The 120584-nt window shown below is 36.6% G+C and overlaps 1 pseudogene; it reads right to left on the reverse strand.

The window, feature by feature from the left end:
- Positions 1 to 14136: 14136 nt before the first annotated feature.
- On the reverse strand, positions 14137 to 98604 carry LOC112619316 (annotated as a pseudogene).
- Between the last annotated feature and the right edge of the window lie 21980 nt (positions 98605 to 120584).

A 120584-nucleotide genomic window follows, 5' to 3' on the forward strand; every position in this document is an offset into this window, starting at 1 on the left:
TTTTGGTTACTGTAGCCTTGTAGTATAGTTTGAAGTCAGGTAGCGTGATGCCTCCAGCTTTGTTCTTTTGACTTAGGATTGTCTTGGAGATGCGGGCTCTTTTTTGGTTCCATATGAACTTTAAAGCAGTTTTTTCCAATTCTGTGAAGAAACTCATTGGTAGCTTGATGGGGATGGCATTGAATCTATAAATTACCTTGGGCAGTATGGCCATTTTCACGATATTGATTCTTCCTATCCATGAGCATGGTATGTTCTTCCATTTGTTTGTGTCCTCTTTTATTTCACTGAGCAGTGGTTTGTAGTTCTCCTTGAAGAGGTCCTTTACATCCCTTGTAAGTTGGATTCCTAGGTATTTGATTCTCTTTGAAGCAATTGTGAATGGAAGTTCATTCATGATTTGGCTCTCTGTTTGTCTGTTACTAGTGTATAAGAATGCTTGTGATTTTTGCACATTAATTTTGTATCCTGAGACTTTGCTGAAGTTGCTTATCAGCTTAAGGAGATTTTGGGCTGAGACAATGGGGTTTTCTAAATATACAATCATGTCATCTGCAAAGAGGGACAATTTGACTTCTTCTTTTCCTAACTGAATACCCTTGATTTCTTTCTCTTGCCTGATTGCCCTAGCCAGAACTTCCAACACTATGTTGAATAGGAGTGGTGAGAGAGGGCATCCCTGTCTTGTGCCAGTTTTCAAAGGGAATTTTTCCAGTTTTTGCCCATTCAGTATGATATTGGCTGTGGGTTTGTCATAAATAGCTCTTATTATTTTGAGGTACGTTCCATCAATACCGAATTTATTGAGCGTTTTTAGCATGAAGGGCTGTTGAATTTTGTCAAAAGCCTTTTCTGCATCTATTGAAATAATCATGTGGTTCTTGTCTTTGGTTCTGTTTATATGCTGGATTATGTTTATTGATTTGCGAATGTTGAACCAGCCTTGCATCCCAGGGATGAAGCCCACTTGATCATGGTGGATAAGCTTTTTGATGTGTTGCTGAATCCGGTTTGCCAGTATTTTATTGAGGATTTTTGCATCGATGTTCATCAGGGATATTGGTCTAAAATTCTCTTTTTTTGTTGTATCTCTGCCAGGCTTTGGTATCAGGATGATGTTGGCCTCATAAAATGAGTTAGGGAGGATTCCCTCTTTTTCTATTGATTGGAATAGTTTCAGAAGGAATGGTACCAACTCCTCCTTGTACCTCTGGTAGAATTCAGCTGTGAATCCATCTGGTCCTGGACTTTTTTTGGTTGGTAGGCTATTAATTGTTGCCTCAATTTCAGAGCCTGCTATTGGTCTATTCAGGGATTCAACTTCTTCCTGGTTTAGTCTTGGAAGAGTGTAAGTGTCCAGGAAATTATCCATTTCTTCTAGATTTTCCAGTTTATTTGCGTAGAGGTGTTTATAGTATTCTCTGATGGTAGTTTGTATTTCTGTGGGGTCGGTGGTGATATCCCCTTTATCATTTTTAATTGCGTCGATTTGATTCTTCTCTCTTTTCTTCTTTATTAGTCTTGCTAGTGGTCTGTCAATTTTGTTGATCTTTTCAAAAAACCAACTCCTGGATTCATTGATTTTTTGGAGGGTTTTTTGTGTCTCTATCTCCTTCAGTTCTGCTCTGATCTTAGTTATTTCTAGCCTTCTGCTAGCTTTCGAATGTGTTTGCTCTTGCTTCTCTAGTTCTTTTAATTGCGATGTTAGAGTGTCAATTTTAGATCTTTCCTGCTTTCTCTTGTGGGCATTTAGTGCTATAAATTTCCCTCTACACACTGCTTTAAATGTGTCCCAGAGATTCTGGTATGTTGTATCTTTGTTCTCATTGGTTTCAAAGAACATCTTTATTTCTGCCTTCATTTCGTTATGTACCCAGTAGTCATTCAGGAGCAGGTTGTTCAGTTTCCATGTAGTTGAGCGGTTTTGATTGAGTTTCTTAGTCCTGAGTTCTAGTTTGATTGCACTGTGGTCTGAGAGACAGTTTGTTATAATTTCTGTTCTTGTACATTTGCTGAGGAGTGCTTTACTTCCAATTACGTGGTCAATTTTGGAATAAGTACGATGTGGTGCTGAGAAGAATGTATATTCTGTAGATTTGGGGTGGAGAGTTCTATAGATGTCTATTAGGTCTGCTTGCTGCAGAGATGAGTTCAATTCCTGGATATCCTTGTTAACTTTCTGTCTCGTTGATCTGTCTAATGTTGACAATGGAGTGTTGAAGTCTCCCATTATTATTGTATGGGAGTCTAAGTCTCTTTGTAAGTCTCTAAGGACTTGCTTTATGAATCTGGGTGCTCCTGTATTGGGTGCATATATATTTAGGATAGTTAGCTCTTCCTGTTGAATTGATCCCTTTACCATTATGTAATGGCCTTCTTTGTCTCTTTTGATCTTTGATGGTTTAAAGTCTGTTTTATCAGAGACTAGTATTGCAACCCCCGCTTTTTTTTGTTCTCCATTTGCTTGGTAAATCTTCCTCCATCCCTTTATTTTGAGCCTATGTATGTCTCTGCATGTGAGATGGGTCTCCTGAATACAGCAGACTGATGGGTCTTGACTCTTTATCCAGTTTGCCAGTCTGTGTCTCTTAATTGGAGCATTTAGTCCATTTACATTTAAGGTTAAGATTGTTATGTGTGAACTTGATCCTGCCATTATGATATTAACTGGTTATTTTGCTCATTAGTTGATGCAGTTTCTTCCTAGCCTCGATGGTCTTTACATTTTGGCATGTTTTTGAGATGGCTGGTACCGGTTGTTCCTTTCCATGTTGAGTGCTTCCTTCAGGGTCTCTTGTAAGGCAGGCCTAGTGGTGACAAAATCTCTAAGCATTTGCTTATCTGTAAAGGATTTTATTTCTCCTTCACTTATGAAACTTAGTTTGGCTGGATATGAAATTCTGGGTTTAAAATTCTTTTCTTTAAGAATGTTGAATATTGGCCCCCACTCTCTTCTGGCTTGGAGAGTTTCTGCCGAGAGATCTGCTGTGAGTCTGATGGGCTTCCCTTTGTGGGTAACCCGACCTTTCTCTCTGGCTGCCCTTAAGATTTTTTCCTTCATTTCAACTTTGGTGAATCTGGCAATTATGTGCCTTGGAGTTGCTCTTCTCGAGGAGTATCTTTGTGGCGTTCTCTGTATTTCCTGGATTTGAATGTTGGCCTGAGCAGGGCATATCTTGATCATTGACACTCAAACTGAAACTTTTCATCAGATTTCAATTCTTAGTGAATACTAACCTTAATAACAAACTCTACTGTAATCCTTTTAAAAAGTAGTTCAAATGAAAGAAGTGACAACAAATAATCAGAGAAAGGTTATCTGACATTTATTTAGTTTTTTTAAAAAAATAAAATAGCAATTTTGAAAGGACTTCTACTTAAATTATCCCATTTAAACTTGAAAACATGACCCTCTGGGTTAGGAATTTTTATCCCCATTTTAGAGGAAAGAAACTGAGCTATGGACACTTAAATAACTTTTTAAGGATGGTTCCTAATAAATAGTAGAGGCAAGACATAAGCCCAGGTCTTTTAACTCTTAGTCTAGTACTATTTCACCTGTAATGCAGTTACTTGAAGGAAGGAATAATAATCTTAGAGCTAGATAATTCATGTTAGCCAACTTTTGCAAGCTATATATAATAATATTTCTAAACCCTACTATCCTCATTTATTAAAAATAATAATTTTGCTTATTTTCTAGATAGTTGAAGAATAATTTTATGTGAAATTCTGTTATCAATTGCAACGTATTTTCTCCTCCCTATATAACCCCATGAGAAACGATCTTTTTTTCCCCCCAGGAATAAAGTTGCAGAGGACACCTGTGACAATGTCTGCCCAGCAGCTATCTTGCCACTTTTCTAGTTACTGCCCCTTTATGCTTCCTTTGTCTTTCCAAATGGCTGAAGAGGGACCAGTTTTGTTAAATGGGACCCTTCCTTAATGTTGGAATTGATTAGTCCAAGAAATAATGCTGGAATTGATTAGTCCAAGAAATATCACTTGTATTAAGCTAAACAATAGCTTCTTTCCTGCAATTTCTGAACTTTGGATTGACAGACATGTATATCAGTTTCTTAGCGGTCATGTTACCCCACTGAGCAAACTTCAGGAAAATTGGTAACCTGTGGGCCAGAGAAGCAGAGATAACCACTCTGTGGAGAGACAGAGATAGAGATAGCGACAGAGAGCGGGTGAGAGAGAGAGTGGTTGAGAGAGACAGAGGGGGAGGTTATTTTTGAAAATAAAGATGTGTAGGAAGAAACAAGAAGAGATGAAGGGCTCTGACATTGTTCATCTCTCTGATTCTAGTTATCCCCAGCTCCCTTCCAGGGTATTGAATATTTGCCATTTCCCATCTCTTTGTAATCAATTCCATTTTTTATTTGGAAAATTCTAACTGGATTTCTATCACTTCCATTCAGTTAAATATTAAAAAATAAATAAATAAAAGCATAGTAGAGTATTTAGGCTTAAAACTGGATCCTGAAGTACTCAAGTCCTAATCTCTGGAACCTATGAATGTTACCTTATAAATCAAAGGTGCTTAGCTGATGTGATTAAGCTAAGGATCTGATGATGAAGAGGTTATCATGTATTACCTCAGTGGACCCTGAATTTTATCACAAGCATTCTTAAAACAGGAAGGCAGAGGTACTAGAAACAATCATAAGCCAATAAACTGGAAATCCTAGAAAAAACTGAAATATTCTCTAGAAACATACAATTGGCTAAGACTGAATCATGAAGAAAAAGAAAATCTGGACAGACCTATAACTAACACAGAGGTTAAATTGGTCATCAAAACCATTTCAACAAAGAAAATCCCAGAACCAGATGGCTTCAGTGGTGAATTATATCAAATATTTAAAGAATTAATGCCAAGCCCTCTCAAATTCTTTAAAGGAATTACAGAGGAGGTAACACTTCCAAATTCATTTTGTGAGGCCAGGGTTGTTCTGATACAAAACCAGACAAAATGCCACAACAAAAGAAAATTATAGACTGATATCCCTGACCAATATACAGTACCTTCCCCTTATCCACAAGGGATATATTCCAAGAGTCCCTGTTTGAAACTGCAGATAGTTCTGAACTATGCATATATGTATATATGGTTCATTTTATATATGAATATTATACATATAAATGAACTATGTAGAGAGAGTTCATTTTTTATATATAAATTTTCCTAAACATACATACCTGTGATAAAGTTTAAATTATAAATTAGGTATAGTAAGAGGTGAAGATGAACAACAATAACAAATAATAAAATAAAACAGTTACAACAATGTACTATATTAAACGTTGTATAAATGTGGCCTCTCTCTCAAATCATCTTATTGTTCTGTTCTCACCCTTCTTATGATGATGTGAGATGATAAAATGTCTCCATGATGAGATGAAGTAAGGTGAATGGTGTAGGCATTGTGACTTAGTGTTAGGCTACTATTGACCTTATGATGATATGTCAGAAGGAGGAACATCTGACTGAGGTGATCCTGGATCACTGAGCCATGATGATCCTTATGTTACGATGTCAGGAGCAGATAATATTGATAACTAATAGGCAAGTGGCATACATTGCATGGCTATCTTGAAAACAGGAATGACTGATGTCCCAGGTGGGATGGAGCAGGTCAGCACAGGTATCACACTACTCAGAATGACACACACAAAATTTATGAATTGTTTATATCTGGAATTTTCCATTTCATATCTTTGGGCCATGGTGGGCCATGGGTAACTGAAACCACAGAAAGTGAAACCTCATATAAGGGAGGACTACTGTACATGTGAAAATTCTCAAAAAATACTAGCAAACAAAATTCAACAGTACGTTAAAAGGGTCATATACTATGACTAAGTAGGATTGTCCCCAGGATGCAAGGATGGTTCAACATATGAAAATCAATGTAATGCAGCACATTGACACAGTAAAAGATAAAAACAGATTATTAGTAGATGAAGAAAAAAACATTTGACAAAATTTAACACACTGTAATAATGAAAACCCTCAACAAGGTAGGAATAGTAAAAAGTACCTCAATATAACAAAGGCCATAGATAAAAGCCCATAATAAGCATCATACTCTGGTGAAAAACTGAAAGATTTTCCTCTAAGATGAGGAGAAAGTCAATTATTCCCATTCTTTCCACTTTTATTCAACATATTACTGAAAATCTCAGCCAGAGTAAGCAAGCAAAAAGAAGAAACAAAATGCATCAAATTTTGAAAGGAAAAAGTAGAATTATCTCTGTTTGCAGAGATATTATACCATAAATAGAAATGATACCATAAGTAGAAAATCCTAAAAACTCCACTTAAAAACTATTAGACCTAATAAAGAAATTCAATAAAGTTAGGATACAAAGTCAACATACAAAACTCACATACACACAAAGAACAAACTATCTGAAAGGGAACTAAGAAAACAATTCCATTTACAGTAGCACGATAATGAATAAAACACTTAAAAATAAAACCCAACCAAAAAAGCAAAAGACTTATGTACAGAAAAGTACAAAACATTTATGAGAGAAATTAAGGAAAACACAAAGCAAAAACATTCTGTGTTCATTGATTGGAAGGCTTAGCATTGTTAAAATGTTCATACTTTCCAAAATTATTTACAAATTCAATGAAATCCTCACCAAAATCCCTATGGCATTTTTTTACAGAAATACAAAAGACAGTTCTAAAATTTATATGAAACCACAAAAGACTAGGAATAGCCAAATATCTCTTTTCTCTCTCCTGCAGTTTCTGTTTTTTTATTCGTTCATTCATTTACTTTTAAAGAACATCTTTACTTGGTGTTTGCTTTCTATTTCTGCATTCATTTTCCAAGGCATTTTATTTTCGCTTTTAAAAATTAACCTTTAAATTTATAATTGACACATAATAATTGCACATATATATGGAATATGATGTGATGTTTCAATGCATGCATACATTGTACATATGTATGTACATTGTACAATGTATGCATACTTTGATCATGTACAATAATCAAAGTGGAGTAATTACCATATTCATCACTTTAAATAGTTTTCATGTCTTTGTGATGATAAGATTCAAAGTCTTCCAACGATCTTGAAATATACACTATGTTGTTATTTACTATAGTCACAATATTGTGTAATAAAGCAACAGGACTTATTCTTCCTGTCTAACTGTAACTTTGCATACCAAATCAATATTGATTAAAAAAAAAAACTGGAGGCATAACACTTCCTATTTTCAAAATATGTTATAAAGCTAAGGTAATCAAAACAGTATAGTATTGGCATAAAGACAAACACATAAACCATTGAAACAAAATAGCCCAGAAACAAATTAATGCCTATAGGCTCAACTGATCTTCAATAAGAATGCCAATAATACATAATGGGGAAAGATTATTTCTTTAAGAAATGGTGTTGGGAATATATAAATGCAAAAATACCTGGAAATCAACATGCAAAAAAGTTGTACTGTGTTCTCATACCATACACAAAAATTAATTCAAAATAAGTTAATGACATAAATGTAACATCTGAAACTGTACAACGTATCAAAATAAACACACAGAAAAAACTTCATGACATTAATCTTGGCAACAATTCCATGAATATGATATTCATAGCTCAGGCAACAAAAGCAAAAGTAGACAAATGAGATTATATCAAACTAAAATCCTACTACACAGCAAAGAAGAGAATCAACAGAGTGAAAAGGTAACATATTAAATGGAAGAAAATATTTGTAAACTACATATCTGGTAAAGGGTTGGTCTCCAAAGTATTTTTTTTAACTCCTACAACTGAATAACAGAAAACTAATAATCTAATTTAGAAATTGGCTATAGATTTGAGCGAACATTCCCCAAAGTAGACATACAAATGGTTGCAAGTATCTAAACAATGCTCAGTGTCACTAATCATCTCTCATTCTCTCTCCTCCCACTCTGTGAAAAGGTGCCTTCCGCTACGATTGTAAGCTTCCTGAGGCCTCCCAAGCCATGCAGAACTGAGTCAATTAAACCTCTTTTCTTTATAAATTATCCGGTCTCAGGTATTTCTCTATAGAAGCATGAGAACGAACTAATATACTCCCCTAGGCCCAGTAAAAGTGATTCTAGACATTTGACCTTTAGAGCTATGAAAATATAAATGTATGTCATTTTAAGTCACTAAGATTGTGGTAATTTGTTACAACATCCATTGGAAACAAATATATAGAGTAAAGCATGAAGAAAACTTTTTAAATGATACCAGAAAGGATATGTGAGGGGGTGAGTCCACGTAAGAACACTGAGTGGTTAAATTAGAAATTATTACCTGAGGACCTTCATCTACCCTGTATGTGCCCAAGAACTAAGCTCTAATAATGCTACCATTTCTACTCTAAGAAAAGGGATATGTGCAAATTTGGGTGCATATTCCTTGGCACTTTCCACCCTAATTTCCCATTAGCCCTAAACCTTAGGTAAAGTTCTTAGTAGCAAAGATCTTTGCTCAATGAAATTATGCTACATGCAAAGATAGAGTTTAAAAAAGGAAAGCAAACAAAATGTATGAGAAAATCAATTGCATAACATTGGAGTACCAGGAATTTGGAGTTTGATTATTTCTGACTTACAGCATTGATTTGTGACATTCTCGTTGAGGTTGATTACTGCACTAACAAAAATTGGTTGTTGATTTGATGGCCACTTTGGGACTTCAAACTTGATCTTCAAGCACACACAATTCAGGCCATGCGATGATTTCAGATTTGGCGTTCCCACTGCTTCAAAGCACTCATGCTTTTTACTTGTACATAACATAGATGGAAGTTCATGGATATTTGAAACAATACTAGCAGCATAGTGACAGTGTTGTGGGAATACCCAAGATGACATATATAGAATATAGTCCATCCCATGAATATGTAAAATTGATTGATTTAAGGAGAAGCAACTGAAACAGGATGGTAGAAGGCCCTAAAGATAAGGAAACATTTGAGGTTTTTGCATGCATATCAACTCTCTCAGATCCATATTGAAGCACTCAGCCTCAGCCCAGGATGCAGCTTTCTCTCAGGAAATATCTTTAAGGTGTTCAAGAAGAGCAGAGTTAATAGATGAAATTTTTTAGTGTCTAGAGAAGCGTTCGGCTAAAGTTGATTAAGCGGTTTCTTTTTTTATTTAATGCTTGATATGTCAGCCAAAGGCAATATTCAATTCCTTAGTGACTTGTTCTGCTAGCTGAGGCATTAGGCCAATTTCCTCAAATAGAACAAACCTGTCTTTTGCCCAATGTTTGCTCAAGTAGTGACTGCATTGGTTTTTACACCAGTGAAAGGTTTGTTCTACTTTATTTATATTTTGTTGCAAGCTGTCTTCTCAAAATGTGTTTTATTTCATATTTGATCTTCAGGACATGACTGAAGCACAACATTTTTGTGCCCTGCTGACCAGAAGTCAGAATTTATTTAAGTACTCAAACATCCATGCAGTTTATTTTAAGAGAAGCAATATACCTGGTTTACTGATGCTCTTTTTGGAAATTCTGATTCACTGGGTTTTCTTTAAAAAATGCCATAGAAAAGATTGGATACTTTTGATAACTGAGTAAAAGCTACATTATGAAATGTCTTACATTTAGCATTAATTGTGTCTTCTAAAGAATATACATTGAATATCTTGATGTTCAGGATTTAAACCAAGTGCAATGATCTACTTTTAAGACTTTCTTAGAATTAACATTTGAGTTTTGAGAAAAATGATATTGTACATCTCAACTAAACTTTCCCAAAGTCCAGAATAAACAAGACTCTTAACATTGGGAGAGGTGAATTGGCAGGAAGATGAAGAATAATCAATTAGCAACCAATTAGTAATTCAATAATAGAATCATAACATTAAATATCATCTATGAAAGGAACAATCACTTGCAATTGAGAACACGCTGAAAATGTAGTGGTAAAATCAATTCGCTGCTCTCTACAAGGGTCGTGGAATTGTTGGTAGAAGCAGCAAGTATTTAAACTGCAGCAGCCACAAAGCAATCATTGTAATTTAAGATTGCACTTAGGGGGAAGAAAGGTGATATTTTATGTGATGATTGGTGTTCTAATGAAGAAGGTACCATACTGAAAGACCTGTTTCACAAAATTAAAGGGCACTTCTAAAAGAGTCTAGAAAATGAATTGAGTTACTTTAAAAAGCATTGTGAGACATGCTCTGAGACTTGAAAAGGAATTAAGATCAAAATAAATTTATTATGCAGAGAAAGTTTGTGAATTATTTGAGCCTGATGTCTAAAATTGACAATAACTTAGAAAAAAAGGTCATTTTAAAAGTTTTAAAAAATGTTTCAATTTCACATTAGTTTGTTGAAAATACTTCACATGTATATAAAAATTAACCAAAGGTATTATAAAAATATTTATAAGATTTTAAAATATGGATATTTATTCAAAAGCATTTATGTAAAAAAAAATTACTGAAATTTGAAAATAATCAGAAAGAAGTACTGATTCACATAACACCCTGTACTAATAAAGCATTTTGATTGGCATATAAATTTGAAAGAAGAGGTATTCGAATTATAATCAAACATCTTTCATCCAAGAACATTATCACCTGCAAAGTAAATAACCATGAGCAATAATGGTTGTAGAAAGAATGCACTGTAAATCACGCTGTAATAAAGTACTTCGAATTTCAATTGATCAGTGCTTCCAAAAGTAATCCAAGCAGCATTTTCATTAGCCTAAATGATCTGCAGAAAAATACTTTTAATTTTCATTTAATACTCTTTACCATGTCTATGACCTTCAACATGTAAATGGCAAAAGACAAAACATGAAATACGATGTGAAAGAAAATTGTATCCTATTTTTCGTTGACATAATTTCAATTGTTAAAAGATCCACATAAAAGAGTATATCTAACTAGCTTTTAAGAAAAACCTTGTTCATCATCCTAATTGGCATATCCTCATGTCCAGTGGCATTTTCATTCTCTCCTCACTCCAGTACCCCACACCTGTCTCCACAACGCACACTCTGATATCCAATTGAGACAAATATATTTTAATTTCCAAAGGGAAAAAGAAATTTTCTTCTTGTGAAAATAGAAACTTGACAGGAAAACGGTGACATTTAAGTAACAAAAATTATTCAACATAAAACTATTATCCAGTAATTGTGAGGCAAAGTGTATTTACAACTGTTTTGGCAGATTTGTTTCTCTTTTATCCTGTCATTGTGGCTGATCAGTGTTTTCAGTAATATTTTAAAATGCCCAGACATTGTTATTAACTTTCTTAGGTATGATAATGACATTGTGGTTCTATAAGGAATTGAGCATACATTTTCAGGGATAGAAAGTTTGTCAGGATATCACTGAGAAGTGAATCTGTGGATTTGGTAGCAGGAAAATCTAATACTTGTTGAAAAAATAAAGCCAAAGAAGTTCAATGAATGAAATGCTGCATATGTGAAAACTACTTCAGGCCAGAACTTGTCAGGAAATATTTGAGTTTGGGCCATAATCCTGAAAGATACACTCTCCAATGTTGAAATCCTGAAGGATAAAAATCCCTAAGTTCTAAAATCCTGAAAATCACAATTCCAAATGATCAAAATCCTGAAAATATAATTCTGAAAAGAAATAATTTTAAAAATTCTTTCAAAGCCATTTATTTTAATTTTTCAAAGGAGATTTATTTGAGAGACATTTAAAGACACAGCAGAATATGTCATAGGCCACTTGACACATAAAAAGGCAATAATAATATACATATTTTTGCTGGCATAAACACTCAGGTATACTAATGACAGTCCCATGGGTATGACAGTTATGAGTAGTCAAACCATATTCATAAAGAAATGGATCAAAAGGCAGAAGGTATAAATACATATCACTGTGGTTGGTAATTGTGTGCTCCTAGCTTTATAACTGTGGTCATCTGAAATACTGTCATTGTCTTTTGATGAGATCGATCAAGAAACATAATGGGCCACCGCTGCATATGCAATCACCCAAAGAGCTGAGATCTCAAGAAATTCTGTCTTTCACAAATGCAGAATTACAAAAGGACATCTCTTCATTTATTGAGGAACCTTCAATATTTTTACACACACACACAATGCTTGCACACAAAGTAAACGTTAAGATAATTCCCTTTATAGAGTCAAATTTGCAAAAAAAAAAAAAAAATGCATGGGATAAATTAGAACTCTCTAAAAGTCTTTACACAATTTGTACTCCTAGTATTAGAAATTATTTGAAGACAAAATACAAAACTTTGCAAACTACAGAAAATAATGATGACAATTTAAAATAGTGGGGGAAAAAATAAAAAATTTGAAATATGAGAACGTGTATTACAGAAATATATTATGGGCAATTATATGGCAACTTTTTATATTATATTATGGGCAATTATATGGGCAACTTTTCATAAAAGTTGTTACCAATAAAGTTTTTTTTTTTTTCCATCCAGTCCAATGCGTTTATTGGAAAATTTGAATTAGTGGATTGGCCACACAATATGACAACAGTGAATACTTCAGTGTAACAATGCATTATTTTTCTGCATTGGCATTTCTTCCAGCTGATGAAATTCTGGGAAGTTTAAATGAATTAAAATCACATTTACCTAAAGAAGCCAGCATAATTATTGATGATTGGTTCAAAACTCACTTTTAGAAGCTGGCTCCCTACTTTCACATCTGTCATCATGATTTGGGTATTCGATTGAAATCTATTTTCCTCTGCAATGTCCACCATCTCTTCAAACAAACATTTTTAAAGTGCTTCACATTTTTTCCTAGTCATTCATACATAAACAAGTTGATAAGTTCTACAATTTCTGGATCCAACAGAGATATCACTTATATAGTTGATTTAAAAAAAAAAAAAGTAGGAACAGTTTTGGAAGTGCCATCCATTAGCAAAAGGGAATGCAGCATGCACTAGCTTTCCTAAGTTAGAGTTAGTGGTAAATATGCGAAGTCTACCTTCTTCAGCAGTCAAATTCCTCACCAAGAATAGGTTGCCATTTGATTTGTTTTGTAACATTAGAGGAACCTCTATATCTTCAAATGTCTTTGCTTCAGAAGGTCCCTGAGCTTTTAAATTGTTTTTAATCCTCTGACAAAGGGTATTTGTTTGTTTTGTTCTTTTAGAGACAGAGTCTGTCTATGTGGCCCAGGTTGGAGGATGAAGAGCAGTGGCTATTCACAGGTGTAACTGTAGCACACTACAGCCTTGATCTCCTGGGCCCAAGCAATTCTCCTGCCTCAGCCTCTGGAGCAGCTAGGACTACAGGCACAGGCCACCACATCTGGCTTGAAGGGCATTTTTTGAGGGCAAGCATGGCACTATGTGTGAATGGGCAGAAGTCACACATGATTGAATAACTTGTCAGGGAAGATTTCTTGTATGTTTTGCCTGTGTTTTCTCTCCTTCTGTGATCCCAGAAACACTCAAAACATTGAGGGCAGATCTTTCCCACTTACTTCACTCAGACTCACATGCTAATCTCCACTGGACACACCCCCGCAGACAGACACACCCAAAAGAATACTGTATACGGTTTCTAGATATTTCTTAATCCAGTCAAGTTGACACTTAAGATTAAGTCCCCAAATTTACCCCTCCTCAACTTGGCACCTGTATACATCTCCCTACATCATACTTAATTTCCAAATAAGGACGACATCAGACTAATAGTTCCACCTAACATGGTGCAATTGACATGATGAAGCTACCTGTGTGTAACTCCAAACCCACTCATCCTTTCTCCAGAATTCAACTTTCAAAATTTCAACATTTGGATTTTAATCTTTTGGACCGTGATGTTTAGAACTTTAGATGTTAGGAGATTTGAGGGATTTTATCTTTCAGAAATCCAACCTTTGGGATTGTCTTTCAGAATTCTGAATGGCACCACATATATTCATAGTATTCATAGCATCAATAAGTATGACCTTGATTTGCTTTCAACATCATGTAAGAATCAATATCCAATCAGATGTAATAGGATAAAAAAATGAGATGAAAATAAGATAATACAATCATCTACTTTTTATGGGATAACCTTTTAATTAGATTTTTATTAAAACACTGCCCGAGTTCCATAAGTTCCATGTATTTAGGAGTCATTTTCACCAGTGTGTTGTTCAATTCCACAGGTTAAGCCTTCTTCATTATTATTAAAAACTTTAGATATTAGAGAGGTTACTATTCAATTTTTTTTCATCTTTTAGGATAGGCAGAATCAGACTTGCTAAATTAAAGCTGACATTTTTAAAGGCTTGCAATAAGAATATCCCCACAATGATTGTAAAAACCCACTCAAAGCACCAATGACATTATCAACAGACATACCTTGCCATGGCTTAAAAAGGATAGATGAACAAGTTAAAACTAATGTTGTAAAAAATCCTTCATGTATTGGAGTCACTATAAAATTATTGAATATATTCAGGGCCTTATTTAGGTAATTAATCTATGGGCTCACGCAGACAACAAAGCTCAGCAGCAAAATCAGGCCAGGGCACGTCAGAGCCCAGGCGACAACTCTTCAATAGCAATGCCTAAGCCCTTCACACAGGAGACGGAAAATGCTCCGATTACAGTCAATGGTTATATACACAAGAACATTTATCTGTCCATGGCAAACTCCCACTACAGAGATTAATATTCAGGGACACAATGACCACAAGTGTTGCAAAGACCACAAAACCTGAATCACCTAGCTTGTGAAACATTTCCTGTTAGTTCTCTAACCTCTCTTCTTTTAAAGTGCGGCCGACTGACCATAACTGTAGATCCTAGAATACTTAACAACTGCCCAATATTCCCATGAGATTAAGTCATTCATTTAAAAAGTATGAAGAAAGAGTGGCACTTTCTAGGTCTCTAAGAACTCCTAATGGAGTCGCCAGTGTGGCTCGTGCAAATACATCAGTGACATTGGCCATCTCCCCAGCTCTCATCAACAATTCCATCTACAACCTCCATTCTCTAAAATGTGTATGTCCACCTTGACCAGCTGTCATGAGCCTTTTATCACAAGTGGCAGACCACTTTTATTTTCCTTTTGAAAATGAAACTCCCTCCAGTGAAAATACTAGAGCTCATAGCCAATCCCAGACCGATATAAAAGTCATCTTTTCCACGCCCCTGGCTTATTTCATTTGTTATTTTAGAGGTTCTTGTGAATTACAATAACCACAAAACAGAAAAACTGTTAGTACTGAAGGAAGGATGATTCCATCTTCATAGAGTTTGAAAAGAGAAGATCAGCAAGAATGTCCTAAAAGGAATGAACTCTTTGCTATTCTCAGACCAGGGAATGCTCCACTTTCAACCCTTGGAACTGAAGCCCTTGTAACTGAAGGGCGATCACAGTTGCGAGAGTATGTAAATGTAATATGGACATTCTCCTGAGAAAACAGCTGGAGAATGTTAGCGGTGACTTATTGACTTCAATTTCATCGTAAACATTACTCGTTATTCCCATTTATAGCTTTAAATCCTAGCTGTTTAGCTCTGGTCTCATTTGGCAGGCTGCCGCATAGCTTCCCCTCTACCACCCAACCCTAGGTCACCTAGGCTCACATGCAGCCACAGAGACTGCAAGGGTCACCCCCTCCTGTGCTGATGTGTCCACCACATCCATTGCAGTCCATTGGGAAGTACCAGCATCCAGGCTGTAGCCTGCTAGAGGGAGTGCCTAAGGAACCTATCCTAACTATCCACGACCAAGGGCAGCCACCCAGGAGCAAGAAGATACATTTAATAACAAAAAAATTATTAGAGTCCAATAAATGTAAAAAGTCTTCATATTTACTGTAGATTTTTTTAGAAAGGATTAAAGTTTTAGTTGACTGAAAAAGATTTGAATGCATTGTCTGACAAAGAAGGAAGTTTCGGGGTGAAGAAGAGGAAAGACAGGTCAGAAGGAAGATGGGAATGATAATTTTCTTGGAATTCTTTAACAAATTGCTTTTTTTTACTACTTACTAAGATATGAATTGTTCATTAAAAAGAATGTATGTGCTTCAAAGAATAATGACCAAAACACACATCCGTGTCCTTACCATCTTCTTTAAGAAATAAAGCATCAGGCCGGGCGCGGTGGCTCAAGCCTGTAATCCCAGCACTTTGGGAGGCCAAGATGGGCGGATCACGAGGTCAGGAGATCGAGACCATCCTGGCTAACCCGGTGAAACCCCGTCTCTACTAAAAAATGCAAAGAACTAGCCGGGCGAGGTGGCGGGCACCTGTAGTCCCAGCTAGTTGGGAGGCTGAGGCAGGAGATTGCGTGAACCCAGGAGGCGGAGCTCGCAGTGAGCTGAGATCTGGCCATTGCACTCCAGCCTGGGCGACAGAGTGAGACTCCATCTCAAAAAAAAAAAAAAAGGGAAATAAAGCATCAACAACTTTGAAGCCCACTCTACTCCTCCCTCACTCACTTTCCTCTACCCCATCCTTCTATGACAGAGAGAAACACTGCAACATTTTGTGTCTATCACTTTCTCTCCTTTTAAAACATTATTGGGTCATTGATATAACATATATACCGAAATATATTGCTTAGGTTTGCAATTTATGCAAAACATTTTTTGAAGTTTACATAGAAGACAGCATGATATATGTATATTTTTACCACTTGCTTCTTTTCATTGAAATTAAATTTGTGAGACCTATCCGTGTTGATGCCTGTAGACTGTTTATTCATTTGTATTGTGATACTGTATTCCATTGCATGAATATGTCACAGTTTATATGAAAATTTTACTGCAGATGTACCTTTGGATTGTCTCAAACAAGGCTACAAAAAGGACATCTATGAAAGTTCTTGTGCATGTTTTCTGGAACACATACAGAAGAGATTCCTCAGTGTTTGTGCTAAGAAATGAAATTGCTGGCTTTGAGGGTGCATGCATTATTGCTTTACTGGATAATTCAAATTGCTTGACAAGTAAATTTTGAATATACACAATTTGAGTATGAGTGTTCTTTGTTCGTCATTTTTATCTATACTAATACTGTAATATTTTAAAACTTTTGATGTGTTTGCCAATCTTGAGGATATAAAATGTAACATTATTGTTTTAATTTGCATTACAGTTATTACTAATAAGAACAAAAAAAAAGAAATAAATAAATTAGATAAATGTAAAAAAAAAAAAAAAAAAAAGAACAACCATGCATTTAAATCATTATTGGCAACTCATGTTGTCTGTTATGTATGCTTTAAATCTTCTTCCTTTTTGATTTGTCAGGGAATTTTTATTTATTTATTTTTATTTTATTTATTGATTGATTTTTAGAGATGGAATCTTACTCTGTCACCCAGACTGAGAGCAGTTGCATGATCAGAGCTAACTGCAGCCATGAACTCCGGGGCTCAAAAGATTCTCCCACCTCAGCCTTACAAGTAGGGCAGGGGACTACAGGCACGTGTGACTATGCCCAGCTGAGAATTTTTTAAATACATGATTCATTTTGCATGTATATTTATTATACATATCGTGTGTATTTACATACATACATATATATGTGTATTTATACATAGTCACAAATACCTTATCCCAATGTGTTGGCTAATATTTGTATTTGCTTTATAGTACATTTTTAAAAAATTGTGGTATGAACAATTAACACCAGATCTACTCTCCTAACCAATTTTTATGTGCACAAGACAGTATTGTTTACCGTAGGTACAATGTTGCATGGCAGATCACTAGAGATTATTGTCTTGCTTGACTAAAATTTTATGCCCTTTCATTAGTAAAATCCCATTTTCCCCTTTTCTCCAGCCCCTGGAAATCACCATTCCATTCTTTGATTTTATGAACTTGACTGTTTAAATACTTCATAAATTTAAATCACACAGTATTTGTCTTTCTGTGACCGGCTTATTTTACTTAGCATAATGCCCTCAAGGTTCATACATGTTATGACTTATTGCAGAATTTCCTTCTTTTTCAAGGCTGAATAATATCCCATTGCATATGTGTACAACACATTTTTTAAAAAACTCATTCATTTCTGACATTAGGTTATTTTCATTTCTTGGCTATTGTAAATAGTACTGTCACAAGTATGAGAGTACCAAGTCTTCTTTGAGGTACTGATTTTAATTATTTTGGATAAATACCTAAAAGTGGAATTACTGGGTTATTTGGTTCTATTTTTAATTTTTGAGGAAACTCCACACTGTTTTCCATAGTGGCTGCACTATTTTACATTTTACCAAGAGTGGAGCAAATAGGGTTCTCATCTCTCTGCATCCTCTCCAACTCTTGTCTTCTGTTGCTTTTTTATAATAGCCATCTTGATAAGTGTGAGGTGATATCTCATTGTGATTTTGATGTGCATTTCCCTGACATTAGTAATGCTGGGCATTATTTCATGTAACTTTGTAAGTCTTATTTGAATAAATATTTGTTCAAGTCCTTAGCCCATTTTTCAATTGGCTTATTAGCCAATAATACCTCAATAGTCTGTGTAGGACTTCCTTATATATTTTGGATATTAACCCCCAATCAGATATACAGTTTCCAAGCATTTTCTTCCATTTTATAGGTTGCTTTTTCACTCTGTTGATTGTCATCTTTGCTGTGCATAAGCTTTTTAGTATGATATAGTCCCATTTGATTATTTTTGCTTTTGTTGCCTGAACTTTTGGTGTCAGAACGAAGAAATTATTCCCAAGACAAATGTCATGAAGACTTTGTGTTTTCTTCTATGAAGTTTATAGTTTCAGTCTTATATTTATGTCTTTAATGCATTTTGAGTTGATTTTTATGTCTGGTGTAAAATAAAGTGTCTAATTTCATTCTTTTGCATGTGTATATCCAGTTTTCCTAACACAATTTGTTGAAGGGACTATCCTTTCCCTATTAGATATTCTTAGATCCCTTGATGAAGATCAGACGATCTGATGTGTGTTGATTTGTTCCTGGGATCACGATTCTGTTCCATTAGTCTGTATGTCAGTACTATAACATCTTGTTTACTTTAGCTTTGTAATATATCTTGAAATTAGGAAATATGATGCCTCCATCTCTGTTCTACTTTCTCTGGATTGATTTGGCTTTTGTGGTTCCATATGAATTTTATTTTGTTTTTTCTTAGTTTGTTTTTCTTAACCAATTGTGCTGCCTAGAACCTCCATTTTACAGTGAATGAAAATGTTAGTAATATGCATCTTTATCTTGATCTCGATTTTTAATGTGAATGCTTTATGCTTCCTCTTTGAAAATGATGTTTTTTTGTGAATAACTTTAGTAAGAATTTGTTTAAATTCACTATATAAAAGATATTTTAATCATAAATGGTCATTAAATTTCATTCAATTTTTAAAAATCTATTGATACAATTACCTTATTTTTCTTTTTTGTTATAGAATTTTGAGAAATAGATAACCTTGTATTACTGGATAAAATTTAAATTGGTCAAGATGCATACCCTCTTTATACATTTCTGAATTCAGTTATTGACAGTGTTTGTATCTGTGCTGAAAATTAGATTCTGGATAATGTGTCTTCCTCATAAAGAATTTTTTGTTATTATAATTATTTGTCACATTCACTTTGTTTATCAAGGCTAACATAACATCCTAAAAGAGTGGAAATCTTGATTCTCTGAAAAAATAATTGTATAAAATTGGAATTATCTCTTCCTTGACTATTTGATAAAAGTTACCTAAAAAAAACTAAACCTGATGTTTCTTTTATGATAAATTTTTAAATAGTTATATATAGAGAGATACATTTTTAAATAAAATAATTCTCTTTTATTTATGGTTTTTTTTTTTTTTCATTTCTCCCTGAATGAGTTTTGGCTATACAAGAATGTACAGTTAGCCTTTCCTATGAGTAAGTTATACATCCCGTGGATTCCACCAACCTCAAATCAAAAATATTCAAAAAAATACAAATAAAGAAACAAAACAGTATAACAACTATTTATATAGCATTTATACCATATTAAGTATTACAACTAACCTAGAAGTGATTAAAAATATATGGAAGACTCCTCTGTGAAACCCTCCCTGATTCTCCCAGGCAGAATTAGTGACACTGTCAGCACTTTGAAAAGAACAAACCTGCATGTGTGCACATGTATCCTAGAACTTAAAGTATAATAATAATAACAATAATAAGAAAGGCCCCTATTCTAAAAACAAAACAAAACAAAACAAAAGACCCCTGTTATGCCACTTGGCATTTGATTTCTATGTCTACTTATATATCTCTCAGTAGCCTGCAAGTAATTTAAGGGCAAAAACTGGCTTATTCAATCAAAAATCCCCACCATTCATCACAATGGCTGGCACATAGTAGGGCTTAATAAACACTGATAGAATGAATAACTAAATCTTTTCCATTTTACTGTGGTTTCTACTATCTAAAATGTAATCCAAAATATAATTTTTATGTGTCTTCTGTTGTTATTCCACATGCCTGAGCTATAATTGGAGCTCAATAAATACTTGCTGAGTAAACACACACACACACACACACACACACACACAGGGGGATGTGTGTACACTATATGCAAATACTATGCCATTTTATATGAGGGACTTGAATATGTGGATTTTGGTATGTGTTGGGATTGCTGGAATTTAGCCCCTGTAGATACCAAGGGATGACTGTAGTTTTTAGTCGTGTTTCCCTTTCAATAATGCTTGCAAATGTATTGGCATAATATGTGAAGAATTGAGAAGGATCTGACAATTTACTTAACTTCCAAGATAAAAAGTTAGCCAACGAAAGTTTCAGAGATTCCAGCAGAATACATAAGAACTGAATCAGAGATAAAGGACAGATTTTTTTTTTTTTTTTTTTAAATCACGGCAATAGCAAAAGTCAGAATATCAGCATTTTTGTGCTGGCCTCCCAAACCCCAGTTCACACAGGGTAAACATAAGGGCCAGGTGACACCTACTCAAGAAGTGGATTACAATATAAAAAATAAATTCTGAATTTAAAAACCCAAATCTTTTGTAATGAGCAAACAATGCCTGACCCTTGTATGAGTGAGAGACAATATCTCCATCTTCCAAAGCTGTAAGCAAAGCCTTATTTTACCTTGAAAAGAAAAGCTCCCTCTCTCTCATTTAGTCTGTTTGCTATGAATCATCATACATCTTTGAAAGATTGTATGTACTTCTGGTTTCAGCTGTAACATGTAGAGGACTTCAAAGTCATGACAATCATTCTCACAAGAAAAAAGCTGATCAGGCTAAAAGTCAATGACTTTTCCTGAATCTGTCAGAAAATTGAGGCTACTAGGCAAACTATCACCCTGAAATACAGAAAGACAGATGGGCACAGTGTCTCACAGTTTATCAAGAGAGAAGTCACTAGAGTCAATAAGCAGTAGGAGCAATTAAATTGCACTGTGATGAATTGATGGAGGCCAATCATAGGTTACCTTGAGAGTTAGGACATTTTGGGGGCCCAATATTAAGGGGTCACCACACTTTCACATGTTTCACCTCCAAAAACACATTCTCACTGTACAGATTGGAGAAAAATTTCCTTATGTTTTGAGCAGAAGGAAAAGTAACCATTTGAAATAATCCCAGGGGAAAAGTAATTGGTTTAAAATACTTACAGAGCATTTTCCATAATAAAAACCTGTCCTCTATTAAAAAAAAATCACTTTACTAGAGCCTTATTAGGCCTGGGAGAAGGACAGTTAGAAAACTCTAGCCCCCCCTAGCCTCCCTGTCTTACATGAAGGAAGAAAATTAAAAAGGCAAGGAAAGTCTTTCAAAGTTCACAAGCTATGTCAGAAACAATGAAAGCGGAATGAGACTGCAGTGAAAGTTTTGGAGTTGAGAGAAAAAAATCCTACCAACTTAGAAGTTTTTATTCAGCAAAATCATTTTCCAAAGGAAAGAAAAACAAAGACTTCTTTTTTAACCACAAATAAAAACTGAAGGTTGGAGAATTTATTATAAGGTGATCTGCCTTGCGAGAAATGTTAAAAGAAGTTAGAAGGGAAATGATAGAGGTTACAAACTGAGATCTGAATAAAGACAGGGTGAACAACAGGGAAGAAATAAATGAAGAGAAAAAACAAAATATTTTCTTTTTATTTAAATTGATCTAATCATTTATTTTGAAGTAATAATATTAAAAATTCATTGGGTAATTATAAGATATATGAAAGTGAAATAAATGAAACAGTGTTACAAAACAAGAAGGAAGACTTAAGAATACTCTGTTATGAGATACTTGCATTACATGTGACTAGTATAGTTTTATTTTATAGTGGTCTTAAATTAGTTACAAGTGTATAATGCAGACTTTAGGGAAACCAATAACATTTTTTAGAAAAAAAGTATATTGATACGCTAATAAAGAAAAGGAAATCAGAAAAAATACTCTATTAAAACCAGAGAAGGCATAGGTGGAATGGAAGTTTTAAAAAAGAAAAGAAAAAAAGAGCAAGTACAAGAAATAGAAAATAGTTACAAGCATGGTATTAATCCAACTATACAAATAACACCTTAAATGTGAATGATTCAAATACTCTAATTAAAAGACAGACTGCTCTCAAAGACAGCAAAACCCCACTATATATTTTCTATATAAAACCCATTTTGAATATAAAGACACAGAGGGACCAAAATAAAGAGATGAATAAAGATATATCATACTAACACTAATTAAAAGAAAGCTAGAGTAGCTCTATTAATTTTATAGAAAGCAGACTTCAGAACAATGAACCTATCAGTGATAAAAAGTGGCATTACATAAAGAAGTCAATTTCCTAAGACAAAATAATCCTTAATACATGCGTGAGTAACAACAAAGCATCAAAGTATGTGTGGCAAAAAGATGACAGAACTTCAAGAAGAAATAGACAAATTCACTATTATACTTGAAGACTTCAACACCCCTCTATCAGTAATTGATAGATCCAACAGGCAAAACACAGATAAGGACAGCATCATTAGTAAACGGGATCTAATTGACATCTAAGGAATAATTCATCCAACAACAGCAGAGTGCACATTCTGCTCAAGTTAACATGGAACATTCACCAAAATAGACCAGATGCTGTTTCATAAACATATCTTAACAAATTTAAAAAGAAAAGACACTCAGAACACAGTAGAATTGAAATAGAAACCAATAACAGAAAGATAGCTGGAAAAAATCCTAAAATATTTGGAGATTAAATACACTTTTAAATAACACATTGGGGAAAAAAGGGGGGTCTGTAGAGTAATTAAAAATATTTTGAACTAAATGAAATACTACTTTTCAAGATTTGTGGGAGATAGTAAGAGCAGTGTTTACATTTATAGCATTGAATGTGTATTTTAGAAAAGAATAAACATATAAACTGATCATCTTAGCTTCTAATCTTAAGAAACTAGAGACAAAAAAGAGCAATATAGTCCTGCGAGAATGGCCATAATCAAAAAATCAAAATATAGTAGATGCTGGCATGGATGTGGTGATCAGGGAACACTTCTAAACTGCTGGTGGGAATGTGAACTAGTATAACCACTATAGAAAAACAGTGTGGAGATTCCTTAAAGACCTAAAAATAAAACTACCATTTGATCCAACAGTCTAGTCATTATATGAAAAAGTTACTTGCACACACATGTTTATATCAGCACAATTCACAATTGTAAAATCGTGGAACCAACTGAAATACCATCAATCAACGAGTGGATAAAACAAACAAACAAACAAAAAAACCCTGTGGTATATTTATATGCAATGGAATACTACTCAGCCATAAAAAGAAATAAATTAACAGCATTTGCAGCGACCTGGATGAGATTGGAGACAATTATTCTAAGAGAAGTAACTCAGGAATGGAAAACCAAACATCGTATATTCTCATTGATATGTGGGAGCTAAGCTATGAGAACAGAAAGGCATAAGAATGATACAATGGACTTTGGTGACTTGAGGGGAAGAGTGGGGTGGGTGAGGGATAAAAGACTACAAATATGGTGCAGTGCACACTGCTTGGGTGATGGGTGCACCAAAATCTCACAAATCACCACTCTTTAGTAACTTACTGATGTAACCAAATACCACCTGTACCCGAATAACTTACAGAAAAATAAAAATAATAATTCAAAGTGCTTTCATTTCATTCATAATAATTGAAAGTACCTTAATTTCATTCATAAAATAATAATTTAAAGTTCTTTAATTTCATTCATTAAAGTGCTTTAATTTCATTCATTAAAGTGCTTTAATTTCATTCATAAAGGAGGAATCTTCATGAACTATTCACTTCCTAATGTCCCTACCTCTTAATACTATTGAATTAGAGATTACATTTCAACAAGAATTTTGCTAGCGATAAAAATATTCAAACCAAAGCAGCATGCAATTAAATTGGGATGATATGTACTACATTGTTGTCATGGATTCTCATGTTGGCATGGTTGATACAATAAAAGAGAGAGGATGGGAAAAAGAAGAATTAACCTAAAATTAAAGGAAAGTGGTGTGTGTGTGAGAAAACATGGTACAATATGATATAACATTTATGCATTTGTGCAAAATATTGTATGCTTAAAGCAAAAGACATATTCTTCCCATTCCCTGTGTAATAAAGATACAGAGCACTTAAATGTAGTCTACTGATTTACTAATGCATTTATAACTAATCCAATAGTGACACCACTGATTGTGGGAAAATAATTTTCAGAGCACAAACACTTGATGAAGCTGTTTAGGAAGGAATAAAGAAGTGGAACGGGGTGGGGATTGGCAAAGACAAGGTGACTTCTAAGTCTGAGATTCTTTTTGAGTACATTACAATTCTGACACTAAGCACTTCTAAAGTAGAATATCAAGTCACTTCAATAACAACACAAAAATCTTGGTTTTGTTGTGTGCTTTGAATCTCAATGCAGCCTCAAAATTTATCGTGCCAATTGTGTTTTTCTATCACCATACAGGGTGCATCGCATATCCCAAAAGAGATCCTACAGTGTCATGTTAATTTAATCCCAATGACTGAGCAGCTGAAAACCCCTTTGTTCTTTAAAGGATGTTTTGTGAGCAACTGGTGCAATACAATTTTGCTTTTGCTTTGAACAAGTCCCAATGTCACCTCAGCTCTTTTACCAAGAGCTGCATTTTATTTGCCTGAGCGACCATGGAAACGCTGTGTAGATGGGTTTGTAGCACGCTATGTCTTTGTGACTTTCTACTACAAAGAATAGGAGGTTAAACACAGTAATTCTAACATTACACCCTAATTTCACAGTGCAGATTTTGTATTATTACTATAAATGTCTTTTTCCATTCCAGAGTGTGTTCCACATGGGTTATTTCCTCATTGATGATCATAGTAATTTAACAGGACTTGAAATTGGATGATCTTTTGTAGAAAGACTGATTTGGGCCAAGTTGGTAAAGAGATGAACACAGTGAGAAAAAGCCTTAGTAAAGGAAAGGATTAATTTTATTGCTGAGGAGTGTCCATTTCTTCAAATAATTTATGGATCAACAACATATGTTTCCTTGTTTACCCATCAAATACTGCTGGAACTTCAGTCTTAATGTTGTTCTAGGAAAAGATAAAGTCATAATATCCAGTGTTTTAATTTTTATTTAAAAAACAAACACTTCTTACTAAACTGAATGGGATGTCTAATTTAAACTCTACTTGGACTTCTGAGACCAACTTTTACAGGATTAGAGTAAAATAAAGTAACAAGGGAAAGGCCCTCTTTCAGCCCATTCAATGTGCCTTGCTCTCATTTTCTATAAAGATTTTATACATTTTGTTTTTCTGTTTAAAATGGTCTCCTTTCTACCTCTTCAGTCCTCCTACTATATAATTCTTTCTTATCTAGCACAGTCCCATTTGACCTTTAGATTTTTATTTCACATCCATCTATAGGTAAGGAATTCCCTGTTAGGGAAAAGAACCATCTTCTCCTGGAGCCATATACTTAATTTTATACTACAATTGTAATTTTACATTTGTTTGAGTAATAATAGAGTTAAAATGTTAAACGCGAAGCTCCCTAAATGACGTGAAGGTATCTATGTTGGAGGTAACTACTGCTTCCCAAAGTCAAACACAGTACCTGATGCAGGTGAGCTCTCAGTATATATTTATTGAATTTATAAACAAATCAATGATTACATAAACTCGCTAGCATCCCAGAACATAAGTTATTCCTACAATCTCATTCTTACAAGCTTGTTCTTACAGCCAAAATCAAACATCCTCCACCACAGGGCAGCTACTAAAGAATGTTGTTAGTTTCTCTGTGCTGTTCAGTAGAACTTTCTCTAATGATGAAAATGTTTGTATGTCTAAGATCATCCTATGACAATCAATATAGTAGCCACAAGTAGCTACTGCATAATAGAAATGTGGCTACTGCCACTGTGAAAGCGAATTTTATATTTTATTTAGTTTTAATTTATCTTAATTGTAATAGTCATATGTGACTACCGACTACTGTATTGGAAAGCACAAGATGGTTATTAAGTGACAAAATTTTTTCTTCTCATACTGAAAAATTAAGCAGAAGACTGGAGACATGCTGGTGGGAGATAAAGTTTCATGACTAGTGAAATCAGATAAACAACAAAACCACTCTCAAGTTTTGTAGATAATATCAAATCTTAGCAACACCAGGAGAAAGTATCAAAAATATGTAAAAAGATAACTTTATTTTTCTATTTTCCTTTTGTTCTTCTTCACCACTAACTAAAGTCAAGTACAGCTAAGGATATACTTTACTCTTTCACAGTGTCATTTCCAAAATCCAGTTCCAATTCAGCATCTTTGAGTAAATCTCCTCTGACAATTCTAGCCTCCAATGAACTCTCATTTTCCTAATTTGCCTTGCATTGTTGGTGCTGTACAACAAGTGCTTTCTTTAATTAGCATATTCTTTATATACTGCAGCTGGAAAATGACTCTTAAAGAAGATTAACCTTTTAGGTTAATGGGCTTCTTTTGGTCCATGACTAAAACAATGAAGAAAGAGTTAGCTCAATAACTTGAAAGGATTATTGCACTTCTGAGAACACCTAGCCAGTACCCTGAGAGTTATTTACCCTCTAGGAGAAATTGACCACAGATGTGACTTCAAATGCACAAGGATATATTTGATGGCATTTTCACTCTTGACTTGCCTAAAGTATGTTCTCACTATTGATGACCTCTCTCTTGTTTCAAATTCACTCCTCTCTTGGCTTCCTTGACACAGGTTAACCTTATTTTCTTCCCTATTACCCTATAATTCTCTATCTCTTTTGCTTGCTTTCTATCCCCTCTTTTGTGCTAAGAAACTTGAGGCATTGGCCAGGCATATGTCTCTGTATCTGTCTCATTTTGATCCTTTCTTTAAATGTTTCTCCTAAAGGGCAGATTTTGTATATATTTCCTACCACTTATTCACATCTAAACTTATCACATCAAAATTATTCAAATACCCTCCAGACCATGAAGTTCCCCTGATTATAATCTGGGTTCCTGTGTAATTCATCCTGATACTGCTAGATCATAGTCTTCTCTAAGTGCCATACTCATCAGGTAACTTCACTGACGATTTCTTGGCAGTGGTTTCTTAATGGCTGGAATCTCAGGTTCCAACTTCATATTGTGGTATGAGCTACAAAACTCTTTAATCTTAATCCATACTCCCCTGGAGAGCCCATTAAAAGTTGCTACTACTACTTTTATGACTCATCTACTTATGCTAGGTGAGTCTTCCTACAAACAGCAAGCACACCACATTAATTGCTTCATTGTCATGTCTTTCACTTGTTGAATCTCCTTTGACATATCTCTATTCTTATATAATAGCTGACTACCTCATTCATCAAAGTCATGCTTGACTTACATTCTGCCCATAAAATTTCTCCAACTACGTGAAAATCCAGGATTTTTTTTCTACTTCAGTGGTTATAAAATCAAATGGCCTTAGGGACAAGACACATAAGAGTAAATGGGCAACATAATTTAGATAAAATCTTACTATTGTATATTAAGCATGTAGGATTATTCTTTAATTTCTCCCCAGAATCCAGCTCTCGTTTTAATCTAAAACACAAAGCTCTGTCAATTACTTAAATTCCCTTGTACTTTTGTTGGAGACACACTGTATGAGAGAAGCAGCAGCACAGTAAGGATGATCACTAGCCACTGGTGCTCAACATACGTATCAGCAGGACAATAGGGAGTGGTGGAGACTGTGGTAACCTGAGAAGCACATGCTTATTCTAAAGGATACATTAATTTGCACCAGCTAATTGCCATAAGAAAATATGGGTCTAGTAATAGTAGACAGTATTGTCAGGAAACTCTAGGAATATTACTATTGTGCAAACTAAACCAAAAGCAGTTATGAGTGGGATACAATCCTTTTATGCGAATCTGCTTTCTGTCTTGAAACTCCGCAGTGAGGATGCATCTAAATAATATTTGCTATTGTGTGGTAGTTACTACATATGGGAAGTCTCGTTTCACAAAGAGATCCTAAGTTCTATGAAGAAACAGTTCATGGTTTACATGTTTTTGATCTTTCTCAGTGCTTAGCACAGTGCTGAGCCCATGAAACTCAAAGTGACTTTCTTGTTTATTACCTGCTTATTTTTACTTTGGCTAACCCCAAAATACAACTTTGGATAATATAAATTTTCTACATTTGTTTCATATCAATCCTTTAAAAATGTATATAAAGGACACATTATATATGCTCGATTCATTCAGTAACTATTGTCTAATGAATGAATGATATTAAACAGATGAAACAGATTTATGAATTACTATGAGACAAAAGTGTTAATCATAGAGATTTTTTTTAAACTTCAAAAGCCAAATTACCATCACATTGCTAGTAGGTTACTAAGTCACTCCCTAGTCAATGTCTGTAACTAGCTAAATGATTAGGATCTGATTACTGGAATCAGAAGGATATCAGATTGGTTCTAACTAAAATGATCTGTTGTAGATGTATAGACCTGAAACAGTGATAATCATGGCCAAAAAAAAAAAAAAAAAATCTCAAATGGAAAATAACACCAGGAAAAAATTGAATCCAGTACATGTAAGAGGCTAAGGAGGGAAAGTATGTAAAGTAAGCCTACATATATCATATATTTTCTCAACTTTCTACAGTACTTGTAGGCATTTTTCTCAAAACTATTCTAAGTAACCAGAAAAGTGAAAATAAATTCAGAGAGCCCCAGAAAATATTTTGACCTTCTCAACTTTTTTTCTTGTCAAGTCTAAACAGATTCTTAATTTGCCTTTGTAAGAAATATAACTTTGTAGTATCTGGAATGAGTTTTTAGTTATGGCAGGCTTAATATCACCACTGAAATTTAAAACAAACATTGTGTGCCCTAATTGTTGCCATTCTATATTTTAAAACATATTTACAATTACAAAAATGGGCTGCTGGTTACTAAATGTCAAAAATAGTTCAACTACAACTGGGCCCAACTTGACCCTAAAAATTTATCAATCATGAAAACACTTAATTTTCATAGACAATGTTCAATAGGTTAATGTATGCTAGCCATTTTGTTATATCTATCCTTTCCTGGAATTCTTTGTATGTGTTAATATTTGGTGTATTTCAAAATGATGACTAGTTTTATTTCTATTACCTACAGGAAAATTTTCTGACATGCCTGATTTCCCATAAGGCTTATGTTTCACTAAAATTGAATATACTGTACATGCTCTACATGAAACTATCTCATTGTTGAAGCACTTTGTAAAGTCAAAAACTCAAATATGGAAAATTAATATCACAGTTGTGGATTTATTAATTTCAATGTACATTGAACATTACTATTTATGAAAAGAACTGTTTGCTGTCTTATTATTCCTTTGAAATAATTATGCATTAGAGTTCCTAGCCCAAGACTACTTTGGATGTTTGCATAATATATATAAATCTAGGCAGGGTTGGGAGGAAGTACAAGAGTACTTTTGACTCTTATAATATTTGTAACTTATTTTGCTTTAAAATTTGAAATGAGAAGTAAGGGAAGAGAAAGGAAAGATATACCACAGAAGGAAAGGAAAATAGAAAAGTTCAATTTCACCCCATCACCACAAATCTAAATGACCAAGACAAGGTACAAATTTTGCCTTCTTAATGTTTCTAGAAATTCTATCTCTTTCTATTCTTAATAACCTTGTTTCAATCCAGTACTCAATTATTTGACTCGACAGTAATAAATTCCTAAGTGTGACTCCCATATCTCAATCTTTCCTTTTATCATGACTGAATCACCATCTATCTTTTCCTCCCTTCCTCCCTTCCCCCCTCCCTCCCTCCTTTCCTCCTTTTCTCCTTTCCTCCTTCCTTCCCTTCTTTCCTTCCTTCCTTCCTTCCTTCCTTCCTTCCTTCCTTCCTTCCTTCCTTCCTTTCTTTCTTTCTCTTTCTTTTCTTTCTTTCTTTCTTTCTTTCTTTCTTTCTTTCTTTCTGTCTTTTTCTTTCTGTCTTTTTCTTCCTTCCTTCCTTCCTTCCTTCTTTCTTTCTTTTTCTTTTTCTTTCTTTTCTTTTTCTCTTTCTTTCTTTCCTTCTTTTTTCCTTCTTATTTCTCTCTTTTTCTTTTCCCTCTGCCTTCCTGCCTTCCTTTCCATCCATCTATCTTTCTTTCTTTTCTATTTTTAAGACAGCATCTTACTCTGTCACTCTAGCTAGAGTGCAGGGACCCAATCATGGCTCACTGTAGTCTTAACCTCCTGGGTTAGAGATCATCCTAAGTCAGACTCCCTAGAAGCTGGGACTATGTGTGCCACCACACCAGGCTAATTTTGCCATTGTAGAAACAGAGTCTCACTATGTTGCCCAGGCTGGTCTTGAACTCCTAGCCTCAAGTGATCCTCCTGCGCTGGCCTCCCAAAATGCTGAGATTGCAGGCACGAGTCACAGTTTCCAGCCTCTCTGTCTTAATACATAGCAAACATTTCACCCCAGTCTATCTTTACATTTCTATCTTTCTTCAGCTTCCACTTTTGAGTTTGCAATTCCTAAACTCATAGTAGCTACCACATAGGCACCACGTCATTTCAGACATCCAAACTTGAATCAAGTTTCTTGTGCCTGAAATCTGATTCCGTGTGTGTCTGTGTGTGTGTTTTTCCCACCAGGTTATTTCTTAGTGTACAAAATTTGTTCTTGGTCAACATCTGCCCCCAACAGCCTGCCTTATCTTACTCCCTCTCATACTCCACCCCCAGTCTAGACTGAAGATTTATATATATGCTTCTCTAACACCCTGGATTTACCTCTCTCACTTTACTTACCACATGGCATAAGCTTTATGATAGCAGTGACCATGTCTGCCTAATTCTGGACTATACATCTGTGCCTAGGGCTACGCTTGGCACACAGTAGGAACTCATTAAATGTTTGTTGAATGAGATAGCAAACATGTCTCATGATGTGTCTGTCACCCATGCAAATAAGATACTAATTTGGCTACATTCCTCTGGACAAGGCTTCATCTTATTCCTTTTCTTACCTATCCCCAGAACCTAACACAGAAACTGGCACACAGTATGTGCTTAGTATATGTGTGTCAAACGGATCGTTTTATTTTTCTCCTTTTGTTTCTTCAGGCTGAATTCTGATGTCTTCCCTCCCAAATGACATCTCACTCCCCATCTCTTTATTTCTCTTCATGTTTTGTAGCACCCAATTGGAAACAGAGTAAGGGAAGAAAACTGATCAGTTTAGAGCCTGGCACTCTTAACCTCACAAAATAAGAAGTAGGTTTAGAGGACATGAGGACAGGCATATTTATCTGAGAACGCAGCCAATGGAAAAGTGACCTAAGCATCCCATTTCAGGACAAACTGGCTGTATGAGCCCATCAGTTCCACACCAGTTACCTAGAAACTATAGAGAGCTTTCATCAAGCCTTGTCCACCTCTCCTCTGCCCTACAGTGCTAGGTCAATAATGCCAATGTTAGAAAATATCGCCTTTGGGCCACAGCTTCTCTGGATACCAGTTCTCTGTGTGTGCCTCTTGCATTATCAGGGAAGAGGACAATGACTGTCCTGTCAGAAAAATATACCAAAAAACAAAGGGAATGCACAGAAACCCCTACTAATATGATTTTTTTGCAAACTTCTGACCCTCTGTCTAGTCTCAGTAATTATGAAAATCTATAAAATGAAAGAATTAGAGAACCCTAGCATAGTTGTGAGAATGAAATGACATAACTGATTTTGCTTATAACATAACAAACCTCCAGTGATTCACATATTATTGTTGTTGTTCCTGTATTGAAAGGGGCTTTATACTCAATTCAAGAACCAGCTAGCATTTGCAGCAGCTTTCACTTAAACATATTCAGGGTCAGGTCCCAGGCTCCAGCTTGGGGTTTCTCTAGGACAGAAATAATGACATTAGGACCCAATTATCCTGTGTTGTGTGGTGCTTTCCCATGCATTGGATGATGTTAGTAGCAGCCCTGATGTTTACTCACTAGCTGCTGACAACAAAACCTCCCACTGAGTGGTGACCATCAAAATATCTCCAAACATTGCCAAATGCCTCCTACAAACAAAATTTCCCCCAGCTGAGAATGCTGATCTAAACTACCTTTTTCTCCACTATCACAGAGTTTTATTACCTAGATCATTTTTTCCCTTACTGAACTAAATTTTGTCTCCTTGCAATCACAACCCATTAATACATAGCTTCACAGCACACACCTGTTTTTCACAAGTCAGATATTTGACAGTGATGCTTTTAATGCAATACAGGCTAGACCATTGTGTAAATTGGGGTAGCCTGTTGATGGCTTACCTTCTCAAATACTTAAATAAATGTGCAATAAGCATTCACCTTCATACTCAGATCTTTCTGAAGTGCTTGCAGCCTGGTGACAGTGACAAATTAAAATCTAATCTAAAACAAACACTGGAACAATATTATAAATATATATTAATTATAATCCTCAAGTCTCTAAGATAATTTTAAATTATTTTGTGGTTAAAATGGAAGAACTAATATTGTATTAACTTTACAGAATTGAAGATGAAGCAAACAATATTAAGCTCCAATTATACTGTATTTTCTTGCTACAGTAACCAGATAAACAAAGTTTTAAGCACTGATTTATTGTAGGATGATATTAAAATGGTGCATGAATATCAATTAAGAAGATAATTATTGTTTTAAAAGAAACCTTTACATCCTATCTCTCAAGGATTTTTTTTTAAATCTGAGGGCAGTAATAATATTTCTTAACATTAAATACTTTAGATGTGTCAAGCGTTGTGCTTAGAGGTTTATATATATTGTCACACTGTACTATTAATTTTTGTACCAATCATCAGGCTAGAATTTACAGTGGTAATAAGTAACCACAAATTTTCAGGTTCATTGTGGGTCAAAATGGGGTTCTAAAAGCATGTTTTCCTTGCTTTAGGACAAAACCTTCCCCATCTGAAACACTGCAATTGTAGGGGAAAGAAATAGTTTATATTGCATAAGTGCATTTAAAGACTTTCACCTGACATTTAATTGGTCAAAGCAAGTCACATGGCCACATCTAATTGCACAGAGCCTGGGAGATGATGAAACCTACTAAGTACCCAAAGGTGGAAAACGGAAATATCTGAGAATAGCATCACCACATTATCCCCATTGTATAGATGAGAAATCTGTCATGGGAAGGTTAATTAAACTGCCTGTCTTCACACATGCAATAAGTGTTGGAACTGGGAGTTGAACCCAGTGTATCCAGTTTGCTAAGTAACAACTATCCCCCACCCCACACAAATTTTAAAGGCATCAAATAGCAACCATTTATTTACTTCATGATTCTGTCGGTTGGCCATCTGGGCTGGGCACAGCTCAATGATTCTTTCAATCAGGCTTGGCTAATTTTTGCTAGGTTCCCTCATGCCTCTAAGATCAACTGCCAAGTCAGCTGGCAGCTCACCTATCTAAGAGAGTTCAGTTAGTATGGCTCTTTTTTGCTCCACACGATGTCTCACCCTTTAGCAAGGTAGCCCAGGCTTGTTCTCATGGCTGCAGGGGTAGGTTACTGAAAGAATAAGAGGAAGCATGGAAGACCAGAGTGTCACAACTTTCCTTTTGACAAAGTCAGTCACAAGGCCAGTCCAGGTTCAATGGGTGGAGAAATAGAGTCTACCTCTTGATGGGAGGTACAACAAAAATTATCTTACAAGGAGTATTGATAAAAGGAGAGGCAATCTGGTCTAAGTCCCCACATTATTAATCACTATGCTATTGTCCAATGATTAGTTTCTCTAGTTCAGGGATATAGGTCAAAGGCACTCTCCTGCATATTTATTTGTTGAAAACTTATGATCTGTTCTGTGGGTTTTTTAACAGTGCATTTTCATTTAATTTTTTATAAGACCTATAGAGCAAGATCAAAGACAAATAAAACAAGTAAGTGGTATGCTACATCTAATTATTTATCTTCAAAACAGTTGCAAAAATAGCACATCTAGTAATTATCCATATGATGATGTTATTTCAACATTTCAAAATGTTCAATTGGAGCTCAAATATGATAAAAAGCAAGTAAATATCATGTCAAGCAGTGATATTACATGGGAACTGTTAACAAGGTATTGAATTGATACTTTTGAATTTCCCAGTAGTTTTTCAAAGGAAATGTTGCTGGCTAGAGTTGCTCTTCATTTTGATGAATCAATTCATTATGTAAGTCCTTTTTACTCCTCTTGTCTAACATTTAGAACAATTTCTTCAAAGTCCCCAGTAGGGAAGTGTGACAGTATGATTAAGAGGCCCTCTTTGGAGTTAGAATTTGGGTCTGTATCCTGCTACCACCATATAATTATTGAGAAGCTTCAGATCAGTTATTTTACCTCCAAACTCAGTTTTTACATCTGCCAAATGGGAATTATCATAGTAAGTATGTCCTGTGTCTCTACACAAGACCAACAGTACAAAGCAAAGCATGAAACCTTGCAGGTAGTAATTTTTTAATAAATATTTGTTCTAATTGGAGCAGTCTTACTTCAGATAATAATGGTAATAAAGACACATTTAGAAACTTAAGAAAGAATAAGAGATGTTTAATTTTTTAAGTTGTATTCTAATCCCAAGGCAACTTTGAAAGTAAATGATTTTTAACATTCATGAAAGTATTTTATATTAACCACCATTCAGATACTTTCTAACTTCCTTCCCAATGATACAGATAAGAAGAAGAAATCTCTTCCATCCATTGCCCCCATTTTGTCCTCTTTAACTCAATGAGAGGATTTTTCTTCCATCATTTCCCTTTACCCTGGAGAGACTTAACCTCCCCAAAGGACCAATTACCTACCAGTGTTCAATACCTGACCTTTTCCAGGAAGTTAACATTAGAAAGATTTACTCTAAAGGTGTAGGGACAAAGCAGGTAAGAGAGGTCTGTGGAAGTTAGACAGAAATATAGGGATTCCATGTTCAAGACAATGAAGACAACATCAGCAGCAACAAGAAGACTAAGAAACAGAATCAGAGACTCCAGACTTTAAATTTGGGGCATAGTTTTGGAAAGAGAATGGGCCAGACACTACAGACGAAGGCAATGTACTCAACTGACTGTGTTACCTACATTACCGTCAGCACAAAAAGGTTCAAAGTTGAAGAATTTTCTAAATTCAGAGAAGTGAAGCATGGAGTAAATCAATTTTGCATACTCTATCCCTTTCTCCCTCTTTCTTTCCCTCTCTCATTCCCTCATTGCTCATTTTCCATTCCCTCCTTTCTGTGTCTCTTTCAAGAAAATCATAAATAAAGAATACAAATTATCTTTCTATTATTTGCTACATTCTTCAATGGAGATTATGTTTACCAACTTAAATCCACATATGTATAATAACAATAATAGCAAATAGGTGTTAGTGCTTATTCTGTGCTGGTTGTTTTTTTAACTTTTAAAAGTTAATAAATGTCATTTATAGAGTAGTTTTAAGTTCACAGCAAAATTGAATGGAAAATACAGAGGGTCCCCTTGTATCCACTCTCCCCACACATGCACAATCTCCCCTATTATCAACATTCTGAACCAGAATGGTGTTATATTCACACATCATTATCATCCAAAGCCCATAGTTTACATTGGGGTTTACTTTTGGTGTTGTACATTTCATGGGGTGGACAAATCTATAATGACATGTATCTATCATAATAGTCTAATACAGGGTGTTTTCTCTGTCCTAGGAATCTCTGTCCTCTGCCTATTCATCACACCCTCTCCCCAGTCCCTGGCAACTGCTAATCTTTTTGCTATCTTCATTCTTCTGCCTTTTCCAGAATGTCATATAGTTAGAATCAAACAGTATGTAGCCTTTTCAGATTGACTTCTTTCACTTAGTAATATGCATTTAAGTTTCCTCTATATCTTTTTATGGCTTGATAGCTCATTTTCTTTTAGCACAGAGTAATCTTCAATTTAATGGATGTATAGTTGGTCTACTTTCTGAGCTTTTTATGTGTATAAATATAGACAAACAGCTGCATATTATGAAGTCTAAACAATTCAATGATCATATTATTCTTATTGAACAAATGAGAACACTGGAGTAAAGAGAAATTGGCATGGCCAAAAGCACCTGGATTTAAAAAAATGGTAGCTATAAGCTAGGCATATTTGTTCACACCTGTAATCCTAGCAATTTAGGAGGCCAAGGCAGGAAGATCACTTGAGCCCAGGAGTTGGAGACCAGCCTGGGCAACATAGTGAGACTCTGTATTTAAAAAAAACAAAACAAAACAAAACAAAACAAAAAAACTTCACCAATTTATGCTTATTACCTGGGTGACAGAATAATCTGTATAGCAAACTGCCATGACATGCAATTTACATGTGACAAACCTGCACATGTACTTCCAAACCTAAAATAAAAGTTGGAAAGAAAAAAAAAATGGTAGCTAGAAAAAGACCTGAACTCAGGTCTTTACATCTTCAAAGCCTATCTTCCCTGCTATACATACATGAGAGATTGTGTTACATATCTCTCTTAAAAGTCCATTAACCAAAGTCTTATCAGTTTGTGTACCACTCCCTTTCATTTTTCTTTCAAGCAGTAAGTTTTGCTAGAAACAAAAAGCACCATAACCAATACAACTGTATTATTGTGAAGAAATAAAAAGAAGGAAAAACAGCAGCAACAAATCAACTGTTATGATATATCTTCTGAGCACATCCAGGTAATAAAGTTCATTAGATCATCCCAAACCATGTATCCACCCTATTTTACACTGTGGGCCTTGGAAAGATATGTATTTTCTAAATTATCTTAAAACTTCAAACTACAAATTCCCCCATTCTTTTTATTCATAGTGAAGATAAAACTACACTTGAAGTATTTCACAAGTTTACAAATGTCTGAGTTCTCACCTATAAGCCTTAAATGTGGTGAATTGGAGATTGAAGGAAACAAGAAAGCAATTGGGAAGGCCTGTTTGAAATCTGTCCTTAGCCTACGATGGGAACAAATGTTTCACTCTCTTATGATGTCAGTACTTTCTAATCAACTGCCAACTGGTCTTTTTATATCCACTTGAAAATATATTGTCCACACTTCATGCTTCAGTTTTGCTTGAACTATCATCTGTTTGCCTTTTCAGCAGAATAATCCCACAGGAGTTTTTAATTCTATGTGTAAATGTTGATTTTTAATATGGAATGTTATAGTAGTAATTTATACCATGAGTTAAAACCAGAGATTTCCTTTAAAAATTCTTATTCTCACAGTGATTATCATGTTTACAATAAAATTCAGTTCACTTTTCAAGGGTTTGAGAAGCAAAGAAATATTAAATGGGAAATAAGTATCCGATTTCATTTTCCTTGGGACTTCCAGGGACAAAGAAATGTGTAAATGTGAGAAAAATGTTCAGCCATGATTTAATTTAGTATATATGTTCTACTGTAATTTTGAAAAGCAAAGTCCTTAGTTGGTATAAGCAACTTATTTTTTTGATTAGAAAATTATTTATATGGAGAATGAGGAGCTTAAAACGGAAAAGGAAAAGGTAGACATTAAGTTGATATTGATACTTACGTGCTTGTGGATAAAGAGAAAAACGAAAACATGGATGAGGTTATTAAAATTTCCTTGGCAGTAGAGAAAAATGGAGAGGAAAAAAGGACAATACGTTTATTTATGAGAGAGAATAAAGGAAGAAACCAGTCAGGGATGCCGTTAGAGTGAGTCCTTTGTTGAAATATTTCAAACAAAAGGACAGCCTGAAAAATCAAGCTGCAGGCAGAGATAAGGGAACTTACACAGGGGTGCCTGCCTAAGACATGCCCACAGCCACACAAGTAAGAAAGGCCTACCCAAGTGACTTGCCCAGACATGCCCACAATAGAAAATTCCATCCCCTGACACATGCAATACGGAGTAGCTCAACCTAAGGGCCCTTATGCACATTAGGAGGACAGGGTGGAGCTACCAGAAATCTGGGCCTTGTACAAATGAGACACCCAGCCCTCACGGGTTTCTTATAAAAGCCCTTGTATATAGCTGTAAAAATGGCAACTCCCTTTTGGGCCCTTTCTCCGTGGTGGTGAACTTTCTTCTTTCGCTTATTAAACTTTCACTCCAACTTCACCGTTGGTGTCCATGCTCCTTAATTTTCATGGTCACGGGACAAAGAAATCCAGGTGATACCTCAAAAAATGAGAGACTGCTATATTGTGATGCATTGGTGAGACTATAGCGTTGTGGTACCCTGGTGAGACTGTAACATTTACATCTTTGCAGACAGTAATGTTTAATGAGTGCCTTAATTTCATGATGTAAGAGAAAATTAATGAGAGAAGTTCTATTCCCATCAGAAATGGAGACCCCTGGTACAGCTTCCTCTGTGTTTCATGGGCTGCTTGGATAGCATACACATCATTGGCCCCATCTTCGCCCAAATTATACAATAGCTTCCCTTAACAAGGTGTCCAGGCTCTTTAAAATCTGTCTAACCTCACATGTTTTCTTTACTCACTGTACTACACTGACCAGGGAAGGGAGTGAACAATGTCTTACATTTTGGCCCTCTCATATCCATATATAGTTTCCTAAGAAAACTATGAAAGTATCAATTCAAGTAATGATTTAAAAAGAAAACAAAAGAAAAGCCCATCATGTGTGGTAATATGTCCTAAGGGAAAAGTGGGAATTAACGTATACTGAGAACTTTTCTTGCTCAGACTTTCCAGTGAGGCCAAAACTATTTTCAGATTTTTATTCCTCCTGAATTTTGAATTCATATTTCTGGCCTCAGATTCCACTAGTATTGGAGGTTGATGAATTTCAGTAAGGAGTTCTTGATTTGTTTAGATAAGACCTCACCCTGTTTATAGCTATATCTTGAATTCCTACTGTATCTCCTATGACTGCTCTAGGCCAGGATATCACCCTCTCTCACTTGAATTATTGTAACTGACTTTTTACAGGTTCTCCTCATCTATTCAGTTTACCACTTCACCCTGCTTTAATCCAATCTCAACAGGTCTGTCAGGTCTTTGAGAATGTAAATCAGAGTTTAATTGGAAAGTAAAGGGTTAATCGATGGTTTTCTCTTGCCCTTAGGATAAATCTAAAACTTTGACCAGGTCTTGAAGGTTCTTTAAAAAGTTCTGCTCACCCTCATCTTGCATAACTTTATACCCAAGTACTACACTATTGCTATAATGTCTCTTGGCCCCAACAAGAAATAGTTTGGGAGGAAGAACCAGAGAAGTTTGAGAGTAGAGCTACTGCAGATTTGTACAATGCCTTAATGCAAATGAGGAAATAATGCTGACCTCCAGGCTGATGAATTTAACAGAAGATACATTTTCAGGGCAGATTAATTAGGAAGAGCTCCCTCTAACACACCCTGGGTGCATGTAGCCCCTCACTAGGTTGGTTACATGACACATTCAGTGGGGTGTACACACTGAGCTAGAGTCCTTTGAGCAGGGTACTACATACTGAACTATTTCCAGTGTTCCTTTCCCAGACTTACAGTCTTCCAAAATTCCCAACATCCTCCTGCCCCATTCCCATTCTTCACTATGTACACAGTAGTAACTTTCTCAGTCTTAATTGTTTCACCCCAAGTTTACTGTGTTCTGTATTCATTGCAGCATCCCTCTTGGGAGTGACTGGCATACAATAGAGCTGCAAAAAATATTTAACAAAGAAACCCATTTGTTTAGGTACAGTAGCTTTCGGTCTTTGCTGTGCATTTAAATTATACAGAGAGTTTTTTTTTTTTTTTAATTTGATGCTGTTAAAAGAAAAACTTCAGCTGAATTAAATTTAAAGAAGTTTAATTGAGCAAATCAGGCAGCCCCCAGAATCACAGCAGATCCAGCACAGCCACATGGTGGAAGAGTTATAGACAAAAAAAGGGAAGTGATATACAGAAATTGGAAGTGAGGCACAAAAATAAATGGATTGGTCACAACTCAGTACTTACCTTATTTGAACACAATTTGAGCACTCAGCAGTAAATGAATGTTTGAAGTATGGCTGCTGGGATTGACCAAGACTCGGCTATTGTTACAGGTAAATACTTCTAAGTTAGGTTTTCAATCTTGTTTACCTATTAAGTTAAGTTGCAGTTTGTCCACAAGGACTCAGACATAGAAATATGGAGTCCTTCTCAGGCCATATTTATTAATAGTTCACTTAACAATGCCCAGACCTCCACCTCAGAGAATTCCATTTAAATGGCCAGAAGTGAGGCACAGACACAATAATTACTAAAATTCTCCCAGATGATTATAATTTATAGCTGAAGCTGAGACCTACTGCTCTATTTTAGTATTTTTCAAACTTTAAAGTGCATGAGAATTTTCTGTAGATTCTGTTAGGATTCTAATTTAGTACATTTGGGGCACAGCCTAGGCTACTGCACTTCAGCATCAGTGGTACTGATGCTGCTCGTCCATGGCTCGCACTTTGGGTAGCAAAAGTAACAATACTTTTATAACCTGCTCTTCTCATATTCACTCAATCAAGTCACTGAGAAGGTAAACATGCATGGGCCCATGGGCTGTAACAATATCAAAACAATTGGATTGGTCTGAAAAAGAAGGGACTGAATGAAATTAATATCGACAGCTCTGCATTGGATTATCAAATAATGATATTTAAAATTTCATATATACATATAGATGTCCTAGAACTTTGTCATTATAAGTCAACCATCATGATCACAATGTATTATGCAATCTGGGAAACCTGTGGTTGTCAGTAACATGATTAAAACCTTAGATCCTGTTAAAATCAATTATACTCTTCCCATAAACCAAGCAATGATGATAGGTGATTTGGCAGATTATATGTGGCGTTCAGTTTGTAGAGATATTTTCTCTAGTCACTGGTTTGGAAATCACTTCTTCAATCCCTTCCCCTCGCCATCATCACTGGGGTAGGAGAGGAGAGGAGAAGAAAAACATGCACAAAGCTCATCTCAATCCTCCCCTGCCCCCTAGAAAAGAAGTTTGGCAAAGGTTAACATAATCTCCATCTAGGTTTGAAAAACTTTCGAGCTCTATAACCAACTGATGATATGAATTCTATGAAAGAATGGGTAAATTCTTCTATATCCATAATAGATTCTGAAGGGATGCAAATGGAATAGCAAACTGACTCTAAAAAAGATTAACCTGATAGAAAGTTTGTCTTGCATGATGAGTCTTCAAACTTATGCAAAAACTGGACTGTTTTTTAACTGACTCTATTTCCAAGGTTTAAAATGTAAGTGGAACAAAATAAGCCTTTTTAAATATTGAATATGTGACCTTATGTAACAACTAATCTAATATTTATTTTTTCTGGAACTTGTAAAAATCTTTATTAAAAACACAGAAATCTAGTGATGCTAATACATAAGTAAAATGTCTATTTATTTCATTGAAGATTAACCTCTGTGTCATTCTAATGTTTAAAAAACTTACAAAGAGGCATATCTGGAGAACTAATCAAATACTAAGAAGAAAGAAAAGGGAAAAAATATCTAAATTTGAACAAAACATACTGCAATCCTGTTATTACTCACTTCAAAATGAAATACAAGATTCCAGGCAAAAATGGTTGACTAGACACAGCCAGAAAATGCCTCTGCCATGGAGAGGAATAAAAATATCAAGTAAACTACTACACTTGGAACCAATCTTTTAAGGGAAAGTACTGAAAATCAATAGAGAGGCAACACAGATACTGTGCTTGGAGGAGGAAGAAGCTAGGAAGCCTGCTCAGAGTCGCTGGTTGCCAAGACTGATTCCAGTCCTGCACTGGACCCAAGATAAGGTTGAGAGAAGGAACTTCAGGGTACCACTCCCATTGTGGACTTCTGGGATCCTGCCTACAGGAATTCCCAGGCCCCTCAAGCTTTTGAACCAGTAGGAGGAGTTACCTAGAGAACAGACAGAGACACAGCTCAAACCAATGCAGACCCCAAAAGATGTTGCTACATGGTGCATCTACAGAAAAGCATAACCTTAGGTACCCATCCCCGAAGGCTGTCCATCTTCCACTAAGTGGCTGCAGCTTCTGTTTTCTGCCAGGCCAGGAGAGAGCATGGCTGCCATTGCCACAGGACTGGGTGCATCTAATCCCGGTGTCCGCTTGCCTGCCTGCCCCTCTTTGCAGGAGGGTGCCTACAGCACAGTCTCCATTGAGCAATCTGAGTGTTTTGCTGGTTGCCTGGAAGCAGTTCACTATCCACTAGAACAGCCAGTGCTGGACCTTGAGGGGCCAGAGAACAAATCTGCAGGCCTGGTCCAAACTAACCAGGACACATGGACACCACTCAAGGGTATTAAGCTAGGATCTGTGGCCTGAGCTCTAGCAGGGGAGGAGCCCCTGCTCTCAGAACACAAGGAAGAGTGTGGCACAGGTTCATGTGATGGCACAGGAGATGGGTGCCCTCCCTTCAAAAGACATGTGTAGGAAGGATGTGACCTTATAGCCAGCTGCAACTTCTTACCCAGGGAGCTCTATGGTCTGAAACATCTGCAATGGCTCAACAATCTGGGTGAAAATGGCTTGGGACAAGCCTAGCTGGTCGGGTCTGCTATCAAGGAGGATACCAGAGGAAGACCTGCCGGGCCAGGGGATCATGAGCTTGGAGAGCTCCACAGCAATCTGCTGGACTGAAAAACCCCAGAATGTGGGTACCATATGGCTGCACACTGTATTAGATTATTCTCACACTCCTATGAAGAAATACCTGAGACTGGATAATTTATAAAGGTGAAGGGTTCAATTGACTCACAGTTTTGCATTGCTGGGGAAGCCTCAGAAAACTTACAATCATTGTGGAAGGCAAAGGAGAAGCAAACACCTTCTTCACAGAGCAGCAGGATGGAGTGAGTGCAAGCAGTGGAAATACCAGATGCTTATAAAACCATCACATCTTGTGAGAACTCACTATCATGAGAATGTATGGGGAAACTGCCCCCATGATCCAATCACTTCCCACTGGGTGCCTCCCATGACACATGGGGACTATGGAGAGTACAATTCAAGAAGAGATCTTGGGTGGGGACACAGCCAAACCATATCACACACTCATGGCACCACTGCCTTGTCTGAGGATCCTCTGCCCTTTATGCACTGCATTACTAGATAATCTACAGACATACCCCACAACCCACTCTGACTTTGGGGTGCCCAGGGAACTAGCAGGTCCCTGGGGAAGTATCCCGGTGGCCTAACACTCAGCTCAGATTGCCCCCTAAGGGAGTAGGGAGCACAGTCTCCCAATGTCCCCCTTGGGGAAAAGAAATGTGGGTGCTACCAGTAGTTGAGGGGGATACCACCAAGGCCCAGGAAGGGACTTGGTAAGGGAGTGATCTCTTACTGCCCACTTCCTCTCCCTACAGCACTGCTACAGAGGCACTGAAATACAAATCCACCACAGGATGCTGAGTGTGAGCCTCACTCTTTAACCTTACTCTTTTTTTTTTTTTTTTTTTTTTTTTGAGACGAAGTCTCGCTCTGTAGCCCAGGCTGGAGTGCAGTGGCCGGATCTCAGCTCACTGCAAGCTCCGCCTCCTGGGTTCACGCCATTCTCCTGCCTCAGCCTCCCGAGTAGCTGGGACTACAGGCGCCCGTCTCGGCCTCCCAAAGTGCTGGGATTACAGGCTTGAGCCACCGCGCCCGGCCTTAACCTTACTCTTAAGCACTATCCACTGGACTGCAACCTGAGTTACACTATCAAACAAAAATAATGTTGCTTCAACACGTGTAAATCCAATCTACAACCAAGGAACCTATACAGAGCCTTAGCCTTCTGACAGTTCCCTGAAAAAAAGCCAATCAACTATACACAACATACACCACATTGAAAACCTCTAGGGAAAAAAAGAATATAAAAACAAAAAGCCTCATGCAAACAACAGCAAATTCAAAAATTAAAAGAAGCACTAGCTCCCTCAGACAAGAAGGAATTAGTGCAAGAACTCTGGAAATGTAAAAAGTCATGGTGTTTCATTACTTACAAATGTTTGTATTGGTTCTTTAGTAAAGGTTCCTAACCAGATTCAAATTCTGAAATGACAGCCATAGAATTCAGAATCCGGTTGGCAAGGAAACTCAACAAGGTCCAAGAGAAAGTTGAAATATACTCCAAGGAAGCCAGAAAAACAACATGATACTTGAAAGATTAAATAGCTTTATTAAGAAAGAACCAATCTGAACTTCTAGAATTGAAAAATTTACTAATATAATTTTGAAATACAATTGGAAGCTCAACGATAGAGTAGACAAAGCGAAGGAAAGAATTTCAGAGCTTGAAGACAAGTCCTATGAATCAACCCAATCAGACAAAAATACAAAAGAAAAAAATTAAAAATGAACAAAGCCTCTGAAAAATATGGGATTATGTAAAACTACCAAACCTACAATTCTTTGGCATTCCTGAGAGAGAAGAGAGAGTAAGCAATTTGGAAAACATATTTGAGGACAAAATGACCAGTCCCAATGTACCTAGTCAACAGATTTTCAAGTTCAACATGAAAGAAAAAAGTCTTAAAGGCAGCTAAACAAAAGAGCCATATCACTGAAAAGGGAACCTTATCAAGCTAAAAGTGGACTTCTCAGCAGAAATCTTACAAGACAGAAAAGAATGGGAATCTATCTCTAGCATTCTTAAAGAAAAGAAATACAAACCAAGAATTTCATATATTGCTAAACTAAACATCATAAGCAAAGGACAAATAAAATCTTTCCCAGATAAGCAATGACTAAAGGAATTTGTTACCACTAGACTGGTCTTACAAGAGCTTAAGGGAGTTGTAACATGGAAACAAAAGAATACTATCTGCTACCACAAAAACATACATAAGCACTTAGACCACAGACCCTACAAAGCAACTACATAATCAAGACTAAAAAGCAACAAGTCAATGACTCTGCAAAAGGAACAAAAGTTCAGACATTTGTATTAAGCTTGAATGTAAACTGTCTAAATGTTCCACTTAAAGGACACAAAGTAGCACTTGGAAAAAACAACAACAACAACAACAACAACAAGATTCAACCTTCTGCTGTCTTCAGGAGACCCATCTCACCTGTAATGACACCTATAGGTTCAACATAAAGGAATGGAGAAATATCTATCACAAACATGGAAAATAAAAAAAGAGCAGGAGTCACTATTCCTGCATAGAATAAAACAGACTTTAAACCAACAACAGTAAAAAATAAATAAATAAAAAGACAAATAAGGCCATTACATAATGATAAAGCATTCAGTTCAACAAGAAGACTTCACTATCTTAAATATATACACACCCAACAATGGAGCATCCAGATTCATAAAACAAGTACTTTTAGACCTAGGAAAAGACTTAGACAGCCACACAATACTAGTAGAGGACTTCAACACCTCACTGACAGCATTAGACAGATCATCAAAGAAGAAAACTAAGAAAGAAATTCTGGATATAAATTTGACACTCAGTCAATTAGATTTAATAGCATCTACTGATTACTCCACTCAACAACCACAGAATATACACTCCTCTAATCTGCACATGGAACGTACTCTAAGACTGACCACATGTGGGGTCATAAAGCAAATCTTGATACATTTTTTAAAAAGTGAAATTGTAGAAAGAATACCTCTCTCAAATGACAATACAGTAAAAAATAGAAATAAATACCAAGAGGAACTCTCCAAACAACAAAATTACATGAAAACTAAACAATGTGCTCCTTAATGTCTTTTAGATAAACAATGAATCAAGGCAGAAATCAAAACATTCTTTGAAACAAATGAAAACAGAGACATATCATACCAAAATCTCTGGGATGCAGCAAAAACAGTGTTAAGAGGAAAGTTTTTAGCAGTAAATACCTACATCAAGAAGACAGAAAGAGCTCAAAATAACAATCTACCATTGCACCAAAGGTATTAGAAAAACAAAAACAAATCCCAAAGATAGCAGAAGAAAAGGAATAACTAAAATCAGAGCAGAACTAGACAAAATTGAGACCTGAAAAAGCATACAAAGAATCAATAAAATGAAAAACTGGTGTTTTGAAAGGATAAACAAGATTGATCAAGCACTAACTAGATTAACAAAGACAAAAAGAAGATCCAAATAAGCACAATCATAAATGACAAAGGTGACATTACAATCAATCCCACAGAAACACAAAAGATCCTCAGAAATTGTTATGAACACACCCATTTGTACAAACTAGAAAAATTGGAGTTAATGTATAAATTCCTGGAAATACACAACCTCCCAAGATTGAATCAGGAAGAAATCAAAACCCTGAACAGACCAAAAACAAGCTCTGAAATTGAATCAGTAATTCAAAAAACCTACCAACCCAAAAAAATCCCCAGATCAGATGGATTCACAGATAAATTCTACCAGATGTACAGAGAAGAGGTCTTTCCAATCCTACTGAAACTATTCCAAAAAAATGGAAAAGAAGCAATTCCCCTTTAACTCATTCTACAAAAGCAGTATCTTCTTAATACCAAAATCTGGCAAAGTCACAATGAAAAAAGAAAACTATAGGCCAGTATCCCTGATGAACATAGTCTCAAAAATTCTCACCAAAATACTTGCAAACCTAATCCAGCAGGACATCACAAATTAATTCCCCATGATCAAGTAGGCTTTATTCCCTGGGTGCAAAGTTGATTCAACACACAGAAATCAATAAATGTGTTTCACCACATAAACAGGATTTTAAACAAAAACCTTATGATCATCTCAAGAGAAATAGAAAAAGCGTTCAACAAAATCCAATATTACTTAATGATAAAAACCTTCAACAGTTTAAACTAGGTATCAAAAGAGCATACCTCAAAATAATAAGAGCCAGCTATGACAGACACACAGCCAATATCATACTGAAAAGGCAAGAGTTGGAAGCACTTCCCTAAAGAGCTGAAAGAAGAGAAGGATGCTCACTCTTACCATTCATATTCAACGTAGTATTGGAAGTTCTAGCCAGAACAATCAAGTAAAAGAAAGAAATGTAAGGCACCCAAATAGGAAAAGAGGAAGTCAAATTATCTCTCTTCACTAACAATATGATTCTAGACCTAGAAAACCTTAAAGACTCCAACAAAAGGCTCCTATATTTGATAAACAACTTCAGGAGTCGCAGGTTACAAAATCAATGTACAAAAATCAGCAGCGTTTCACAAGCCTACTGTAACCAAAACAGCATGGTACTGGTACCAAAACAGACATATAGACCAATGGAGCAGAATAGAGACCTCGGAAATAACACTACACATCTACAACCATCTAATCTTCAACAAACCTGACAAAAGCAAGCAATTGGGGAAAGGTCTCCTATTCAGTTAATGGTGCTGGGAAAACTGAATAGCCATATGCAGAGAACTGAAACTGGAACACTTCCTTACACCTTATATAAAAATTAACTCAAGATGGAGCAGATTTAAAAGTAAAACTCAAAACCATAAAAACTCTAGAGGAAAATCTAGGCAATACCATTCAGGACATAGACACTGGCAAAGGCTTCATGATGAATACACGAAAAGCAATTGGAACAAAAGTCAAAATTGACAAATGGGATATAATTGAACGAAAGAGCTTCTGCACAGCAAAAGCAACTATCATCAGAGTGAACAGGCAACCTACATAATGGGAGAAAATTTCTGCAATCTACCCATCTGACAAAGGTCTAATATCCAGAATTTAAAAGGAATGTAAACATATTTACAAGAGAAAAAGACACAACCTCATCACAAAATGGGCAAGGGATATGAGCAGACACTTCTCAAAAGAAGGCATTTATGTGGCCAACAAACATGAAAAAAAGCTCAACATCTCTGATCATCAGAGAAATGCAAATCAAAACCACAATGAGATACCATCTCATGCCAGACAGAATATCTGTTATTAAAAAGTCAGAAAACAGTAGATGCTGGCAAGGCTGTGGAGAAATAGGAAAACTTTTACTCTGTTGGTGGGAATGTAAATTAGTTCAACCATTGTGGAAGATAGTGTGACGATTCCTCAAAGATCTAGAACCAGAAACACCATTTGACCCAGCAATCCCATTACTGGGTATACACCCAAAGAAATATAAATCATTCTACTGTAAAGACACATGTACACGAATATTTATTGCAGCACTATTTATAATAGCAATGACATGGAACCATGGAACCAACCCAAACCATGTCCAGAAAAATGAAACTGGACCCCCAACTTTTCACCACATACAAAAATTAACTTGAGATAGATTAAAGATATACATACAATATCTCAAACTATAAAATCCTTAAGAAAACCTAGGAAATATCTTTCTGGACATTGATTTAGGCAAAGAATTTATGACCACATCCTCAAAAGCAATCACAATAAAAACAAAAATTGACAAGTGGGACTTACAGAAACTAAAGACATCTGCACAGCAAAAGAAACTATCAACAGTGTGAACAGACACCTAGAGAATGGGACAAAATATTTGCTAACTATGCATCTGAGAAAGGGCTAATGTCCAGCATCTAGGATATGAACAGACTTCCTCGCAAAAAAAGTCACACAGGTGGCCAAGAAACACATGAAAAAATGCTCATCATTACTAATCATCAGAAAAAAGGAAATCAAAACCGCAATAAGATACTGTCTCTCACCAGTCAGAATGGCTATTATTCAAGTCAAAAAATCAGCAGATGTTAGTGAGGCTGTGGAGAAAAGGCAATACTTACGTGCTGTTGGTGGGAATGTAAATTAGTTCAGACACTGTGGAAAGCAGTTTGCAGATTTCTTAAAGAATTTAAAACAGAACTACTGTTTGGCCCAGCATTCCCATTACTGATTATATACCCAATGGAAAATAAATCATTCTACCAAAAAATTCCATTCTACCCAATGGAAAATAAATCATTCTACCAATCATTCTACCAAAAAGACATCTGTATGCATATGTTTACTGCAGCAATATTCACAGTAGCAAAGACATGGAATCAACCTAGGTGCCTTCCAGTGGTGAACTGGATAAATAAAATGTGGTATGTATACACCATGGAATACTATTCAGCCATAAATAAGAATGAAATTATATCTTTTGCAGCAATATAGATGCTGCTGGAGGACATTATCCTAAGGAAATTAACACAGAAAGGGAAAACTAAATATCACATGTTCTCACTTATAGGCGGGAGCTAAACCTTGGGTACACACAGACATAAAGATGAGAACAGTAGACACTAGGGACTTCAAAAGGAGGAAAAAGGGTGGAGAACAATGGTTGAAAATCTTCCTGTTGGGTACTATGTTCACTACCATATGTTGGAATCAATAGAGGCTCAAACCTCAGCATCAGGCAATATAGCCTTGTAAGAAACCTGCACATGTACCCCCTGAATCTAAAATTAAAATTAAAAGAAAAAACCAAAATTAAATACAAATTGTATTGCATCATTCTATATCTCTTGTGAGAGAAGTTGCAGACTGTAAATATAAAGATTATCTTGATATGGCTATATTTTAATTAATCAATTCATTGACTTAATGAGTATTTGAGTTTGCTAGTATAGGAAATTTTATTTACAGATTTTCTGTCCTGATGGCTAGCATTGGTAATATATATAACTACCCAGCAATAAAGATGTTATTTTTATCAGATATAAAGTTTTCATTTTATCAAATGTTTAGTATTTCTTAATCATTTCTAAAAATGTCAATCTTTTTACTAAATATTCACTTTTTATCTTTTGATGATTGTGGAAAGTTCCAACATATTGCATTTAGAAAACTCCATGTGGATATGTTTTTAAAGAGTGGAAGGGGGGTCTACAATAGTTTCCAGGACTTGATTGAAATTGAAATGTTTTTAATGAACTTCATATTAAATGGTGTAATTTGTTAAATATATAAAATGATTACTAAGGAAAGAAATGATTCGAAACATCAAATTCAACTTAAGAAGTTTTCTTTTTTTTTTTTTTTAAGTGGCAGGGTATTTTACAGTCCCCTTTGTGGTAAAAACATCCATTGCTCTAAAGACTGTTTTTTCCCCCACAATTTTAAAATATTTATATAAAGACATATATATAATAATAATTATTAGATGATGTCAAGTGTATATATATATATATAGCATTATATTAGAATATGTCAACTATATATACATTTGACATATTCTATTACTTTTTACTCTATAAAGTACCTCTGTTGAAAGAGAAAATAAAAGGCAATTAAGACAAAATTGAAAGAAAGAATTTTAATTTTGTTGTGTGTTTTTTTTTTTTTTATGGCTTCGAACTGCTTTGTTTAGTCTCTCTTATTTTCTTGCCTTCTCCTCACCCCTTCTTAAATTGTTCAGTTCCACCATTCCTACTTTTAGGACATTTTTCTCATGCTTTTGTAACATTCCAACATTTCCTATTTCAAGGATGTGATCCTTTGCCTGGGGCACCTATTTGCCCACTGATTAACAGACAGTGTTGCATTGCTCTCCTCATTCTCTTGGTGCTGGTCACCACCACCCTCAGCTTCTACCCAAAAGGATATCCTTAGTCAAAATAAGATGGAAAATCCAGATAAGGTCTAGATAGATTCTTTTGTTAGACAATACAAAATGGATCCTCTTATTTGCTAGATACTTTTAAGAGGATCATGTTGGAAGGGTCCTGTAAAGATCTTAATATCATCAATTGCTAAAGGAACAGCATAATAGAAACAGATTTCAGCAGCCTAGGCTGGGATCCTGACCATTCTTTTGGGCTAGCCCCATTCCACAAGGGACACCATGTCTCACAGTTGAAACATGAGCTCTGGTGTCTGAATACTCAGAGAATTTAAATTCTGAATCCAGCACTAACTCTTCAGTCTCCTTGGAAAAATTATTTAACATCTATGAGCTTAGTTTCTTAACATATAAAATAGACATAATATTTACCTCACAGTATCGTTATAAAGACCAAAACAAAAAAAAAAAAAATGAGATATGACTGAGATCACTCGTAAGTACCTAATCAATGATAGCTATTTAAAAAAATTTTATAACAGGTGAATGAAAGCTGTCCATAATATCAAAAAGATTTGCAATATAAATAGTATAAATAGGAACAATGTTTTTGTAGTATAGAGTTTATAAACACAAATATTTGGTTAGAAATATACACCTGTAAATTACCATGGAACAAAGGAAAAGGCTAGATTTCTAAATTCCATGGATATGTACTAAAAATTATATGCATTGATCAATAAAGTGTGAAAGGACTGATGAAACAGACTGTATTTTTCTGGGACAGTAATTTTGTTCTATGAATTATTTATAAGGAGAGTGAAGTAGAAATAAAAGAAATATGAAAGCATAAGGCTTACCTTATCAGTCACAATCTTTTAAACATCAGCAATGAAGTTATAATCATTTACCACAGGGTGGAACATCCACGAAAAATGTAACATTGTGTCATGTAAAAAAAGTGTATCATAATATGTAAAAGAAATTAATCCCTGTTGAGTTGCTAAGAATCTGCTGTGTTCTCCCTAATTGTGGATTTTTCTTCTCATAGCAAGGTAAAACAAAAAAAGTAGGTAAAAACAGGTTAGTAGGGAGTGAGTTTGTCAAGTAAGAACCTCTTCTATATGTGGTCTTTTTTAGCATCTGGTACATCATGACTAGCAAATGCCAATACAGAACAAGAGCCGTTTATGTCTTATTTTACATACAGGGAAACTAAGGACTGACTCAGGAGGGAGTAGCACAAGTGAACATAGCTGGCTAGTGGTAACAGTAACATGCAGATCCTGGTTTTGTGATTATCAGTCCTTTATCCTTCCCACTTCACTCCCTGCCTAATTTGTAAAGCATTCTGGCAGGAAGTAACGACAAGAAAAACAAAGTCAGACTTTGCTTTATGCTAAATTTCATTATTAGATTAAGCAAGCTTTATTGGTGCTGTGAATACATAATAAGAAAAAATAGTAAGAGGGCATTTTGATTTAGATAATAATAGTGAGTGTACAGGGGCCTTTCTGTGTCCCATACCATCATTTAAAGTCTTTATGTATATTAACTCATTTACCTCCTGATGAAGGCATTATTATTAATTACTCTTAGTTTACAGAGAAGGACATTGAGTCATTGCAAGGTTAAGCCAAAGCCATAATCACATAATCTAATAATATGTTTTTCTCATTTTTGATGGATGCTTATATGAGATCTAAAATGATTGTAGCAAAGAATAAATACCTTATGATCTAAGAGAAATATATGTCCAATACTACACAGAATAGGCATAGAATGATTACTTATATAGGAAAGTATTGTAACTATATAAGAAAAATGTAGAACTGATTCAGGCCCAAAACAGATAATATGAATCAGGCTGTACACTAAAATATCTTTCCCAGTTGTTAATGTCTTACAACTTGAGAATAGCTCTTAAGTCATTCTTTTCTCTTCCTACTTCCTCACATTGGGACCAAGGACTATGAGCTTTTTGTTGCCTGCTGTTTGGGGTATGTTGATCTAGTCTGGGTGCCAGTGAAGCAGTGAAGCCCAATATGTCAGAATTTTATGTTGAGATAGCAGAGTAAAGGCCATTTTCTCTTAATGTCTTTTTCTTGAGAGTTTTTGTTTTCCAATTTAAGGTAACTGGAGAGATTTCACCTTTTTCTGAGAGAGGAGTCTTTGATTTGCACTTAGAGCTTTTGGGTTGGCTGTGTGTCTCTTCAGAAGGGAAAATATCACTTTTAATAATGTATTCTGGCAGTGGGACCCAAAATTGCTAGGGTAAGCATTAGTTAGTGAAGAGAGGATAGACACTTTCTAAATTATTAAAGTACAATTGGTACATGATATCTCTAACATTTCCAGGGAAAGACTACTGAAGAATTTATCATTTGTAGATTTATTTCCTTGCAAAACTTGTCGCCTTTTAACTTGTCTTCATGAAAATTTCAGTGGTTCACTTCCCATAAAAATATCATTTATGCTAGTTATGATGACAGCAAAAAAAGGGTGAGAACGTTACTCTGTGGTAGAGTAAGCTGTCAGTCCTACATAAAACACCTGTGAATAACAACACAAGGAACTCTGTTCTCCTCATTGTGTTCATGCTTTAGACGCTTTGAGGGTCGTAAGCACCATTTTCACTACTGTGTCTTCAAAAATTGTCAGAATGATTTCCTCCTTTCCCAGACAGCATTGGAATTGCAAAGAAACATTTAAATATTTGACATGCTTTTGAGTTTTCTGGGCCCAATTCTCCATTCATTGCAATGAAGCTGTTTCTTGAATGCTAACCGGACTCTGCTTGAATTTAATTTGAGGAGCCATTTTCATGTTGGGAAGATTTTTATAATTATTAAAAACTACAGATAGACACTAGGGAAGAGACTGTTACTATGGAGATCTTTCTGTTCCCAATGTAAAATAATAATGACTTCAAAAACAGAGAACATAGAGTTGATACACAGTTTTTGTAAACAGAAATGCATGGATGGATGAATGAAAAATACCCAAGGCAGACACATAAGAGGAACAAACACACGACGATTATTGGCACGCACTGTAATATTGTATAACTCCCTCAATCATTAACTAACAGAAAGATCCTAAGACTGTTTTTTAGACTTAACATGGGGAAAACAACAAAATAAACATATGATTTATCTAAAGACTATAAAACATAATGCTCACAAATGAATAAATACTAATGAATAGTACAAAACCCTTTTGGAAGATAGGGGTAAAGACTAGAGGTTGCTAAAACAAAGCCAGTACTACCCACGTGGAGAAGAAAACAGCGTCATGTCTAGGAAATGCCCTTCCGTCCATGTTGTTCCCCCCGATGCTATCGCATCTTTTTTGTCATAAAGCAAAAAGTGCTCTGTGAATTAACTTCTGAAAAACATAAATATCTTTGCAAATGCCAGGGCAATATTCCCATAGAATTCACAATACTGTATGTAGGTATCAAAGTGTTCTGATCACCACCTTGCCTTCATTCCCACTACCAAAACAGACTCAAAAGCATTTTAAGTTTTTGTAGGGCTAGCATCACAGGTGTGTACTGCACGTAGTGTTCAGCTGCTCCCTATTGTTCTTAAGGTCAAGTTCAAGTCCCTGAATGGGCCCAAAATATCCTCAGCTCTCTGTTTACTTCTTTAACCTTGACTCCCCTCTTACCACTTCAAATATATTGAATAATTTCCTAAAATTTCTGATTTTCTTCTGACCTTTGTAAATCTTTGCTTCAAAAACACTCACCTCCATTTTTCTTTGAAAATTTTTGCTCAGGTTTCCACAAAGATGTCACTTCCTCTGGCTAGACTTCTCTAAAGCGCGTCTACTTATATGTGTCTCTGCAGCATCCTATGACTCCATTATATAACTGCTCATCTGTGTCTTTTTCCTGCTTGTCTTTCTCCGCAGGCTGTAAGACCTGGGAATACAATGGTCTTGTGCACCATTGTGTTCCCACCACTGCACTCTCACCATTCTGAACCATTGCATACCCCAGCATCTGCTTCACAGTGGTGCTCAATAAATATTTATATCCCACAAGATCTTAGAGTCTTACTTTCTTACTATCAATGTTTGAAGTTAATCTGGGGCTAAGAAGAGGAGACAGTCTATCTGTTGAACATGGTAGTACAGTGTGTCTTAGTTTGTTTTGTGTTGCTATAACAGAATACTCCAGATTGGGTATTTTTAGAAAATATATATTTCTTTAATTTCTGAAGACTGGGAAGTCCAGTGTCCAGGAGCCTGCACACATCTGGCTAGGGCCTTTGTGCTGTATCATCCGATGGTGGAAGGCAGAAGGATAAAAGAGCTCATGAAAGAATAAGAATGAGTGAGAGGAGACTGAACTCACTTTTATCAGGAACTCATTCCTGCACTAATGACATTAGTCTGTTCATGAGGCCAGAGACCTCATGGCCTAATCACCTTTTAGTGGTTCCAGCTTTCAATACCCTCACAATGGCAATTAAATTTAAACATGAGTTTTGGAGAGATCATTCAAATCCCAGCAAGGTGGAAAGTAAAACACTGTTTATGGAGTAATTTCTCCCCTATTCTAGCTAACTGAAAACTCTCAGCTGATAAAAAATGGTGGGTTGCTGAAGTATATAAAGTAACCTTAATAAATTTTTCTGCCTATTCGTCCAAACCGACCTCATCTTTGAGGTTTAGTTCATATTACACCTCTTCTCTGGAAAACCTGCCTTGACTTCTCTAACAATGTGAGTCTCTACTTATCTCTGCCACCCCTTACTATCTATCCACCTGGAGGTGTTTGTAATAAAGACCCATACAGAGTGGTTGGGATGAATCTACTGAAGGTCAGTGGTTTGAAAATACGGCTTTGCAGAGAAGCATTAAACTTGATGAGTTCCTCATCCGACATCACATTATCATCCTCAACTTTGGGTATTGCAACCTCAGACTGCTCAGAATCGTGAAATTGATCGGTATTGAAGAAATTGTTTTACTCTCATCACTCATAAGAGATCGAAGTTCATAAATCAGGAAGTCCGCTAATTAATTTATAATGAGAAAGATGAGCATTGAGTGGAACTGACTTTGATGTTAGTCCAACAAGCATTTTCTCCCTGTAGACATGCTACACAGAATTCAAATTATTAGAACTTTGCTTAGTGAACCCTAGAATCAGAACAAGGGGAACTACACAAATATTGAATGGCATCAAGCTCTAATGGCTTTGTTATTCCCTTTTTACAAGAAGGCCATAAATATGTTGACAATAAAATTTATTGTCCAGACTGAGATATCCTTGAGAGTTGAAGAGAACACTGTCACAATTACACTAGGACAGTAAGTGTCAGGATTGTCCAAGGCAAATTAGTACATACGGTCACTAGAGATTCTAAATGCCTGCAAGACAGCGGGATTTATTCTTTTCTAAAGAATATTCAAATGACCATATGGACAATTTTAATTGTTTCTCTGAAGATCAATTTTTCTATACTTTATAGATGACCAACCCATCTTCTTGCTCAAGTGCAGTAGGCTTAATTCTAAGATTACCTACTAGTTTCCTACCTCATTAGGTACACACACTGGGATATATGCCCCAATCCTGACTGTGACAAGTGAGTCATTCCCTTGATTAGGATATAATGATAGTATAGTTGCTTCAGTGATTACATTTCTTTATATAAGGCTCCTTCCTAGCAGACTGGAGAAAGCGTCTTTTCCTGGGCTTGGAGAAACAAGCTACTATGTTGTGAATTGGGCCATGTACCAGGGACAAGCAGCTTCTAGGAGGGAAAGGACTCAGTCCAGCATCTATAGGAACTGAATTCTGCCAACAGCCAGTGATCTGAGAAGGCCACACCTCAGCTGAAACCACATCCCTGACCGAAACCTTCATTTTGGCCTGTGAGAGGAGACTCAGCAGATGATACTGTTAAACCATACCCAGATTCATGGAAATAGTAAGATAATAAGTTTGTGTTGTTTTTAAGCCACTAAGTTTGTGGTTACTTGTTACTTCGTAATACAAAACTGATACAGGAGGCTTTACTTGTTAGTTCCTAAAATCAGATAATAGTCAATTCTTACAGGTTGGAGGCAAGAAAGAGTTTTCTCCTTGAGCAAAAAGACAAAATTCTTACCCTGTATAACCTAAAGTGCCTATTATAATTCTGGGCCAGCAGCCAGTTCTACAAAAATGTCAGTCAATGAATCCATCCATCCATCAATCAAAAAGTAATTTGTTAATTTACAGTGAATTATTTTTATTTCCTCTAATTTTCTGTATTCCACAAGAGAGTAGAAGGCTATTAAAAACAGTGTTTGTGTCAAACTGTCCTGCTTAAAATATGCCCTGTTGATCTGTCACATAGCTACTGGCCTTGTGTGATCTCCTCCCTGCTTCGTTTGTCACCTTGCATTCTTTCTCTTTCTTTCTTTCTTTTCTTTCTTTCTTTCTTTCTTTCTTTCTTTCTTTCTTTCTTTCTTTCTTCCTTCCTTCCTTCCTTCCTTCCTTCCTTCCTTCCTTCCTTCCTTCCTTCCTTCCTTCCTTCCTTTCTTTCTTCCTTTCTTTATTTCTTTCTCTCTCTCTTCCTTTCTTTTTTCTTTCTTTTTTCTTTCTTTCTCTCTCTCTTTCTTTCTTTTTTTTTTCTTTCTTTTTTCTTTCTTTCTTTCTCTCTTTCTTTCCTTCCTTTCTTTCTTTTTCTTTCTTTCTTTTTGAGTCGGAGTCTTGCTCTGTTTCCCAGGCTGGAGTGCAATCTCATGATCCCGGCTCACTGCAACTTCTGCCTCCCAGGTTCAAGCAGTTATCCTGCCTCAGCCTCACAGATAGCCGAGATTACAGGCACCCACCACCACGCCTGGCTAATTTTTGTGTTTTTAGTAGAGATTAGGTTTCACCATGTTGGCCAGGCTGGTCTCTTGGCCAAGCTGGTCTTGAAATACTGACCTCGTGATCTGCCCGCCTCAGCCTCCCAAAGTGCTGGGATTACAGGTGTAAGCCGCTGTGCCTGACCTCACCAACTTTTTTACCCGTATTAGTCTCTCTCCAAATACTCTAATCACTCTGCAGTTCATTCCAATGATAACTTTATTTTCCAATAGAGATAGTAATATTATTCATGTATTAGACTTTGTGTGAGAATTTCAATGAAATAAACATTAAAAGGAGTTAGAGCAATTCCTACCAAACACACAATAAATGCTAGCTCTTGTTACTAATACTAAGGCCTTTGCATATGCTGTTCCTTTTATGTGAATGTGGGGTCAGAGCCCCCACACAGAGTCCCCAGTGGGACACTGCATAGTGGAGCTGTGAGAAGAAGGCCACCATCCTCCAGACCCCAGAATGGTAGATCCACCAACAAGTTGCACCATGTACTGAAAAACCCACAGATGAAAAAACAAAAGAAAAGAAAAGAAAAAGAAAAACAGCCAGGAGGGTAGCTATACCCTGCAAAGTCACAGAGGTAAAGCTGCCCAAGGCCATAGGAGCCCCCATCTTGCATCAGTATGGCTTGGATGTAAGACATGGAGTCAAAGGAGATCATTTTGGAACTTTAAGGTTTAATGACTGTTCTATTGGATTTTGGACTTGCATGTAGCATGTAGACCCTTGTTTTTGCCAATTTCTTCCATTTGGAACAGATGTATTTACCTGATGCCTGTGCCCCCCTTGTATCTAGGAAATAACTAACTTACTTTTGATTTTGCAGGCTTATAGGAGGAATGGATTTGCCTTATCTCAGATGAGAGTTTGGACTGTGGACTTTTGACTTAATGTTGAAATGAGTTAAGACTTTGGGAGACTCTTAGGAAGCCATGACTGATTTTGAAATGTAAAGACATGAGGTTAGGGAGGGGCCACGGGTGGAATGATGTGGTTTGGCTGTGTCCTCACCCAAATCTCACCTTGAATTGTAATAATTCCCATGTATCAAGGGCAGGACCATGTGGAGGTAATTGAATCATGTAGGCAGTTTCCACTGTACTGTTCTCATGGTACTGAATAAGTCTCATGAGATCTGATGGTTTTATAGATGGGAGTTCCCCTGCACAAACTCTCTTGCCCACTGCCACATAAGACATGACTTTTCTCCTCATTTGCCTTCTACCATGATTGTGGTTTCCCCCCAGCCATGTGGAACTGTGAGTCAATTAAACCTCTTTCCTTTATAAATTACTCAGTCTTGGGTATGTCTTTATGAGCAGCATGACAATAGACTAATACAGCCTGTAATACTTTTCTTGCATCTCTCTCCCTCTCTGACTAGGTAAGGAGGTGATTCTGCCTTCTGGTCTCAGATTAAATACCTTTTGATTCGGAAGCCTTTCTGACATCACCCACCAGTATTGCTAGATTAGGCCTCCATTAGGTAACATCACCCAGTTCACTAGATTTTTCTTTCACATCATTTGTTATGCCAAATGCTATCGTTGGAATCGCTCCCTCAAATTTTATGTATTGGACACTTAATCCCCACATTCATAGGTTGATGGCATTTGGAGGTTTGGTCTTTGGGAGGTAATCAGGATTAGATAAGGTCACCAGGGTGAGGACACCATGATGGGAATGGCTGGTGGCTTTACAAGAAGAGGAAGAGACACTGGAGTTGGCATGCTCTTTCCCTCTCACCATGTGATACCCTCGGTCATGTTTTGATGTGGTAAGAAACCTCTAAGTAGATGTAGCCCCTTGACCTTGAACATATCAGGCTCCAAAACTATAAGAAATAAATTATTTTCTTTATAAATCACCCAGTATGGGGTATTCTGTTATAGCAATAAGAAACAGACTGACTAAGACACTAAATATTTATGAGTCATGTAATGTCTTCCTCTTTAACTAGATTACAAGCTCTATGAGGGCAAAGACCCTGTCTGTGTTATATATTGTTTTTATAACTTCATTATAGAGCCTGGCATATAAGAGCCATTCAAATATATTGTTGTCTGTTTGGGCTACTATAAAACATACCTGAGGCTGGGCAATTTATAAATAACAGAAATGCATTGCTCACAGTTATAAAGGTGGGAAGTCCAAGATCAAAGTGCCTGCAGATTTGGTGTCTGGTATGGGCTTGTTCCTCATAGATAGCACTTTCTATGTGTCCTCACAAGGTGGAAGAGGCAAGACAGCTCTCTGAGGCATATTCTATAAGAACACTAATCTCATTGATGAGGGCAGAGCCTTCATGACCTAATTGTCTCCCAAAGTCCCCATCTCTTAATACTGTTGTTTTGGAGATTAGGTTTAAACATATCAAATTTTGAGGGGACACAAACATTCATATTATAGCAATTGTGAAATGGCAAATGAATTAATAAATAAAGGAAGAATTACAAGAAAAGCATTCACTGAGGAAAGAAGTTTATTAATGGAATGGCTCTTAAGTTTTCACCACAACCCTAAAATGAACCAAAAATGAAGAGGGCAAGTCAATGAATTAAAATGAAACATGTATGTTTATATTAAGTAAAACTGATTTTGTCAAAGAAACCAAACTAAAACTTTTTCAAATATGCAATGACAGAAGAATTCAAAAAGTCACTCTAGCTGAAACTACATGCATTATTACAGATATGACTGGAAAAATGCCTGCATCTTTCATTTATCTCTCCATCCTTCAAGTGTTAGGCCAATATTAGCTACCATAATAAAGAAACTCTCAAATTTCAGAGGCATAGTGAATGTTTACTTCAGTGCTGTGACCATCTATTGAGGATGTTTTAGTTAAATGACTTTCTTTCAGGCAGGAATTCAGGGACTCCAGTCTCCTCTCACCTTGTGGCTCTGCCATCTTGTGGCTTGGCTATCTTCCCCCAGAAGGGAAAAGCACAAAGGAGACCATAAGTGGGAGATTTTTATGAACCAGACTAGAAGTAGAGTGCCTCACTCTTGAGACCATTCTGTCACTTACAACTTCAAGATGGCTATACCTCACTGAAAAGTAGACTGGGAGTGTTGCTTTCCTGTATCCTTCAGAAGAAGAAGAGGCTAGTGTGGTGAGAGCTAGCCAGTGTCTGACACATCAGGCAAAATTAAAAGTGCTCTCCTGACTGCAAGCCATTTCAAAGTTGGGGGGTCTATAAAATTGAACATGGGTATTTTTTTACATGCAAGTCTTACCTGTGACCTCCAAGAATGTAAAATGCTCTAGGCATATGTTATGTCAACATCACCCCAATTGCCCAAAATTAAGCATAACAGCAACCTTGAGTAAGGCAAGTATCAACCTTTCTAGTACATAAAACATTACTAAATTACATTTTCCCAACTCTATTCTTAACAGAATATTTGGGAATTTGATTAATACAGCCCAGTTATTTCTAAAAATGAGTAACACTTCCACAGGGCACTGCTAAAATGCACAGAGGCATTTTAATTGCCTATGAATATTCAAAACCTCATTATTGTTGCAGTTTATAATTATCAAATTCCCTTGACAAAAATGTGCAGCACACAATAAAAAAAGGCAATCCATTTAGAAGTGTTGGCATCCATGTTCAACCATTTCACTTTAATTCTTGGCTATTGAGTCTATATCATTACATTTCATTTTAGGGAGAAGCTAAGATTAAGCACATCTTTTCCCATTCAAAATGTGGCCTGTTGATTGTGTACATATCCTTCTTAAGGTGCAGCATATTTTACACAAGGCAGTAGATTCATTGAACTGCTATAAAACTCAAGCTGAAGCTTGGAATAGAGATCAAGATTTGTGTGCAATAGAAAGCAAAACCAGAAGTTGAGAATATCTTCTCTGCTTGTGTAAGAATCATGATGGCACAGTGGCAGTGGAAACAAATTTGTAATTCAAAGCCTTGAAAATAATGAGAAAAATTCACTGAAAATTACCATTTTGCAAACAGAGAGACATGCTTGATCATCAAAACAGACCTGGAAGAAAGTTAACAGTAACAACAAAACAATCAAACAAACAAAAAACCTGAAAACAACAACAACCAAAAGAACCCTAAGCCATCTCCCAGTGTAAGACTGGTTTTACTTAAAAGTCTGCAGAATGATGGTTTCCAGTTTCATTCTCAGCAAACACACACAAGAACAGAAAACCAAACACCGCATATTCTCATTCGTAAGTGGGAGTTGAACAATGAGAACACATGGAAACGGGGAGGGGAACATCACACACTGGGGCCTGTTGGTGGGTGCGGGGCTAGGGGAGGGATAGCACTAGGAGAAATATCTAATGTAGATGATGAGTTGATGGGTGCGGCAAACCACAATGGCATGTGTATACCTATGTAACAAACCTGCACGTTCTGCACATGTATCCCAGAAATTAAAGTATAAAAAAAAAGTCTGCAGATAATTCATTCCTTTAATAAATATTTATGGAATTACTTCCTTGTGCTGGAAAACTCAGCCAGTAGAAGGGAACACACTGATGAGTAAAGTTAGTATCTCCAAGTAGCTAATCCCCATTTTCCTTGTTCTTTTCTTTCTTTCTTCTTAATTTTCTTTTTTTTTTCCAGCAAACATTAACTGAGTATCCACTACGTGTCACGGAATGTACAGAATGTATCATTGATGCTACGACATTGCTTATGGTACACTGAGGTAGACAGACACATAAATCTACAATTATAACACGATGTGGAAGCTTAGTGGTAAAGTGGAGAAAAGAGCATTTTTGCTCATGGCCGTTCCTATACTAGATTATCAGGAAAGACATACCTGAGAAGCTGACAACTGATTTGAATGATAAAGAATACACTTAAATTAGTCAGCTAAAATCGTGAGTCTAGACAAGGTGATCCAAAATTAAAAGTAGGAACAAGGCGAGGTAAAGAGAAAGAACAGGGGTTGTGTATGGAACTGAAGTCTAGGTTCTTGCTGCAATATAAAGGTTGGAGGTAGAGCCCTATCCAGACTACATGGACTGAATAAAGGAAGAGTTAGATCTTAGATCTTTGAATGAAGGAAAAGGAATTGATATTTGGAAGGCAAATAATCCTATCTACAAAGCAATCACTGTGAGATTTCACCTCAGCACTTGCAGTGCCAGATCAAGAAGACCAGAATAAAGAGAATTCTAGCACTGTGCTTCTCCATAGGGCAGGGTAGTATATAGAGATCATAGCAGGCTTGTTGGACGTTTTTTCCTAAATATTCATCACTGCATCCTTATTCTACTCCCAACCCCATAAATCTAATAGATACTGACCAATCCTTGAGTTGAGAATGTGAAGTCAACAGGGCTCAGGCATATTTATTTTGTAATTTGGATCTCCTTTTTCTGCTCCATCAACATTAAAAATGACACAGACTATTTGAATAAAATACTACATAACAGATGATTGGATAAAGGAAATGTTGTATATGTACAAGATAAAATCCTATTCAGCCACAAGAAGAAGGAAATCATGTATTTTGCGCAATATGGATGGAACTGGAGGCTATTTTCTTAAGTGGAACAACTCAGAAAGAGAAAGGCAAATACTGCATATTCTCGCTTATAAGTGAGAGCTAAATAATGTGTACACTTGGGCATAGAGTGTGAAATGATAGACACTGGAAACTTGGAAGGATAGGGGTTGAGTCAGAGAGGGGTGGATGATGAGAAATTCCTAATGAGTATAACATATATTTATTTGTCTGATGAATACCCTATAAGCCCAGACTTCACCTCTACACAAAGTATCCATGTAACAAAATTGTACTTGTACCCCTTAAATTTATACAAATTTTAAAATACATGTACAATAAAATAAACTCTTTGAAAAAGATAATACATAATATATTTCTACATCCAAGGAACATTAGAAACTTTAAACATATTCCAGGCCACAAAGGAAACCAAATTTCCCCCAAAGTATAAATCATAAAGCTCATAGATTCTGATGACAAGACAATAAAAATAAAACTTAATAACAAAGGTTTAAACATTTGCCAACTGCTTGGAAATTAAGCAGCAGTCCTTGAATTATTTAGTTCCAAATTTTGATTAAAAGAAATGTAACTAAAGGCTATTTAGGAAGTTAAAAATAACAGTGATGGCACAACGTGTTAAGGCACACGAAATACTTTCAACAATTACACACAAATCCAGACCATTTTGTATATATGTTACATGAAACAGCCTTGAATATTTGGCAGACTTGTTTGTGGATTTCTGCTGAGTAATAATAGCATCAGCTTCTTCTCTATATTCTTAGGATAAAGCTCAAACAACTAACAATGTTAACATTAAATGTTTATCATTTTTTGTTAACATATGTTAACAGAAAGTAGAAGTTAAGGAAATAATTGAAATATTATGGGAAAATAATATCTTTCATGTACAATAAGCTTTATAAGTGGATAGAATAGAATGAACACTCCAGGAGAAAAAGGAGAAATGACCTTAACAGGTGATTTAAGAAAGAAGAAACACACATAGGTAAGCATGTGAAAAATCTCACTTATTGGTAAATAAAACAGACGTGAATTATAATACGATGCCATTTTTTTTGCCACTCAGAATTTGAGCTAATCTTTATTGAATACTTACTCTGTTGGAAGGCAGAGTTCTAAACTCTTTACATGTGTCAGCAACTTTAATTCAACAACTTTATAGGGAAGATACTATTATTAGCACTATTTTATAAATAATAAAGTTGAGACATGCAAGGTTATGTAATTGTCCTTGGCAGTAGACTGAATCAAATTGACAAATATTTAACATACAGCATTGTCCGGTGCTGAAATGGTGCAGCAGAATGGCATTCTTGTAAATACCTTGAGTGTAAATTGGTACAGTTTTCCTGGAGAGCAATTTGACAGCATGAATAAATAGCTTTAAATCCCCTAAATCTTTAAAGTGTTTCATCTTTATGAATTTGTACTGAAGGAAAAAAAAGTCAGAAATCAGTGATGGTCAATGATGTGTATTGGAATACAAAACTAATAAAAATCCTAATTTTATAATCAAATACTCCATGACAGGGATTTATTTACATACAGTATGGTATAACCAAAAAGCAAAATACTATACAGTCATTCAAAATTATCCTCATAAATAATATGTGATAAAGTAAGGAGATGGCCATGATATAATGAAGTTAATAAAAGGAAGATTCAAAACTATAAATACTAGTAATATCAGAAGATTCAGACTTTACAGTTTTTGTAAATACACACACATATGCACACACAGAAACTCACATTCTCACACAGCAAACATAAAGGAAAATAAACCAATATTTTAATAGAGATAATCAGTAAAACATTAGAAGTATATTTTAATTCCTTTCCGGTATAATTTTTACATTGAGACTATTAATCTTGTAATTGCAAAAAGAGATTAATTTTTAAAGTGTGCATTTTACAAGCCTTAGATTTTCAAACAGGTAGTCAGAGAACATCAACATTGTCACAAAACAACATCTGTTATCAAACACAGGGTCTCACTTAATGAGTAAATATCCTTCACAAGCAGATAGGTAAACAGGATTTTGATTAATGAATATGCTAACTGTTCTTCTCTACTACACATATTAACCTCTCTTTGGTTTTTAATTGTGGCATATCTTTATGAGAAAAAACTATTAAATTTATCATTTCCTTTCAAATACTGAAGTTACAATTTCAGAACTTTTCTAACACTTTTCCTCCTATCAAGAATTATCTGGGATAAGGATGACATGAGCCTCTTGCCACAATCCAAATCCCCCATTTGTTTGCCCTCAGCTCTCCTTGAAAGGCCCCAGTCTAATCCTGCTTAGGGAAAGACTCCTGCTCTGGTGGGGTGGGGATATAAAAGCTAGCTGCACACAGAGTAGGAAAGTGTACAGCCAGCATGGATTTTTTGAGCCTGACTCCATGTGTCTGTGTCCTGTTCTCATGCACTTGCCTCATGAATTCTTCCTTAATTTTAATTCTTTCTTAGCTAAGTCAGAAGCTTAGGGGGTTAGTTCCTAGACACAGTACTTTGTAAAGCTCCCTTGGTGATTCCAATGTGAAACCAAGGTGAAAAACCACTGCTCTAAGCTTGATTTACTCAAGGTGAAGAAAACCATAATCCTCCCTTTTGAGCCCTCTTCCCCAGGGCAACACTGAGCCTCCTTAGCAGCATCAGGGGCACAAGTCAACTGAAACTAAAAGTTATCACAATGGCAGGCAAGCCAAGTCAATTCACAAAAGTTAGCAAGATAGTGAACCATTTCTCACTCTCTTTTTTCCATGCAGTAAAAATAATGACATGCCTGAGTTGTGAGACAAGAAATCAATCCAGGAACTATTGATTTCTTTTCACTGGATCCCACAGCAGCATCGGGAAAGATAGGCAAGTACTATGCCCAATAGCCTCTTGGGCACACATTTTATATATATATAATGTCTTTTCTACCTCATTCCTCAATGTTTGGTTTCAATGGGTCTCTAATTATAAGGGAGAATTTAGAATCTACTAGCTGCAGAATGAACAGCCACAAAAGTGTGGGAAACTGTGGAGGTAGCGAGGGCTAGAGAGAGAAAGAAGTACATAAGGAGAGACTAGAAAGAACCTTTTTCAAGATTTCACAATTTCCAGGACCCCATTCTCTTTTGATCTTAGCAATATCCCCGAGGATTCTGGGTACTATAAATTAAGAAGTTGATGGTTGAGATGATATGGGATTTTATGATTAAATGCAACACTCACACCAGGAGAATCAGGCAAAGCTCAATCCCAGCCTAATTCAGGGAGAATGCCTTTCTTCAAGGTTTTCTAAGTTCTAATACCATAACCAGTTCCTAAAGCCTTGCCATGAAATCCATCACCTTCACACTTGAAAGCACGGTGGCCACCCTTCTTAGTGGAAGCCTTGGAAGAGGTGAAGTGACCGTTATTAGGAGAGAGAACTTGAATTTTCCATCTTAATCTTCTTTCTTGAACAGTCCTGTTGTGCCCTTTGATATACACAATGCTTTCTAAAGAGACCTGACATACATTCACATCTCTAAATTTTAGATTTTATGTGCCAAAATGGTAAAGCATTATTCCTGTTTGCCACTAAGACAGTTGTTTTTGGAAAGATTTAGTTGCAGGAATGTTTGTGTAAAACAGACACTTTCATTATTATTAAAAAAACACTTAGGTAGCCCATAAATATGAAGTGCTGTTCGAACGTTTACAAATGTCAGACTTATTGAACCTTCATATTAATTTTAAGTGGTAGATGATATTATATTATTTTAAATCTAATTTTAAATAAGGGAAACCTGAAATTCAGATAGGCTAAATGACTTGTTCAATTTCATATCGGTAGTAGATAAAACACCGGAAGCACAGGTCAGGGGCAGTGCCTCTAAGTGCTGGGCCATGCTACCTCTGATTCTGCAAGCCCACCTGCCTCAGAAAGTTCCAGCTGAGATTGTCAGAATGGTCATAGGTTTAAAGTGTCTGATTTCACTTATAATTTAACTTTCGTAGGAGATGTTCACATGATTACTAATAACACATATGCTAACACAGTGAGCAGTTGGAATGAAACTGCTGCACATGAAATTTTAGAAAAGAAAGTATTAACAACTCCTACTGGAATACATACTCCTGGATCCTGAACTATAGACCTTCAGCTTTTAGAACTCCAGTTTGATGCTAACATTAAGTAAAGGCTTGCCATATGCTACATACTTGTCAAAATTATTTAATGCTAATAACTTATTAATTTCTCATTACAAATCCTTGAGGTAGATGCTACTATTATTCTTACTTCACATAATGATACTATAGAGATGGTGTATAACTATGCTAGTGATTACTTACGTTCAAGTTTGAACCATGAATGGTGAATAAAATATTTGTAGGTTGATAATTTTGTACTATGAAATGCTTTAGCAAGTTCCTGATTTTGTAACTCTCCATCTAGTTTTCAGATTAATGTAGGCTGAAATTCTCAAGATTATTTAAGAAATTCAGTTTTCATTCTGTTTTGTTGTATTTTGTAGGGAAGCAGACAAGTTAAAAGAGAAAATGTTAAAGTGTTTCTTCTTTGACTGGTCTGTTTTGAATGTGTCATCTTGAGTCTATGAAACACAGCCAGATTTTTAATATAATCTAGAAAAATTATTACTAGAAGGGAGGTTGGGGATTTTCGCATTCTTGACTTTCACTCTTTGAAGTTAAAATTGAATCTTTATTATGAAAAGACTGGTGCTCTTTGAAATCTTCTCATGACTCTTCCTTGAACTGGTAAACAATTTAGAGATCAAAGATTCTAAGAGACTTTTCCTTTTTCTTTTCTATTCTACTATTTGAAACACATGTAAATGAGTACTTGTCAATTAATAAGGCTGCAAAGAACTTGGGGACTATGGTGGCAAATGTTTCATTTTAATCTAGAGTTCATGAAACCATCATCGAATTGATTCTGATTTGTTTTCATTTATTCATTATTTCAATACATCTTTAAGCACCTAATGTGTGAAAAAACAAAAACAAAAAACTCCTTATTTTCTGGGAACTTGGGAATGGTTCTAACTGAGGTTCAAAGATGGTTGATTAACAGAGCTGCTCTAAATCAATTAGCTGGGAACAAAAGAAAATAAGTAAAGCTATGTTGCAAATGTGAGTCATTTAATGTCATTCTTTGGAAAGCTCGAGCAGAGATAGTGGAAAAAGTTGTGGTGGTTTAAAGGGGACAGATGTACAATTAAGTTTTTGACTAAAATTATAAATGTGATAAAAAATAGAAGTACTGGGTGCTACGAGGTTATATTTAAGGGGGACCTGAGGTATTGGGGGATGAGGAACCATCAGAGAAATCTTCTCAAAGGATGAGAAATAGATAACCAGAAAAATAGGTGCTGTGTGTGTGTGTGTGTGTGTGTCTCTATGTGGAGAGAGAGAGAGAGAGAGAGAGAGAGAGAGAGAAAGATTTTTCAGGCGGGCAGTCAGGCAGTAGAGTTACCAGCATGTGACAAGAAAGAGAGAAAGATCCTGGCCATTTGAAGACCTAAAACAGCCTCAGGCCATTTCAGTGAGTTGGGGCCCTATTTTGCATTCTTGATATGCTTTGTTGAGCTCCTTTGAATGTTATTCCTAAAACAAGAGAAAACACTGATGGATGGACTAGGGCTTGGTAATGCAAATGGCAGGATATGAGTATATGTGAGACACAGTGCAGAGCGTCAATCCACTCAGTCTTTGTTCAACGTTCTAAATAGAACATGTTAAAATCAACAAATCAGCTGGGTTATTTTTTGTAACGTTCTTTTTCTTTACCGTTTTAGGAATATACGCATATATCTGTAAAGAGATTTTTAACTTACAAAGTGCTTCTATCCTAACAACATTAAGTAATTACAAACACTTACTTGATGACTCACCTTGAGCTAGAAGTGGGAATCTCAAGCTTAAAGAGCTTAAGCTCTAAGCACTTAACATACACGTGTGCTCTAACTTAATTCTCACAACTACCTTCTTAAGGAAGTATAGTCAAGTGCCCCATAATGACATTTCAACCAGTGACCAACCGCATATACAATGGTGGTCTCATAAGATTATAGTACAGTGTTTTTACTGCACATTTTCTATGTTCAAAAACACAAACGTCGTGGTCTTAGAACTGCCTGTCGTATTCAGTACAGTCACTTGCTGTACAAGTTTGTATGCTAGAAGCAATAGGCCATACACCATAGTGCAGATGCAGAGTAGGCTACACCTAGGTTTGTGTAAGTGCACTCTGTGATGCTTGCATGACAAGGAAGTTACCTAATGACGCTTTTCTCAGCGTACATCCCCTTCATTAAGTGATGCATGACTGTAATGCTATTATTGTCTCCTATTTCACAGATGGGGAATCTCAGGTTTTAGGAGGCTAAGTGATTTACCAAGATAATGTAATTTGGTGTCTCAGGGGGGTTTCTAATTCTAGGCACTGCAACTGCCTCCAGAAAGATGTGAAATCTGGCCTGAAAAAAGTTGATAAAGGTCTCTAAAGGCACGAGAACTCTTCCTTCAGTCAAGTGGCCTGGCATTACCCAAATTGTTCACATTTATATTAAGAGTCTCAGTAAATGATTTATTTCTAGGTTCTAAATTAATTCTTAAATCTTTTGGGAGACTCATACTTCTGCTGAATTGTGCAACACACTAACAAATGCACTCACACATGTATATAAATTATCTCTATGAAAATATATGGAAGTACGAAATATATTCATGTTGAGTATATATAATGTAAACTATGTGTATAGTGTATAAAATATATATTTGAATACGAAAAAATATATATATATTCATGTGTCCCCTAAGCACCTCTCACTAAAAGACTTCTCTGTTTCCCAATGTGATCTTTCTCCTTAGCTATTCTTGTAAAATCAAGTCCATACCTCACAGCACCATGAAAATCCTGAAACAGAGCTCAGGACATGACTCCTTCTGTAATTTATAAAAGCAGAAACCAGTCCCTACATGCTGAGCTATCAGCCTTAAGAAAGAAGGAAGCACGAGGAGATATTGAGGCAGCTTTCGAAAACATGCTGTACCTATCGGCAGCCAGCATGCAAACATGTAAAAACTAGAGAATTGAGCATATAAAGGCATGCCTATTTCTCTAGTGGTTCAATAGCTAAATCTGCACTCGAAGATGGGTGTTAGTTTTAGAGAATGAAAAGTAACCATGGCTTTCTCTTTTTTAAAAAAGAAAGAATTTAAAAAATGTACTAACCAATCATTTCAGACATCAACTAGTTTAAGCTGCTCTATGTTACAGCATCAAATATTTATAGTAAGCCATCATAAGAAACTGGGAGGCTTGTCAGTGGAATGATTCATCTGTAAGTCAAGTAATCAATAACAATGGACTCAAAATTTTAATTCTTGTGGTAATTCAGAAAATGAGGAGAGCGATTAATTTTTCAGTAAATTTTTATTGTTTGCATGCTATGTGCCACTTACAGTTCTGAAAACTAGGGAATAATGAACAAGACAGGTATTTCCCCTGTGGTAGGCAGAATTCCAAGATGATCCTGGATGAAATATGCCCTTGCAAAACCTAATTCCCATAACAGTGGGTGAAACCTGGAAATATGATGAGATAGCATTCCTGTGATTAGGCTACTAATCAACTGAATCTGAATTAATCAAAAGGGAGATGGTACTGGCTGGGCCTGAGCTGAGGTCCTCAGCCTTAAACCCACATGGAACTGATTTCTGCCAATTTCCTGAGTGAGCTTTGCAGAGGATCCTGATCCCCAGCTGAGAGGGACCTCCAGGTCCACATCTTGATTAAAGTTCTCTGAGACCCTGAGTAGGGGATCCAGTTAAGTCACGCCTGAACCCTTTACTCAGGGAAACTGTGCAATAATACACGTATCTTGATTTAAATTGCTAAGTTTATAGAAATTTGTTACGCAGCAATAGAAAACTAATGCAATTCTTTGCTCGGACATATGATGAAACCCTCAAGCCTTAAAATTTTCCCTTTCTTTTGTAATCCGCTATCCCTTTGTGTTTGAGATTGTATTTCCCTTCATCTCTATGAAAGGTGGCAGGAAGGTGAGCAGAAAAAGGAAACACTAAAGAAAGAGGAAGAAATATATGAGCTCATCAAAGCATATGCTAGACAAAAGGAAATGAAGTCAGTAACCTCATTTTTCCTAGGATGATGAGCTGTGGTAGCACGATGATCAATAACATTAGCTTCAAAGCCATCAACCAAAGAAATGCAAAACCAAAGAATAACAGATAAGGCCGTCATAAACACCAGTCCCCAAGAGGAATGGGTTCCAAATAAATGAAATGACCAACTTTCAAGACGGTTTATAGCAGGAGCCAGGCCATAGCAGGTAGATTGCCCTAGGCAAAAGGAAATTCAGGAGGAAAAGTAGTTTGGCAATGATATATACTGTAACATGGAAAACTAATTGGCATTGAATGTAAGAAGCAATTTTTACTTTGAGTGTTAAAAGTTTCTGTTCTCTTTGAAATTACACTTTTATCTTGGAAACTCACACAATGCGGACTTCAGCTGCCTCTGCTTCTAGATTTTCATTAAAACACACATGCTGTATGCAGTATTTTGATCTTGGAAGTGCTTGATATGTTAATGGTCTTGCTTTCTATTTGTGGACTTGGCATCACTCTTATTTGGTGGGCGTGATGAACCAAAAAAAGGCTGAATAGTGGGAGGACAGAATGCCCTTCACTGAACAAAGGCAAACGTTTCTAAACAGGCTATTATCTGTTCACTCAGCCATGGGCAGGGAACCTATAGATATGAGAATTATAGTCGACTTCTGGGAGAGTAATCCTCTATTAAGAAACTCACTTGGCTTTTTTTCTCCCCCCATTGCTTGCGAAAATTCCTTTGAATCGCAAACTCCTTAGAGGAGATCATGAACTCCTTTCTACTTAAAATCTCTATGACAGAAACCCACAAAACCTAAATAAAAAGAGAATTGAAACTCTGCTGTGATGATCATTCAAGAGCTAATCTTGGATCCCCAGGTGCCTGTAAAATAAAACCCTTTCTTAGTAGCTGTCTCCTATCTTCAGAGTCTCTTTGAACACAGATAAGAAAACTCCCAAAGACAATTCAATTTAGAAAAATATTAGCCAATATGTAATAGTTCTGATATAAGTACAATTAAGAAACATGTCTAATATCTTGCTTTGACAATCACTAAAATCATGACAAATAGGTGCTCACGTGAATATCAAATCTTAACATTCTACTACTGAAAGTCCAATATTCAAAAAGTCTGAGTGATATGGATAGATACAAAATACAAGTGAATAAATGAATGAATGAAAGCACGAATAAATAAAATTAAGATGCCTCTTGCCTTTCAAGTCTTCGTGATGTATTGAGACCTAGACATAAATGAGGAACTCTGATACCCAGCTGTTCCTTTTAGGTGTGATAGTGACATTTCTTGAAATAGAGTCTGTATTAATCTGTTTTGCATTGCTACAAAGGAATATATGAGGTTGGGTAATTTACCAAGAAAAGAAGTTTATTTAGCTAATAGTTCTCCTGGCTGTACAAGAATGGTATCAGCATCTGCTAGGCTTCTTGTAAGTCCTCGGGGAGCTTTTGCTCATGGGGGACGAAGAAGGGGGAGCAGGCATGTCACATGGCGACAGAAGAAGCAAGAGTGTGGGGGAGTTCCAGTCTCTAAGAACTGGATCTCGCATGAACTCATTACCACAGGGTGGGCACCAAGTCACTCATTAGGGATCGTACACATGGCCCAAACACTTCGCACCAGGCTCTGCCTTCAACATTGGGAATTACATTTCAATATGAGATTTGGAAAGGCAAACATTCAAAGTATATCAGAGTCCTACAGAAAAGAAAAATCAGTTCCTACTGGGGAAACCAAGATGTTTAGAGGAGATTAAAAGTAAGTTTGTGTTTTCAAAGAAAGGTGTTAGTTACTTCAGAATTCAAATAATGATTATGTGTCAGATACTTTTCTCAGTGCTTTTTTAATTTTTAATTTTGAGATAATTGTAGCTATACATGTAGTTGTAAGAAATACACAGAAACTCTGTATATGCTTTACCCAGTCCTCCCAGTACTACTATCTTCTATAACTACAGTACAATATCAAAGCAGGACGTTAACATTGATACAATCTCCTCACTATATTCAACCTTGTTTCACCAGTTACACATGCACTTGTGTGTGTGTGTGTGTGTGCATGCACACATGCATGAGTGCATGCACATGTGTGTTTAGTTCAACTATTCTCTATGGGATAAATTCATTGTTTATATCAGCCTTTTTCATGTAATGACACGTTGATATTCCTCTGGATAATAACCCTATTCCCCACCACTAGTCTCTCTGCCTTCAGTGGTTAAGTCCTAACCTGAGGTCCAAGATTAAGAAAATAACTCAGGTTTAGACAATCAAAATTCTGTTACCTCTGGCCATGTGAGAGGCACACAACATAATCAAACAATAAAATTTTGTAGGTGTTGCTGAAGGAGTCTTTCCTTTTTCACTGAAAGTGACCTGAAATATTCTAGATACGGAAGTGCCGGCAGTCATCTTGACACCTTGTGGAGACTGACAATGATAACAGCATGTAGGAGAGTAGTTGACAGATTGAGATACAACATTTTAATGATGTTGTTTAAACTCCAGAATCCAGAAGGGAGCCCTATTTCCATTTAACTGAGTCATATTACTATTTAACTGAGTCATATTCCTAGTTTCCTTAAGCAAATTTAAACCAGGTTTTCTGGGATTTGCAGCAGAAGAATCCTAACTGGTACACAGGCACATTTTATTTATTATATACATTTTTGCACATGAGAAAATGGAGATGCAGAGATTGTAAAATAAATTGTTATTTTAAGGAAATCAGAAAGAGGAAATCCAGTTAGTGCATGACGGAGTCAAGGATAAATCCAGATTGTGTTCATCTAGGTGCTGTACCTCCAGGGTTAGGATATTGTACACCATGTCACTTGGTCACAATCCACTAGGGTACAATATCCTATCCAGGGTTGGGATATTGTACTCTGTGTCATTTGGATCAAATCAACAGGGGTTGTGATCCTTCATTTTATACATAAGAAAACAAGTCTGAGAAATTAGGCACCTAATAGTGATAGTCATCTATTGCAGCATCATAAAAAAATACTTCAAAACTTAGTAGCTTAAACAATAATCATTTGATTTGCTTGCAAATTGGAACCATTCAGTAGGAATGGTCTTCTGCTTGTCTCTCCTGAAGTTACTCATATGGCTGCAGTTAGCTAGCCCAGGGTGGTTGATATGAGAGCCATTAGCTAGGATGGTGTGTTTCTGATAGATGTGCCCATTCATTCTGTGCAGGTCAACCAGAAATAGAGGTAGTGGAAGAGTGTCCACCAGCAATAGGGGACAAATAGGCAAGTGCTTTTTGAACTTCTGCTTGTGTCACATTTACTAATGTCCTATTGGCCAAGATAAGTCATGTGACCTTGGTTTTTGTATCATATTACATCTCTCAAATAAAAGAGGAATGGGTTACCAGGAAGAGGGACTAGAAACTGGAAGATATTAGACAGGAGTAAATAAAGTGAAAGATCAGGCTAGCAAGGACAAGAGGAGATATTGGAGAAGCTTTCATGGAGAAAGTGACATTCGTGTACATCCTAGTAGCAGTTGGAAAGGAGAAGAAGGGCGTCTAGGGAAGAGAGAAGCCTTCAATGGAGGATGCAGCTCATTATGTTCCTGGAACCAGGTGGGCTAGAGTACAGAAGGGAGGAGCAGGAGTGGACTGAGACCAGCGTACAAAACACTCAGAGGACATGTTGTAAAAAGTTAGGAATCTTCTACCTTCTATGCCAGGAAACTATAGATTGCTTGGGCAACATGGCATTTCAAACTCTCCAAATTTTATTCATTTATTTTGAGACCCAGTTTCACTCTATCACTCAGGCTGGAGTGCAGTGTCTCAATTTAAGCTCATTGCAACCTTTGCCTCCTGGGTTCAAGTGATTCTCATGCCTTAGCCCCCCAAGTAGCTGAGATTACAGGTGCGTGCCACCATGCAAACTCTCCAGATTTTAATATTTCCTAATTAATTGCCCTTTTGGTTCCTCTGACCTATTGCTACTATGAAGGACTCATATTTTTAGATCACAGACTTTTTAATACCTTTCAACTTAAAAAAATAAGTACGTGTACTTTGAAGTTATGAATATGTTTAAAATAACATTTTAAAGTCATCAATTTCTATACAAAATGTAGAAAGTTATAGACATTTCTTATCTTTGGTTATCTCTAGAGTTACCAGAAATGTAATTATGCAACTGCTAATAATTATAATCTCAGCTATTTAGCTGAGAGCCATATAAATTTTATAAGGCAATAAATCTTATTAAATGTTCCCTAGAGTATCAATTGATTCATTAACTTATAATAAATGCTTTTAAGGATTCCCAGGCAAGATGGCCGAGTAGGAACAACTCCAGTCTGCAGCTCCTAGAGAGACCAAAGCAGAAGGCAGGGGATTTCTGCATTTCCAACTGAGATACCTGGTTCATCTCACTGGGACAGGTTAGACAGTGGGTGCAGTCCATGGAGGGTCAGCAGAAGCAGGGTAGGGTGTTGCCTCACCCAGGAAGCCCAAGGGGTCAGGGAACTCCCTCCCCTAGCCAAGGGAAGCCATGAGGGACCCTGCTGTGAGGGACAGTGCTATCTGACCCAGATACTACACTTTTTTTTTTCTCTTTCTTTGAGACGGAGTCTCGCTCTGTCACCCAGGCTAGAGTGCAGTGGCACAATCTTGGCTCACTGCAAGCTTCGCCTCCTGGATTCACGCCATTCTCCTGCCTCAGCCTCCCCAGTAGCTGGGATTACAGGCACCTGCCACTGCTCCCAGCTAATTTTTTTTTTTTTTAGCATTTTTAGTAGAGATAGGGTTTCATCATGTTAGCCAGGATGGTCTCGATCTCCTGACTTTGTGATCCGCCCACCTCAGCCTCCCAAAGTCCTGGGATTACAGGTGTGAGCCACCTACCTGGCTACTACACTTTTCTCACAGTCTTAGCAACCTACTAACTAGCAGATTCCCTCAGATGCCTACACCACAAGGGTCCTGAGTTTAAAGCACACAACTGGGCTGTCCTTGAGGCAGACACTGAGCTAGCTGCATGAGTTTTTCTTTTCATACCCCAGTGGTGCCTGGAATGCCAGTTAGACAGAACCTTTTACTCCCCTGGAAAGGAGGCTGAAGCCAGGGAGCCAAGTGGTCTTGCTCAGTGGATCCCACCCCTATGGAGCCCAGCAAGCTAAGGTCCACTGGCTTGAAATTCTGGCTGCTGGCACAGCTGTCTGAAGTCAACCTGGGGCGCTGGAGCTTGGTGGGGGGAGGGGCGTCTGCCATTACTGAGACTTGAGTAGGCGTTTTTCCCCTCGAGGTGTAAACAAAGCAACCAGGAAGTTCCAACAAGGTGGAGCCTACCACAGCACCACAAAGCCCCTGTGGCCATACTGCTTCTCTAAATTCCTCCTCTCTGGGCAGGCATCTCTGAAAGAAAGGGAGCAACCCCAGTCAGGGGCTTATAGATACAACTCCCATCTCCCTGGGACAGTGCACCTGAGGGAAGGGGCGGCTATGGGTGCAGTTTCAGCAAACTTAAACGTTGCTGCCTTCTGGCTCTGAAGAGAGCAGTGGATCTCCCAGCACAGCCCTTGAGCTCTGCTAAGGAACAGATTGCCTCCTCAAGTGGGTCCCTGACTCCCATGTCTCCTGACTGGGAGACACTTCTCAGCACTGTCAACAGACACCTCATATAGGAGAGCTCCCACTGGCATCTGGCAGGTGCCCTTCTGGGATGAAGCTTCCAGAGGAAGGAGCAGACAGCAATCTTTGCTGTTCTGCAGCCTCCTCTGGTGATACCCAGGCAAACAGGGTCTGGAGTGGACCCCCAGCAAACTCCAGAAGACCTGCAGAAGAGGGGCCTGACTGTTGGAAAGAAAAATAACAAAGAAAGCCATAACATCAACATCAACATCAGCAAAAAAGACTACCATGTAAAAACACCATCTGTAGAGGTCTGCAACAGCAAAGACCAAAGGTGGATAAATCCATGAAGGTGAGGAAAATCCAGCACAAAAAGGCTGAAAATTCCAAAAACCAGAATGCCTCTTCTCCTCCAAAGGATCACAACTCCTCAACAGCAAGGGAACAAAACTGGATGAAGAGTGAGTTTAACAAGTTCACAGAAGTAGGCTTCAGAAGGTGTGTAATAACTAACTCCTCTGAGGTAAAGGAGCATGTTCTAACCCAATGCAAGGAAGCTAAGAACCTTGATAAAAGGTTACAAGAACTGCTAACTAGAATAACCACTTTAGGGAAGAACATAAAAGACCTGATGAAGCTAAAAAACACAGCATGAGAACTTTTTGAAGCACATACAAGTATCAATAGCTGAATCAATCAAGCAGAAGAAAGGATATCAGAGATTGAAGATCAATTTAAAGAAATAAAGTGTGAAGACAAGATTAGAGAAAAAAGAATGAAAAGGAACAAATGAAACCTCCAATAAATATGGGACTATATGAAAAGACCAAACCTACATTTGACTGGTGTACCTAAAAGTGATGGGGAGAATGGAACCCCATCTTGGAAAACACATTTTGGGATATTATCCAGGAGAACTTCCCCAACCAAGCAAGACAGGCCAACATTCAAATTCAGGAAATACAGAGAACACCACTAAGATACTCCTCGAGAAGAGCAACCGCAAGACACATAATCATCAGATTCACCAAGGTTGAAATGAAGAAGAAACTGTTAAGGGCAGCCAGAGAGAAAGGTTAAGTTACCCACAAAGGGAAACACATCAGACTAACAGCAGATCTCTCTGCAGAAACCCTACAAGCCAGAAGAGAGTGGGGGCCAATATTCAACATTCTTAAAGAAAAGAATTTGCCACCCAGAATTTCATATCCAGCCAAAAACTCAGCTTCATAAGTGAAGGAGAAATAAAATCCTTTACAGACAAGCAAATGCTGAAGGATTTTGTCACCACCAGGCCTGCCTTATACAACCACCTGAAGGAAGCACTAAATACGGAAAGGAAAATCTGGTACCAGCCACTGCAAAAACAAACCAAAATGTAAAGACCCTTGACACTATGAAGAAACTGCATCAGTTAATGGGCAAAATAACCAGCTGGAATCACAATGACAGGATCAAATTCACACATAACCATATTAACCTTAAATGTTATTGGGCTAAATGCCCCAAATAAAAGGCACAGACTGGCAAATTGGATAAATAGTCAAGACCCATCGGTGTGCTGTATTCAAGAGACCCATCTCACATGCAAAGACACAAATAGGCTCAAAATAAAGGGAAGGGGAAGGATTTACCAAACAAATGGAAAGCAAAAAAAAAAAAAAGAAAGAAAGAAAGAAAGAAAAGAAAAAACAAAAAAGAAAACAGGGGTTACAATCCTAGTCTCTGATGAAACAGACTTTAAACCAGCAAAGAACAAAAAAAGACAAAGAAGGGCAGTACTTAATGGTATAGGGATTAATGCAACAAGAAGAGCTAACTATCTTAAATATATAGGCACCCAATGCAGGAGCACCCAGATTCATAAAGCACATTCTTAGAGACCTACAAAGAGACTTAGACTCCCACACAATAATAGAGGGAGACTTTAAAGCCTCACTATCAATATTAGATCAATGAGACAGAAAATTAACAAGGATATTCAGGATTTGAACTCAGCTCTGGACCAAGTAGACCTAATAGACATCTGCAGAACTCTCCATCCCAGATCAAGAGAATATACATTCTTCTCTGCACCACACAGCACTTATTCTAAAATCGACCACATAATTGGAAGTAAAACACTCATCAGCAAATGCAAAAGATCGGAAATCATAACAAACACTCTCTCAGACCCCAGTGCAATCAAGTTAGAACTCAGGATTAAAAATCCCACTCAAACTGGGCGCAGTGGCTCAAGCCTGTAATCCCAGCACTTTGGAAGGCCGAGACAGGCGGATGACAAGGTCAGGAGATCGAGACCATCCTGACTAACACAGTGAAACCCCGTCTCTACTAAAAAATACAAAAAACTAGCTGGGTGTGGTAGTGGCGCCTGTAGTCCCAGCTACTCGGGAGGCTGAGGCAAGAGAATGGCGTGAACCTGGGAGGCGGAGCTTGCAGTGAGCCGATATCGTGCCACTGCACTCCAGCCTGGGTGACAGAGCGAGACTCTGTCTCAAAAAAAAAAAAACCAAAAAAAAAACAAAAAATTCCACTCAAAACCACACAACTACATGAAAACCGAGCAACCTGCTCCTGAATGACTACTGGGTAAATAACGAAATTAAGGCAGAAATAAATACGTTCTTTGAAACCAATGAGAATAAAGACAAAACATACCAGAATCTCTGGGACACAGATAAAGCAGTGTTTAGAAGGAAAATGATAGCACTAAATGCCCACAGGAGAAACAGGAAAACCTGAAATCTACTCCCTAACATCACAATTAAAAGAACTAGAGAAGCAAGAGCAAACAAATTCAAAAGCTAGCAGAAGACAATAAATAACTAAGATCAGAGCAGAACTGAAGGATATTGAGTCATGAAAAACCCTTCAAAACAACAGTGAATCCAGGAGCTGATTTTTTGAAAAGATTAACAAAATAGATAGACTACTAGCCATACTAATAAAGAAAAAAGAGAAGAATCAAGTAGACATAATAAAAAATGACAAAAGGGAGATCATCACGGATCCCACAGAAATACAAACTGTAATGAGTGAATACTATAAACACCTCTATGCAAATAAACTAGAAGATCTAGAAGAAGTGGATAAATTCCTGGACTCATATACCCTCCCAAGACTTAACCAGGAAGAAGTCAAATCCCTGAATAGACCAATAACAAGTTCTGAAATTGAGGCAGTAATTAATAGCCTACCAACCAAAAAAGCCCAGGACCAGATGGATTCACAGCTAAATTCTACAGGAGGTACAAAGATGAGCTGGTACCATTCTTTCTGAAACTATTCCAAACAATAGAAAAAGAAGGACTCCTCCCTAACTCATTTTATGAGTTATTATATTTATGAGTTATTATATTTATGAGGCCAGCATCATTCTGATATCAAAACCTTGCAAGGATGCAACAAAAAAGAAAATTTCAGGCCAATATCCCTGATGAACATGGATGCAAAAATCTTCAGTAAAATACTGGCAAACCAAAACCAGCAGCACATTAAAAAGCTTATCCACCAAGATCAAGTTGGCTTCATTCCTGGGATGCAAGGCTGGTTCAACATACACAAATCAATAAATGTAACCCATCACATAAACAAAACCAATGACAAAAACCACATGGTTATCTCAATAGATGCAGAAAAGGCATTTGATAAAATTCAACACCCCTTCATGCTAAAAAACTCTTAATAAACTAGGTATTGATGGAACGTATCTTAAAATAATAAGAGCTATTTATGAAAAACCCACAACCAATATTATACTGAATGGGCAAAAGCTGGAAGCATTCCCTTTGCAAATTGGCACAAGACAAGGATGCCATCTCTCACCACTCCTATTGAACATAGTATTGGAAGTTCTGGCCAGCTCAGGCCAGAGAAAAAAATAAAGCATATTCAAATAGGAAGGAAGGAAGTAAAAATATCTGTTTGCAGATGACATGATTGTATTTTTAGAAAACCCCACTGTCTCAGCCCAAAAACTCCTTAAGCTGATAAACAACTTCAGTAAAGTCTCAGGATACAAAATCAATGTTCAAAAATCACAAGCATTCCTATACAGCAATAATAGACAACAGAACTAAATTGTGAGCAAACTTCCATTCACAACTGCTATGAAGAGAATAAAATACCTAAGAATACCACTTAAAAGGGATGTGAAGGGTCTCTTCAAGGAGAACTGCAAACCACTGCTCAAGGAAATATGAGTGGACACAAACAAATGGAAAAACATTCCATTCTTATGGATAGGAAGAATCAATATCATGAAAATGGCCATAATGCCCAAAGTAATTTATAGATTCAATGCTGTTCCCATTAAGCTACCATTGAATTTCTTCACAGAATTAGGAAAAACTACGTTAAATTTCATATGGAACCAAAAAAGAACCCAAATGGCCAACACAATCCTAAGCAAAAAGAACAAAGCTGGAGGCATCACGCTACATGACTTCAAACTATACTATGAGACTACAGTAGTCAAAACAGCATGGTACTGGTACATATAGACCAATGGAACAAACCAGAGGCCTCAGAAATAACACCACACCTCTACAACCATCTGATCTTTGACAAACCTGACAAAAACAAGCAATGGGGAAATGATTCCCTATTTAATAAATGGGAAAACTGGCTGGCCATATGCAGAAAACTGAAACTGGACCCCTTCCTTACACCTTACACAAAAATTAACTCAAGATGGAGCAAATACTTAAATGTAAGACCTAAACCAGAAAAACCCTTGAAGAAAACCTAGGCAATACCATTCAGGACAGAGGCACGGGCAAAGGCTTCAAGACTAAAACACCAAAAGCAATTGCAACAAAAGCCAAAATTGATAAATGGGATCTAATTAAACTAAAGAGCTGCACAGCAAAAGAAACTCATGAGAGTGAACAGGCAACCTACAGAATGGGAGAAAATGTTTGCAATCTGTCCATCTGACAACGGGCTAATACCCAGAATCTACAAGGAACATAAACAAATTTATTTAAAAAAAAATAAAAAAAAAAATCAGAAAGTGGGCAAAGGATGTGAACAGACACTTTTTAAAAGAAGACATTTATGTGGTCAACAAACATATGAAAAAAAGCCCATCATCCTTGGTCATTAGAGAAATGCAAATCAAAACCACAATGAGATACCATTTCATGCCATTTAGAATGGTGATCATTAAAAAGTCAGGAAACAACAGATGCTGGAGACGATGTGGACAAATAGAAATGCTTTTACACTGTTGGTGGGAGTGTAAATTAGTTCAACCATTGTGGAAGATAGTGTGGTGATTCCTCAAGGATCTAGAACTAGAAATAGCATTTGACCCAGCAATTCCATTACTGGGCATATAACCAAAGGATTGTAAATCATTCTACTATGAAGACACATGCGTGTGTATGTTTATTGCAGCACTATTCACAATAGCAAAGACTTGGAATCAACCCACATGCCCATCAATGTTATACTGGATAAAGAAAATGTGGCACATATACCCCATTGAATACAGTGATAAAAAATAATGAGTTCATGTTCTTTGCAGGGACATGAATGAAGCTGGAAACCATCATTCTCAGCAAACTAACACAGGAACAGAAAAGCAAACACTACATATTCTCACTCACAAGTAGGAGTTGAACAATGAAAACATATGGGCACAGGGAGGGGAACATCACACATCAGGGCCTATCAGGTGGTTGGGTGCTAGGGGAGGGATAGCATTAGAAGAAATACCTAATGTAGATGACAGGTTGATGGGTGCAGCAAACCACCATGGCATATGTATACCTATGTAACAAACCTGCACGTTCTGCACATGTATCTCAGAACTTAAAGTATAAAAAGCAAATGCTTTTAAAATGCAAATTAAATAACTGGAAACACCTCAGTTAAATGCCACCAGGATGCCTGTTATATACCTCCATAAGAGATCTGTATTCTTTCTTCATTTTAAAGCACTGTGCTCATAAACATAGAGTAAATAAGATGTTTATTATAGTGGGAGGGGACACAGGGATGTTGTGTGTAGGTATGGAGTGGAGGGGTTGCTAATTTAAATTCTAGCTTAAAATGATCAATTTTAAATTATTCAGCTCAGAATATCTCTTTAGAAGTAAATCTTTGTTCAATCACTCTGAATAGCTACTTGACAATATTTCAAAGATGTCCTGTCCTTTCACCAACCATTTCATTTCCAGGAAACTCTCTAAGGAAATACCCAGAAAGCCATTCAAAACCATAGGTGTAAAGATAGTCATTGAAGCTGTATTCTAAATGTGCAGTAACATCTAAATCAGTTTTGTATTTTCATCTGATGAGGCATTATTCAGAAATGTTTAATGGTAATTTTAAAGGATAGCTAATTACACAAATGCAATACATATATCATCTATGGCTTTGTTATAATATTATATTTTGGAGAAAAGATATAAAACCATATTTTCAGTTTTATTTCAATTTTATAAAAATACACATCCATATAAAAATAGACCAAATGGAATATATTAAATGTTAAATGAGGCTATTTTGTATTATGGTATAATAAATAATGATTGTTATTTTATTTCCTTTCGGTGGTTCCATGACAGTTTACAAAATTTTTTAAATTTGCTAAAATCTACTAAATTTCTAATTTGGGGGAAATAAATATGTCACTTGAGAGACAGAGGGAGAGAAAGAAAGAGAAAGCAGAGAAGCAACCTTGTTAATTGAACATGATAATGACTTCACACTTTAATAAATAATATTCTAGTTGATGACAGAAACCTACAATAACTGAGTCTAAGAGAAGCTAACCCAGTCACATATTAAGACTCTAACTTTGTAGAGTTATGCTCATGCAGAGCAAAAGAAAGCTGACCAATAAGAAAATATAACATAGCCACATTTCAAAATAAGCCCCAAAACATAGAGTTGTATATATTCTTCATAAGCTAAGTTGACAGTAGTCAGGTATTTGAATTGTTTGTGTTTTCTTGCCACTGAAATCATTTTACAAAAGTGTCAAATTTATTTATTTAAAATATTTTTTACTCCATGTTTAGCACTTAATGTAATTTATTTTAAACCTTTTATTTCTAGAGTTTTTTTTCTTGCTCCAAAATTAATAGAGTGGCTAGATTTCAATGGGTGCCTATACAAAAGCCCCTGTAAATTCGATTTCCCAAGGCATAAATAAATGTCAATAACTCTCATATGTCTAAAGAGGGAGCTATTGACTAAGAATGACTGGAATATGTCAAATTGAATAAAGATATTTCTCAATTCACAGAGGAACTCTCATACATGTTACTAATTGATTTTGATTCTATTGATACTTAATTGAAAAAAAGTACATCACTTTATGAATCAATACCACCACTATGAATCTGAAATACAGTTTTTCCATTGGCATCATTTTTCTAGCCACAACAGTTTCTCATCCCTACTCTGGTCCCTACCCTTACTGTAAATTGCTGCCAAAATAATCTTCCATTTTTCACAAGTATTATATTTTTATGGGTTCTATGACAAAGTACTACGGCATTTTCCACATTTCCACTATCCATCCTCTTTGCCATATTCATAAATTATAATATTATATTATCAATATGCTTAGCCTTTAAAAGCTGAACCAAAAACTAGACCTTGGGAAGATTTGTTTTCAAAATCAATCCATTATATAATTTTGAATTACAATGGATATAATATACTAAAGAAATGATAATATACTAAAGAAATAATATACTAAAGAAGAAACTTCATACTAAGTAAGTAGGTTGAGTAGTAACAATTTCTGAAGCATGAGTTATGCATAGTACATATGTACACCTATTAAAATAAAGATGGCCAGCTTCAGGTACTGGTTATTCCAACCTAGTGATTTATAAGTATAAGTAATATTTCTGACACATTTTCATAAAATATAATCACGACTGTTTCTGACACTTACAATCCTGAATGCTAAAAAGTTTTCAGAGAGTCATGACGAGCACAACACAGTTTCTATTTCTAAAACACTGCAGAAATACGGTATCAGTGAATTTGCAGGTGATGCTCCTTTGAAAAGAATGTCGTACATTGACTGGCATCTTCCTCTTTTCACAGGGAAAATTAAACTTCTTGAGAAATCTACTCAGGTAATTTTTATTTTCCCAAAGAAGATATTTTTCATGAAATGACTGTGACTGTGATTTGTGACACAGGTCACACCACTGCTTTCTTCCTATCTACGTCGGGATCACTATGTGATGTGATTTTGGTAACCGGCAGAATTCAGTGCAAAGCAATGTTTCCTTCCAGTTTGATTTCAATAACTCTCAAAATCTTCTAAGGCACTCTACCAGGATTTCAAGTTAGCAGGATACTATTAATCAAATTTCTTAAAAAATAATTAATGAAAACATAATAAAAGTACACTGGCAATAAAACTGGAGCAGTTAAACATTCAAATGATAAACAATCATTTGCATTACTGAAAAAGACATAAATTAATCACATACTTGAATACAGAATGTAATAAAGTGACTCTACATTAAATGTAGAATTTAAAATTTATTTTCAGTATGATTAAATTTAACCAAAAATTTAATATTTAAATATTTATGAGAAAAACTGAGAATGTACCTTTACAATTGGTAATAATAGGTGTTGTTTAACTATTGTTTTCAGTGAGAGGGAGTGCATACTGTAAGGATTTATAGAAAAATCATTTTTTGAGTTGAATAAAAAATGAACCTGACCATTATTCTTTCACTTATATCAAATTATAGATCATTATCATCAGCTGAAAGTCATTGGGTTATCAAGAAAGACTAAGAAGATTAATTGCTTTGTGTTTGAGATAAAACTTGCCCAAGAGAAACAGGTACCCAGGGTTTAGTAGCAAATTTCTAATAGATCGTGTTTCATGCCTACATTTATTCACTATGAAGTTCTGTATTAATATTGCCTTAGTACCTAGGCCATCTGCGATTTGGTATTTGTAGATATTTAAAATATATAACCAAAATGTCTATCAAATATGAAGGTAACACTTTTTTGACCCAACTGTAAGTTATAGGTTTTATTATTTTAAAAAATTATTTAAGATGGTGAATTTGCACTAAACCAATTAAGCTCTTTCACCTAATCAACATTTTAATAGCAGACTGGGTTTTTGAGTCAATGGTTCAAGACTTCAGTTTCAGGCTGGCCAAGAGATTTTCTCCGAGAGATGCTAAATGGTCCCATGACAATTATGTTATTATGGCTTTGACCTCCTTGCTGTCAATAATTGACCTAACAGATTCAGACGTTTTCTGCAATCTATTTATGGTCCAACATGGATTTTTTTTCTATGGAAAATAACTATCAATATCTTTTTTTTTTTTTTTTCTTTTTTCTTTTTGAGACAGAGTCTCTGTTGCCAGGCTGGAGGGCAGTGGCATGATCCCGGCTCACTGCAACCTCCGACTCCCGGTTCAAGTGATTCTCCTGCCACAGCTTCCCAAGTAGCTAGGATTACAAGCATGTGCCACCACGCCCAGCTAATTTTTGTATTTTTAGTAGAGACGGGGTTTCGCCATTTTGGCCAGGATGGTCTCGATCTCCTGACCTCATGATCCGCCCACCTCGGCATCCCAAAGTGCTGGGATTACAGGCATGGGCCACCATGCCTGGCCCTCAGTATCTTTTAAAAATATCGTTTTAAGACTTTTGAATACATCATCAGTCAACACAGTGAGTACTGCAAAGATTCTGATTTGTATTTAAAAACATTTTAAACCAGACTATAGATTTAAAAAAAACCCAAAACTCCTTATATTACTGCAAATAATTCAAATGGAGGCAAAATCAAAAGCAAAAAACCTGAAATATTATCATTTTAATTGGAAGTATGAGTTTCCCATAGTAATATTAGCTTTCTCACTGCAAACAATTGGCACTAGGGGTGAACAGGAAATTAACATCACAATAGGTCATAGTCATCACCCCTCATGGTTTGAAAATTTATTCGTAATATTGACTGATACTAACATATTGTAATTGTCTCCTTCAATGCAAAGATGATGACCATGTAAGAATCAATGTGAGCAATGTCTCATTTTTAGAATTACCGATTTGATTCCAAATTACTGATTAGTTCTGCTCAGAGAACAGGGTCATTATGAACTATTAGAGAGCTCAGTTATTTGTAACAGACATTTTCAGGGTCAGAGTAAGTGAATAAGAACAATATTCCTGCACTATATAAAGCAGCTGTTGCAGTTTGGAAGTCTAGAAGGAAATTAAAATCTATAGAGGTGTCTTTTTGCATTTATATTTCATGGGAGAGCAGTCATCTCATTTTCAAAAAGGTAAAGCTTCATTCAGATTATTCATTTATTCAACAAACATTTATTGAGTAACCAGTACTAAACGGAAGGCTCAAAAATAAATAAAACTTGTTGTTCCCTTTCAATGTGCTGTGTTTCCAAGTAATTTTTCTTTTGTAACCATTCATTTTGAAAGTGGGACTTCTATACCATTTTAAAATATTGTTTGAAATTTTAAAATAAATGAAATAATATGACTAAAACAAATAAAATAACATTATTTGAGAATTACAAAACACCTCCCAACCACTAGAAATTTCTGATATGAACCCTTTGTTCCACCTCAGTCTGTCACAGACCCTCTTAACTAAAATGTATGGGTATGCGGTAAGAATCTGCATTTTTCAGATGCTACCAACCATACAGTTTGAGAACCTCTAATAGAGTGAAATGATAGTATCTTATGAACAAAGAGAGAACATAGAAACTTTGAAAGAAAGATTGCTTTGAATATGGCTTTCACTGTTGAGGACAATTTTAAATATTGTACAAACTATGTAGAAATACAATCAGTACAAAAAAAAGCAATTTAACGATGAGATTTTTATGGGTACCTGGACCCTAAATTTTAATTCCTGTTTCACAGAAATTCACACAAGTAGATATTTTATGCCCAATAATTTCTGATAACATTTTATTTTGTAATATTATCAAAACAAAATCTTTAATATTTGCTCAAATATTGCAAACTTAAATCATTTCAAACATTTTTTTCTTATTCTTAACCGAAAGCAATGAACCTTTCCCGACCTCTTAACTCCTTCTCTTCTTTAGAACTCATTTTAAAGATCACAGTGTTCTTAGCCTTTATATGTCTTTCAAAGACCTTAAGATAAAAGCAGTAAGATCTTGAAATCATAACAAATAAGTTTAATATGTATGTGTATATGGCATGTGTTTATATTCTTTTAGGTATTTCCTTAAATAATAATCCAGATACCATTTATAGTGGGAGTGGAGAGAATACCCACTTGGGAGTAAAAAATTTTTGAATCTCTAGACCAAGGTAATACCATTTAATATTCTAGGAAAAATATGGAATCAAATACTTGTTAAATACTTTCAATACATCAAGTATTTTGTTTATTTTTCCCTAAATCCCATAAATAAAATTTCATTTTCATTTTCTACTGAAGAAGAGAAAGACTTAGGGAAGCTAAGGAACCTGTCCAATATAAGTATCCTATCCTGGTTCAAGATGATTTTATTTAACTTCAATGTCCACATTCTTTCTAAATTATCCTCTATTGTAATAAATGAACAGAGAACTTTGACACCTGCAAAAGATGCATATCTTTGTTGTTCATTGTCGGTTTAAAGCAAGAGCAAATCTTGGACTAGTTTCTCTTGACAAGTCATTTATGAGTGGTGGTTGACTAAACTGCAATGATGAAAAGATTCTGAGGTTGATGCAGGACTTTCCAGGAGCCAACTAGTTGGTGATGCCTGCGTTCCTTATAGGAGCAGCCACATGTGTGCATGTTCATTGCCTCTGACTTAGATCCTACAAACAAGATGCAGCATCTGCTTCTTATTCTTAATTCCATAATGTAAGTCCAATGAGCAGAATATACTTTACATTATTTGCAAACAATATAAGAATGTTTCACAAACATGCGATTTGGTTTTACTGTTTCCCCATGAGCTCAATTTGCTGTTATTGTTTCTCCATGTGCTCACTTATTTATGTTTTTAATAGTTCACTACAGTTTTTCAAATATATATTTTTAAAATGCATATAAGGTGTAATAAATAAGAAAAGGTGAATACAAAATATAATTAAATAGGAAATGACAGATCTAAAGTTAAAATCAATATTATTCAAATTAATTATTCCTGACAGGTTACACTGAATTTACTATTTCTGTATGCTTTCAATATGAGTAAAGTGAATCTCATAATTAAGATTTATAATTTATCATAAGTCACAAGAATCCTTGATTTATTCCAGTCCCATTAATATGAACACTTATGAAATGCCAGATAGTTTCTGGCAATGATAGTGACTTAACTTCTATGGATATGAGGACTTAGGAGTTGACATTCTAAAAATGTATTTCTAAGTTTATGTAGAAAACTATAGACCTCAAAAGAGCAATAGGTCTCTAACACAAAACTGTCACTTCCATTACATGTCACACTGAAAGAACTTAGAATAAATTGCAAACATCTTACCATACGTTTCAGGGTCCTATACGACCCAGTCCGGCCTATTCCTCTGATCTTAGCACCACTCACCCCTTCTCCACTTTGTTCCAGAAACCTTGAAGTTATCTCCCATCTTCTGAATCAGCAAAGTTTGTTCCAATCTTAAGAGCTGTGCAATTCTTGTTTCCTCTGGCCGGAGCCTTTTCCCTCAAATTTTTGTAAGAACAGCCTATCTTGTCACCTACATCTTAGCTCAAATTATACATTCTCAGAGGGGTCTAACCTGATTTCCCCTTGCCTTCAATCACTTTCAATCTCAATATCTTATTAATCTTAACCACTATATTGAAAATATATAATTTTTGTCTGTCTTCCTCCATAAGAAAACGAGCTCCAGGAAGGCATGACTTTTGTCAATATTGTTTATGCCTATATAACCAGATATGAGACAAGTGTCTAGCCCACAGTATGGGCTTGGAAATATTATTGAAGGATTGAGTTAACAAGTAAAAGAAGAAATGACTGAATGTGAGTACTTTTATTATTTTATTCTATCATAGGATGGTCATATATTCTGAGAAAGTAGGGAATTAGACAATTTTCCCAAGACAAAACTAATTCCAAACTATGTAGGGTTAGCTTTTAAATAATTTTGTGATTTATTCTCTTTTCTTCAGCATCTCAGCTCTGTATTATTGATATCTCTTGTGGGAAGACAATTCTTATATTGACTTGCATCTCAAATTGGTTTGAACTAACTTCTAGACTATTCTCTTTGTAATGCCACATTACAATGGCCTCAATTAGGTGGACAAGCACGTGTATGATTATTAGAGTGAGGATTTGTATAGTAATTCCTGACAGGGTTTTTAATAATGCCAGTTAGATTGCCATAGTAAAGGATGACATCAATTCAAAAAGGAAATTGTGTTTTTTAAAATGCAGTATATTTTTATTCTGTCAGCACTAGGTGTACGTCCAACTATATATAATAGCATTTTATATCAAATATCTCCTGTGTTAATATGGAAGAAGTGGCTCCAAAATAAAGCTTAGTCTAATAAACTGTCCAATTCTGAGGGTTTCAAATATACTACAGTTTTAGATTATGTATACTAGACTACGATTTTTGATAGACCTTGGACATATTTGGAAATCTATAATTACCATAAAGCAATATGGTATTTATCAAGTGCCTCTTAAACATGTTATGAGTAGTCTCACTTGTATAAAAAGTCACTCTGCCATCTAAGAGTGTATTAGGTAGGATTAGGTCGGCTTCAAGAGACCAAAAACTCAAAATAATTGAAATATCAATACAGTAGAAATGTATTCCATCTCAAATGAAATAAGTGTAGAAAGAGTCTGTTTAGGGTTGGTTAGTGCATCACACTGTCAAGGACCAAGAGTCTTTCTGCATTTCTTCTCAGCCATCCTCCGCATGTGGTCTCCATATCATATTCTGAGGTGTCTGGTCTAGTACCAGCTCCAGGACCCAAATCCAGCCAAGAGAATGAAGAAAGGGTCAAAGGATTACACATCTTCTCCTTTCCAAGAAGAATTCCCATTGACATGTCATTATCCAGACTTAATCACTTGTATGCATAGGGAAGCTAGGATATAAGATTCTTATTTTTGATTACTGGGTGCTCAGCTAAAATTTAAAGATTGCAATTCTAATGAAGAAAGGGAGAAAAGCATTTGGGGACAAATAGAAATCTCTGCTGCAAAGAAGTTTCCAAAGAAGGAGACAAGACATGGAAAATCTAAAAGTTAAATGTCTGATGTTTAAATTAAAAGTTGGAAACCGGGCGCGGTGGCTCCCACCTGTAATCCTAGCACTTTGGAAGGCCAAGGTGGGTGGATCACCCGAGGTCAGGAGTTTAAGACCAGCCTGGCCAAAATGGCAAAACGCTGTCTCCACTAAAAATAGAAAAATCAGCCAGGCATGGTAGTGGGCGCTTGTAATCCCAGCTTCTCAGGAGGCTGAGGCAGGAGAATCACTTGAACCTGAAAGGCGGAGGTTACAGTGGGCCGAGATCATGCCATTACACTCCAGCCTGGGTGACAGAGCGAGTCTCTGTCTCAAAAATAAATAAATAAATAAATAAAATAAAATAAACAATAATAAATTTATAATAATTATAAGGGGGTTAAGAAATTAGGGCTTTGCAGTTAGGCTGCTGGGATTAAAAGTCTGGCTCTGGCATTTATTTGCAATGTGAACTTGGATAGGTACTTAAACTTTGCAAGACTGTTTCTCAAGCATCAGTAAATAATAATAGTAGAATTACAGTAGTGGGATGACCAAATAAAATGAACATAAGGTCTTTAGTATAGAATCTGGCTCATATTGAGCACTTGATAAATATTATTGATGAAGAAGATAATGATGATGATGGTGATTTGGATGTTAATGGGTGATAGTAGATAAACGGTATTATTAGCAATATAAGAACAATCAAAACATGATTATTATGATTAGTGTCAGAGAATGCTTGGAAGGCTTCATAGATGGGGAAGTACTTGATACAGACCACATGGATAGGTTGGATTTACAGAGCTAGAAAGGAAAGCGAATTCCAAGCTGACCATATTAATACATCATGACCAAGTTCAACAAAATCAACCTCCACACTGTTTGAATCCTCCATAATTTCATTGCAAATGGGTTTAAAACGATTGGAAGATGGAAGCTTACTGAACTTAAGTGTAAACATTGTTTAATGATTTAGTTACTAAAATGGACAATTATTCTATTGCTGAACATTTTCTGAGTTCCTTTATAGGGAAAAAAAAATTATTACATGAATTTGCTACAATCTGGGTAAATGAACGCAACTTGAATGAAAACCAATAGTCTTCTATATCTTCAAATAGTAAATCACTCTTACTTTCCTAACAGTAACTTCAATGTTACCAAAAAAAATCCCCCCCAAAACCAAAACATACAGAAATCTTAAAACTTTCCACCAATGGTAAACCAGAGAGTAAAAGTATAATTAGCATACTTATTTTCCATCCAATGTTTTTGAGTTTACACATGCGCGTGTGTGTGTGCGTGTGTGTGTGTACCCAATCTCTTCTTCAAAATGTGAAGAGCTTTGGGCATACCTTCAATTGCTATAATTAATTTATTCTTGCCCAAAACACTAAGAGGTTCACTTGAGCGTGAATTCTGCATTTTTCCACCATAGGAAATTACTTGAAAAGTTCCCCCATTAGAAAGCCTAATTTAAAATTAATATGTATGCATTTTCTTTCATCTTTTAAATATGCAAAAATAAGCTGTTTCTCAGTGATGAAGAACTGAACAGTGGTTTGAAATGCCACTTATTTGAATTTCATAAGTCAATCTTTCCCTATATCTTTTTTTTTCTTCATTTGGCTGTCACTCAGAAAATTGCAGGCAAACAGTTGAAAATGAAGCAATATTCCCCACAAAGTCTGAGTCTTAAAGAGCTAGTGCTGTTGTGACTTTCAATCATACAGTTCACTCAGCTTATGTGATGTAATTATTACTTTTAATAGCAAAAAACCACAATTACTTTTGAACCACCCTAATACTATTAATTTTTTTAGCCCTTACCATGTGCCAGGCACGTTCCTAAGGACTTCACATTCTCTCTCTCAGTTAATCCTCACCAAAACTTGATGAGGTGGTTTTTATTATTGTACCAATTTAGGAGCTCAGATAACTGATCCACAGAGAGGATCAGTTGGCCAATGTCATAGAAGTGACAAATGGTGAATACAAGATTAGAACCCACTCTGTTTTTGTCTACATACCACACATTTAAGCCCTGAATTACTTTGCCTCTCCTCTCATGCATATACACATCTTATTTAAGGCTACTAGATAACAAAAATTGCTGCTTTAGTATAAAATTATGTTATAAAACTTTATTTCCACCAGTAACAATTGTTTGGTACTGCACCTGTGGCTCCATTTTTCAATTCTACAAACATTTGGCTGAAAGCATTGTACACAGTGTTGCTACAGAAAACATGCTGGTGAGCCCACTTTCATGCTCTAAAATTCAGCTACCTCCAGAGGAAATGACATAGCAACATGTTTGATTCTTGTAAAAAGAACCTACCCCAATATCTACACAACTCTTTTTAAAGGCAGAAGAGGAAAAACACTGTGCACGGAAAACTACTGGCTGCTTGATGTGTGTGTGTAGCTAGCTGGATCTTTACAGGATGAATGATCCATCGATAAAAACCTATGAGAGCTACACAAGCACCCGGCAGAGTACATGCATAGCTTCTTAATAATGTCTTCTTGTTTGTTTCAACAAACACACATCGTCAGAGCCCATTTTGACAGCCAAATAATGCTACCACCAACTTGTCATGATAAAAAATAAACCTGATTGAATGCAAATGGGAAAACCCATTTAAAATATGTTAAAGGAATAAATGTGTACCAGTCTAATCAAGATGGTAAACAGATTTTCAGTCATCTTAAATATTCTAGAGAACGATAACGTGAAGGTAAATGAAAGGAACAGACTTTTTTTTCTGTCATAGGAAACAAAGAATTATATGTGCCTGTGAACATACGCACACTGTTTGGATCAAAGAAGACACTATTTTTATCATTCAACTGCAATCCTATATGATTCTTCCATTTACCCAAGTGATCTGCCTGAGATTTATTATAAAGTGGGGCTGATGATTATATTCTAAAGGATCAAGTATTGTAGAATGAATAGAGTCATCTTGCATATGTTTCGTTAATGCCAAACCTTCTGGAAAAGGAAGGCGAGGGACTTCCTCAAAGACCAATTGATCTGGGAAGGGGTTTGAAATTGCCTCTGTAAATATTTTCCAAACAGGTACTCAAGCTAATTTTTAAAACACAACATGATTGAATCATAACACCTCCCCACTGCAACCCTCACTCCCCTGCTTAGATTGGCAGTGGCTTCACATTGTTCTTAGGATGAAAGCAATGCCTACAAGTCCCTGTGTGTTCCTTCTGCCCCCAAGCATTAGGTTCCAATTCATATCTCTCCTCCTACACCCCATACTCCAAGCTTCCTGACCTTCTTTCAGTCACTAAGACCATATAGCTTCTCAGGATCATCCCAAAAGTCTCATGGTAACTGTTTCCCCAGTGTCCCGTGCTGAGAACAGCACCTGTAATTTGGTCAGTACCCATAACTAGTGTTAAATACAGGAATGAGTGAATGTATGCCCCTCCCTTTCCCTAGTATAGTCTCTTCCCACCCATCCTTTTAACTTGTTTTACTTCTAAGTATCCTTCATATTTCAGCTTAAATTTTACACCCTCAGGGAAGCTTTCTCTTAGCCTAACCCAAAACTTCAAGTGGTACCACACCCCTCTCACCATAGCAACAATTATAATTGTAAGTTTATATTTATTTGTTGGATAATTTGGTTAGTGCAATTTCTCTACTAAACTTTTAGGTCTGTGAATTCCATGAGAACAGAAATCAAGCCTCTTTTTGTTCATTACTGTTTCCCAAGTGTCTACCATGGCACCTCACACGTTTAGAAGTCCATAAATGTTTATTGAGTATATCTGAGAGTGAGTGGACAAATGAAAGAATGAATACTAAAAGAAAGACCCCAGGAAAAGTAGAGTCCTCACCATTTTTGTAAAATAACCCATCTATAATATTTCCTCTGTCAAATACAGGAAGCAGATGGGCAGAACTCAGTGACAAGCTAATGACATCGAACATGGAAATGTATGACTTTAAAACTTCTAGGGAATATTTTTAATTGTACATATTTCTCTGCCAACAGTTTTAAGCGAGGTATAGGTTTGCCACGTTGTTTTATTTCTGTTACTTCAACTTTGGGCTAAGGAAAAAAATCTCATCCATTTCCAGGGGGAGATTCATAGCCTCTGGGTCAAAGGTAATTGGTTTAAAACTTACCGTGATTCCACAGAAACGCAGCAAAAATAATTGCTGCATTTTATTTTCTCCTGAAAATACACAGGTTAGTTTGTGAAATGATGATTAATTTCTAACTATTGTTTTAAAAATAGTGTCCTCTCAAAAGCATGTTGATAATAGCTTGCAATTTTAGTAGTAGCTAAATTAATTCCTTTGCAAAATTAATGAAGTCAGTGAGTCAGAGACTTCTGAATTGTAATGAGTTTCAAAAAATTCTGCATGAGTTAAAATCCCACATGAATTATATAAGAACATCTTTGTTTTCCTTTTTTATTTTACATACTTCTGTAGTATTTTTCTATCTAAAAGAAGTATAAATATTTGAAAATGGCAACCTGTATTTTATTGTCTCTTAGGCAGCCAAATTCAAGTTACCTTGTAACAATACGGATGATACAAAACAAGAAAGAGAGAAAAAAATCACGTATTGTGTTTGCCATATGTTGTCAAAATAATAGCTTTTATTTATTTTGTAGGGTTTCTATGTCAGTTACTAATTAAAATTAGAGTGAGCTATTATAAGGGTCTACATGCTAAAGCAATGTTTTTTATCTGAAACAGGACTTACCTTTGTACCGTCCTTACGATTCAACTTAATCAAAAACTTGTTGATATCTCAACTTATCAAGAATAGATATTTGCTGATATTAACTACAGTGTGGTAGGACATATTCCCTCTATTTAAAGGATTCTGGGGTTCACAGTCATTTGGGAGAAAGTAGAAAATAATTAAAGATCCTATACGTTTAAAAAAGAAAGACTATCAAGGGCACACTCTTATTTTCCTTTATTTACCGTTTCTTTGTTCGGTTTAAATTTTCATTCTCAACTTCTATTTCCACAGTCTTTTAAAAATTCCATTCATTTCAATTTTCAACTTACAACCTTTTTTGTCAATTTTTTTTTTTTTTTTCTGAAAATATACTCCCTTGGGAGCTTTCCCACTGGTAAGAGAAAGGATTTTTTTTTTTTTTTTTTTTTTTTGAAGGACTCTTGCTCTGTAGTGTGATCTGGGCTCACTGCAACCTCCACCTCCTGGGTTCAAGAGATTCTCCTGCCTCAGCCTCCTGAGTAGCTGGGACTACAAGTGCACGCCACCACGCCCAGCTAATTTTTGTATTTTTAATAGAGACAGCGTTTCACCATGTTGGCCAGGATGTTCTCTATCTCTTGACCTCGTGATCCGCCAGCCTCGGCCTCCCAAAGGAGACAGGATTTTTAAAAGAAAACATTCTGAATGTGAAGGCCTTTCAGCCAGTGAGATTTTTTGTTATTTATTTATTTATTGTTTATTTATTTATGTAGACTGATATTTGGTTCTGCAAAGAAGGAAAGAATGTTGCTTGTCTACAGAGCTTGCCTCTGAATCTTATTTGAAAAATGGAAAGTAGGGCAAAAGTCACCATATTACACCTGGCACAAATAACTCCTGACATGTCATATAGGGATGAGTATTAATCTGGCATGATTCTTTTAACTCAAGGCTTTAATATTTTTTTCGGAATAAATGTTCAGCAAGAAGCACAGTCCCTGATAATCAGTGAGTTTTGTGTTATGCAGAGTCAGGAAATGGATTACTCTTGTACAAGCATTAAGTTTAATTAAACAATCAATTTTTCATTAAGTCAGTGCTTCAATTCAGCACTTTACTAGGTGCTTTGGGAAAAAACAGGTACAACATGGTGACAGTACTTATGTCTAATACCACTAAGGCACCCATGAAGAGGAGAAGTATGGGATATGGAAGTTCAACAAAGAGTGAGAGTCACAGTAATTATAAAAAACTCCAGAGAGGAAGGAGCTTGGATATGATGCTGGGGAAATAAACAGGAAATAGTTTTGCTGGAAATGTATTTCAAAGAAAGAGAACAATGTAAGAGTTCATAGAAAAAGAGGTTCCACAATCATACAATGATAATACAATGAAAGTATCCTTACAGTTAAAATGATATGAAAAAACATTAAAGCTTGTCAGATAGTTTAATAGTCAGCTACATCCTTATATATGCAAATGAAAGTTATCGGCTTTGAAGTATTAAACTTCATATCTGTTAGAAGAATTTTTATAATTTTAATAATGCATTTTAAAAGAATTTGATTTCTGTAAAGTCTATTGTTGACACACACATATATTTACATGTTTTGGGGTTATTTTTAAACACACATTTTTTTAGTGTGGGAATGCTTTATGTCTGTTCATAACTGTCTGTATAAAACATATAAAACATTAATGCTTCAGCTGGAAATAATTACACAGAATGTTACCATTGATCCTAAATCAAAGAGAGTCTAGGTCACATCCATTCAGTGAAGAGCTAAAGCTAATCTCCTTCTTAATGTTATAGCCTAGTCTATTTTTATCATTATATTACTGATTTGTTCTTATTTATTTAAAAATAAACATCTGCCAGGTGCAGTGCTCATGTCTGTATTCCCAGCACTTTAGCAGATCACGTGAGGCCAGGAGTTGGGGACTAGCCTGGGCAACACAGCAAGACCCTGTCTCTACAAAAAATAGAATATCTACAAAAAATAGAATAATTAGCTGGCCAGGCACGGTGGCTCACGCTTGTAATCCCAGCACTTTGGAAGGCCGAAGCAGGTGGATCACGAGGTCAGCAGTTCGAGACCAGCCTGACCAACATGGTGAAACCCTTTCTCTACTAAAAATACAAAAATTAGCCAGGCGTGGTGGTGGTTGCCTGTAACTGAGAGGTGACAACGTGCTGGCAGCCCTCGCTGGCTCTCAGCACCTCCTTGGAGCCTGCTCTGGCCACACTTGAGGAGCCCTTCAGCCCACTGCTGCACTGTGGGAGCCCCTCTCTGGGCTGGCAGAGGCAGGAGCCGGCTCCCTCTGCTTGTGGGGAGGTGTGGAGGCACAGGCCCGGACGCGAACCGGGGCTGCACAGGGCGCTCTCGCCGGCCAGCATGAGTTCTGAGTGGGCGCGGCTTGGTGGGCCCCGCACTAGGGGCTGCCAGCCGCAGTAGTGAAGGGCTTAGCACCCAGGCCAGCAACTGCGAGGTTGCGCAGGGTCCCACAGCACTGCCAATCTGCCCGCTCCGCATTCGAATTCTCGTGGGGCCTCAGCTGCCTGCCCGTGGGGCAGGGCTCGGGACCTGCAGCCTGCCATGCCCAAGCTCCCCCGGTGGTGGGCTCTGGAGGGGACGGAGCTTCCCCACCTCCCCAATGGGCGCCGGCCCCTGCTCCACAGTGTCTGGTCCCATGGACCACCCAAAGTCTGAGGAGTGCAGGCGGGCAGCATGGGACTGTTGGGCAGCTCTATCCGGGCCCTGGCACGGGGTCCATTAGGCGGAGCCAGCTGGGCTCCTGAGTCGTGTGGGGACTTTGGAGAACTTTTATGTCTAGCTAGAGGATTGTAAATGTGCCAAACAGCACTCTGTGTCTAGCTCAAGGTTTGTAAATGCACCAATCAATACTCTGTGTCTAGCTAATCTAGTGAGGACTTGGAGAACTTTTGTGTCTAGCTAGAGGATTGTAAATGCAACAGTCAGCACCCTGTCAAAACAGACCAATCAACTCTCTGTAAAAAGGGCCAATCAGCTCTCTGTAAAATGCACCAATCAGTAGGATGTGGGTGGGGCCAGATAAGGGAATAAAAGCATTCTGCTCCAACCAGCAGTGGCAACCCGCTCTGGTCCTATTCCACGCTTTGGAAGCTTTGTTTTTTCCCTCTTTGTAATAAATCTTGATGGTGCTCACTCTTTGGGTCTGTATCATCTTCATGAGCTGTAACACTCACCGCAAAGGTCTGCAGTTTCACTGCTGAAGCCAGTGAGACCACGAACCCACCAGGAGGGACAAACAACTCCAGACGCGCTGTGTTTAAGAGCTTAACACTTGCCACTAAGGTCTGCAGCCTCAGTGCTGAAGTCAGCGAGACCACAAACCCACCAGAAGGAAGAAACTCCAGAAATGCCGGAACATCAGAAGAAACAAACGCTGGACACACCATCTTTAAGAACTGTAACACTAACTGAGAGGGTCCACAGCTTCATTCTTGAAGTCAGCCAGACCAAGAACCCACCAATTCCAGACCCATAATCCCAGCTACTCAGGAGGCTGAGGCAGGAGAATAGCTTGAACCCAGGAGGCGGAGGTTGCAGTGAGCTGAGATCATGCCATTGCATTCCAGCCTGCGTGACAGAGTGAGACCCTATCTCAAAAAAAAAAAAGAAAAAGAAAAAGAAAAAAAAAAGTGAGTGTGGTGGTATGTGTCTGTACTCCAGCAACTTGGGAGGCTGAGGCGGCAGGATTGCATGAGCCTGGAAGTTCAAGGCTGCAGTAAGCTGGAATCATGTCACTGCACTCCAGCCTGAGTGACAGAGTGAGACCTCGTCTCAAAAAAATATATATTTAATGGTTTCTAAACTTAAACTTTTAAAATGCTATATTTTGAAACAATATTAAACTTATAGAAATGTTGTAAACATAGCATGGAGAGATCCCATATACCTTTCATATGGCATCCCCCAATGTTAAGGTTATGTGCTACCACAGTAGATTCATCAAAATGAAGACATTAATATTGGCACAATACTATTCACGAAACCACAGATTTTATTTGTACTATTGGTTTTCCTATTAATGTCTTTTTTTTTCTTTTTCCTCCTGTTCCAGGAGCCAATCCAGGCTATGGTATTGCAAATAGTCATTACATCTCCTTGGTGTCCTCCATTCTGTAACGGCACGTCAGTCTTTCCTAGTATTTTATGAGTTTCACACTTTAAAAATACAGCTTAAAACTGGATTTTGGGGGAGAGCTGGAAAGATGGCCGAGTACCAGCACCTCCTGTCTGCAGGTCCCAGCGAGAACAATGCAGAAGGAGGGGGATTTCTGCATTTCCAACTCAGGTGCCCAGTTCATCTCATTGGGACTGGTTAGGCAATGGGTACAGCCCATGGAGGGCGAACAGAAGCAAGGTGAGGTGTCGCCTGACCTGGGAAGTGCATGGAGCGAGGGCACTCCCCTCCCCAGCCAAGGGAAGCCATGAGGGACGGTGCTATCTGGCCCACATATTACGCTTTTCCCATGGTTTTTGCAATCCACAGACCAGGAGATTCCCTCGGGTGTGTACACCACCAGGGCCCTGGGTTTCAAGCACAAAACTGGATGGCTGTTTGGGCAGACATCAAGCTAGCTGCAGGAGTTTTTTTTGTTTGTTTGTTTTCTTTCATACCCCAGTGGTGCCTAGCAAAACAGAACTGTTCACTCCACTAGAGAGCGGCTGAAGCCAGGGAGCCAAGTGGTCTAACTCAGTGGATCCCACCCCCATGGAGCGCAGCAAGCCAAGAACCACTGGCTTGACATTCTCTTTGCCAGCACGGCAGTCTAAAGTCGACCTGGGATGCTGGAGCTTATTGTGGGGGAGGGGTGTCGGCCACTACTGAGGCTTGAGTAGGCAGTTTTCTGCTGACAGTGCTAAGGAGGCAGGGAAGTTCAGACTGGGCAGAACTCCCAAGAGCAGCAAAGTGACTGTGGCTAGACTGTCTCTCTAGATTCCTCCTCACTGGGCAGGGCATCCCTGAAGGAAAGGCATCAGCTCCAGTCAGGGACTTACAGGTAAAACTCCCATCTCCCTCAGACAGAGCATCTTGGGGAAGGGCTGGCTGTGGGCACAGCTTCAGTGGACTTCAACAGACTTCAATGTTCCTGCCTGCCAGCTCCGAAGAGAGCAATGGATCCTGACAAGGAGGATTCTCCCAGCACAGTGCTTGAGCTCTACTAAGGGACAGACTGCCTCCTCAAGTGAGTCCCTGACCCCCATGTCTCCTGATTGGGAGACACCTCCCAGCAGAAGTTGATGGACACCTCATACAGGAGAGCTCTGGCTGGCAACAGGCCAGTGACCCCCGGGGATGAAACTTCCAGAGGAAGAAGCAGGCGGGAATCTTTGCTGGTCTGCAGCCTCTACTGGTGATACCTAGGCAATCAGGGTCTGGAGTGGACCTCCAACAAACTGTCGCAGACCTGCAGAAGAGGGGACTGACTGCTAGAAGAAAAACTAACAGAAAGCAATAACATCAACATCAACAAAAAGAACCCCCACACAAAAACCCAATGCAAAGGTCATCAGCCTTAAAGATCAAACGTTGATAAATCCACAAAGATGAGGGAAAAACAGTGCAAAAATGCTGAAAATTCCAAAAATCAGAATGTCTTTTCTCTTCCAAATGATCACAACTACTCTCCAGCAAAAACACAAAACTTGATGGAGAATGAGTTTGATGAATTGATAGAAGTAGGCTTCAGAAGGTGGGTAATAACAAACTCCTAAAGGAGCATGATCTAACCCAATGCAAGGAAGCTAAGAATCTTGATAAAAGGTTACAGGTACTGCAAACTAGAATAACGAGTTTGGAGAAGAACATAAATGACTTGATGGAGCTGAAAAATGCAGCAGCAGAACTTCATGAAGCATACACAAGTGTCAATAGCTGAATCAATCAAGTGGAAGAAAGGATATCAGAGATTGAAGAGCAACTTAATGAAATAAGGCATGAAGACAAAATTCAAGAATAAAAAAAGAATGAAAAGGAAAGAACAAATCTTTCAAGAAATATGGGACTATGTGAAAAAATCAAACCTATGATTGATCAATGTGCCTGAAAGTGACGGGGAGAATGGAACCAAGTTGAAAAACACACTTTGGGATATTATACAGGAGAACTTCCTCAACCTAGCAAGACAGACCAACATTCAAATTCAGGGAAGACCACTAAGATACTCCTTGAGAAGAGCAACCCCAAGACACATAATCACCAGATTCTCTAGATTAAAATGAAAGAAAAAAGCTTAGGGGCAGCCAGAGAGAAAGGTTAGGTTACCTACAAAGGGAAGCCCATCAGACTAACAGCAGATATCTCTGCAGAAGCCCTACAAGGCAGAAGAGAGTGGAGGCCAATATTCAACATTCTTGAAGAAAATAATTTTCATCGCAGAATTTCATATCCAGCCAAACTAAGCTTCATAAGTGAAGGAGAAATAAAATCCTTTACAGGCAAGAAAATGCTGAGGGATTTTGTTACCACCAGGTCTGCCCTACAAGAGCTCCTGAAGGAAGAACTAAATATGGAAAAGGAAAACTGGTACCGGTCATTGCAAAAATACACCAAAAGATAAAGACCAATGACACTATGAATAACTTGTATCAACTAATGTGGAAAATTATCAGCTAACATCATGATGACAGGATTAAATTCACACATAACAATATTAACCTTAAATGTAAATTGTCTAAATGACCCAATTAAATGATACAGACTGGCAAATTGGATAAACAGTCAAGACCCGTTGGTGTGCTGTATTCGGGAGACCCATCTCATGTGCAAAGACACAAATGGGCTCAAAATAAAGGGATGGAGGAATATTTACCAAGCAAATAGAGAAGAAAAAAAGCAGGGATTGCAATCCTAGTCTCTGATAAAACAGACTTTAAACCAACAAAGACCAAAAAATGACAAAGAAAGGCATTGCATAATGGTAAAAGGACCAATGCAATAAGAAGAGCTAACTATCCTAAATATATATGCACTCAATACAAGAGCACCCAAATTCATAAAACCAAGTTCTTAGAGATCTACAAAGAGACTCAGACTCCTACACAATAATAGTGGGAGAATTTAACACCCTATTGTCAATATTAGATCAATGAGACAGAAAATTAACAAGGCTATTCAGGACTCGAACTCAGCTCTGAATCAAGCAGACCTAGTAGACATCCCCAGAACTCTCCACCCCAAGTCTACAGAATATATATTCTCTTTAGCACCACATAGCAAAGTCTTGGGATACAAAATCAATGTGCAAAAATCACAAGTATTCCTATATACCAATAACAGAGAGCCAAATCATGAGTGAACTCCCTTTCAGAATTGCTACAAAGAAAATAAAATACCTAGGAATACAACTTACAAGAGACATGAAGGATCTCTTCAAGGAGAACTACAAACCACTGCTCAAAGAAATATGAGGGGACACAAACAAATGAAAAAAAAAAATTCCATGCTCATGGATAAGAAGAACCAATATTGTGAAAATGGTCATACTGCCCAAAGTAATTTATAGATTCAATGCTATTCCCATCAAGCTACCATTGAATTTCTTCACAGAATTAGAAAAAACTATGTTAAATTTCATATGGAAGCAAAAAAGTACCCATATATCAAAGACAATCCCAAGCAAAAAAAACAAAGCTGGAGACATCACAATACCTGACCTCAAACTATACTACAAGGCTACAATAATCAAAATAGCATGGGACTGGTACCAAAACAGATACATAGACCAATGGAACAGAACAGAGGCCTCAGAAATAACACACCTCTACAACCTCAAGGATCCTCAAGGATCTAGAACCAGAAATACCATGTGACCCAGCAAGCTCATTACTGGGTATATACCCAAAGGATTATAAATCATTCTACTAGAAAGGCACATGCACACCTGTATTTACTGCAGCCCTATTTACAACAGCAAAGACTTGGAACCAACCCAAATGCTGATCAAGGATAGACTGGATAAAGAAAATGTGGCACATATACACCATGGAATACTGTGCAGCCATAAAAAAAGAATGAATTCACATCCTTTGCAGGGACATGGATGAAGCTGCAAACCTTCATTCTTAGGAAACTAACACAGAAACAGAAAACCAAACGTCGCATATTCTCACTCATAAGTGGGAGTTGAACAATGAGACTACATGGACACAGGGAAGGGAATATCACACCCTGGGGTCTGTCAGGGACTGGCGGGGGGAAGGGGAGGAAGAACATTAGGAGAAACACCTAATGCATGCGGAGCTTAACACCTAGATGAAGGGTTGATAGATGCAGCAAACCACCATGTCACGTGTTTACCTGTGTAACAAACCTGCACGTTCTGCACATGCATCCCAGAACTTAAAGTAAAAAAGAAAGAAAGAAAGAAAGAAATTACTTCCAAGCACTTTTGAATTCTCCACTTATCAGAAGAGAAGCTAGTATTTATTAAATACAGGAGCTGCTATATGCCTTCCTCACATCCTATGAAGTAGGCATTCTAGTAAAGGAACGAAAGATGAGAGATTAAACTGACCTGCCCCAAATGGACTAATGTAATTTCATTGGAAATAACCTGATCATTTTGCCAAGATGATTAAATGGTCCTTTCTCTGTAAGGTTATTAGGTTATATCTCTATTTTGATTGTTCTGTGTCATTTTCCCCCACAATGTAATGACTTTTCCACTTCATGTCTTCTTTTGTTTAATATTTCCTTGAATTTCTCTTTCCAAATGCACCACTGTGCTTGTCCATCCCTCCTCTTCAGGTGCTGGTCATGTGCAGTTCTCCCTGAAAATTTGTATTAATAAAAAATGAACAGATCAGGAAAAAAAAAAAAAAAAACTGGATTTAGAAATTTAAAAATGCTGCTTAAATATTTTGTAGAATATCCCTCAATTTGTGTTTGTCTGGTACTTTCTCATAATTAAGCTGAAGTTCTATAACTTTTGGGAAGAGTACCATGATGCGCCATGTGATGGCATTACAGCAGAGGGTACATAATATCAATATTCCTTATTACTGCTAATGTTAAGCTGGATTACTTCATTAAGATGATTTCCATCAGGGTTTTAAGCCAGGGTTTTAAACCATGAAGTTACCATTTTTCCCTTTCCATATTCTACTTTTTAGAAGTAAGTCCTATATGAAGAGTTTAGTGTGGCATATGATAACTAAAACTTCCTCAGTTCATGTCTGAGGAAGTATCATTATACTTCCTGGGGGGAGGAGGTTCAAATAATTTGTGGGCATATGTTAAAATAACCACAGTGATTAATACATACTTCGAGTATGATATTTTAAGCCCACAAATTATCCTGATTCTCCTTGAGGTTTTGCCCAGCAATTTTCACATTCACTGGTAGGCTGGGTAATTTATAAAGAGAAAGAAGATTTATTTGGCTCACAATTCAACTTGCTGGAAGATTGTGCATCTGGTGAGAGCCTCAGGCTGCCTTTACTCATGGCTGAAGGCAAAGAGGAGCTGGTATGTGGAGATCACAGGGGAAGAGAAAAGCAAGAGGGAGAGGGGAAGGAAATGCCAGGCTCTTTTTAAGAACCAGTTCTACAAGCAACAAATAGAGTGAAAACTTCCTCATCATCATGAGGACATCAAGCCATTCGTGAGGGATCTGCCCCCATCATCCAAACACCTCCCATTAGGCCCCACATCCAACATTAGAGATCAGATTTCAACATGAGGTTTGGAGGGTCAGTTATCCAAACTATAGCAGTGATCTAACGGTAATTTTCTGCTTCCTACATTCCTTCTGTATTTACTAATTAACATTCTTCTAAAAGCAAGAATTCTGACTTCTGCCCCTTTTATTCACTTACTTGATCGATCATTTATTTTTATCAGTATGGATTGGTGAATATTCTTTGGGCTACAATACTATACTATAATTATTTAATTGGTTGCTCAAATTACTCTAGTTTCAACCATGGAAGAGTTAACATTGCAAATGATTGGGTGATTTTAGGGTAATTATGTGGGTTTTAGAAGAAGCTAATATTCTGTGTTGTTAGATCAGTCTTCTAGACCTGACTCTATTCTCAGTCTCCACTGAGCGCTAAGCTCATTACTACTGGGAGAAGAACATAGATCTTTCCTTCCTTTTAGAATTATTTTACATAATTTTTGCCTTTAGTGATCCCCTTTTCTAATGGACCTGTGAATTTGGATTGGAGGGTGAGAGTGGTCTTTTCCTTGTGAATTAGGATATGATTGCAGAACTCACATTAAGATTTTGCTTCTTTTTCTAGGATTAAATGTACAACAAGTTTACTATTATTCTAGGCCCATTTACTTTGGTTTGATTAGTAGAAATATCTATTACTTTTTTTCAAATTAATTAGATTGAGTCTTACAAATATAATCCTCTCACAAACTGAAATATTACTTTAATTTCACCAGGATATATATTTCATTAATTTTCCCCAAGTTTATTATGATTCTCTACTTTGTCCACAAATGTAAGTCTATGTAATCTCATGTTGACTGCTATTTATTACACAAACTTTACTTTGGTTTTAATACTGAAAGAAATCTCAGAATTTTAAAACACCATTTTGCTATCTAGAACACTAAGTTTTCAGGACCAGGATACAAGGTACATTTCTAAAAATATTTTGATTCTTATCTTTTTATATCATTAATTGAAAATCAACTGTATTGATAAATCAAAATCCAGGTTAAAATATGTAGACATAAATGTCCCCTTAAAAATTAATGATAATTAATTAGGGATAATACATATTTTAATTTAAAGCTTAAGCAGGGATGTTTTATAAGTTTTATTTCCTAAAGTAATACTTAGTGCATAGGAGGTGTTTAACAGTCATGGGTGATTTAACGGAAATGTCAATAAAGAATTTATAACTTCTTTGTTGTTTCAGCTAGATTATACACATAATAAATAGAATATTCATTATAAAATTAAAAATGAAATTATTTTTGAAGAAATTATTCTTCAAAATTATTATCGATGCTTACTGTACTATTGCAAAAAAATAAGTATTTATTTTACACTTTAATTGGAATATCAAGAAAAATACCATTTCAGAAATATAAAAGTGAGGTTACTAAAATATTTTTTCTATTTGCACATTACCCATGTAGCGAGTTTATATGGAAATGGAAAATTAGTTTACATTGTGAATGTATTATTTTTGTTGTAATAAAATAAGGTTTAATATATTCATATAAACTAATTAAAACTATTTAAACAGATTTATTGTGAAATTAACATTCTTTACCAAAGTAATTATAAGACCTATGAAAATCATTATTTCACACTTTTCTTTCTTTACTCCTCCCTCACCTTAACCATCTATTTAAATAATTTTAAATACCATGTGTTTCAATAATAGGTAGGATTTTACACCCTGATACCTGAAGACAGATATTAGTTATTTACTGAATATTTAAATGACAAAGTCACTTGAGAAAAACTGAAATTCTTTTTCAGTAGTAAATGAGTAGGTCACATGTTCAAAATCTTATTCTAGCTCTTTCTAGCTGTGTTTCCTTGACTGGGTTGCCTAACATCTCTGAACCTTCATTTAATGTCTTTCCCTAAACAAGCCACATAATATAAACCTTACAAATTTGCCGTGATAGTGCAGTTGTCATAATCAGAGGAGTGCTTATTTTGGTCTTCATTTTCAAAATCCTCTGGCTGTCACAAAACATTAGTAACAGTAACTGATTAAGAAAATATACTTTCGATGTTATGATTCTGCCAGATAACTTAATGTTCTTTTCATGATGATGATGCAAAACTTAAATTTAAAATCATGATTAAAATCATGATTATAATTTAAAATCATGAGATCCAATTGGATAATCTAGCAGACTTGTCCAAGGTAACAGATTGCTTTTCTGAAGCTTTACTGAAATACAGGAAATCATGGCAGATAGAATGGTTTTTTACAGAGAGTATGAGATGATTATGTGATTTATTTGCTCTGAGACTGTTTCAATTTATTAAAATATTAATGTTTCTTATTAATAAGAGTAATTACCGATAAGAATTCTAATAAAATCACATTGAAAGTTAACTGTCCATTTTCCCAAAAGGGAGGCAGCTTGATATACTGGAAAATATATAGGTTTTCAAATTAGAAAGAAATATATTCAAATCCAAATTTCCACTTACTAATACTTTTTGGAATCTTAGTTTCTTCATTATTGATGTGGAATTAACAAAATTTCTTCTTCAGGGTTGTTTTGATGATGACAGATAATTATATATGAAGAGTTTAGTGTGGCATATGATAACTAAAACTTCCTCAGTTCATGTCTGTGGTAGATACAAATACATCTTCTCTTTTTGCAAGCACCCCTATTACAAATGTAGGCAGAAACTTTGCCATGTACCCATCATGCATTATTAAATGCACTAATTCATTCATTCGTTTATCATAATATGGTAGGTAGCAGGAACAATCAAGTGAGGGAAATTAACACAAATAACTACAATGTAAAACAAAAGAGAAATTTCTGAGACAACTGGCTGGTTATTAAAGAAGAAAACAGCATTAGAAAAGTATCACAGAAGAGGTGGAATTTAAACTTGGTCATGGAAGATGAATATGGATCCGAAATTTTGAGAAGATTGTAGAGAAGATTTAAGACTGTCAAAACAACAAGAGTAAGTTCAAGAAGGCAGGTGTAACCAGAATAAATTTCTGAACCTCATGTGACCCAACCTTCAAACAAACAGACTTTGGTAACAATAAGAAAGTAATTCCAATTTCCAGTTGTATCTCTCAAAGAACATCAAAGGGTACATAGTTTAAAACCTACTTCTGCCGTTCTTTTTATTCTGTGTTTTATTTTACCCCCTCCTGCTTTCCCTGAAGCATCTCTTCATGTTCTTCTTCTCTACAGAGCATCAAAATGCACTTCATCCCGAGGGGTCTTTCCTTTTCCATTTCTTTTACTGTATTTCTTTTCACTTTTATCCCTTGTAGGAATTTCTCTTGACACAATTCAAACTCCCTATTCTGGTTCTCCCTCCACTGATTAGCATGATTTGCATAATAAGGCCCAAGAACTAGGGCAGGGGTTCTTATCCACAAGGTTCAGGATAGGACTGTGTTTCATCATAATTGATTTCTCTTAGAATTCTAGGCATTTTATTTTATGCATTTAGAAACACTATTCTGAGAAGTGTCCCATAAGTTTCTCCAGATTGCCGAAGAGGCCCATGGCACAAAACACATTTAAGAACCCTTGATACTAGGGAGAGGGAGAGGCAATTGAAAACAGCAGCCAATATTTTCATTCAAGTTTTTCTCCCTATTTTACTTGGAAGTACCTGCAGACATGTGGGGAGCAATGGGCAGTTTATGTGACCAAAACTTAGCATGACAACAGGAAACGATGGGACGAGAGACACTGATTTTCTATGCATACGGAAACAAAAATGAGACACAAAACAGCCACTATCCTGTGCATACAGGATGTCAAACATCCTCTCCATAAAAACATAAAAGACTCATTCCTTCTATTTCTTTCCATTCCCTCGTGGGTTATCCTGCTACTGTTCTCATTAGTTTTCCCAAAATTATCTATAGCCTGAACCTAGTGAAGAAATATTCAAACTTACTAAAATTTCTGATTTCAAAGCAGATTAGTTCCAAACCCAAATTAAACAGAAATCAACTGTCATAGTTCAAATATTTCACAGTAGTCATCCAACTATTTAATTCCTTTCCTGTCTCCCCATATTCCCTCCTCACCTCTTCTAATACCTTAACTAGAAATTTTCAAGGGAGTAGGTTTCTGAAAGACACTCCTGCCAGCTTTTAGTGCTGCAGAAAAATCAACCCACTCACCTGCCACCAGTTGTGAGACTGTTTTATATAGTGTTGCTAGGGCCATAATGGTTCAGAGAATATTTGAATATAGAATATATTATTTTTGACAGGTTCTTCTCCCAATTAAGGACCACACAAAACTCTTCATTCACAGTTAAAATTCCCAGCAGTGGTATCCCTTGTGTAGCTAGGGAGTTTTAAATCTTGAAAAAAAGAAAGGTCTAGATTTTCATGGGGATCTGGGAAGGAGTGCAGATCAACCCGCAGCTCATTCCTTTATTTTTTTAGGGACAGCACAGATTTCCAATTGCTGAATGTTAAGTCACCTTCTTCCATCCACTCCCTATCAGTGGCAAAACTGTCCCATAATACCCAAACTTTCACTTTTGTTAAAGCAGCAGAATCCCAATTATTCTCATAAACACAACACACAGGACAGACCAAACTACATTTTAACTTTTCACTTGAGGACAGATTGAATATGACAGCCCCTTTCGAGTCTTCATCTATGATGAAGCAATTGTGTAAAAGTACAGGGATAACATAAATAAATTTAAATAGATTCTCATGATCTCCTGGACAGTCGCTGATCAATGAGGACTAATTTTCTTTTGAAAGTTAGCTCCTCTGACAACTTCAAACTTTAGGAAGTAGTACTGACAATGATTCTACCAGCTGACATGTATTCTCTTGCCAATAGTATTAAAATTCAAAAAATTGATTGAGTGCTTAATATGTTTCAAATACTTTATACATATTAATCCACCTATTTTTTCCCAAAACTCTTTGAGTTAGATATTAAGATTATCTCCATTTTAAAGAGGTGAGAATTGAGAAAGTTGACTATTCCGGATCTGAGTCCAGGCAGTCTAGACCCAGAGCCCACTTGTAGTTTGTGCTGTTCCATACTGTCCCCAATCTAAAAAAGTGCCCCACTTAGATTCATGCTTCTGTGTTAAAATCATTAATCGTTTATGGAAAAGGAGTCTTGCATTTTCATTTTGCACTGGGCTCCACCAATTATGGAGCCAGTCCTACCCAAGCACTTAATCTTTATGCTGCCTTGGCCATATTTCACCACTTGAATCATAGAAACATCATCAAGCCCCACTCTCTCCTTAACCATTTCTGAGTTCTTATTTGTCCCTGCTGTGACTGAAATCTGGCTCTCACCAGAAGACACCACTCTGTAGCTCTGTTAAGTGACAGCATCTTCTTGGTCTGTTATCCATCATGGACCTCAGGAATCGAAAGGGATATTTTTGTACTCTATGCTTCTCATTGCCACTTTCAGAGCACTTCTTTCAGCCTCTTGTGAAATAATTGCTGCTTTCTTGAATACCAAACCATTTGACTAAGTTAGTCCACGACCCTCATCCTCATCTTAATTGCTATCCCTGTTAAACTTCCTCTTTAGTTTCCATTCATTTGCCTGGATCTTTGGAACTAGCCCAAAGCTTCATCAATAAATACCCTAGTGCCTTCAACATCCACACAGACAACCCATCCAATTATTACCTGATCTCTGGATTCCTTGACCTCTAAGTCCTGATATTGTTATAGAGGTACACTGAAAAAGCTACCCCTGGGAACTTGTCATTACCAGAAACTGAGCTACCTCTTAAATCATAAATTCATATATGTTACATTTTTGCCACTACCTCACTCTTTCCAGTTGAATTGTTGATTTACTCTTTCTTTTCTTTTTCTCTCTTTTTTTGGCTTTTATCTTTCTTAAAAAATTATTATTATTATACTTTAAGTTCTGGGATACATGTGCAGACTCTGCAGGTTTGTTACATAGGTATACACGTGCCATGGTGGTTTTCTGCACCCATCAACTCATCGTCTACATTAGGTATTTATTCTAATGCTATCCCTCCTGTAGTCCCCCAACCCCTGACAGGCCCCAGTGTGTGATAGTCCCATCCCTGTGTCCATATGTTCTTATTGTTCAACTCCTACTTATGAGTGAGAACATGCGGTGTTTGGTTAATTTTTCACCATGTTGGGGCCTCCCATCCTTTCACCCTCTGATTTTCCCTTCTGCTTAATCCTTTTTTCATCCTTGACATCTTTCCTTATTCACTTAAGATACCATAGGGTACATTTTCAAATGCTTACGTCAATACCCATATTCCATTGCATTTCTACCTTTTCATTGTATCTGTCTGCTAAAACTTCACCCTAAATTAATCCTAACCCATCCATCCCTGAGCCTGCATTTTAAAAAGTCAAGCGATAATAGCATAGACCTATACTAGACAGCTTTGAATCATTACATACTCATGATTACTAGTATCCAATAGGCTATCCACCCTTCCAGGCAATTTTCCAAGATTTTGCAGTGTATTTGCTCTTAGGTGGAGTTCCTTAACAACAATGCCTGAGACAAGGACTTTGAGTGAGTGATGTATGAGGGAGTGGTGGAAGTTGAATAGGCAAGAGCATGGGTTCCACTGAGTTCCAGCCTCAACATCAGTCCACAAGAGCTGGAACATATTGGCTCCACAGAATTAGACCACCTGAGGCAAGGGCAACAATACCTCTCATCCCCTCATGCATCAGTGGTCCATCCTTGTGCATAGGGAGGGAGCAATGTCCTAGGCATTTCTGGGCAAGGTGGCTACCTTCAGCCCAGTGTGATTCTTAGAGGAATGTAGCTGTGAGTTGTCCACAGTGAATCTTCATAACTGCTGGGTGATGGGATCTGAATGGGGCACCTACTACATTCATTACTACATTCACTCTCTTAATTTCTACTGTAATTATGTGAAAACTTTTCCATTTTCCTCCGACCCACTAAACTTCCACTTTCACACTAAACCCTACAACTATCTAAGTCATTTTCTTTGTTATCTGCTCTCCTAGCTCGATGGTGTTTCTCAACCTCAGAGGTCTTATTTCATTTTGTGTGTTTGTGTGTATAATATCCACGTTCTCAACCAAACTGCAAGCTCCATGAAAGCAAAGACAAAAACTTTTTGGCCATGAATATTATACCTCTTGGGCTTAGAACAACGGTACATGTAAATCACTTTACGAATGAATGGGGCTGGGCACAATGGCTCATACCTCTAATCCAGCACTTTGGGAGGCTGAGGAGAGAGGATCACTTGAGGCCAAAATTTCAATACCAGCCTGAGCAATACAGCAGGACCCATCTTTACAAAAAGTGTTTTCTAAAAAAGAATGAATGAGTCAATTTAAAAAGCTATCACTTCTATAGAAGCTACTATGTGCCGGGCCCTATTCTAAATGATTTCTGTGTATTAAATCATCCATCTCCACAGCTGTGAGCTAGGTACTGTTATTATCTCATACCACAAACAAGAAGTTCAAGAAGCTGCCCAAGTTCACATGACTAAGGAGATCTGTGTATTAATCCAAGCAGTGTGACTTTATAGTCTTTATTCTTATCTAGTACGCTATACTCTATTGTACTGCCTCTCAAATGAATGGTGGAATGAATAAAGGACAGATGAAATGGAGGGAGAGAAGAGAGGGAAATGGAGGAAGGGAGAAGGGAAGATAGAATTCAGCAGACTGCAGACACACACGCTATATGTGATGTAGACAGAAGCTTTTGAGTATCTCACAGAAAATGGCCTTTTGTTAAACCAGTCTCCTTAATTAGATGTCAACTATCACTCAATGCATAGCCACACTTCCCTGCTTCTAATTTGTTGACTCATTGTAGCAAGTTGTAAAGACCCAATATATGGATTTCCAATCCCAAATATTCAGAAAATTCAACCATGCTAACCCCATTGCAAGTAACCCACAATGTTAGTATATATATATATGTATATGTGTGTGTGTGTGTGTGTGTGTGTGTGTGTGTATTAGCAGATGCAGTTATGATATTGGGCCCTCCGACAGACCAACTGTATATACATCAATAACAAAACACTAAAAACACTAAAGGAAAAGTAGGAGTTTTACATAACGAATGCATCAATTTAAACAAAACCGGATACATAAGGCATCTCAAGAAGGGAAGGGAATAGGATACTAATCGTGCGAAACAATTTGATCTAGGAATCCAGATGGGAAATTCATAGTCACTGAGGTTTGGAAGGAAGCTTAAAGGTCATTCTGTTCACACCTCTCAGTGGCATCTGGCCCATTTAGCAGGTTTTATTATTTAAAAATTGTTTTTCTCCCCATAAAGAACCCAGTTAATGACTTTATTGTTATTTTTAAGGTTAAGAAAGCAAATCGAGAGCAGATGTATTTCATATCTTCTGGCTGCTTTAAAACTAAACTGGATTAAAGATTTGTTTCATCAGACACCCTGTTTGATAAATGATCCAACATGTCTAGTCATCATCAGAATGTAGGTTGAACCTCCATGTGTGTGAGAACATTTTTCTCAATTTATTATAATTCCTGCGATTTATGCACAACAGTGATGGAAATAGCCTGGTGTCGATTTCCAAGGCGCAGTGTGGGAGGCACTGTGTGTGCACAAATCCCGTTATTTGTTAATAGGATTTGTCCACATAGCCTCTGCCCAATCTGTCCAATGCTTTGAAATATTGCAGCTGCTTTTCATTTTCTGCAAAATCCGATTGGCAACAATGTCAACGCCACAGTTCAACCTACAAACAGAAGCACAACTCCAAGTAGGAATAAACAGTTGGCAAAACAGTCATTAATGTCACCACCAAGGATGCCATCTGGGGAATTTCGTTACCATGCTAAGGCCAGCTCTAAAGTAAGGTATTTCATATTCAACTGAATATGGCTTTTCAACATTGGTGACTCCACATAATGGTTCTTAACTGGGGGCAATTTTGGTACCCATAAAACGTTTGGCAATGTCTGGAGACATTTTTAATTGTTATTGCTAAAGGGGCCTGCCTATCAAGTGGGTGGAGACCAGGGATAATGCTAAACATTTTACAATGCACCAGCAAGCCCCCCAAACAAAGAATTACCCAGTACAAAATTTTGATCGTGCTGAGGTTACTCTCCTGCTTGCTCCAAGGCATTTCAAACCAAACTAACATAGCCATAAATGACAGTTGTTCTTCTTTATCACCATTTAGGATACAGACTACAATGACCGTTGGGGAACAAGTAGCTTAAATGCATGGGATCTAATTCAGTATTATATTTCTGTGTTTGTGACATTTATGGATACATTTTTTGCTACGTATTTTAACCAGTATAAAAAGAAGTAGCAACAGTAAGGAGGATAGCAAATGCAGATTCTTGGAAATGTTACTGTCACAGGGACTCTCCTAGTATAACATTTCCAACCCCTATTCTCTAAAACATCAGTTCAGCAAGATGGATGAGAATCCCGTGGCTAAAGGATTACAGGTCAAATGTCTTGGTGAAAAGCTGACGTGAACTAACTGAAATCTGTCTGGGTCCTGTAGGACTATCTCAGCAACTTAAAATGCTCACAGTCACCATAGCTCTCCAAGAGATGACTATTGTAAAACCAATAAAACATTTTCAAACTTACTGGACCATAAATTGTTTTACTTCTGTAACATGTGTTAATATTGCTTTAAACAAATGATCTACTACAGTCAGCATGTTCGTCGGTAAAGTATGGTGCAAAAGCTGGAGTTATTTGCCCAGAATTATTCACCAAGTAGGACAAAGCAAGTACCACAACAAAGACCACTTATTGTTGTCTATTCTTCCATTATACAATGCTTCTTTTTACAGCTATAGTTTTAAAATGATGACATAATCACATTGTTAAATCATGGTATATAGTGCTTGGAATAAAACATTACTTTGGACAGAGCATTTTAAAATCTAGTATCGTGTTTACTCTTCACAATTCATGTGGGATTATTTTTCCCTCCACTACTCCACTTTTTCCTCCTATTTATTATCATCTTCCGTATTATCATCACTACCACCATATCTTGACTGTAAACTTAACCATTAGAATTTACCATGAGTCTAGGTCTTTTGTTACCCCAGTGCTGAAAACAATCTGTGGCATATTGGGGTCACTCCATGTATGTTCAATTCATGGAAACCCCATTTTGTAGGTAAAGGATATGAAACCTAATCTGAAGGTAGAAGTACACAATTTTAAAAGCACCTACTATGCTAGTTATTTTTTCATATATTATTTCATGGAATTAGTGAGATGTAATAGCAACACCAAAAGATAAAACTGGCAAAATAGCAAAAATAATACACTTTTTTAGGAAAGTATCTAACAAAAACTACAGAATAAATGAAGGAAAATTGCAGTAATCTTTTTATTCTTGTTTTCTGCACTATAAGACAGAGAGCTTGTGGACACTGGCTGGTCTTGCTTAAGACTTAAGCTTATTGATTCACATTTATTTGGTTTTATGCAAAAGGCCAGTGATATTGCTGGGTAAAATTTCTCAGTGGAGCTACAAGAAGAGACACAATGGTGAGCAATGAACTTTTCACAACCAGTCCGCCAAACTAGCCAGAATTAAACACATCAGTAGCTCCACTTCAATTTTATGTTTATTTTTTATGATTACGATGTCTAGTCAACTTGATGTTTAACTCATAACTCTCAAAAATAAAACTGGAAAGAACTAACTGGAAGAATGAAGCAATGAAAGACCATCTCTAATAACTAATTTTTTAAAAAAATTTTTTATTTTGTTTGAGACAGAGTCCCGCTTTTGTTGCCCAGGCTGGAGTGTAGTGAGGCAGTTTCAGCTCACTGCAACCTCTGCCTCCTGGGTTCAAGTGATTTTCCTGCTTCAGCATCCCAAGTAGCTGGGACAACAGGCATGTATCACTGCTCTTGGCTAATTTTTGTATTTTTAATAGAGATGAGGTTTCACCATGTTGGCCAGGCTGGTCTAGAATTCCCGGACTCAAGTGATCTGCCTGGCTCAGCCTCCCAAAGTGCTGGGCTTACAGGTGTGAGGCACCATGCTCTGCCTCTAATAATTAATTGCTAAATATGTTTCGTTATCTAGTAGGTTAGCTTACTGAGGATCTCTGTCAGTTCTTCTCCACCCATCTACTCATCTGGAGTCTGAAAATAGTAAAAATAAGCTAGGAATTTATCAGATAATTATTTTATAGAAGAGTTTCTTATTAGTGAGGAATACTTAACATTAGGAAATGCTATTAACTTAAATATAGGCAAACTTAAAAGGGTATTACAGCTGAAAGCAGATAAAATTAGCATTGATTAGCTAAGTTCTAGATCTGGAAATAATGTTTTTAATGTCCAGCCATTGTCAAGTGTTTACGAAGATCTTAAATTACCTTGAAGCCCATGGCAAAGCAAGCTGAAAGATTCCCACTAATACACGAGTTCACTGACAAGTTCATTTGCCCATCATTTATTCAAACACCATTGTGTACCAATGACATAGAAAACGCCAGGCTCAGTGCTGCTGAGGGTAGAAGATACAGATTCTACTCTTGAAGGGGTCATGTACTGATCAGGAGGATTGGAAACACTTTTAAAGGTAAATTCATGTAGCTGTGAACAAAATTGGATAGCAAGGATGGTCATTACTTCATTGTTTGTAAAAATAAGAATTTGGAGGAAACATAAATGTTTATTAAGAGAGAAATGGCTAAAGTAACATGAATTATTCACAATACGGAATAGCATAGCAGCAGTAAACAAATCAAAAACAGCCCCAGTAGCCAGAATTTGAATGAACAAAGCAAATTGCTGAACCAGTATGACCATATAAATATTATATATTTATGGACATGTAACATGTATAGAGATTTTTAGGGAAAAGGCCTGGAAATATGTAAATGAAATGAAAACAGTGGTTTCCACTCATCAAAATACTGGAACTATGGAAATAATCATAACAATCTATAATTTTACCTATAATGTTCCAGTTTAAGATGATAATACATTAATATATTATTTATCAAATACGTGTACATATAGAGCTATAAATATAGATATATATTAACATGAATAACAGGGAGGAACACATAAAAGGATAAAGAATTTTAAATAGATAAAATTGTTTCTTCTCAGGGGAATTACTCAATATTTTGCATAGGAGAAGCCATTCCTTATTCATTTGAAAAATCCTGAATACGGCCATGCGCGGTGGCTCACTCCTGTAATCCCAGCACTTTGGGAGGGTGAGCAGGCAGACCACGAGGTCAGGAGTTCGAGACCAGCCTGTCCAACATGGTGAAACCCTGTCTCCACTAAAATACAAAAATTAGCCGGGCATGGTGACGTGCCCCTGTAATCCCAGCTACTCAGGAGGCTGAGGCAGGAGAATTGCTTGAACTCAGGAGATGGAGGTTGCAGTGAGCCGAGATCATGCCACTGCACCACTCGAGCCTGGGCTGCAGAGCAAGATTCCATCTCAAAAAAAAAAAAAAGAACACAAAAATAGAAGAGGGAAATATACAATTAACTACAAAGACACTGTAGCACACAAAAATTACAAAAATTAAAATTATAGCCAAAATTTGGGGGGCAGTGAGAGATGAGTAAATGGACCACAGGTAAAACAGTTTCATTTTTCGGACAATGAAACTATGCTGTATGCATCATAATGGCAGATAAATAACATTATGTATTTCAGAAAATTCTTAGAACTATACAACTTTGAATCTTAACATAACCTATGAACTTTTGATAGTAATAGTTTATCAATATCGGTTCATCAGTTGTAACAAATGTGCCACACTAATGCAAGATATTAATAATAGGGAAAATTGCATGTATGTGAAAGGATAGGGAGTACATGGGAACTCTCTGTACTTTGATTTTTCTGTAAACCCAAAACTTCTCTAAGAAATAAAACCTATTTTAATTTAAAAAAATGCAATAACTGAAGAATGCATAAAGACAATAAAACCATAAATAAAAGAATAATTGATGCTTCTAGAGAAAGAGTAAGGCAGTGGTTATATTATATCTATGACATAAGTTAATCCATAGAGACTTCTGTCATGCTTGGTACACAAAAGTATTCAATGTTGTTACTAATGTTGGATCTATCTGTCTATCTATTTATCTATCTATCCATCTTTCTTCGTTCTATTTATAATATTTTTATAAGTCTTAAAAAAGAAATAGAGTTATGTGAGGAAGGCAAAGTGTGGAAAAATATTCCAAACAGAGAGAACAGCTAGTTCGATGACACAGACAGATGGGAAAGAGCCCTTTCAGGGACTGGACTCGAATGTGAGGTGGCTGGCCTGCAGACACATGTCAAGCCTACTGGAGAGGAAACCAGAACCTGAAGCTAGGATTGAGCTTTAAGAGCCTTGAATCCCTTGCCACAGTATTTGGATATAGGTTGTGGGAATCATGGTGTTTTGAATGTGACCTACTTACTTCTGTGCTTTAGGGAGCTGGATGGGAATGAGAAGAGATTCAAGAAGTGCTGATGAGGGAACAGTGAGAGTGTATCAAGAGTTATGGTTTGGGAATTAAAATGAGTAGGTTCAAGTTCTAGTTCTGACACTTTCTAGCTCTGTATGTAAACCCAGGGAACATGTCTTAACTGTTTTCAACCCCAACTTCTTCATGAATAATGATAAATATAATGATAATATGCTCTAACATGTTTGTTGGTGGTATTAAACTAGAAAATATATACTCAAATGCCTCATACTGAACCTTACACATGGTAAGTGCTCTGGAAACTAAAGAGTCTTTGTTACAACACTTATACAAGTGTTGTGTTAGAGACCTAAGTATACATACGGGATAATAGATAATGATGTTTTTGGGGAAATTAGCAGGACAATAGGGAAAGAGAAGGTATGACGATTGACCCATTCTGAGTTCCTGGAAGAATGGTGATATTAGTGACATATATAGGAAACAAAGGGAGGCAAGACATTTGAGCAAAGAGGAGTTTGACCACAGACATAAGGCTTCAAGATATTCATCCAAAACTCAAATGGAACTACAGAGTAGTAAGCAATGTCAGAAAAAAAGACTTTGGAAGTTAGGAATAGGGAGTGATGTGTGAAACTGAGACATGTGAAACTGACTCACATAGAAGTGGGTGGCGTAGATGCAGGGAGAACAGGCAGGGTAACACCTATGAGGGAGGTAGAGGGCTATGGAGGAGCAAAGTAGAAACTACTCACAACCTGTAGCCAGCCAGAGCAGGAGGATAAGGAGGGGGTTCATGAAGGGGCTGAAGAGTTCTGTCTGGAACACAGCATGTTTCCCCTCCTCTATGTCTTCATGCTTCATCTCATTCAGGGCCTCTGCACACAAGCCTTAAAGCACCACATGCAACCTCGCACAAATATCATAATTAGGACTCATAGTTTTCTGAAAAATAATATCTAACTGTTCTTTAAATTTTAGGATTTCCTTTTAGTAAGGTTGAAAGAAAAATGAAAGATCATTGCATGATTTCTGAATTACTGCACCAAATCCATTACACAGAAATTTACACACACACATACACACAGTACAGTTTCTAAACAATCATTTAAAAATATTTTGCAGTGGAAATTTACCTAGTTAAAAATCCATTATTCTTATGACTAGGCTGCATGCTGTAGCTCATGCCTGTAATCCCAGCACTTTGGGAGGCCAAGATAGGAGGATCGCTTGATGTCAGGAATTTGAAACCAGCCTGGTCAACATAGTTGACCCCATCTCAAAAAGAAAGAAAGGAAGGAAGGAAGGAAGGAAGGAAGGAAGGAAGGAAGGAAGGAAG

The sequence above is a fragment of the Theropithecus gelada genome, chromosome 2, assembly GCF_003255815.1.
Source record: "Theropithecus gelada isolate Dixy chromosome 2, Tgel_1.0, whole genome shotgun sequence".
Lineage (NCBI taxonomy): Eukaryota > Metazoa > Chordata > Mammalia > Primates > Cercopithecidae > Theropithecus > Theropithecus gelada.